Source organism: Coregonus lavaretus, assembly GCF_964263955.1.
Source record: "Coregonus lavaretus genome assembly, chromosome: 17".
Classification (NCBI taxonomy): domain Eukaryota; kingdom Metazoa; phylum Chordata; class Actinopteri; order Salmoniformes; family Salmonidae; genus Coregonus; species Coregonus lavaretus.
Window position 1 is genome coordinate 12,391,856 of NC_140004.1, and position 144,179 is coordinate 12,536,034.

Here is a 144,179-nt window from a genome sequence, read left to right on the forward strand (position 1 = left end):
ATGGAGGGCGAGGGAGAGCTTTGTATGCGTCTCTGTGTGTGGAGTAAAGGTGGTCTAGATTTTTTTTTCCTCTGGTTGCACATTTAACATGCTGGTAGAAATTAGGTAGAACATATTTGAGTTTCCCTGCATTAAAGTCCCCGGCCACTAGGAGCGCCGCCTCTGGATGAGCGTTTTCCTGTTTGCTTATGGCCTTATACAGCTCATTGAGTGCGGTCTTAGTGCCAGCATCGGTTTGTGGTGGTAAATAGACAGCTACGAAAAATATAGATGAAAACTCTATTGGTAAATAGTGTGGTCTACAACTTATCATGAGATACTCTACCTCAGGCGAGCAAAACCTCGAGACTTCCTTAATATTAGATTTCGTGCACCAGCTGTTGTTTACAAATATACACAGACCACCACCCCTTGTCTTACCGGAGGCAGCTGTTCTATCTTGCCGATGCAGCGTATATATCCCGCCAGCTGTATGTTATCCATGTCGTCGTTCAGCCACGACTCGGTGAAACATAAGATTTTACAGTTTTTAATGTCCCGTTGGTAGGATATCCGTGATCGAAGTTCGTCTATATTCTTATCCAATGATTTTACGTTGGCTAATATGATTGATGGTAGAGGCAGATTGCCCAATCGCCGTCGGATCCTTACAAGGCACCCCGACCTACATCCCCGATATCTCCGTCTCTTTCTCATGCGAATGACGGGGATTTGGTTCTTGTCGGGTCTCTGAAGAAAATCCTTCACGTCCGACTCGTTAAAGAAAACATCTTTGTCCAGTACGAGGTGAGTAATCTCTGTCCTGATATCCAGAAGCTCTCTTCGGTCATAAGAGACGGTGGCAGAAACATTATGTACAAAATAAGTTACAAATAACGCGAAAAAATACACACAATAGCATAATCGGTTAGGAGCCCTTAAAACGACAGCGATCTCCTCCGGCACCATTATATTGTTATTGTGAAGTGGAAACGTCTAGGAGTAACAACAGCTCAGCCATAAAGTGGTAGGCCATACAAACTCACAGAACGGGACTACTGAGTGCTGAAGCGCATAGCGTGTAAAAATCGTCTTTCCTCAGTTGCAACACTCACTACCGAGTTCCAAACTGCCACTGGAAGCAACATCAGCACAACAACTGTTTGTTGGAAGATTCATGAAATGGGTTTCCATGGCCGAGCAGCCGCACACAAGCATAAGATCACCATGCGCAATGCCAAGCTTTGGCTGGAGTGGTGTAAAGCTCACTGCCATTGGACTCTGGAGCAGTGGAAACACGTTCTCTGGAGTGATGAATCACACTTCACCATCTGGCAGTCCAACAGACGAATCTGGGTTTGGCGGATGCCAGGAGAACACTACCTGCCTGAATGCATAGTGCCAACTGTAAAGTTTGGTGGAGGAGGAATAATGGTCTGGGGCTGTTTTTTGATGGTTCAGTCTAGGCCCCTTAGTTCCAGTGAAGGGAAATCTTAATGCTACAGCATACAATTATATTCTAGACGATTCTGTGCTTCCAACTTTGTGGCAACAGTTTGGGCAAGGCCCTTTCCTGTTTCAGCATGACAATGCCCCTATGCACAAAGCGAGATCCGTACAGAAATTGTTTGTCGAGATCGGTGTGGAAGAACTTGACTGCCCTGCACAGAGCCCTGACCTCAAACCCATCGAACACCTTTGGGATGAATTGGACGCCAACTGCCAGCCAGGCCTAATCGCCCAACATCAGTGCCCAACCTCACTAATGCTCTTGTAGCTGAATGTCTGAAAGTCCCTGCAGCATTGTTCCAACATCTAGTGGAAAGCCTTCCCAGAAGAGTGGATGCTGTTATAGCAGCAAGGGGGGGGGGCAACAAAATATTAATACCCATGATTTTGGAATGAGATGTTCCACAAGCAGGTGTCCACATACTTTTGGTCTCATGTAGTGTAGCATAGAAAGCCACATGATAATATTTTGTTGTTCTAATTGAAATGTTGTATTGACACTTTCCCTTTTAGATAAAGCATTTTCCTCATCACCAGTCCGCATAAAATGTAAATAATTATGTAATCCAAAATTGAAGCTCTAATGGTGCTTTCAAGACAACTGGGAACACAGACAAAAACGAGGTCAAATCATGACGTCAGTGATCTTCAGGTCGGATAGTCGTAGCTCTAGAAAGATGGCCGAGTTTCCGAATTGGAATTCCGGGTTGACCGTTCAAAATGATTTTTCCCAGTCGGAGCTAGTTATTTTCCGAGTTCCCTGTTGTTTTGAAGGTAGGCTACTGAAGTCGGAGATTTCCGAGTTTCCAGTTGTTTTAAAGGCGGCATTAGTTCCCAGGGATGGGGTTCGATTAATCCCACCGGGCGCCGGTGTAGGCGTGTTTTTCTAATGGTTGAAAGGTGATTGCATACGATTTGTTATGGCTGCCTCCCGGGCGTGAGCCAGGTGCCCCCTTCAAAGACCACTGCAAAATCCGCTCAAAACTAAAGTGACGTAATTATGCACGTGGAGTAATTACTAGGATTCTGTGTTTCCCATGCAAAAGGATTGCTTTTGATAAATAACGCTTTATCTGCATTTCCAATGAAAACTAGTTTGAAAAATCAAACATTTATTTCATGGAAAATATATGTTGTATGTTTCTGGACGATCCACCACGCTGCCTTGTTGACAAAGTGACGGAGCGGCGCAGATTACTGTTCGATTTGAGAACGGCGCGCCTCCCTCCCCGCTTTCGTCTGATGACGTGACGGACAATGCCCGGTGCCTCGCGGCTCATTATAATCGAATCCGCCCAGTGGGGTTAGTTCTTTTCAACGCGGCAAACGCCGCCTTGAGTAATCTGATTGGTCTCTGTTAGACATTGTAGTTTCTAATTGGCTTTCTTATAAGCCAATGCAATCATCACCTCGCCACTGTGGTATCGATTTTTTCCATGGTCGGTTTCCTAGGCTTGAAGAGAAGACGTCGAGCGACACTGGGCTAGCTACAAGGGTTGAAATCTGTGACTATGTCAGTCAACATTATATAGCATATTTGTTTACGTAAATCTTGTGGAGGCAATTCAGTTATCATCCGGACCACATGTTGACAAGATTGAGTGGCAAGCAGTCGGAGCTTGGTTTGGGAGTCTTACAAGTGTCATGAAGATACATAGCTAGTTAACGTTACCCTATAACTACCTATCTAAGAGAGTGGACGAGGGGGAGCGAATGGATATTCGAGTCAACCTGCCTGGTTAACGTTAACTAGTTACCTGTACTTTTGTCTAGTTAGCTGTTTTTCCATCATCAGCTGGCTTGTTCAGACGTTAACTACAACCCGTGACATTACCAGTAACCAGGTATGTGTGCGTGTGATCCTCTTCGGGTTGCCAGTTTATCAAAGCTTAAACATTATTGCCGGTGTTTGTTAGTTAGTTAACTAATAACGTAAAATAGCTGCTAGTTACCGATGTTTTCTGTACCTTTGCGAGCACTGTGCGACTGTTCATTTAAGATGAGCCCTACGATTTGTTTTCGCTAATCGATACGATGCAATTCTGGCAAACACCTCCAGGGATTCAGAAATCAAAAGTGCCTCTGTTAGTTAACGTTATAGCTAACTAGCTAAATGTATCAGGTAACGTTAGGCTAGCTAACGTTGTAGCCAGGCCTTTTGGGTACTGTAACGTTAGTCTTTAAAACAAACCCTCATCGACGATGTGACGTTATTTGGGGTCCCCTAGAATCTCAATTGCTTTTATCTGAGAGGTCACAGCCAAGTGTTTATTTTCATGTTAGACAGTGCTCGACTTGGGCAATAGCCCAGACTGTAGAAAAGTGGTTTTAAAATCGTCATAACTACATGTATTTCAACATCTGAGCATGATTCCTGCCTCCCCCCAATACGAAAATAGACTATGGAAGGCTATGTGTGAATTACAGTTTCCCCCCCTTTTTTTTTATCATAAAATTAGTTTAATACATTATTTCCAGGTTATTTCTGACCTATAACCTGGATATTAAAACACACTCACCATAACATTTTAATTGTCACATGCTTTTTACATAACAGGTTTAGATTAACAGTGAAATCAATCAATCAATTTTATTTTATATAGCCCTTCTTACATCAGCTAATATCTCGAAGTGCTGTACAGAAACCCAGCCTAAAACCCCAAACAGCTAGTAATGCAGGTGTAGAAGCACGGTGGCTAGGAAAAACTCCCTAGAAAGGCCAAAACCTAGGAAGAAACCTAGAGAGGAACCAGGCTATGAGGGGTGGCCAGTCCTCTTCTGGCTGTGCCGGGTGGAGATTATAACAGAACCATGCCAAGATGTTCAAAAATGTTCATAAGTGACAAGCATGGTCAAATAATAATCAGGAATAAATCTCAGTTGACTTTTCATAGCCGATCATTAAGAGTTGAAAACAGCAGGTCTGGGACAGGTAGGGGTTCCATAACCGCAGGCAGAACAGTTGAAACTGGAATAGCAGCAAGGCCAGGCGGACTGGGGACAGCAAGGAGTCACCACGGCCGGCTTACTTAATGCCCCTTCTCAGCAATGCAAACATAAAAGTAAATAATAGAAAAATAAAAACACAAGGAATAAATACACAGTAACTATAACTTGGCAATATACACGGGGTACCAGTACAGAGTCTATGTGCAGGGGTACGAGGTAATTGAGGTAGATACAGTTGAAGTCGGAAGTTTACATATACTTAGGTTGAAGTCATTAAAACCAGTTTTTCAACCACTCCACAAATTTCTTGTTAACAAACTATCGTTTTGGCAAGTGGGGTAGGACATCTACTTTGTGCATGACACAAGTAATTTTTCCAACAATTGTTTAGACAGATTATTTCACTTATAATTCACTGTATCACAATTCCAGTGGGTCAGAAGTTTACATACACTAAGTTGACTGTGCCTTTAAACAGCTTGGAAAATTCCAGAAAATGATGTCATGGCTTTAGAAGCTTCTAATAGGCTAATTGACATCATTTGAGTCAATTGGAGGTGTACTTGTGGATGTATTTCAAGGCCTACCTTCAAACTCAGTGCCTCGTCTCCTAGAGATGAACGTACTTTGGTGCGAAAAGTACAAATCAATCCCAGAACAACAGCAAACGACCTTGTGAAGATGCTGGAGGAAACCGGTACAAAAGTATCTATATCCACAGTAACCTGAAAGGCCGCTCAGCAAGGAAGAAACCACTGCTTCAAAACTGCCATAAAAAAAGCCAGACTACGGTTTGCAACTGTACATGGGGACAAAGATCGTACCTTTTGGAGAGATGTCCTCTGGTCTGATGAAACAAAAATATAACTGTTTGGCTATAATGACCATCGTTATGTTTGGAGGAAAAAGGGGGTGGCTTGCAAGCCGAAGAACACCATCCCAACAGTGAAGCACGGGGGTGGCAGCATCATGCTGTGGGGGTGCTTTGCTGCAGGATGGACTGGTGCACTTCACTAAATAGATGGCATCATGAGGAAGGAAAATTATGTGGATATATTGAAGCAAGACGTCAGTCAGGAAGTTAAAGCTTGGTCGCAAATGAGTCTTCCAAATGGACAATGACCCCAAACATACTTCCAAAGTTGTGGCAAAATGGCTTAAGGACAACAAAGTCAAGGTATTGGAGTGGCCATCACAAAGCCCTGACATCAATCCTATAGAAAATGTGTGGGCAGAACTGAAGAACCGTGTGCGAGCAAGGAGGCCTACAAACCTGACTCAGTTACACCAGCTCTGTCAGCAGGAATGGGCCAAAATTCACCCAACTTATTGTGGGAAGCTTGTGGAAGGCTACCCAAAACGTTTGACCCAAGTTAAACAATTTAAAGGCAATGCTACCAAATACTAATTGAGTGTATGTAAACTTCTGACCCACTGGAAATGTGATGAAAGAAATAAAAGCTGAAATAAATCATTCTCTTGACTATTATTCAGACATTTCACATTCTTAAAATAAAGTGGTGATCCTAACTGACCTAAGACAGGGAATTTTTACTAGGATTAAATGTCAGGAATTGTGAAAGACTGAGTTTAAATGTATTTGGCTAAGGTGCATGTAAACTTCCGACTTCAACTGTACGTATAGGTAGAGATAAAGTGACTAGGCAACAGGATAGTGGGAGGGAATGGCTTACATTAAAATTAGCACTTGAGAACTGACTAAATGGACCAGTCAGGACCCAGGGATTGATGCTGGTCCGTGGACTGGAGATTGAGAAACATACATTTCCAAGTCTCAGTGAGAAGGAATACAAATGACACATCTATTTTCTTAAAGCATGTGTGGTTCACAGAAGACATTGGGGAAATTGCTATGGTGTTATCAGAGGGAAATGTTGATATGGCATCATTGAAACAACATGCAATGCAGACAGATAATCACAAAGATGCTGACCAACAGGCTCTTATCAAACCAACTAAAAGTTATTTCTGAACACTAGCCTGGGACCGAGGAGGCATCGGAAAAGTTACACTTTGTACTCAGCGTAGCAATAAACTTTGAGGCAGACAGAATAAATGCTCATCAGTACTATAGCTGTCGAATGATCCCGGAGCCAAGGAAAGCCATACACGCAGAAGGGAATCAATAGTGTATGTAAAACCAGCTTTGAGTTAAGGGCAGGCCTAGGGGAGTTCATGTGTATTTCCCACTTAACAAGATGTCTGACAGGGTGGGTAGAGAGCTTTGAGAATCCCTGCACACCAACCTAGTAGCCTAAACACTCGAGGTCGACTTGATTCCCAGGGTTCGCAGAACCAGAAATACATGTTTACCCTCAACGTGTTTAGATAGGGGGTTTCTGTCTATCAGATATAGAGAGTCTAAGCAGAGGTGAAATCTGGTGATACGCTTTAACATGTGTGGCTCATGGTCTGTTGTTGGTATGTTTGTGGAGTGACTCAGCTGTGAGTCACAGCTGTGTGTCAGTGTGTCTGAGCATATTTTCAAAATGGCCATCAATAACTGGGGTGTGCATATGAGAAATGACGTGTACAATTAACCTAACCACATGTATGCGCGCATACCTTAAACCCTCTTTCATTTGTCCTCAGTCTTTGGGAGATCATGCTAGTTTAGGCTACTTAATGCGCCACGTCAATGATACCTTTTAGTAATAGTGAATGATAAGCAGTAAAGGTAGTAAATGGTAATGTATCCTCTCACCCCACCCCCCCCCCCACCCCCCCCTTGCCCCAGCAGTGTTTGAGGATGAACCACCTGTCCCTGAGTGAGCTGTGCTGCCTATTCTGCTGCCCTCCATGCCCCAGCAAGATCGCCTCCAAGCTGGCCTTCCTGCCCCCGGAGCCCACCTACACCCTCATGTGTGACGAGAGCGGAAGCCGCTGGACCCTGCACCTCTCTGAGCGCGCAGACTGGCAGTACTCGGCACGTGAGAAGGACGCCATCGAGTGCTTCATGACGCGCACTTCACGTGGCAACCGCATCGCCTGCATGTTTGTACGTTGCTCACCCAGTGCCCGCTTCACACTCCTCTTCTCGCACGGCAACGCCGTGGACCTGGGCCAGATGAGCAGCTTCTATATCGGCCTGGGCTCACGCATCAACTGCAACGTCTTCTCCTACGACTACTCGGGCTACGGGGCCAGCTCGGGGAAACCCTCGGAAAAGAACCTGTACGCTGATGTGGACGCCGCCTGGCACTCCCTCAGGACACGGTAAGTAAGGGGACCAGGGGGGCGGATGTGGGAGGCGATGGTGGGTGAGTGAGATGGCAAAGAAGTAGCTGTCTGTGACGTTGACGTGTCCTACTAAGAGTTGTTGACTATCTTTCCACCTTCAGCTCGCTCCATGGCTTACACGCCCTTGGTTGGAAAGCGAGGTGGGGACAGCTTTTCTTTTTCGTTTTCATTGAATGATGTTTGAAAATGTGTAGGCTAGGGGCTGTTTCCTACACCCTCTACTTGTCCGCCCACTAGGCAATGGTTTTCTGTTCATGGGTTCCTCTAGCGGTCCCTTTGGCCCTCCGTCCATCCATTTATCCATCGCAATGAATTGATCCCCATGTAACCTCTACTCTCAACACTCCCATCTCTCTCCCTTCTCTATTCCTCCCTTTGTCCTCTATGACATCCCCTCCCCAGTGTGTTTTCTCTTGCTGACAGCTCTGCTCTGGGTCCCATACTGACACACACACACACACACACACACACACACAGCTTCCCTGTGTCTGCGCATGTGCACGATGTTTTGGCTGAATATTTAGTTTGTGGCTTTGTTTATGCACAGTTTTTGTGGGGTGAAATAAAAGTTAATCCAGATTTATTTCCTGCATCATGATGACAAAGCAACAAATGAGTCAGAGAAGGGAAGGAATGTCGAAAGACAGAATAGAGTGACTAACACAGAGTGCCACTTGGGCCCAAATTGCCCACCGTGATGACATTGACTAGAATAAGTGGTCCTTCATATAATAGGCCCCCTTTGGGGAAGTCTGAGAGTAAAGTTAAACAGGAAACTATTACCATACAGAGACTAGTCTACATACAGCAGGTAATACTGTAGCTAGGGCTGAGAAACCTGTCTGACTGCTACAACTTTTACATTTGAGTCATTTTAGCAGACTCTCTTATCCTGAGCGACTTACAGTTAGTGCCTTCATCTTAAGATAGCTCGGTGGGACAACCACATATCACAGGCATAGAAAGTAAAATTTTCCTCAATGTAGCTATCAGTAGAGTCAACGCTAGAAGGGATGGGTCAAGTGCAAGTTCTGGTTAAGTTTTTTTGTATTAGTATTTTTTAAAATATTTTTTGGGTGAGGAGGAGATACTCTTTGAAGAGGTAGGGTTTCAGATGTCTGTCTGGTTGTCCAGCAAAACTCGAATCCGTTTGACTGTAGCCATTCTCTTCTGTTGCTGATCTCCCTCCTACACATATTACTACACTGTGTGTGTTTGGAGGCTGCTCTGTTCTTGTCCTTTGTGTGCGACGTTTCCTATTGTCTGTCTTGTTCACACACACACACACTAATGAAACAACCACAGTCCTGTAGAAACACACACACACTGCCACCTGTGACCGGATCAGAAAATCAGTTTTTACATTTCATTATGGTCAACAGAATCAGGCTTGATCAAATGATCCTCCGATCGAGGAGGATGAATGCCCGGGGGTGGGGTTAGAGATAGATGGAAGAGAATGAGCATTGGATTGTAAATTACACAATCCTTATATTGCTGTGCTAGCCAACAGTTTGTTTCTTGGACACGCTGACCTGATTTGCTGCTGCTTTTGAAATCGGATTCATATACTGCACACTGATTTCTGTTTTGTAGCTGCTACTGTCTCTGTTATGATGCTATTTTTCAGGGTTTGAATTATACTGCGGCTTTTGGTAGAGCCTGACCGATATATTGTTTCACCGATATTATCAGATGATATTGACCTCTTACCAATAGATTGATATCGGGCAACAATTACACCAATAACCGATATTCATTACATAGGATGAAAAAAGGGAATTTCATGCTTATCTGAACTATTTGCGGCCATTCGCATAATGTCATTGTCACAATTTAAGAAAACATTTGAAGCATATTTCTTGGACAGTTACTCTTTTGGATGACAATATTTGAGAACTCAGTGTGGAGAAATGTCACTTTAATTTCCACGCTGTTAAACAGTATATCGGCAGAAATTGTTATCTGTAAGTTTTGGCCCCCCCCAAAAAAATGGAATCTGTATTGGACCCCAAAAATGTATCTATAGAAATGAATGGGGGCTTTTCTTACAGTTGCACAGACACACCTGCCCATCATATAGGCTAGCTACCTATTTATTAACTAGGCCTAACTTGGGAGGGACTTAGTGTTGGAGCCAAATTCCCATTGTCTTTATTTGTGCTATATTTGTTTGCCCCAATTTAGAATATATTATGAAATATTACCTATGATGATGTAATATTTACGCTACAGACGTTATTGTTGAGAAGACCAATTTTCGGGATGTCTCATGGTCTGACAAACACCGATGTAGCTCGGCCACCTTCCACCACAGATGCCGAAGGCCGACGTAGGTAGATGCGGTGGATTGAGACGCAGCCCATGCAAAATACCAGGTATCTCTAGTTTAAACGGACAGATTTTTATGGGGATTCTTTCGTTATGTTACTTAAATTGACGCACAGGTGCATCAATAGACTCTTAAGGATTAACTGGGGTTTTGGGTGGGCAGCCTGGATTCACATGGCTGTACCATGAGAAGCTATTAGAGGTGTTTGCTTGTTTTCTGTCCAAATTTACTGCTACGGTGTAGCTACATAGATAAAGTAGAACATTTTCAGGAGGCCAGTATTGAAGGACCATCAATCTGATTTATGGCTCCAGTAATGTGACACAGATAAGCAGAGCTTTCTCTCTGGCATAGTGTTAGGCTAAACTGCACATGAGTGAGGAGTAGGCCTCCTGTAGCTCAGTTGGTAGAGCATGGCACTTGCAACGCCAGGGTTGTGGGTTCGATTCTCACGGGGGGGCCAGTATGAAAATTTTTCGCACTCACTAAACTGTAAGTCGATCTGGATAAGAGCGTCTGCTAAATAACTTTTAAAAAAGAGAGAGAAAAAAAAGAGTATAGTCACTGCCTGTTTCCATGCCTTAAGGCTACAGTAGTTTGGACGCGTCTGTGGGACAGACGGTTCCTCTTTGCATTGCAAATTCCATAACAGATCTCATTAAGTATGAAGAAGGCAGCAGCATCAACAGTGAAAGCACTGGCATCCCATCTACCAACGTGGGCTTCCATTGGTCAGAAGCGGAGAGGAGAACCTCGAGACAGCACGACATGGGTGGTGGGGTTTGTAGTCCCTGTTGATTGACAATAGCCTAATTTCCACTATCAAGCCAGACGAGGCTGTGCTACTTTTAATTTGGCCCAAGGCTTAGTATAGCCTAGCTCTGTGCCCGATTTGAGTGCTTCAGTCCCTACACTTTTTCAAATGGCCAGTGATTGCTGTTTCCAACGTCACATTGTATTCCACCTCAAATCTATGCCAGGTTCTGCCGCACTATGCCACTCATCCACTGGTAATCCAAAGATCCATGTCAGTTTTGATCCATAATTGCCAAAATGACTGACACCCTCATGGTAGAAGATGCCCCTAATGGCAGATCCAAGATAAGCCCACCCCTCCCGGAAGTCTTATTTGAAACCACAAAGAGGGCAAAAAGACACAGACGTCAGATCAGTGCAATGGGGATCTTCCTCACCCTGCAGCCTCCATGTCACTGCCTGCCCCAAGTATCCACACGGCATGTGATGTTATTCTCCATTTTACAGGGAGCCCTGGCCTCCTTTTTAAGTCACATGGTTCATCTTGGTGTGTTTCACTGCCCCGTGTTTGACTTAACAGAGACATGTTCTGTCTCTTGTTGCCTGTCAATCATCTGATCACAATGATGCAAACAGTCACAACTAAACTCACTGGGTTCAGACAGAGTGGGGAAACCCGTACATTTCTTTGATGCAGATATGATAGACTTGACCATAGAATTAAGAGTTAGAGTACTCTAGTAATTTAATAGGATCTCTATGGACTTGAATCCCTACATGAGTGTGTTTGGCCTGTGGTTGACTGCAGGTCATATCTGAAATAAGGTGCTTGTGCGTCTTATGGTTGGGCAGTATACATTATATACCGTATCCTGGGGTATTACAAATATCCCTGGTATGATTTTCAATACCATTATTTGTTTTTTTTTGTTTTATTAATGTGAATATTTGTATTTTTTATAAATACCTGCAGTCAACTTGTGCGCTAGGTAATAGATAAAGCTGATCGTGTTCATCAGTTCACCTGTTAGATTATTTTTCATTATGAAGCTTACCAATACTAGTTTCCTAGTCACGTGTGTATTTACAAAAAAGCACAACAAGCAAAATGAGAGCTTTGTGAGGTGAGTCACTCCTGCAGCGCAACTAAAGGTGATCAAGTTACACTTTTATGAAATTCACTACTAATGTTTGCCAGCTATATATCTTCACTATTAAGTTAGCTATCTAAGATGTACCAAATACATTCTCTCCAGCTGGGTTTTGCTAACTTGTTAGCTAAGTGGCTAAAGTTAGCTTGCAAGATCAAGCTTCTTGGTAACAGCAGCAGAGACGATCCCCTCCTGGATTAAGATCTGATGTCTATTTGTTTTTTTGAGTGCTGCAAATTGCGTTAGATACTTGCATAACTTTATGAGCTGGGTTGTCTATCCTAGTAGTTAATGTTCGCATCCGCTCGTTAGCATTTACCTAGCATCCGCTATGGGAATTCCTAGCATTTTGTTACCATCTTGCTAACTAATGTTTTTTGGACATATAATTGCGCCCCTTGTGTGCACTGCTGGTAATACCGTATATCCTGGGATGCCACAGGCACGGTATGAACAAAGATTTTTATAGCTAACCCAGATGGACCAGAGCCTGTCGTTTCCAATGGGAGCAAATGAATCAAAGTCGGCAGAACAAGTAAGGAGGTGGGCAGAGGCAAGCACGAGCTAGGGAGATTCTATTGGCGCGTTCTATCATTTATTTGCATATTTCAGTTAGGGAACTCATATTCCGAAGTTTGCGTGTGCAATAACTCAATTTGCCTTTCTAAACTAAAATGAACTGAAACTTTGGCAGAGGGTAAAGTCTACAAAGCGCAGTCCACTCTGTTTGTTACAGATTCTAGTTTTGGAAACAGAAAACTGTGTCATGACAGTCAACGAGAATTCAAATAGGTCAGATCAGGTTTGCAATTAATAACTTCAATCAGACCCCCTCTCACCCGTAGAGGGGGGGTTAACGGCTCACACCCTGTCGTAAATCAAGGGAGAAGGCCCAGGCTCTCCCTCTCAAGATCCCCAAAGGAATGTCTTTGTTTAACAGACTTTTTCCCGCTGAAACTTTAACATGTTCAAAAGCGAATACTGGAACAATATTTTTAACATAGAATGTGGGGAATGGTTGGACACTAATGTCATATTGGTTGTTATTTTGTGATGTTATTAAAAATGCTATAAAGGAAATACTGTAACTTCGAAAGTATACCCACTATATGTACGAAGTGTCCATCCTATGCATTGTGCATGTAATATGAAAAAGGATGAAAGTATTTTTAAGATAGGGATGTGATTTGAGAAAGCTATACAGTGGGGAGAACAAGTATTTGATACACTGCCGATTTTGCAGGTTTTCCTACTTACAAAGCATGTAGAGGTCTGTAATTTTTATCATAGGTACACTTCAACTGTGAGAGACTGAATCTAAAACAAAAATCCAGAAAATCACATTGTATGATTTTTAAGTAATTAATTTTGCATTTTATTGCATGACATAAGTATTTGATACATCAGAAAAGCATACCTTAATATTTGGTACAGAAACCTTTGTTTGCAATTACAGAGATCATACTTTTCCTGTAGGTCTTGACCAGGTTTGCACACACTGCAGCAGGGATTTTGGCTCACTCCTCCATACAGACCTTCTCCAGATCCTTCAGGTTTCGGGGCTGTCGCTGGGAAATTCGGACTTTCAGCTCCCTCCAAAGATTTTCTATTGGGTTCAGGTCTGGAGACTGACTAGGCCACTCCAGGACCTTGATGCTTCTTACGGAGCCACTCCTTAGTTGCCCTGGCTGTGTGTTTCGGGTCGTTGTCACGCTGGAAGAACAGACACGACCCATCTTCAATGCTCTTACTGAGGGAAGGAGGTTGTTGGCCAAGATCTCGCGATACATGGCCCCATCCATCCTCCCCTCAATACGGTGCAGTCGTCCTGTCCCCTTTTGCAGAAAAGCATCCCCAAAGAATGATGTTTCCACCTCCATGCTTCACGGTTGGGATGGTGTTCTTGGGGTTGTACTCATCCTTCTTCTTCCTCCAAACACGGCGAGTGGAGTTTAGACCAAAAAGCTCTATATTTGTCTCATCAGACCACATGACCTACTCCCATTCCTCCTCTGGATCATCCAGATGGTCATTGGCAAACTTCAGACGGGCCTGGACATGCGCTGGCTTGAGCAGGGGGACCTTGCGTGCGCTGCAGGATTTTAATCCATGATGGCGTAGTGTGTTACTAATGGTTTTCTTTGAGACTGTGGTCCCAGCTCTCTTCGGGTCATTGACCAGGTCCTGCCGTGTAGTTCTGGGTTGATCCCTCACCTTCCTCATGATCATTGATGTCCCACATGGTGAGATCTTGCATGGAGCCCCAGACCGAGGGTGATTGACCGTCATCTTGAACTTCTTCCATTTTCTAATAATTGCGCCAACAGTTGTTGCCTTCTCACCAAGCTGCTTGCCTATTGTCCTGTAGCCCATCCCAGCCTTGTGCAGGTCTACAATTTTATCCCTGATGTCCTTACACAGCTCTCTGGTCTTGGCCATTGTAGAGGTTGGAGTCTGTTTGACTGAGTGTGTGGACAGGTGTCTTTTATACAGGTAACGAGTTCAAACAGGTGCAGTTAATACAGGTAATGAGTGGAGAACAGGAGGGCTTCTTAAAGAAAAACTAACAGGTCTGTGAGAGCTGGAATTCTTACTGGTTGGTAGGTGATCAAATACTTATGTCGTGCAATAAAATGCAAATGAATTACTTAAAAATCATACAATGTGATTTTCTGGATTTTTGTTTTAGATTCCGTCTCTCACAGTTGAAGTGTACCTATGATAAAAAATTACAAACCTCTACATGCTTTGTAAGTAGGAAAACCTGCAAAATCGGCAGTGTATCAAATACTTGTTCTCCCCACTGTAAGAGATAATTGTTTTCCATAAGCTTTGCACAGTAAGCAGTCATGCCCCCGAGTGAGGTCAGAGAGTGTGTGATCCTGACGGAACCGCCCCTTTCGAGCAGAGTGTATAAAAGGATGGGTTATGAATTAACATATCAGACCAGAAAACGTGAAAGCGGCAGCTACACGTTTGAACTTTGAATCTCAACATGAGGTGGAGAGAATAAACTCACCTCCCAGACAATCACTGGTACGGCTGATTAGCTGTCCTAAGTATGGTACCTTCAAAAGCGAATTTAAGTAGGACAATCTGCTACTCGGCTCAAACCATCTTATTACGCTACTCTCATCACCCCACTGGGGAACCATCGATACGGCTGGCTAGCCTATCTTCAAAGAAGCAACTTCCAGAGCGACGGGAAGGTAAATCAATTATGTAGTTCTGTTCAGAATACATGTCCAGTCTCCAATGACTTGTCAACTACGATGAAGGACATTCTGAACCATTTTGGACAAGAGCCTTACAAGCGTGCCGCGAAAAGGCCCAACCCCTTTCCAAGGCAGCCCGCTTCACCGAGAGATTCCCGGCGAACTAAGACATTTCATGTAAATACATTCATGATTTCTAACTCAATGTGGGCGGCGGTTCGTGTGCAAGGTATATGGGTACTGTAGTTGAGTGGTTTCTGAATGTATCAAGGTTAAGTGTCTCTGTCTCTCCCACCCTAACAAGCCATGCTGTCATTCCACTAGGGACCTGTTTTCTCCAGTCAATAACCGGTGCAGAGTGTGTATGTTTATCCTGTGTTCCCATTTAATTAACTAGTAAATAATTAAACCAATTTGTGTAGTACTGAATCATAAGTAAGGGTCGGGTTTTTGCAGATGCAAGGAGGTTACAACGTTCAGAATGATGATATGATACGAGGTTATGATTAATAAGTTGACTGTTTATAGATGTGATAGGTAAAGACCTTTTTTAGAGTTTAATTCGGGAGATGGTAACTCTTTAAAGAACTGGTCTCGGGGTGCCCCAAATCCTAATGAGTTAATTGTTACATGATTAATTTAAACGGGTAACAATTAAACAGTTAGTTAATTAGAGAACAGTCTTCAGATTAGGCTAATGTTAGTCACGTCACGACACTGTATGGAGATCAAATGTTTCATCTGAGAAAATTAGCAGTCGGACAAAATCCAAAACAATGGTGCAACACTAATAAAAATATATTATTAATTTATAACAAATGTGCTTTCTCCCGCGTTGGATAGTGGTCGCTGTCCACAGTTCTGAAACACATCAGTGCGCTGTTGAATTGGTGCCTTTTCCTAGACCATGTTGCTATGTGCATAATAACTAAGTTAACCAGCATATTGGTGTTGAACAATGCGGCGGAGGCAGCAACAGAATGAGTAGATGAGACAACCGCCCTTGCGTTATTATATAACAGAAATGAAGAGTGAAGAAACCCAAACTTAATTATAGTGCATTCGTAAAGTATTCAGACCCCTTTTACTTTTTCCACATTTTGTTACGTTACAGCCTTATTCTAAAATTGATTAATTTGTATTCCTCATCAATCTACACACAATACCAGACAGAAGCCACTCCTCAGTAAAAGGCACATGACAGCCTGCTTGGAGTTGGCCAAAAGGCACCTAAAGGACTCTCAGACCATGAGTAACATGATTCTCTGTTCTGATGAAATCAAGATTGAACTCTTTGGCCTGAATACCAAGCGTCACGTCTGGAGGAAACCAGGCACCATCCCTACGGTGAAGCATGGTGGTGGCAGCATGCTGTGGGGATGTTTTTCAGCGGGAAAGATGAACGGAGCAAAGTACAGCGAGATCCTTGATGAAAACCTGCTCCAGATGTGATTATGATATGCTATTGGTCAGGCCCTATTGTGCACTATTTGGACGGGATTAGTTTTACTGGGGGAGGTCGGGTAATGTAATGTAATTATTTGCAAGAGCACAAAACGCCACGTGTAATTTTAGTCCCGTCCGAATCTGCCATGTCAGTAATTTTTACATGGCAGAAGAGTGACAATTCCAGCCAGAATAACCTACTGTTTTTTTGGCCAACGCCAAGGTCCTTTGTTAATACTAGTCCGTTGCAAATCGACATCCCTGTGTTTTGAGAGAAATGTCTGAGTTTGAAAGGGGTTGCTCGCGGTTTGTGCGCATATACTTTAACTGATTCGATAAATTTAACTAAGTGCTGCGCATATACTTTGAATGGCCTACATGTAGCCTATCAACTTTCACAGTGAATGTTTTTGTTTTTATGTTTTGTGCGTATGAATTGAATATTGCCAAATGCATCAGTAAAATATCCTAAGCCTATTTAATGCAACCCTTGCTGTTAATAGATCGCAAAGCAGTATACAACTGACCTAAATGTTTGGAAATGATAAATTAACTTTCTCATCCATAGCCTTAAAACGCATCTCAAGTGCAATTGCACTGTTTAGCTCACATCTGAAGGCTGGGGGGCATTTAGGACGTAATGAGGCTCACCAAAATATCCTAATGATTATGATCACACTTCCTCAATTCAAATATTATGGCGACACTATACCAAAGATGATTTCAAAACCTGGGAACCAATCTCGAGTTATCAGTGTGGCCCTATCACCTGGACATGTTGGAATACTGTGTCTTCATTCCTAGAATAAAAACCTCCAGGCTTCCGTCATAACTGTCAATTTATTGAACAAAAATAAGAATTACAGGGGGCAGTTTGGGAAAAAAAAAAAAAAAAAATCCTTTCCGAATCGTCCTCTGGAATAACGGACATTCTGGATAAATAATTACATAACCAACGTTCTCTAGTAATACTAGTCCAGTGCTAAAAGGTGTTTTGTCACATGCGAAAAATACACATAAAAAAAATGTCAACCAACCGATTGGTCGAAAGAACAGATGACTCTTGGTCGACTAAGATTTTATTTAGTCGGGGACAGCCCTAGTGTGTGTGTGTACTGTATGTTCCTTTTTTGTTCTGGTGCAGGGTGAGGTCAAGTCTTTTACCTGAGTAGACGGGTGACTCAGTCATGAGTCAGGTGTGTCCCACACCGTCAGCAGACAGCTTTGCCGGTACACGCACACTTTATTGTTGCATATTGTCCCAGGGTATAGGGCATACAGCCAGTATCAGTGTTATGGCATTGAGGCCCAGCACCTGGGTGTGTCGGCAACACCATCTGCTCTCTTAGAGAGAGAGAACCAGTTAATCGAAATTGTGTGAATCTGTTGTGTACGAAAGTGGGATGGCACATTCAGTGTGTGTAGTATACACAGTTTGTTTGTTTTGAAATTGTTGACACCCGTTCGTGAGAGAGAGATTCTGGACCTGAACGGGTTGTTTTGTTTTCTCAGTGTGAGCCTGCTGTGGTTGTGCGGGATGTCAACTCCTATAGAATAGTGCTGTATAATTGTATTTTTACTTGGACTTGGAGGTGTTCCAGCAGTCAATCATCCTAAGTATAATATTGACTGGTAGCCTAGCAACAGATCTCCAGAATTTTATAGGATCTCTACTGAGACCCACTGCAACCACGGCAACAGCCTGTGCCCCAGGAAGTGAAAACGACAAACTTCCTGATCAATCATATTATTGATTGTAGACCAAATGAAGGTCTCTTCTCCAGCATTGACCACACACACACACACACACACACAGCCTAGATCCACACACACCATGGAGAGGCCAGGGCAGCCCACACAGTAAGTGGTTTTATTAACTCATGTGGTTCGTAACGTCATTTGGTATGGGACGACAATGCCCTGCACACAATGGCAGCAGTGTCCTCCGTCTGAGTGTAACCACTCGATCTTCAGTTCCGATTGACATGACTGGGAGCCAGTGGAGGCTGCTGACGTCCTCCCCTCAGCAGCCTCCACTGCTGGGAGCTGGACAGAGAGCAGCTATTACTAATGTACAGTCGGGTACGTAGCAGCAGGTCCTCTTCAGTGAAAAATAAGACTGAGTACAGAACACAAAGTACATGACCCAATTTGCTTATCGCCTAACCGCTTCCCTCTTCTTGATCTCTCCTGTCAGTTCTGTTCTTCCCTTCTTTCTTCCCTTCCATTTTCTCGCTCGCACAGCCTACTTGCTCTCTCCCGGTCTCTCTCTTTCTCTATTCCGCTTCCTCTTTCTCTCTCTCCATTTCGCTCTATTTCTCGCTCGCTGACTCGCTCTCTTAAAATTCTATTCAAAGCGGCTTTATTGGCATGGGAAACATGTTTGCGTTGTCAAAGCAAGTGAAATAAACAAAAGTGAGAAGACACAAAACAACATCAACAAAAAATAATAATAACTTAACAGTAAATATTGCACTAAAAAAGAAATACATTTCAAGTGTTCTATTATTCGCTATGTACAGTGTTTTAGCAATGTGCTAGTAGTTGTAGTACTAATAGTAGGGGAATATAAGTAAACAGATAATATTGGTGGTATTTACTATTTACAATGTTTGTTCTCCACTGGTTGCCCTTTTTCTCATGGCAACGGGCTACATCTTGCTGCTGTGATTGCACACTGTGGTATTTCAGCAAACAGATATGGGATTTTATGAATGTTAGACCAACAAAGAATTTGAAAACAAATTGATGTGATCTGTGGGAAATATGTGTCTCTAATGTGGTCATACATTTGGCAGGAGGTTAGGAAGTGCAGATCAGTTTCCCCCTCATTTTATGGGCAGCGGGCACAAAACCTGTCTTCTCTCGAGAGCCAAGTGCCTCACTCAATAGAAAGGTTATGCACACAGAGTCTGTACATATTCAAGAATTTTGGGTCAGTCACAGGGGTCAGGTATTCTGCCACTGTGTGCTCTCTGTTAAGGTCCAGGTAGCATTCCAATTAGCTCTTTTTTTGGTTGATTCTTTCTAGTGTGTCAAATCGTTATCTTTTTGCTTTCTCATAATTTGGTTTGGGTCTAATTGTGTTGTTGTCCTGGGGCTCTGTGGGGTCTATTTGTATTTGTGAACAGAGCCCCAGAACCAGCTGGCTGAGGAGACTCTTCTATAAATTAATCCATCTCTCTGTAGGTGAGGGCTTTGTGGTAGAATGTGTGTGCATCGCTTTCTTTTTAGGTGGTTGTAGAGTTTAACAGCTCTTTTCTGGATTTTGATAACTACCGGATATAGTCATAATTCTGCACTGCATGCATTGTTTGGTGTTTTGTGTATATTTTTGCAGAATTCTGCATGCAGTCTCAATTGGGTGTTTGTTAGGGCTGTGACTTTAATTGAATAACCATGTCATTGACTGTGATGGATGAAGACCGTTTAATATGCAACAAGTTTTGATTTATTTCATACCATTTACATGCTCTGTGTGAGCAATAAGCATGTCTGGTTTCTCTGTCCTCTTAATGTTGACGGAACGCACGCACCTGAGCATGCATAGAAGTACCTGGCCTACGTCTCGCAAATGTAGGAAAGTGCCCAGCTGGGCTTCTCAGTCATTATTTTAATATTTTTTTTAAACCTCCATTCAAATTATAATTGTTCCTCACAGTATTTGAAAAATCTTTCAAACACTCTCCTCCTCGATAATCAGCGTCGCTGATAAATAGGCTATGGACATGTTTTGTGTATTTGTTTCTATTTTAATCATTGTCAATTTCATCTTCATACTATAGCATAGCTGTCCCCTTCATACTTTCCTTGTCAATTCATTATCTTATAGGCTTTCTGAAAGTAGGCTAAGGTAGGCCTAGGTGTTTTTAATGTTTTAAGGAAAGAATAAACATTTGCTTGTCTGACATACGCTTGTGGTTTTGATGCGTGCTTTTACGTGGGTGCGTGTGAGTTCGCTGATTTTCTCTATATGTCCATCCAGAAAGTTTCCTAATGTAGCCTGTTTGGACTCATCTCTTTAATAAGAATCAAATGCTCCTGTCATGATTTAGCTCTTATAAAAGGCATATTTTCAGTAGCTTAGGCTACATTATTTATCTCAATAAGTGTACTTCTTGCGACTATTTCGGGAAAGATGGGACAAAACCCATCAGACTTCGTTTGAATGATTTTGTGCGTCGAAATAGGATCTGTTTTTAATTTTTGGTATGCAGAAAAGCCAACCGAGAAGGACAAGGTAGGCATATCTTTATTTTGACTCAGTTAATGTTGTCAATACAAAAATGCGACAGATCCTCTCCAACCTGACATTTCTTAATTTGTTGATTTAATATTTATAAGTAATAACCTTAATAATAATAATAATAATAATTAAATGCCATGATAATCACAGTGTAATGGCTTGTTTCAAATAGGTTTTATTAAGAACCATTTAACGTATACAAGTGTACAAACAGAATTGTAACCTCCCCCCCTGTGTACATTAGCCTGGCCAATTACCATAACCTCAAATTCCAAGACCACCACAGCCCTAGTGTTTGGCCCGAGACCTCACTACAATAGATGGCAATGGGTTCTATAACTGATTGAAGGATTTTTTGCCAGATCCTATTTGGGATGTTGAGTTTTATGTTCCTTTTGATGGCAAAGGTAGAAGGCCCTTCTAGCCTTGTCGCTTAGGTCATTCACAGCCTTGTGGAAGTTACCTGTGGTGTTACTGTTTAGGCCGAGGTAGGTATAGTTCTTTGTGGGATCTAGGGCAACGGTGTCTAGATAACATGTGTATTTGTTTTCTCTCGCTCTCCCCTCTCTCGCAGATTGCATTATTGGCATGAAATACAATTTGATGGCTTTCCCATAGAACTCTATTCAACATTTTGGGACAAGGTAGACCCTTCTTTACACAAATGACAACACACGTCACTCAATTCAGTAGTTCCATGCATAAAACAGTTATTTAAGTTATATTAAAACCAGGAGAATCTGGAGTCCCCTTCTGATTAGAGACCCGTAAGTTGAATAAATTGACAATAAAATGATAACAAAGGTTATAAGCAATAGAATGGCAAAAGTCATACCAGACTTGATACATATCAAACAGGGTTTATTAAAAAGAGACACTTGCAAATACAAGAACATATTTCGGTTTAATGCAATACGCAAAAAAACAAGAGATTTATCAATAATGGCTGTTGATGCCGAAAAGGCTTTTGACCCTCTTGAATGGCCTTTTCTATTCAAAACTTTGGAAGCGTTTATCTTTCCAGCTGAAATAATACATTAAATAAAAATATTATATAAATGTCCTAAAGCAAAAATATACACTAATACATTATCAGATGAAATCGCTTTAGAAAGGGGCACAAGACAGGGATGTCCCCTCTCCCCCCTCCTGTTTGCACTGGCAATTGAACTGCTTGCAGAAAGAATTAGACAGGACCCATATGTAACAGGTATTGGTAAACATGAATATAAACTAAACTTATTTGGAGATTATCTCCAGATTATACCTGACCAGTATTGAAAACTCAATGCCCCCTTTGCTAAAAAATATTTTCAGAATACTCAAATCACAGGATGTAAATGGAAACAAACAATAATGGCAATAGGAAAAATAATAACTCACGATCTACAGCAATCCTTTTAAGTGGACCACAAAAAATATTGAATACTTAGGATGCTTAATAAGTGACAACTTTATTCCATTACTCAACAATATATAAGCAGATCTAATGAAATAGAATAATCTTCCCATAAATCTTGAGGCATCACTACAGACCTGGGTTCGATCCCAGGCTGTGTCACAACCGGCCGTGACCGGGAGTCCGGTGCACAATTGGCCCAGCTTCGTCCGGGTTAGGGGAGGGTTTGGCCGGAGGGGCTTTACTTGGGTCATCGCTCTCTAGTGAGTCCTTGTTGCGGGCCGGGCTCCTGCAGGCTGACTTCGGTCGTCAGTTGAACAGTGTTTCCTCCGACACATTGGTGTGGCTGGCTTCCGGGTTAAGCGGGCAGGTGTTAAGAAGCGCGGTTTGACGGGTTATGTATCGGATAACGCATGACTCGACCTTCGCCTCTCCCGAGCCCGTTGGGGAGTTGCAGAGATGAGACAAGATCATAATTGAATATCATACAATTGGGAAGAAAAAGGGGATATATATACAGTGGGGAAAAAAGTATTTAGTCAGCCACCAATTGTGCAAGTTCTCCCACTTAAAAAGATGAGAGAGGCCTGTAATTTTCATCATAGGTACACGTCAACTATGACAGACAAAATGAGAAAAAAAAATCCAGAAAATCACATTGTAGGATTTTTAATGAATTTATTTGCAAATTATGGTGGAAAATAAGTATTTGGTCACCTACAAACAAGCAAGATTTCTGGCTCTCACAGACCTGTAACTTCTTCTTTAAGAGGCTCCTCTGTCCTCCACTCGTTACCTGTATTAATGGCACCTGTTTGAACTTGTTATCAGTATAAAAGACACCTGTCCACAACCTCAAACAGTCACACTCCAAACTCCACTATGGCCAAGACCAAAGAGCTGTCAAAGGACACCAGAAACAAAATTGTAGACCTGCACCAGGCTGGGAAGACTGAATCTGCAATAGGTAAGCAGCTTGGTTTGAAGAAATCAACTGTGGGAGCAATTATTAGGAAATGGAAGACATACAAGACCACTGATAATCTCCCTCGATCTGGGGCTCCACGCAAGATCTCACCCCGTGGGGTCAAAATGATCACAAGAACAGTGAGCAAAAATCCCAGAACCACACGGGGGGACCTAGTGAATGACCTGCAGAGAGCTGGGACCAAAGTAACAAAGCCTACCATCAGTAACACACTACGCCGCCAGGGACTCAAATCCTGCAGTGCCAGACGTGTCCCCCTGCTTAAGCCAGTACATGTCCAGGCCCGTCTGAAGTTTGCTAGAGTGCATTTGGATGATCCAGAAGAGGATTGGGAGAATGTCATATGGTCAGATGAAACCAAAATAGAACTTTTTGGTAAAAACTCAACTCGTCGTGTTTGGAGGACAAAGAATGCTGAGTTGCATCCATAGAACACCATACCTACTGTGAAGCATGGGGGTGGAAACATCATGCTTTGGGGCTGTTTTTCTGCAAAGGGACCAGGACGACTGATCCGTGTAAAGGAAAGAATGAATGGGGCCATGTATCGTGAGATTTTGAGTGAAAACCTCCTTCCATCAGCAAGGGCATTGAAGATGAAACGTGGCTGGGTCTTTCAGCATGACAATGATCCCAAACACACCGCCCGGGCAACGAAGGAGTGGCTTCGTAAGAAGCATTTCAAGGTCCTGGAGTGGCCTAGCCAGTCTCCAGATCTCAACCCCATAGAAAATCTTTGGAGGGAGTTAAAAGTCCGTGTTGCCCAGCGACAGCCCCAAAACATCACTGCTCTAGAGGAGATGTGCATGGAGGAATGGGCCAAAATACCAGCAACAGTGTGTGAAAACCTTGTGAAGACTTAGAGAAAACGTTTGACCTGTGTCATTGCCAACAAGGGTATATAACAAAGTATTGAGAAACTTTTGTTATTGACCAAATACTTATTTTCCACCATAATTTGCAAATTCATTAAAAATCCTACAATGTGATTTTCTGGATTTCAGACTGGCCAATAAAAAGAAAAGATTAAGATGGGCAAAATAACACAGACAATGGACAGAGGAAGATTGGAAAAAAGTGTTATGGACAGACAAATCGAAGTTTAAGGTGTTCGGATCACAAAGAAGAACATTTGCGAGACGCAGACCAAATTAAAAGATGCTGGAGAAGTGCTTGATGCCATCTGTCAAGCATGGTGGAGGCAATGTGATGGTCTGGGGGTGCTTTGGTGGTGGTAAAGTGGGAGATTTGTACAGGGTAAAAGGGATCTTGAAGAAGGAAGGCTATCACTCCATTTTGCAACGCCATGCCATACCCTGTGGACGGTGCTTGATTGGAGCCAATTTCTTCCTACAACAGGACAATGACCCAAAGCACAGCTCCAAACTATACAATAACTATTTATGGAAGAAGCAGTCAGCTGGTATTCTGTCTATAATGGAGTGGCCAGCACAGTCACTGGATCTCAACCCTATTGAGCTGTTGTGGGAGCAGCTTGACCGTATGGTACGTAAGAAGTGCCCATTAAGCCAATCCAACTTGTGGGATGTGCTTCAGGAAGCATGGGGTGAAATCTCTTCAGATTACCTCAATAAATCGAGAACTAGAATGCCAAAGGTCTGCAAGGCTGTAATTGCTGCAAATTGAGGATTCTTTGACGAAAGCTAAGTTTGAAGGACCCAATTATTATTTCAATTAAAAATCATTATTTCTAACCTTGTCTCTGACTACATTTCCTATTCATTTTGCTATATTTCCTATTCAAACTCATTTCATGTATGTTTTCATGGAAAACAAGGAAATGTCTAAGTGACCCCAAACGTTTGAACGGTAGTGTGTGTGTGTGTGTGTGTATGTATATGTGTATATATATATATATATATATATATATATATATATATATATATATATATATATATTTATATTTATTTATTTATTTTCTACTGCTTGACTAAAAAAATCTGTCGACTAATTGGGGTCAGCCCTAGTAGAAGTTGTGGAGTAGAGTTCCACCCTAGAGAATACGAGGTGGGGGTGACAGAGAGAAAGGATGGCAGAACACACACACACATTCATATCACCTGACCTACTAATATTACAGTCCCTGACTGTACTGTATAGCAGATGTTTTAGATTAACTTTTATAAACAAGTGTTTTGACAACCTTTTATGCTTTGGCCAGCCTGTTATAGCCTGGCAGTAAAACCAGTAACTAGATTAGATGGATCTGATATAGGCTGAAGATGAAATCCAGGCCTAATGTTTGAGGTACTGCTGCTCAGAACAGTTGCCTGTAAAGAAGAGGCTGAAGTTTAACCTCTACGGGATCGGTGTCCTGTATACTGGACGGTTGAGCTAACGTGTGCTAATGTGATCAGCATGACTGTTGTAAGTAACAGCAAACTTTCCAGGACATAGACATGTCTTATATGGGCAGAAAGCTGACATTCTTGTTAATCTAACTGCACTGTCCAATTTACAGTAACTATTACAGTGAAAAAATACCATGCTATTGTTTGAGGAGAGTGCACAACAACAACAAATGTATCACGGCAACTGGTTTGATACATTCACCTCTGAAGGTAAATAATGTACTTACATTCAGTAATCTTGCTCTGATTTGTCATCATAAGGGTACCAGAGATAAAATGTAGCATAGTTCTGTTTGATAAAATCAATTTTTGTATTCAAATGTAGGAACTGGGTTCTACAGTTTGAACCCCTGCTGTCTCTGGCTCCACACCCACCCCGCCCTGCCATCTAGATGTGTCAAAGTTAGTGTATAAACTAATGATCCATCATATATGACATTCCTGGGTGTGTGTAAACTTACATTTGATATTACCATATAATTTTTGTATGTTCTCTATAGTTATGTACTTGAAAATTTATCAATTGACCAATTCGGCACATTTGGGCAGACTTGATACAAAATAGTCCAGTATTGCAACGCTTCACTGGATCAATCTGAAACTTTGCACACACACTGCTGCCATCTAGTGGCCAAAATCTAAATTGGGCCTAAACTGCAATATTATATTTAAAATTTTAGTAATTTAGCAGATGCTCTTATCCAGAGCCACTTACAGTTAGTGAGTGCATCATTTTTTTTTTTTTCATACTGGTCCCCTGTGGGAAACGAACCCACAACCCTGCCGTTGCAAACGCGATGCTCTACCAACTGAGCTACACGGGACCATATTGTGGCCTTTCTTGCATTTCAAAGATGATGGGACAAAACAATTATAGAAAACGCATGTTTTTTTTTAGCAGATCTAATGTGTTATATTCTCCTACATTAATTTCACATTTCCACAAACTTCAAAGTGTTTCCTTTCAAATGGTATCAATAATATGCATATCCTTGCTTCAGGTCCTGAGCTACAGGCAGTTAGATTTGGGTATGTCATTTTAGGCAACAAAAAAAATAATGTTAAGGATCTGATCCTTAAGAGCTTAAATTCCACATCTGAGGATTCTGGTTCTTTTTATGTAGGTTAGTTCCTATGGGACCTTGTCAAATGGGGAAACGCCTACCTAGTCCATTGGAAGGCTTTGACCTCTTGGGACCTCCTGTGAGCCTCCACCCCATCACATGCCTGTGCTGTCACATTCCAACCAGTTGGATGACCTACTCTGTGGTCAGTGTACACAGCCTGGCCTGGCTGGATTTGACTGGCAGGTCGCTGGGGGCCGAGGATGTCTGAAGCTTCAATACAAAAGGTTTATGTGTTCATCATGCACCAAATGGAAGAAAACAGACTGAAATGGGAAGGGACTCCTTTTAATTTCTGTTGCATTTTAAAACATTTTCTGTTACATGCCCAAATGAACACAACCCATGCTTTGTTTTTGTAGAGCTTCTTTGACTCACTTTTCTTCAGGGAAATGTTTTGGAAACCTGCTAGTTGCATGTTATTGATGAATTTGATTAATCAGAAAATGAGGTTGTTCCAATGGCAACGATCCGCTCTTTCCATGACAACTTTTTTAAAAGTCATTTAGCAGATGCTCTTATCAGAGTGATTTACGATTTTAGTTCATTAATCTTAAACTGGCTAGGTGAGCCAATAACACAATCGTATCAAGTTAATTTTTCCTTCAACAAAGTAGACCTATTTTTCAGCAAATTCGGTGCTAGTAGGTAAAGATACTCTTCATATATTGATGAAATATAAAAAATAAAAAAAACATTTAAACAATTAGAGGTGTCGTGTGCTGTTGTACAGCACAGGCTGGGCTGGGCTAGGTAGAACTGATGTTTGTGCTCAGTCCTGCAGCGGTTTAGAGCCGGGATCGTCAGCTGACTGGCTGTGTTGGTCACATTCTCTATAATCAGCTATGGACTTCTCGCTCTCTCTATTATTATTATTATTATTATTATTATTATTATTATTATTATAATAATATATGCCATTTAGCAGACACTTTTATCCAAAGTGACGTATACATCTCTGTATCTCTTTATTTCTCTCTGTGTATTTATTTTTCTTTGGTCTTCTGCTTGTCCCACCACACCCCTTATTGACATGTCAATGGTCCCACACCTATCCTTGACTTCCCACTTCCTCCTGATCACTTGACTTCTAACCTGAGTAGTGACTGAATCATGTCAATAGAGACTGACTGAATAACTGTGACTATATTATCATCATAGTCATATTATCACATATTAGGTATTTACCACCTTGATGCGGAGTAGCTGATAATGTTTAACCCGAGGATGTTCTGTGTCTCCCCTCAGGTACGGTATTAGGCCAGAGAATGTGATCGTTTATGGTCAGAGTATCGGTACGGTCCCGTCCGTGGACCTGGCGGCACGCTACGAGAGCGCCGCGGTCGTCCTGCACTCCCCCCTCACCTCTGGCATGAGAGTGGCCTTCCCAGACACAAAGAAAACCTACTGCTTTGATGCCTTTCCCAAGTGAGAGAGACACACACACACACACACACACACACACACACACGCACACACACACACACACACAGCGCATAAAAGCAGTCATGTTTGAGTCACTCTGGACTCAAAAGGTCCATCTGGTGGTCCTTGGTTGCCACCAGGTTATGGAGAATTGCACTGTTGACAAGGCTAAAAGGGGAAACTGCCTGCTGTTGAAATGGCCACATTGGGTTATTTTAAATCCTATTCATGTCATCTGTTTCATCATTGGTTGGAAATTAAACTTGCTAACAGTTCCCTTCCTCTTTTGTGCGTGTGTTTGTGGTGCGTCCATGCATCTGTCCTCGCCTTGCCTCCCAAAGTATTGACAAGATCTCCAAGGTGACGTCGCCGGTGCTGGTGATCCACGGGACGGAAGACGAGGTGATCGACTTCTCCCACGGCCTGGCGCTGTACGAACGCTGCCAGAGGCCCGTGGAGCCCCTGTGGGTGGAGGGCGCCGGCCACAACGACGTCGAGCTCTACGGACAGTACCTGGAGCGCTTGAAACAGTTTGTGGCCCATGAGCTCGTCAACTTGTCAACTTGACTTCACCCCTCAGTCACCCACCTGCTGCAACTGTCAACCTTTTGAAATACCCATCCCTTTTTTGTTCATTTCTTTCTTTTTGTGTATTTAGTTGTTTTATCATTTGAAACAGCGTGGTGATTTGTGTGAGAGAGATGGAGGGATGATGGACAGATATAATAATAATAATAATAATAATAATAATATATGCCATTTAGCAGATGCTTTTATCCATAGCGACTTAGTCATGCATGCATATATTTTACATACGGGTGGTCCGGGAATCAAACCCACTATCCTAGCTGGAAAGTACCATGCACTACCAACTGAGCTACAGTGGACCACTTGAATGTACTCGAAGATTGTGTGTGTGTTTTGTGCACAGATGAGCAGTTGAATTCTGTGTGCATGTGTGCTTGTCACATTTCTGCTGCCTTTCAGAAGGATGCGGTTCTGATCCATTATAAGGACCTCTGACGCACACACTTCTGAGCATATCTGAGCGGTTTCTGTGGAGCAGCTATGCTGGATGGAAGACTGGACCGCCACTCAACTAAGTCTGTCTTGACTAAGGAGCCAAGTCTGCTACAATGTGGTCAACATGGATGTTTTGTTGGGTTTAATATATATATATATATTACGTTTGCATGTATCACATGTGACTTGGAACTGTACAAGATAAAACTCTTGACATTTTAAGATGTCAGTGTTGCCAACTATTCAGCATATTGAAGAAAAAAGCATGTCGTACGGACATCCTAGAAACCTCTCAAGTTGTATAAGCTATACAAAGTGTTTTGTTTTACTATGTTGTTTTTTATGTATTCTTTCAGTAAATCTAATACGACTCCATTTATATAGTAAAACGAATAATAAAGCTCTCCTACCATTTCAGAGGAATAGCATTTCTAGATATTGATTTTGTCTACAAACTGCCTGTACACTTGGTAGCTCTTTGTTACATAGTTTGATTACGACTCATGCCACTGATGCCATAAAACATCAAAAAACAGTGAAAGTCATTAATGCGTGACTGGGAAGTGTTTTGAAGACTGCTTGGTTTTACGGAGGACACAACTGGATTCTTGCACACTTTTTGCTTATCCCTTATATCTGACAGAATATATGTTTTTTTTAGAACCTTTTTTTCTGTGAGAGACACTATTAATGCAGAATAAGGTAAAACAGTTACCAATCACATACTTTATTGTATTAGTAAGGCACTGACTAAGTGGAAGCTGATTCTGTTATAAAGTGCTACTGCATGCCATGATAGGCTGGTGTTTTCTTACCCTTTAGCTGGATAAATGCTGGCTAGCGCAAGGCCATGGATGCTACCAAAAACCTCCAGTTCTAATTGGTACAGTCTGATGAACTGAAATGTTTGGATTGGTTGTTGATGTTATTAATCAAGAATTGTTAGGATTGGTTGTTGCTGTTAGATAATGTGTCTTTTAACTCTACTGGGGACTTGACTTTTCTGTACTTAAAGGTAATGCGTTCATCCATTTAATGTTTGTACTGGACAAGCCTCTATTTTAAATTGTAGTTGTAATTACTACTATAACTTTTTAATATGATGATTTAGACATCCATCTGTGGTGAGTCCATTTTAAATTATTCCGATGACCATTGAAAAATCTGGTCACCCAGACGATGTCATTTATCAGTTTGTTTTTCTAAGACATTTCATTACTGAAGGAAATTACGTAACATTAAAATGGATATACACAATAAAAAAGTATTTGAGGAATGATAAACATGCCTGATCTTTGTTGCTGAATGGGTTGTATTGTATGTTGTAGACACTGAAAGCACTAGCTGACTAGACACTCGCATGATGACAGTGCCTTCAGAAAGTATTACCCCTTGACTTATTCCACATTTTGTTACAGCCTGAATTCAAAATGTATTTTTCTCACCAATCTACACACAATACCCCATAATGACAAAGTAAAAACATGTTTTTAGAAATGTATGCAAATTGATTGAAAATTAAATACTAATAGCTCATTTACTTAAGTATTCACACCACTCAAGCACCTTTGGCAGCGATTACAGCGTTGAGTCGTCTTGGGTATGTCTGTATCAGATTTGCACATCTGGATTTTCTACCATTCTTCCCTGCAGATTTTCTCAAGCTCCGTTAAGTTTGATGGGGAGCGGCGGTGAACCGCAATCTTCAGATATTTCCACAGATTTTCAATGGGATTCAAGTCTGGGCTTTGGCTGGGCCACTCAAGAACATTCACATTTTTGTTCTGAAGCCATTCCAGTGTTGCTTTGGCTGTATGCTTGGGGTCATTGTACTGTTGGAACCACCATGCATCACAGTAGGGATGGTGTTAGACGGGTGATGAGCTGTGCCTGGTTTTCTCCAGATATAGTGCTTTGCATTCAGGCCAAAGAGTTTAATTTTTGTCTCATCAGCTCATGGAATCTTTTGCCTTATGATCAGTCTTTCACGTGCCTTTTTGCAAACTCCAGGGGCCTCATTAATAAACCGTGACGTAAGTACAAAATATACCCCAAAATGTGCATGCGCTATTTTTCACTCAAAAGTTAGCATTTATAAAAATTAACTTGACATGAGAATGTGCTCACCTCCCTGCAAACTTTAGACCATGCATATGTACATCTGCTAGTGGTTGAAATATTGTATTGCAAGCTGGCAAGTAAGTAATTTGTGCAAATTGGGGATATGATGAAAAGCTTATTCATAAAAATCAAACAGGAAATCATATTAACAAGAATGCAGCCATTTTCCATTACATATGCATTACTGAGAAGAGTGAAAATCTGTTTTATTTAAAAAATATACAGTACCATTCAAAAGTTTGGACACACCTACTCATTCAAGGGTTTGTTTTTATTTTTACTATTTATATTGTAGAATAATAGTGAAGACATCAAAACTATGAAATAACACATATGGAATCATGTAGTAACCCAAAAAGTGTTAAACAAATCAAAATAGATTTTAGATTCTTCAAAGTAAACACCCTTTGCCTTGATGACAGCTCTGCACACTCTTGGCATTCTCTCAACCAGCTTCACCTGGAATGCTTTTCTTGAAGGAGTTCCCACATATGCTGAGCACTTGTTGGCTGCTTTTCCTTCACTCTGCGGTCCAACTCATCACAAACCATCTCAATTGGGTTGAGGTCAGGTGATTATGGAGGCCAAGTCATCTGATTCAGCACTCCATCACTCTCCTTGGTCAAATAGCCCTTACACAGCCTGGAGGTGTGTTGGGTCATTGTCCTGTTGAAAAACAAATTATAGTCCCACTAAGCACAAACCAGATGGGATGGCGTATTGCTGCAGAAGGCTGTGGTAGCCATGCTGGTTAAGTGTGCCTTGAGTTCAAAATAAATCACTGACAGTGTCACCAGAAAAGCACCATCACACCTCCTCCACCGTGCTTCATGGTGGGAACCACACATGCAGAGATCATCCGTTCACCTGCTCTGTGTCTCATAAGACACGGCGGTTGGAACCAAAAATATCGAATTTGGACTCATCAGACCAAAGGACAGATTTCCACCAATCTAATGTCCGTTGCTTGTGTTTCTTGGCCCAAGCAAGTCTCTTCTTCTTATTGGTGTCCTTTAGTAGTGGTTTCTTTGCAGCAATTCGACCATGAAGGCCTGATTCATGCAGTCTCCTCTGAACAGTTGATGTTGAGATGTGTCTGTTACTTGAACTCGGTGAAGCATTTATTTGGGCTGCAATTTCTGAGGCTGGTAACTCTAATGAACGTATCCTCTGCAGCAGAGGTAACTCTGGGTCTTCCTTTCCTGTGGCGGTCCTCATGAGAGCAAGTTTCATCATAGCGCTTGATGGTTTTTGCGACTGCACTTGAAGAAACTTTCAAAGTTCTTGAAATGTTCCGTATTGACTGACCTTCATGTCTTATTAATGATGGACTGTCCTTTCTCTTCTCTTATTTCAGCTGTTCTTGCCATAATATGGACCAAATAGGGCTATCTTCTATATACCATCCCTACCTTGTCACAACACAACTGATTGGCTCAAACGCATTAAGAAGGAAAGATATTCCACAAATTAACTTTTAAGAAGGCACACCTGTTAATTGAAATGCATTCCAGGTGACTACCTCATGAAGCTGGTTGAGAGAATGCCAAGAGTGTGCAAAGCTGTCATCAGTGTTGTAAAGTACTTAAGTAAAAATACTTTAAAGTGCTACTTAAGTAGTTTTTGGGAATATCTGTACTTTACTTTACTATTTATATTTTTGGCAACTTTTACTTTTACTTCCCTACATTCTGAAATAAAATAATGTACATACATTTTCCTGTGACACCCAAAAGTACTCGTTACATTTTGACAGGAAAATTGTCCAATTCACACACTTATCAAGAGAACAGCCCTGGTCATCCCTACAGCATCTGATCTTGCAGGACTCACTAAACACAAATGCTTCACCTGTAAATTATGTCTGAGTGTTGGAGTGTGCCCCTGGCAATTCGTCAATTTAAAAAAACATGAAAATGGTGCCGTCTGGTTTGCTTAATATAAGGAATTTGAAATGATTTATACTTTTACTTTTGAAACTTAAGTACATTTTAGCAATTCCATTTACTTTTGATACTTAAGTATATTTAAAACCAAATACTTTTAGACTTTTACTCAAGCAGTATTTTACTGGGTGACATTCACTTTTACTTGAGTCATTTTCTATTAGTATGACAATTGAGTACTTTTTCCACCACTGGCGATTGGGCCTGGCTCGCAGTCGGCGTTCCAATTCATCCCAAAGGTGTTCAATGGGGTTGAGGTTAGGGCTCTGTGCAGGCTAGACAAGTTCTTCCACACTGATCTTGACAAACCATTTCTTTATGGACCTCGCTTTGTGCACGGGGGCTTTATCATGCTGAAAAAGGAAAGGGTATTTTCAAAACTGTTGCCAGAAAGTGTGAAGCACAGAATCGTCTAGAATGTAATTGTATGCTGTAGAGTTAAGATTTCCTTTCACTGGAACCAAGGGGCCAAGCCCGAACCATGAAAAACAGACCCAGACCATTATTCCTCCTCCACCAAACTTTACAGTTGGCACTATGCATTCAGTAGTGTTCGTCAGTCGGACTGCCAGATGATGAAGCGTGATTCATCACTCCAGAGAACGCATTCCCACTGTTCCAGAGTCCAATTGCGGCTTGTGTGTGGCTGCTCAGCCATGGAAAGCCATTTCATGAAGCTCAGGATGAAAAGTTATTGTGCTGACATTGCTTCCAGAGGCAGTTTGGAACTTGGTAGTGAGTGTTGAAACAGAGGACAGACGCGCTACGCGCTTCAGCACTCAGCTGTCCCGTTCTGTGAGCTTATGTGGCCTACCACTTCACGGCTGAGCCGTTGTTGCTCCTAGACGTATCAACTACTACACAATACCAGCACTTACAGTTGACCGGGACAGCTCTAGCAGGGCAGACATTTCAGGAACTGACTTGTTGGAAAGGTGGCATCCTATGACGGTGCCACGTTGAAAGTCACTGAGCTCTACAGTAAGGCCATTCTACTGCCAATATTCGTCTATGGAGATTTCACATTTCAGCAACGGGTGTGGCTGAAATAGCCGAATCCACTAATCTGAAGGGGGTCCACATACTTTTGGTGATGTATTGTATCTACCTCTGCCAAATGTGTTGCTTTTATCACAAAATTAACAATTGTTATAGTGCCTACCCTTAGTCCAGGCTGAAGGTGAAGAAGGTTTATCAATATTTTTAAAGGGCAAACCAGAAATTAAAAACTGCTTTCCCAATCTTTTAGCTGTCATAAGAACATTATTCAACAGGGTCATGTTAATTAGACACTAAATGCAAGAACAAGATGTAAGTCCTGAGTTTTGTGGTTAAACATGCATTCAATGCTTTTACTAGATATATTGTTGCCTAAGATATCAAACGTCATTGACTTGTCATAAACAGGCATATACAAGCAGAGCCAGTAAGAATGAATGTCTCGAAGACAAGGATTTTGGAGTACCCTTCATAAATACACATCTGGTCAATCTACTGCACAGTCTGAATGGAGTTGTTCCACATGTATTAGTTAAAGACAAAGAGTTTGGTCTTCTGACTTCACCTTTGTGCTGCTTGAAGGTCAAATAAAACCTGTGTGTTCAAGATCGACTATATTGCTGGACCAAGCAGAATCACTGATCTACAAATCACCTTGCATCCCAAATAACTACCGAAGATATGGGAAACTGGGTGAATGCAAAGAAAACAAAGGGGGGACAATAGATCATCCAGCTGTAGTGCTGTAGTGGGAGTGAAGCAGAAAGCAGTTTACAAGAAAAGAGAAGAAGAGAAGTTAACAACAAAAAGGACGATGTTCAGGCCTTCAGGTTAGAAGGCAGTGTAAAAATACAGTTCAAAATTATTACAGTCCTAAATTATACACTTCTAAATTACTTGATCTAAGTATGTACTAAGATCTATTATGACGTCTTATTACAAGGCTTACTGATGTGTTATGTCTCTCTATGTTGCACAATTTCAACTGACTCAAATTGGCTATTATTTTCTCTTACAAGATGATAATACCCTGCTAGCACAGAACGTTCCCAGAACGTTCCCTGAAGGTTCTTCTTTGGTTATTAGAAAAAGTACTTTCCCACAACGCTCAGATCTGTTGACATAACGGCTTGGTTAAGGTGTTGGGTTAACAGTCGATGGACCAGGGTTTGAGTCCCGTTCGGGGATACCCCAGTTATTCACTACGTTCGTGTCAGAAGCGAGATAGCGTGTGTGAGGCCATTGCAAAGGCGTGTACACATGAAGTACTTGGTGTAGAGATGCATGGGGACAAGCTCTTCTGAAGGAAGGGGGTAGTGTAGCGACCTTAACGCAACACCTAGCTACCTTGTCAAGGGGTTTGGATCTCTTGGCATGTCGGCCAAGGTATTGTTGACAGTAGCTTGACCAGGGTTCAAATCCCAGCCGGGGTTACCCCCTGAATTCGCTACATACGATGATAATAGTAGACAACTAGGCTGCATTAGCCTAGGTTGTTATTCTCACATTTGGCTGGGCCTTGGGTTCAGATAACCTACTATGGGTTGGAGTCTAGAGAAGATCGGCTGGGGGGCTAGGGTATGAAGCCTATGTTTAGTTACGGGTTGAACTGATAAGGCTGCGGTTGGGGTGTATTCCTCCAGGCCTCCACTGGACCGTGATTATTTACGTTATCACTGAAGGACTCCCTGGCCCCCCACTGACGAAAAAATGCACCAGCTGCAAGAAAAAACGGTAAACTTGTGCCCTGTATATACAACAGAAATATACATATTATGCCCTCCGTAAATATTGGGACAGTGAAGCATTTTTTCTTCTTTTGGCTCTATACTCCAAAAGTTTGAAATCAAACAATGACTATGAGGTCAAAGTGCAGACTGTCAGCTTTAATTTGAGGGTATTTCCAGCCATATCGGGTGAACCGTTTAGGAATTACAGCACTTCTGTACATAGATCCCCCTTTTTTAGGGGAGCAAAAGTATTGGGACAAATTCACTTATATGTGTATTCAAGTAGTCAAATGTTTAGTATTTGTTCCCATGTTCATAGCATGCAATGACTACATCAAGCTTGTGACTCTTCAAATTTGTTGGATGCATTTGCACTTTGTTTTGGTTGTGTTTCAGGTTATTTTGTGCCCAATAGAAATGAATGGTAAATAATGTAGTGTGTCATTTTGGAGTCACTTGTATTGTAAAGAATAGAATATGTTTCTAAACACTTCCACATTAATGTGGATGCTACCATGATTACGGATAATCCTGAATGGATGGTGAATAATGATGAGTGAGAAAGTTACAGACGCACAAATATCCTATCCCCCAAGACATGCTAACCTCTCACAATTACAATAACAGGGGAGGTTAGCATTTTGGGGGGGTTATGATATTTGTGTGTCTGTAACTTCCTCACGTCACAAATCACCCAGAAAAACAGATACATTCCTCCACAAATAAGTCCCCAATCAATACTTTAAATTGCCTGAACGGCACCAGAACATTAGCTCCATTCTTTCTCCCCTTCCGGTATCCCCTCTAGGTCTCTCCTCTCGGTGTACACCCTAACCCCAGCCTTAGTGATGTGGACGCCAAGGAACTTAAAGCTCTCGACCCGCTCCACAATAGCCCCGTCGATGTGGAAGGGGGCATGCTCACCCCTCTTTCTCCTATAGTCCACAATCAGCTTCTTGGTCTTACTGACGTTGAGGGAGAGGTTGTTAGCCTGGCACCACACTGCTGTCTCTGACCTCCTCCCTGTAAGCTGACTCATCGCTGTCGGTGATCAAGCCTACCACCGTCGTGTCATCAGCAAACTTGATGATGGTGTTGGAGTCGTGCGCGGCCACGCAGTTGTGGGTGAACAGGGAGTATACAGGACTAAGCACCCCTGAGGGGACCTCGTGTTGAGGGTCAGCATGGTATAGGTGTTGTTGCCTACCCTCACCACCTGGGGCCGACCTGTCAGGAAGTCCAGGATCGATCCAGTTGCAGAGGGAGGGGTTCAGTCCCAGGGTCCCTAGCTTGGTGATGAGCTTGGAGGGCACTATGATGTTGAACACTGAGCTGTATGTCTATGAACAGCATTCTCACATGCTGTAGTTATTTCCCCTCTTGGTCAGGTGGGAGAGGGCAGTATGAAGTGCAATTGAGATTGCGTCATCCCTGGATCTGTTGGGGCGGTATGTTAATTGGAGTGGGTATATGGTGTCCGGAATTATGGTGTTGCACTGGAGGTTGGTGGCACCTTAATTGGGCAGAGCGGGCTAGTGGTAATGACTGGAGCGGAATTAGTGGAATGGTATCAAATACATCAAAGACATGGTCTCCAGGTGTTTGATGCCATTCCATTTGCTCCGTTCCAGCCATTTTTATGAGCCGTTCTCCCCTCAGCAGCCTTCTGTGTGGTGTTGTGTGTCATGACCAGCCGTTCAAAGCGCTTCATAGTTACAGATGAGTGCTACACAGTGACAGTCATTTAGGCAGGTTACCTTGGAGCTCTTGGGAACAGGGACAATGGTGGTCAGCTTGAAACATGTTGGGATTACAGACTGGGACAAGGAGAGATTGAAAATGTCTGTGAAGACACCTGCCAGCTGGTCTGCGCATGCTTTGAGAACGCACCCTGGTATTCCGTCTGGCCCGGTGGCCTTGTGATTCTTAACCTATTTAAACATTTTGCTCACATCAGCCATGGAGAGCGAGATCATACAGTCATCCGGAAAAACAGAGGCTTTCACGCAAGGCACAGTGTTATATTCCTCAGAGAGAGCATAAAGGACATTTAGCTTGTTTGGGAGTTCTGCGTAGCTGGGCAGCTCATGGCTGGGTTACCCTTTGCAGAAGAGTTACAGAAGGTGTTGAAAGAACGAGTCCCATCCTCCCAGGCTGGTGGCCAGGAGTATGAATGGTTAGGGAAAAGTAGTGGGATAAGGAGGGGGTTTTGGTTTAATAGGTGCAGGGTTAGTGGATGGTGCAATTATACATTTTTTAATTCCCATTTCTTTCTTTTTTGTAGTTTTTTTGTTGTGGAAATCCCATTCTAAACTGAAAAAGGTAGCAATCAATGACACATATAAATCCTGGATTGCTGATGCTATGTATTGGCCATTGAGAGGCTTTAGAGATACTGGTCGGTCATATTGGCACTCCCCAGTAGGAGCAGTCATCCATAGGAATGAATGAAATTATGCAGCATTTCAATTAAATGTTTCAAGGACAAAATTACATGTATTTTTTGTTGTTGTAGTTGGGACAGGAACATTAGTACTCTCTAAACAAATACTTTAAGGAATGTTTTCAAATATATTTTTTCATTTTTGTTTAGCTCACATAATATAATTTAAAAGTATGCATTAAGAATAATAATTTAATAGAATAAAGTTCTCAAAAACTAATATTAGTTATGCATTTATATAGCTTCCAAAATATTTATTTAAATGGAGGAGTGCCAAGATGGCTGTGCAGTGGCTTCAATACAGCGCCCCCTGTCAGTCATCCAGGGTTTATAATACGCAAAAAAAGAGTCTTGCCGGAAATTCACACGAAGAAGAAGAAGAACGACTCCCTGGCCTGTGCCCTGTCCTCCGCTCGTGCGACAGCAGGTGGCGGCAGTGCGAGTCAACTCAAGCTCCTCCCACGAGGCCGTGCGCTCCTTCCTTCTCACTTCCTCTCTCCAAGCCGCGCATAGGAAGGGGGCTGGCGGTCTACAGCCCCGAAGCAAAACACCATGTAAAAGTATAAAAAGGACACAGAACGCAAACTATTGACTTTTCCAATTATTAGTTCCGTCAGTCCACGCGTCGGGACAACGCTTGCTGTTGGGAAGAGAGCGAATGGCCAGTGAAATCACAGATTAATCCCGTGAAAGGTAGGAGACCTCACATTGTTCCGATGGTACCGCAATCAGCCCCGGGTGATGATGATAGAATTTTCCCACTGTAGCCAGTGGTGTAAAGTACTTAAGTAAAAATACTTTCAAGTACTACTTAAATCGTTATATTTTTTACTACTTTTACTTTTACTTCACTACATTCCTAAAGACAATAATGTACTTTTTACTCCATACATTTTCCATGACAACCAAAAGTACTGGTTACATTTAGGATTCTTAGCAGGACAGGAAAACAGTCCAATTCACGCATTTATCAAGATAAAATCCCTGGTTATCCCTACTGCCTCTGATCTGGCGGACTCACTAAACACAAATTCTATTTTTGTTTTGTTATTATTATTATTATTATTATTATTATTATTATTCTATATATATATTTTTTTTTTGGGTGGCGGGGTGCTTTGTTTGTAAGTTATGTCTGAGTGTTGAGTATCCGTAAATAAATAAAAAATAACAAGAAAATTGTGCCTTCTGTTTTGGTTAATATAAGGAATTTGAAATGATTTCTACTTTTACTTTTGATACTTAAGTATTTTACTGGGTGACTTTCACTTTTACTTGAGTCATTTTGTATTAAGGTCACTTTTACTCAAGTATGACAACTGGGTACTTTTTCCACCACTGTCTGTAGCCTATGCAGACCAAGCGACTGAATATTTAACAGAAGAATGTTATGATTATTGCATATTAAAAAGTGGGTGCTTGGTACTATATTGCCTTTTTTTTTTTTTTTACCAAACTGCGCACTCCATGTTGTTCAAAAGTTACTTCATGTATGGATGCAACGTGTTTCTGTCAGTGGAGACAGAGGTGTGTATCCACCTGTAAAGCACTGTTTAAAATAGATATGTGACCAAAATCCACCACTACATCCTTCATGCTACTCTACTATTTCACTCTATTTCACTCTACTCTGTTGCAGAGGTGTATGATTAACCCAGTCCGTTACTTAATCCTTTCATAACTTGAATTTCTGATAAAAGGAATGTATTGAATGTGTATGAAGCACATATGTATGGTTAATATGTTTATCTCATTGAAAGAACACAGTTTGATGCTCATGTATGATGGGACTGTTGCTGACATAGGCTTAGGCCTAACTATTAAATTATTGGCTAGTCAGACCCGTTTTCCTCTAGTACTCAAATTGGTGCCGTCTGTGTTCTCTTTTAACGTGGCTTCAGAATATAGAAATACATTGAACATCTCCTTCATTACTCTGGACAAGGGCAGCCACGGTCATTCCCTCTAAACAAACAATTCCAGGGGATTGTCCTGGATGGTCGGATTAATTATACATTTCAACTAAACTCCCCACCTGAGGAAAACAGTAAAGGCTTGCTGGCTCATTGCCTGTTTCCCTGAGTTTAAGATCTCATGATTTTTCCACTTTCACTCTTCCCTCTCTCTCCCTGCCCCCCTCTTATATCTCTCTCTCTTTCTCTCTCTGTCTGTGTCTCTCTGTCTCTCTCTCTGTCTCTCTGTGTGTGTGTGTCTGTAGGTAGGTAGCAGACAGATACCATGCAGATAAGCGATGGCCCCAGTTACTCCCCTGTCTTTGTGGCCCCGTCCAACGGTATCCACCGGTCGGCAGGATTCGTCCCCGGCAGGGTCGTACCCGTCCGCTCCCCGCCTCCGACCAAGGCCCCACCCCATCCCCCCCTGAAGCCCATTGGCACGCCTCCTGAGCGCCGGGCGACCTTTAGCCTATCAGAGGAAGGCCAGCGCCTAGAGCGTGCTCAGAGTCTGAGGAAGAATACCTTAATCTGCTTCGGTGTCTCCCTGGGGGCCTTCTTCCTCTCGCTCATCCTCATCCTCAGCCTCACCAGTGGAGACGTGTTGGACGGTGAGTGTGTGTTTGTCTGTGAGTATGAGAGTGTCATGAGCTGTTAATACTGACCTGGCTAAGGTACTTAGGCCCATTGCTCCACAGGAATCATAGACTGAACTATAGTCAATGACCTATCATACCCTGTTTTGCTCTATCTATGTGCTATGTCAGTGATGTTGTCTTTGATTGGTCCTGTCTGTGTGTACAGAGAACTGTCCAGACCACAGCTCCTCCCTGAGCAGCTGGAACCCAGGTCACAACCCAGAGAAGGCCATGGTCGTTCGGAGGGGAGATCTGTTTCGATTGGACTCTTCTGCCACCTTATACTCCCTAACCATCCAATCAGGAGGTAGGTTAGGTCCTCTCTCTGGTCTGATTGCTGTTTCCGGCTAGGTCAGAAGTACAATGCATTCGGAAAGTATTCAGACCCCTTCACTTTTTCCACATTTTGTTACGTTACAGCTTTATTCTAAAATGGATTCAGTAGTTTTTTTCCCCTCATCAATCTACACACAATACCCCATAATGACAAAGCAAAAACAGGTTTGTAGAATTTTTTGCAAATTTATAACAAATAAAACACTGAAATATCACATTTACATAAGTATTCAGACCCTTTAATCAGTACTTTGTTGAAGCACCTTTAGCAGCGATTACAGCCTTGAGTCTTCTTGGTTAGGATGCTACAAGCTTGACACACCTGTATTTGGGGAGTTTCTCCCATTCTTCTTTGCAGATCCTCTCAAGCTCTGTCAGGTTGGATGGGGAGTGTCGCTGCACAGCTATTTTCAAGTCTCTCCAGAGATGTTCGATCGGGTTCTGGCTGGGCCACTCAAGGACATTCAGAGACTTGTCCCGAAGCCACTCCTGCGTTGTCTTGGCTGTGTGCTTAGGGTCGTTGTCCTGTTGGAAGGTGAACCTTCGCCCCAGTCTGAGGTCCTGAGCGCTCTGGAGCAGGTTTTCATCAAGGATCTCTCTGTACTTTGCTCCATTCATCTTATCCTCGATCCTGACTAGTCTCCCAGTCCCTGCCGCTGAAAAACACATCCCCACAGGATAATGCTGCCACCACCATGCTTCACTGTAGGGATGGTGCCAGGTTTCCTCCAGATGTGACACTTGGCATTCAGGCCAAAGAGTTCAATCTTGGTTTCATCAGACCAGAGAATGTTGTTTCTCATGGTATGATAGTCCTTTAAGTGCCTCTTGGCAAACTCGAAGTGGGCTGTCATGTACCTTTTATTGAGGAGTGGCTTCCGTCTGGCCACTCTACCATAAAGGCCTCTTTGGTGGAGTGCTGCAGAGATGGTTGTCCTTCTGGAAGTTTCTCCCATCTCCACAGAGGAACTCTGGAGCTCTGTCAGTGTGACCATCGGATTCTTGGTCACCTCCCTGACCAAGGCCCTTCTCCCCAGATTTCTCAGTTTGGCCGGGCGGCCAGCTCTAGGAAGAGTCTTGGTGGTTCCAAACTTCTTCCATTTAAGAATGATGGAGGCCACTGTGTTCTTGGGGACCTTCAATGCTGCAGAAATGTTTTGGTGCCCTTCCCCAGAGCTGATCCTCGACACAATCCTGTCTCGGAGCTCTATGGACAATTCCTTCAACCTCATGGCATAGGTTTTGCTCTGACATGCACTGTCAACTGTGGGACCTTATATAGACAGGTGTGTGCCTTTCCAAATCATGTCCAATCAATTGAATTTACCACAGGTGGACTACAATCAAGTTGTAGAAACATCTCAAGGATGATCAATGGAAACAGGATGCACCTGAGCTCAATTTCGGGTCTCATAGCAAAGGGTCTAAGTACTTATGTAAATAAGGTATTTCTGTTTTTTGTTTTTAATACATTTGCAAAAATGTGTCAACCTGTTTTCGCTTTGTCATTATGGGGTGTTGTGTGTAGATTGACTAGGAAGAAAAATAATTTAATCAATTTTAGAATAAGGCTGTAACGTAACAAAATAGTCAGAGCATGCAATATTTGGCACTGGGTTCCGAGATGAAGTTGAGGATAATGTCTTTCTCAATAAAGTAACATTAAGAACATAGGCTCTGCAGAACGGATTGTTTTTATGTTTTATAATTTATATTTGTCTCCACACAGGCCGAGTGGTCTTTGCAGACAATACTGAGGGCTCCAAAAACATCACTCTCAGGACGCGCCATGTGCTGATTGAAGATGGGGGTTCGCTGCACATCGGTGCCCCCAAATGCCGCTACCGCTCCCAGGCCACAATCGCCCTGCTGGGCCGTTCGGACGAGAAGTCTGTAGCTGAAGTACCGGAATTGGGACGGAAGTTCATCGGGGTGCGTGGAGGTGCAACCCTGGAGATTCACGGGATGGAGAGGCTGTCGTGGACCCTCCTGACCCGCAGCGTTCCCTCCTCTGGCCTAGCCACGGGGGGCTATGTTTTCCAGCGCAACTTTAGCCGTGGCATCAACCTGCGTGTGGTGGACCAGGACACGGCCAGTGTGCTGTTCAGCGAGCGCTACGACACGCACGAGTCACGCAACGACAGCCGCCGGCTCACGCAGCTGCTCCAGTCGCTGCCTGCGAGGCGCATCGTCACGCTGGCCGTGGGAGACTCGGCTGTCAAGAGCCTGCTGGACGAGACCAAGAGAACCATCCAGAACCTGCTTGGTAGTACGTACGTCCATGATCTCAAATACAGGTAACAATACAGTTGAACACAAAATCAATATAACTTAATGAATTTGGTAAAGAATAGGTAGACGATGACTTGAGATGGAGTCGTAGGTGGTGCAAGAGAATCATTTAATTTGGGAGCATCACAGCGTGTAGCGCATCATCAAAGGAAAATCGTCACTGTCTGGAGGGGTGTGTAACTGTTTATACTTCCCATCTCATGGGGGTGATAGAGGGTTTGTTTTACTCTGTCCTTCAAGATCAAGCCTAATCATTCATGTCTTATTGAGGCGCACCCTTTCCTTCAATACCGTTGCCAGCAGAATCTAATTTTATCTGCCAGCAGCATCTGTCCAAATTCCGTCAGGAAGTGCACGGCTGGAGAGTTAAGTAGGCATGCTTCCCAGATTTGTGCAAAATGAGCTGACTCAGTCGTTTTCGCCTTCACACAGAGTTCCCGAACAGGTCAAAAACACATTGTCTCCCCTGAACATAGAGAAACATACATCATGTTCACTTAAATACAGACCTTTAGCAATGCAAGTGACTTGAATAGAGGACAAATTATGTTTTTTTGTGCTCTGCTGTAAAACCATTCAAATAGTCTAGTTTTGGGTATCTCACTGTTTTAGGTGTAGAGCTCAGGGCCCGGTTGCATAAAACATCTTAAGTTAATTTTCCCCATATATTTTTATTTAAAGTTTACTTAACTTTAAGTCAGTTGCACAAAACATTTTAAGGCGATTTTCCCCCTTAAATTAAGTGAAAAAGTTAAGGATGCCTATGAGGTCCCTTAAGTGCTTAATACATTATGGATATCAATGTAAACAGCATTTGCCCTGGTTCCAGCTAGCTAGGTGTAAAGCTAGCTACTTAGCTAAACAATGGAATGTGCACAATCCATGGCTACAAAGCTAGCTAGTTACCTACTATGTAAGTTAGCTTGACGTGCTAGAAAGTAATAGAAACAAGTGGAGAAAATAGTAACTAAAAGAAACGTGTTTTATCTTCTGAATCAATTTGTTTCTCCTGTCTTGAATGTAGAAGTTGAATTTGCGATCTCCCAAAATAAATACGACCTCTTTGAGGAGAAGTTCAGTGAATCAGGTCGTCTCCACAGTGTTGCCAACTATTATCAAGGAAAGTAGCTGTTGGATGCTCCATTTGTCGCTAGAAGTCGCTACATGACGTCACAACGTAGTAGTGACATCATGTTAATTTGCGCATTCGCTTTAAAAAAAATTTTTACATTATTTTTTACGCTTATGCTGTCCCTCAGTCTCTCATGCCATGATCAATTCTCCAAAGCAAACAAAATCGTGAAGGAGAACAAAAATGAACTGATTAATAAAAAATAATAAAATACAAATAATTAAACCGCACAGAAAAAACACAGTAAAGTAGATAACATTTTTAGAATGTTTGTTATTATTATTTATGCCTTGGCGTGCTGTGGTGTCATTTAATAACAAGGAACCAATTTAATAAATTAACCTCACTCGCTGCTGCAGCAGCGGGGAGAGGACCGAGAGGCGGGGGAAGGGGCGCAAGTGACAGGTGCACACCAGTGGAGGCTCCTCAGAGGAGGAAGGGAATTTTATAAAACTAGTGAAACTATACTAAATATATTCATGTCACCAAATAATTGATTAAAATACACTGTTTTGCAATGAAGATCTACAGTAGCCTCAACACCAATTTGTAGGGTAGCACCATGGTGAAGCTGGAGGACAGCTAGTTTCCGTCCTCCTCTGGGCACATTGACTTCAATACAGAACCTAGGAGGCTTGTGGTTCTCACCCCCTTCCACAGACTTACACAGTAATTATGACAACTTCCGGACGACGTCCTCCAACCTATCAGAGTTCTTGCAGCATGAACATGTTGTTATCCACCCAATCAAAGAGAATGAATCTAGTACTGAAAGCATAAGCTACAGCTAGCTAGCACTGCAGTGCATAACATGTGGTGAGTAATTGACTCAAAGAGAGAAAGACAATAGTTGAACAGTTTAACAAATTCATATCTTGAAAAATGAAGGAGACGCGAGAGAGGGAGAGGTATATTTCGTTGTATTTTTTTCACTTTCACAGCTAGCAGATGCAGCTAGCTAGTTTAGCCTACTCAAACACCCAGCTCAAACAGAGAGGGATACTATGTTGGCTAGCTGGCTATCCAACACTGGAACTCTTCCAAGGTAAGCTTTTGGTTTGATTAATTTATTGCCACCGGGGCCCGCCGGTGTAACTGCTAAACTGCTTGCTGCTGACTGTACACTCTACTGAATGTTTATAGCAGGTTTACTAACGCATTAGGTCTAGTAGCTATTTTGAATATGATTTTAATATGGTGACAAGGATGTAGGCTGTGTGTAGCGGTTATGATATGAAGGTATGGCTTGGAAAGGATTTGCGCCTGGTCACAGAAAGCTGATGTGTTGTGCGCTGAAGTACACAAGCGAAGGGAAAAGGTGAGAGGAAGAGAGCACATAGATGCGAGAAGGAATACTACGATCAAAGGGATCATGCTGTTTGTATGTGGCTGCTATGAAAGTGAACTGTGTTTGCGTGTGATCAGGGGTGTATTCAAAAAAACCTTTCTTAAACGGAAGCAAACTGAATGAAACGGGAATAAACATAACTGAATGTAACCAATAGAAACTCTCGTTTGCAACTGTTGGACTAATGATTACACCCTAGATCAGCTAGATGCAGGCGGTGCAAGGCGGTATTGAATGTTTCAATGTCTGTCATCTTGATTTCTAAAATTTCTCTCGACCTGTGCACCTACGTTGTAAACTTTAATTCATAGGCTAGGTTGTAGCAACCTTGTGATGGGTATAGGGAAAATGTATGGGAAGTATCATGTAGTAGCTTAAACCTATCAATGTTACATTGAGCTGGGTGAATGGAATACGAATGACAGTCATCCAATATGCTAGCTAGCAGGGTTCAGGGTATTTGTCAGTGTTTGTACCCTTTGCCAAAGTTTGAAAAAATGGCGTTGTTTAGAAGAAGTGCAAGGGCGAATCGAGTTATTGCACACGCGCACTTTATAGAGTATGCACACACGCAAGCTTGCACACACACACCATGGTTTCCGTTAGCTGGTAATTGCTGGCTTTTGGCCAAAATAATCATAAATGAAAAGCCGGTAAATACAATTGTTACCTGCCAAATTGACCGTGAAAAAAAACAACGGTAGGCTATCAGCGTCTCACCCATCACTTTGCAATGTGAACTGGAGACATTATGCATTTTGAAAACATACATAATTGTTTGAAACCTGAATGTTTTACTTCATATTTTGAGGCATGCCTTACCTTGCTTGTAAATCTGACCATAGAAACGTGGAGGCAATTATTTTATAAAAACATTATAGGCGGGTCATGAGTTTCAAGTTTGGGGAAACAAACAATTTATCCTACCATTTCTACCGATCTGCGTGCCAGTTATGATTTTCATATTCACATTTTCGTGGAACAGTTTCATTTCAATAATAATGTTTTCATTTATCAAAATCATGTCACTTGGTAATTCAAATGATACAAATATAAAATTAAACTAATGCAAGAGCACCAGCCTCTGCCATATGGACACGTTGATACACCGTGATCATTGGCGGCTAAATAGCCTAAATGAGCGCATGGAACTCAGAGATATAACTTCCATTGTCAACTAAATAAAAATAAAGCAGAGAAATAAAAACAGTAGAAAATGCAGTTGAAGTTGGAAGTTTACATACACTTAGGTTGGAGTCCATTAAAACTCGTTTTTCAACCACTCCACACATTTCTTGTTAACAAACTATAGTTTTAGCAAGTCGGTTAGGACATCTACTTTGTGAATGACACAAGTAATTTTTCCAACAATTGTTTACAGACAGATTATTTCACTTATAATTCACTGTATCACAATTCCAGTGGGTCAGAAGTTTACATACACTAAGTTGACTGTGCCTTTAAACAGCTTGGAAAATTCCAGAAAATGATGTCATGGCTTTAGAAGCTTCTGATAGGCTAATTGACATTTGAGTCAATTGGAGGTGTACCTGTGGATGTATTTCAAGGCCGACCTTCAAACTCAGTGCCTCTTTGCTTGACATCATGGGAAAATCAAAAGAAATCAGCCAAAACCTCAGAAAAAAATGTGTAGACCTCCACAAGTCTGGTTCATCCTTGGGAGCAATTTCCAAACGCCTGAAGGTACCACATTCATCTGTACAAACAATAGTACGCAAGTATAAACACCATGGGACCACACAGCCGTCATACCGCTCAGGAAGGAGACGCGTTCTGTCTCCTAGAGATGAACGTACTTTGGTGCGAAACGTGCAAATCAATCCCAGAACAACAGCAAAGGACCTTGTGAAGATGCTGGAGGAAACAGGTACAAAAGTATCTATATCCACAGTAAAACGAGTCCTATATCGACATAACCTGAAAGGCCGCTCAGCAAGGAAGAAGCCACTGCTCCAAAACTGCCATAAAAAAGCCAGACTACGGTTTGCAACTGCACATGGGGACAAAGTTCGTACTTTTTGAAGAAATGTCCTCTGGTCTGATGAAACAAAAATAGAACTGTTTGGCCATAATGACCATTGTTGTGTTTGGAGGAAAAAGAGGGGTGGTTTGCAAGCCGAAGAACACCATCCCAACCGTGAAGCATGGGGGTGGCAGCATCATGCTGTGGGGGTGCTTTGCTGCAGGAGGGACTGGTGCAGTTCACAAAATAGATGGCATCATGAGGAAGGAAAATTATGTGGATATATTGAAGCAACATCTCAAGACATCAGTCAGGAAGTTAAAGCTTGGTCGCAAATGGGTCTTCCAAATGGACAATGACCCCAAGCATACTTCCAAAGTTGTGGCAAAATGTCTTAAGGACAACAAAGTCAAGGTATTGGATTGGCCATCACAAAGCCCTGACCTCAATCCTAAAGAAAATGTGTGGGCAGAACTGAAAAGGTATTTGCGAGCAAGGAGGCCTACAAACCTGACTCAGTTACACCAGCTCTGTCAGGAGGAATGGGCCATAATCTACCCAACTTATTGTGGGAAGCTTGTGGAAGGCTACCTGGAACGTTTGACCGAAGTTAAACAATTTAAAGGCAATGCTACCGAATACTAATTGAGTGTATGTAAACTTCTGACCCACTGGGAATGTGATGAAAGAAATAAAAGCTTAAATAAATCATTCTCTATACTATTATTCTGACATTTCACATTCTTAAAATAAAGTGGTAATCCTAACTTACCTAAAACAGGGCATTTTTACTAGGATTAAATGTCAGGAATTGTGAATAACTGAGTTTAAATGTATTTGGCTAAGGTGTACGTAAACTTCCGACTTCAACTGTATGCACGACTTCAACTGTGTGAAAAATGTAAGTCGCTCTGGATAAGAGCGTCTGCTAAATGACTAAAATGTAAATGTATACTGATAAATTCTGGTTCTTTCAATCACATTCATCTCTCTATTCAGCCTGTCTGCCTCCCTTTCTATATGTCTTGACTTGAGCGATCATTAGTGAAGTGCAACATTGTATCAAATCATTCAACTGGATCTAGCTGGAAGCTGTCTCTAGTGAACTTGTAACATTGTACGTTATCAACTAGCCTATTCCAGGCCCTTGGAGCTTCCAGCACCAGTGAGCTCAGGACAGACAGTTGTTGTTGCGCAAAGGAAAGGTATTTTATTACGTTACCACTGGATATATGGGATCATCAGATGTTGATGATGATGATGATACACTCAACAAAAATATAAACGCAACATGTAAAGTGTTGGTCCCATGTTTCATGAGCTGAAATAAAAGATCCCCGAAATGTTCCATACGCACAAAAAGCTTACTGCTCTAAAATGTTGTGCACACATTTGTTTACATCCCTATTAGTGAGCATTTCTTCTTTGCCAAGATAATCTATCCACCTGAAAGGTGTGGCATATCAAGAAGCTGATTAAACAGCATGATCATTACACAGGTGCACCTTGTGCTGGGGACAATAAAAGGCCACTCTAAAATGTGCAGTTTTGTCACAGAACACAATGCCACAGATGTCTCAAGTTTTGAGGGAGCATGCAATTGGCATGCTGACTGCAGGAATGTCCACCAGAGCTGTTGCCAGATAATGGAATGTTAATTTCTCTACCATAAGCCGTCTCCGTCATTTTAGAGAATTTGGCAGTACGTCCGAATGGCCTCACAGCCGCAGACCACGTGCAACCACGCCAGCCCGGGACCTCCACATCCGGCTTTTTCACCTACGGGATCATCTGAGACTGAGATCTGAGATTGGTGGAGTGCTGCAGAGATAATAATAATGATAATAATATGCCATTTAGCAGACGCTTTTATCCAAAGCGACTTAGTCATGCGTGCATACATTTTTGTGTATGGGTGGTCCCGGGGATCGAACCCACTACCTTGGCGTTACAAGCGCCGTGCTCTACCAGCTGAGCTACAGAGGACCACAGATGGACTCCAAGTAGTAGAAACATCTCAAGGATGATCAATGGAAACAGGATGCACCTGAGTTCAATTTCGGGTCTCATAGCAAAGGGTCTGAATACTTATATGAATGAGGTATTTCTGTTTTTTTATCTGTAATGATACATTTGCACAAATTTCTAAAAACCTGTTCGCTTTGTCATGGGGTATTATGTGTAGATGGATTAAGATTTTTTTTGACCCATTTTAAAATAAGGCTGTAACATAAACAATGTGAAAAAAGTCAAGGGGTCTGAATACTTTCCGAATGCACTGTATACACGCGCGCGTGCACACACACACAAAAGTATGTGGACATCCCCTTCAAATTAGTGGATTCGGCTATTTCAAGCACACCCGTTGCTGACAGGTGTATAAAATGGAGCGCACTACCATGAAATCTCCATAGACGAACATTGACAGTAGAATGGCCTTACTGAAGAGCTCAGTGACTTTCAAGGTGACACCGTCATAGGATGCCACCTTTCGAACAAGTCAGTTCGTCAAATATCTGCCCTTCCCGGTCAACTGTAAGTGCTGCAAATCTGTCATCAAGGCAAAGGGTGGCTATTTGAAGAAACTGAAATATAAAATATATTTTGATTTGTTTAACACTTTTTTTTGGTTACTACATGATTCCATATGTGTTATTTCATAGTTGTGATGTCTTCACTACTATTCTACAATGTAGAAAATAGTAAAAATAAAGAAAAACCCTTGAATGAGTTTTGACTGGTACTGTATGTGTCTGTGTATATATAGATAGAACAAAAATATAAATGCAATATGTAAAGTGCTGGTTTCATGAGCTGAAATAAAAGATCCCCGAAATGTTCAATAAGCACAAAAAGTATTTTGCTCTACAATGATGTGCACACATTTGTTTACATCCCTGTTAGTGAGCATTTCTCCTTTGCCAAGATAATCCATCCACCTGACAGGTGTGGCATATCAAGAAGCTGATTAAACAGCATGATCATTACACAGTTGCAGCTTGTGCTGGTGATCAATAAAAGGCCACTATAAAATGTGTAGTTTTGTCACACAACACAATGCCACAGATGTCTCAAGTTTTGAAGGAGTGTGAAATTGGCATGCATTCCACCAGAGTTGTTGCCATATATATATATATTTTACACTGTTTGGTTGGACTTATGCGAACCGAAAAAACACCCGCCCAAGGATTACAATTGCAAAAAAATCCCTGTGCTTGACTAGCCCTCACACATCTCCAGATAATGCTCAACGCTTTCTTCAGTGGTCTGCTATAAGCAGTCACAACAGGACTAAAATATGTTGCAGGTGGTGGTAGTAGTAGTGACATAAATTTTGAAAGAAAAAAAAAACATGATTTTAAATTGAGATTTTATCACTGGCCTACACACAATACCCCATAATGTCAAAGTGCTATTTAGTTTTTTGAAATTTTGACAAATTAATAAAAAATATCTTGAGTCAATTAGTATTAGTATTCAACCCCTTTGTTATGGCAAGCATAAATAAGTTCAGTAGTAAAAATTAAGTTTCATAATAAGTTGCGTGGACTCACTCTGTGTGCAATAATTCCCAGATCTTAAACTGCGCAAAACTCATGCAGAATCTGAAAATGTTACTACTCTTCTTAGTTGCACGTCTTCTATCCATTGCAATCCAATAATTATCACGACCAATTCTGTTGCATATACAGATAAATAATTTGTTAATCTCTTGCATACAGTGCAGAAAGTATTCATACACCTTGACTACTTCCACATTTTGTTGTTACAGCCTGAATTTAAAATTGATTAAATTGTTGTTGTTTTTACTGGCCTACACACAATACCCCATTATGTCAATGGGGAATTATGTTTTTAGACATTGTTACAAATTAATTAAAAATGAAAATCTGAAATGTATTGAGTCAATAAGTAATCAACCCCTTTGTCATGGCAAGCCTAAATAAATCCAGGAGTATAACATTTTGCTTAACAAGTCACATAATAAGTTGCATGGACTCACTGTGTGCAGTAATGGTGTTAAACATGATTTTTGAATGACTACCTCATCTTTGTACCCCACACATACAATTATCTGTAAGGTCCCTCAGTCGAACAGTGGATTTCAAACACAGATTAAACCACAAAGACCAGAGAGTAGAGAGTATTGGTAGATGGGTAAAAATAAAAAAGCAGACATTGAATATCCTTTTGAGCATGGTGAAGTTATTAGTTACACTGTGGATGGTGTATCAATACACCCAGTCACTACAAAGATACAGGCGTCATTCCTAACTCAGTTGCCAGAGAGGAAGCAAACCGCTCAGGGATTTCTCCATGAGGCCAATTGTGATTTTAAAACAGTTACAGAGTTTAATGGCTGTGAGAAAACTGAGGATGGATCAACAACATTGTAGTTACTCTACAATACTAACCTAATTGACAGAGTGAATAGAAGGAAGCCTGTACAAAATACAAATATTCCAAAACATGCATCCTGTTTGCAATAAGGCACTAAAGTAAAACTGCAAAGAAATTAACTTAATGTCCTGAATACAAAGCGTTATGTTTGGGGCAAATCCAACACAACACATCACTGAGAAACCACACTTCATATTTTCAAGCATGGTGGTGGCTGCATCATGTTATGGATATGCTTGTCATTGGCAAGGACTAAGAGAGAAATGGAATAGAGCTAAGCACAGGCAAAATCCTAGATTCCTGGTTCAGTCTGCTTTCCAACAGACACTGGGAGACAAATTCACCTTTCAGCAGGACAATAACCTAAATCACTAGGCCAAATATAAATTGGAGTTACTTACCAAGACAACATTGAATGTTCCTGAGTGGCCTAGTTACAGTTTTGACTTAAATCAGCTTGGAAATATATGGCAAGACTTGAAAATGGCTGTCTAGCAACAATCAACAAACAACTTGACAGAGCTTGAATAATTTTTTAAAGAAAAATGTGCAAATATTGTACAATCCAGTTGTGCAAAGCTCTTAGAGACTTACCCAGAAAGACTCTCAGCTGTAATCGCTGCCAAAGGTGATTCTAACATTTATTGACTCAGGGGTGTGAATACTTATGTAAATGATATTTCTTTATTTAATTTTCAAGACATTTGCAAAAATGTAAAAAAAAACTAAAAAAACATTTTCACTTTGTCATTATGGAGTATTGTCTGTAGATGGGTGATATATATATATTAATCAATTTTGAATTCAGGCTGAAACACAACAATGTGGAATAAGTCAAGGGGTGTGAATACTTTGAAGGCATTGTAGCTCCAGTATAATAAGCTATGCCTACAGTGACATAATTTGTACCATCAGTATTAGTTAGTTATAAATGTAGTGTTATTAGAAATGGCCCTGGCAACATTATGGGCAGTAGCAGCAGTAGTAACTTCTGAACTAGGCTGTAAAAGTCTGAAATTGGCTTGTTTTGTGTGTGGAAACCAAGAAGGCCAGGGAAGGGTTGGTTCCACTCACTCACTGCCAAACAGCAAGTACAGTGAATAGTGCAAAGCCTCCTGGGGAAAGACCGGGCCAATGGTTGGTTACTGATGAGCGAGGGATGAGCCATCGATGGCGAGCGACCGATGAAACCGCAGTGTGTGAACTGACATTGTGCCTGGGTGTGAAGATGGCATTTTATTGCATTCAATGCATCTTTACTTATACATTTTAAATGTGTGATTTTGGTGCTTGTGTGTTAATTGGGCCCAAAACTGTTTTATTTTTCAAACCATTCCATATATGTATACATTTACCCTCAACTTCATCCTCACCAGTCAGTAGTTTGTCTTGTCAATTTGAGTGTGTTCAGGTGTGTTGGCCACGCCTAGTAATTGGCCACACTTGATCTTAATTGGTTTTTGTGTCTTGAAAGGTGGTCTGTTTCAACAGTGGGGAAAAAATGCTTGGAAGAGGTAAAGCCATTAAAAAATAAATGTTTAATGGTCATTCAGGTGTCTGCATTGGCCTTACAGCATTTACTGCGATGCGGCCTCTGCAGAAGTCAGGGCATTCATACTTCTTGTGCTTCGCAGAGCTGTTGTCAAGGAAGTGAGTTTGTGTTCATTCAGGACGTACCGCCCCTACCTACTGTCCAGGCGGAGCTATACGGAGCCCTCCGCATTGTAAAAAAATGACAGAGCTTGATTTGGATTCCGGAGGCTTCGCAATTGCATTACACCCTCTGTACGGAGCCTCCGGATCGCATTGCCTGATCAAGTATAAATCGGCTTGTAGTCATGCTATATGCTCTGCAGAAAATATTTTTGTTGCTTTAATAACCTTTTAGCATGGTCTGTATTTTAACCTCTTTTAAACCCATCTGTTTGATAGCTTAATAAATATTTATTGAATTTTGACCATTTGTATCAGTCCAGTTATTATTTTAACCTCTTGATGTGCATAGGGTAAGGCCAGCTCCGTCCCACTGGGCTTGGACACACTTTAAATGCTTTCTTCCCTTTTTGGTTGTGTCAAAAGCTAAAGATGGGGTATTCGTAAAGCGGCTTCCCCCTTAGCTAAATGGGTCTCTAACACTTTACTTGAAGCATGCTGGAATAATGCATTATGATGCAGTTATGCATTGTAAGATTTGTCATGAGTATGTATGACCCACTTATAATGTCTTGTAGTCAGTCATCTCATAATGACACAGGTGACAATTTTATGCATAGAGACACAAAACATAACAACAAGCCTTGTTATAAGACAATACAAAGGCTCAAGTGATAGTGTTATACCTGCCTGGATGCTTTAGGTAAAGTGTTACCTCAATTTCTTATCAACTTAAAAAGCTCTCTCTCGCTGTGTGTCTCTCTGTCCATAGGCAGGCCTGGGCCCTTGTATCTGTGATTGGTGGAGGGAACGGCTCGTGTTCCGAAGACGTGCGGGAACACGAGAACCATGACACGGGAGGGAAGGCGCTGGCCCGGCAGAACTTCACCACTGTGGACGGGGTCGGCTTCTCTGTCACAGCCTACAGCGAATGGAAGAACGGTGCGTCATTATAACTAGTTCGGATCACACTTTTTAAAGCCTGCAGATATAATGGTTTATAATAGTTTATAACTTCTTACAAGCATGTATGAGTGGACACCTACTCGTCGAACATCTCATTCCAAAATCATGGGCATTAATATGGAGTTGGTCCCCCTTTTGCTGCTTTAACAGCCTCCAATCTTATGGGAAGGCTTTCCACTAGATGTTGGAACATTGCTGCGGGGACTTGTTTCCATTCAGCGACAAGTGCATTAGTGAGGTCGGGCACTGATGTTGGGTGATTAGGCCTGGCTCGCGGTCAGCGTTCCAATTCATCCCAAAGGTGTTCGATGGGGTTGAGGTCAGGGCTCTGTGCAGGCCAGTCAAGTTCTTCCACACAGATCTCGACAAACAATTTCTGTATGGACCTCGCTTTTTGCACGGGGGCATTGTCATGCTGAAACAAGAAAGGGCCTTCCCCAAACTGTTGCCACAAAGTTGGAAGTACAGAATCGTCTAGAATGCCATTGTATGCTGTAGCGTTAAGATTTCCCTTCACTGGAACTAAGGGGCCTAGCCCGAACCATGAAAAACAGCCCCAGATCATTATTCCTCCTCCACCAACCTTTACAGTTCTCCTGGCATCCGCCAAACCCAGATTCGTCCGTCGGACTGCCAGATGGTGAAGTGTGATTAATCACTCCAGAGAACGCATTTCCACTGCTCCAGAGTCCAATGGCAGCGAGCTTTACACCACTCCAGCCGACACTTGGCATTGGGCATGGTGATCTTAGGCTTGTGTGCGGCGGCTTGGCCATGAGGCAGTTTGAAACTCGGTAGTGAGTGTTGCAACTGTGGACAGACGATCTTTACACGCTACTCGCTTCAGCACTCGGCGGTCCCGTTCTGTGAGCTTGTGTGGCGTTCTACTTTGCGGCTGAGCCGTTGTTGCTCCTAGATGTTTCCTCTTCACAATAACAGCACTTTCAGTTGACTGGGGCAGCTCTAGCAGGGCAGAAATTTGACAAACTGACTTTTGGGAAAGGTGGCATCCTATAACGGTGCCACGTTGAATGTCACTGATATCTTCAGTAAGGCCATTCTAATGCCAATGTTTGTCTATGGAGATTGCATGGTGGTGTGCTCGATTTTTATACACCTGTCAATAACGAGTGTGGCTGCAATAGCCAAATCCACTAATTTGAAGGGTTGTCCACATACTTTTGTATATATAGTGTATGTGTGACGTGTGGGGTTCAAGTGGTTAGTATTTACAGGCTAGATCAATCAGCTTGTCTTGAAAGACATTCCTGTGTGTGTGTGTGGGCAGGGTCCTCCTGTTACCAGGACAAAAAGCAGCTCCCCAGGAGGGGGTTTTGGTGTTGCACCCTGTATGTTCTGTAAGCTGGGATGTTTGTCCTCATACAGCCATACTCACACTTTACCGGGCTACAGTGTCAGTTCAAAATGCACTATGAAAGTTTGTTGCTTTCGCCCAACTTTTGGCTTGATTGTTGGCTGTATGGTATGGTTCCGAAGATTTCTTATCTCATGAATCCTTAGTGTTAGGCCAACAATATACGTTTTTGCTGGGTGGACATTTAGTTGACCCCTTTTCGTTCCACATCACATCTTCACTGTGGAGAAGACAGTTAACACTACAACAAAAAAATACAGGGATATCTGATATATTTGATAAGGCATGGATCAATTTAATGTAAAAAGATGCCAAATAAAATACAGTACCTAAATTGATTTAAATGTGACTTTTTGTGACTAGATCCTGTTCCCGCATTAGTTCTTTGGTATGCAGTAGAAAACCGCTTATGCAACAGATCTTATCCCACCTATTCTTTGCTCCTCCAGGTTTTCCCATATCTGGGTTCCAGGTGGATGCTGTGGACCAGGTAGTCCTAAACCTGCAAGATGATGTACGCACTTGGCAACCTGGGAACCAGGTTGTGGTTGCCAGTACTGACTACTCCATGCATCAGGCAGAGGAGTTCACCCTCCTCCCCTGCCCGCACTGCACCAGCAGACAGGTCAAAGTTCAAGGTGAGCGAAAATGAAAGATGTGTTTGTACATTTATGGGGTCTTTCTTGAGTATCACTGCTGTGATTTTTTTTATATGTAGGATCTTAATTTGAGCCAGTTTGCTACAGCAGGAAAATAATCCTGCAGCAACAGGAAATGTGAATTATTATGTGGATGTTTTTCTAGGGGATTTTTTTCAAAATGGAAAGTCAAGTCTGGAAATTACAAACTTCAGAAGCTTTTTTAAACCTCAAGTACACTACAAGATTAAAATGTCCTGCATTGCAGGAAAGTTATCCTGCAACACTGTGTAATCAAATTAAGAGCCAATATCTGTATGATAAAAAAATAAGAATCATGATTTATTTATATATCCTGAGCAATTATTTTTCATTTTACATCTTCTATATATGACCCTTGGGAAAAGACAGGTGGATAGCCAGGATTTTTTCCTACATGGGATGGTGCTGGTCAATGATATATTTCCGTCCCTCCCCCTGTTTTCTGCTGTGTGTGAGGATGCCAGTACTGGTTATAAACTGTCCATGGGATCACAAGCCCAGCGAGCAGAACTGGTTGCAATGATGTCATGGTCAGATTGTATATCCGTCGAAAGGAAGTTTTGTTAATGTGTTTTTAGCAATAGCAACTAGAAACAAATGTCCTCTTCTGGTTGTAATCTGGTTATGTTACTTTGTCAACCAGAGAACCAGTTTACAACATGTGTTCTCTCTCGCGCACTTTCTCTCTCTGTGTCTGTGTGTGTGTGTGTGTGTGTGTGTGTGTGTGTGTGTGTGTGTGTGTGTGTGTGTGTGTGTGTGTGTGGCACTGGCAGCAGTTGGTTTGTCATATTGGGAGACAATAATGGCAAACTGACCGTCTCAACTCGTTCTCTCTGAGTTTGTTTTCATGGCTAGAAGGAGAGGTGCTGACGCTGTTCTGTTTGGGATTAAGGTCACTCTCCTGGCCAAATCAAATTAAATATGTAGACCTACTGTATCATGACAACCATATTTGGCTTACTGTTGTTAATATGAACACTCTTAAATATAATAATATGTATGTCTAAATGTTTACATACAGCAAATGATTGTTGCTTTTATTGATATATGACAATGGTATATGCTATAAAGTACAGTGGGGAGAACAAGTATTTGATACACTGCCGATTTTGCAGGTTTTCCTACTTACAAAGCATGTAGAGGTCTGTCATTTTTATCATAGGTACACTTCAACTGTGAGAGACGGAATCTAAAACAAAAATCCAGAAAATCACATTATATGATTTTTAAGTAATTAATTTGCATTTTATTGCATTACATAAGTATTTGATCACCTACCAAATGACAGACCTCTACATGCTTTGTAAGTAGGAAAACCTGCAAAATCGGCAGTGTATCAAATACTTGTTCTCCCCACTGTATGTGTTTTACTTGTTCTCCCCACCCCCCCACCCCCAGGGAGGCCCCAGTTTGGCCACGTGGGGGAGATTGTGGACGGGGTGGACATGCGGGCGGAGGTAGCAATGCTCAGCAGGAACATACTCATCTATGGGGAGATGGAAAACGCCTGCTATGGAAACAACTGGTGCCAGTTCTTTGGCCACGACACATACGGCGGACACATAAAGGTGTGTGTGCGTCTGAGTGCTTATGTACCTGTGTGTAACTGAGTATAGGGTCTGTGATGAACCTTCAGCCTGCCTGCCCTGTGCGTTTCAGCCAGAGTTTATATGCTTATTTAATGCCATTCAGTCTTGTGTAATCATGTTGAAACTTCCAATATTGCTGTGGCGGAGGGTCATTAGAGCATACAGCAGGCACTGATGAGTGAGGGCATTCAGCATTCACACCTGATCTTTTATTTTTTTATTTTACCTTTATTTAACTAGGCAAGTCAGTTAAGAACAAATTCTTATTTACAATGACGGCCTACACCGGCCAAACCCGGACGACGCTGGGCCAATTGTGCGCCGCCCTATGGGACTCCCAATCACGGCTGGTTGTGATACAGCCTTGAATCGAACCAGGGGGTCTGTAGTGACGCCTCAAGCACTGAAATGCAGTGCCTTAGACCGCTGCGCCACTCGGGAGCCCATGCCACACCAGGGATATGTTGATTAGGCACCAAATGGAATAAAATGGACTGAAACAGGGAGGGACTACCTGGCCTTGTCCAGTAAGAAATGTTCATTTTCGGTTGCATTTCTTTTTTTTTATGGTTTCCGGTGCATGCCCTAATGAACACAACCCAGGCACCACTCAGAAAGAGAGAGAGAGAAGAGGCATGGAGAACAACTCTCCCTACTCTAAATGTTTTGTGTTTAGTATTGTAATCTTTATTTATTTTTCCCCCTGGCATTTTTCACACCCCCACTGAACACTTACACAACTCAGACCAAAGATGCACCCTTCCCGATTCATACACCCCTCCCTCCCTCCCTCACACACATATATTATCTTAGTCCGTGATGCGTAAGTAAAATATTTGCCCTGTATAATGTGTTACTCTTTCATTCTTCTGATAAATACATAATAACATTCCTCTTGCCTTATGTAAGCAGCCTCACAGTGAGCCAAGAGTGTGCAAAGCTGTCAAGGCAAAGGGTGGCTATTTGAAGAATCTCAAATATAAAATATATTTGTTTAACACTTTTTTAGTTACTACATGATTCCATATGTGTTATTTAATAGTTTTGATGTTTTCACTATCTACAATGTAAAAATAAAGAAAAACCCTTGAATGAGTAGGTGTGTCCAAACTTTTGACTGGTAGTATATATATATATATATTACACACACACACACAGTGCCTTCGGAAAGTATTCAGACCCCTTGACTTTTTCCACATTTTGTTACGTTACAGCCTTATTCTAAAATTGATTAAATACTATTTTCCTTCTCAATCTACACACAATACCCCATAATGACAAAGCAAAAACCTGTTTTTAGACATTTTTGGTACTGAAATATCACATTTACATTCAGACCCTTTACTCACCTTTGGCAGCGATTACAGCCTCAAGTCTTTTTGGGTATGACGCTACAAGCTTGGCACACCTGTATTTGGGGAGTTTCTCCCATTCTTCACTGCAGATCCTCTCAAGCTCTGTCAGGTTGGATGGGGAGCGTTGCTGCACAGCTATTTTCAGGTCTCTCCAGATGTTCAATCGGGTTCAAGTCCAGGCTCTGGCTGAGCCACTCAAGGACATTCAGAGACTTGTCCCAAAGCCACCCCTGCGTTGTCTTGGCTGTGTGCTTAGGGTCGTTGTCCTGTTGGAAGGTGTACCTTCGCCCAAGTCTAAGTTCCTGAGCGCTCTGGAGCAGGTTTTCAACAAGGATCTCTCTGTACTTTCTTCCGTTCATCTTTGCCTCTGTTAGTTTTTCACTCTTGTTTGTCAGAACCTAACGGACAACTAGTCAAAAGTTCAAACCAAGTTTATTCAACCAATGGGTCAAACAGCTGCATAAGACAAGACATGTTTCCACCAGCACAAGTATTTATACCCTCCTTTAGGCGGAGTCTCCTGCTTGCACCTCTAAACACTATCCCTTTGTTGCTAGGCAGGAAATTAAGTAATGTGTGTAATAAAACTGTTCCCTCTCCCTTCATCTGATCTGACCTCGGCCCACATTCCTCACTAATCCACAGCTATCCAACCTTACCGCAACCAAGTGATTTGCCTTTTCCCTCACTTAGTAACTTTCCAGACCCCTACTTCTTATCCAACCTCCATTGACCCCACCATATACATTCCTCATACATGTGCCCATTAACTTCTAGTATAGCAAGTATTTCAAATGCTGCCGCCACCATGCTTCACCGTAGGGATGGTGCCAGGTTTCCTCCAGATATGACACTTGGCATTCAGGCCAAAGAGTTCAATCTTGGTTTCACCAGACCAGAGAATCTTGTTTCTCATGTTCTGAGAGTCTTTAGGTGCCTTTTGGCAAACTCCAAGTGGGCTGTCGTGCTTGTTTTGGTACCCTTCCCCAGATCTGTGCTTCAACACAATCCTGTCTCGGAGCTCTACGGACAATTCCTTAGACCTCATGGCTTGGTTTTTGCTCTGACTTGCACTGTCAACTGTGGGACCTTTATATAGACAGGTGTGCCTTTCCAAATCATGACCAATCAATTGAATTTACCACAGGTGGACTCCAATCAAGTTGTAGAAACATCTCAAGGATGCTCAATGGAAACGGGATGCACCTGAGCTCAATTTCGAGACTCTTAGCAAAGGGTCTGAATATACTGATGCAAATACGGTATTTCTGTTTTTTGTTTTTAATAAATGTGCAACAATTTCTAAAAACCTGTTTTCGCTTTGTCATTATGGGGTATTGTGTGTAGATTGATGAGAAAAAATAATAATTTAATCAATTTTAGAAAAGACTGTAACCTAACAAAACATCTAAAAAGTCAAGGGGTCTGAATACTTTCCGAAGGCGGTGTGTGTGTGTGTGTGTGTGTGTATATACAGTGAAGAGGTGACTCTGGGATGCTGACCTTCTAGGCAGAGTTGCAAAGAAAAAGCCATATCTCAGACTGGCCAATAAAAATAAAAGATTAAGATGGGCAGTCTGAGATATGGCTTTTTCTTTGCAACTCTGTCTAGAAGGTCAGCATTCCGGAGTCGCCTCTTCACTGTTGACATTGAGACTGGTGTTTTGCGGGTACTATTTAATGAAGCTGCCAGTTGAGGACCTGTGAGGCGCCTGTTTCTCAAACTAGACACACTAATGTATTTGTCCTCTTGCTCAGTAATGCACCGGGGCCTCCCACTCCTCTTTCTATTCTGGTTAGAGCCAGTTTGCACTGTTCTGTGAAGGGAGTAGTACACAGCGTTGTACGAGATCTTCAGTTTCTTGACAATTTCTCACATGGAATAGCCTTCATTTCTCAGAACAAGAATAGACTGATGAGTTTCAGATTTTTTTGTTTTTGTTTCTGGCCATTTTGAGCCTGTAATCGAACCCACAATTGCTGATGCTCCAGATACTCAACTAGTCTCAAGAAGGCCAGTTTTATTGCTTCTTTAATCAGCACAACAGTTTTCAGCTGTGCTAACATAATTGCAAAAGGGTTTTCTAATGATCATTTAGCCTTTTAAAATGATAAACTTGGATTAGCAAACACAACGTGCCATTGGAACACAGGAATGATGGTTGCTGATAATGGGCCTCTATACGCCTATGTAGATATTCCATTAAAAATCAGTCGTTTCCAGCTACAATAGCCATTTACAACATGAACAATGTCAACACTGTATTTCTGATCAATTTGATGTTATTTTAATGGACAACAAAACAAGGACATTTCTAAGTGAACCCAAACTTTTGAACGTTAGTATATACAGTGGGGAGAACAAGTATTTGATACACTGCCGATTTTGCAGGTTTTCCTACTTACAAAGCATGTAGAGGTCTGTAATTTTTATCATAGGTACACTTCAACTGTGAGAGACGGTTGAAAAAAAATCCAGAAAATCACATTGTATGATTTTTAAGTAATTCAATTGCATTTTATTGCATGACATAAGTATTTGATCACCTACCAACCAGTAAGAATTCCGGCTCTCACAGACCTGTTAGTTTTTCTTTAAGAAGCCCTCCTGTTCTCCACTCATTACCTGTATTAACTGCACCTGTTTGAACTCGTTACCTATATAAAAGACACCTGTCCACACACTCAATCAAACAGACTCCAACCTCTCCACAATGGCCAAGACCAGAGAGCTGTGTAAGGACATCAGGGATAAAATTGTAGACCTGCACAAGGCTGGGATGGGCTACAGGACAATAGGCAAGCAGCTTGGTGAGAAGGCAACAACTATTGGCGCAATTATTAGAAAATGGAAGAAGTTCAATATGACGGTCAATCACCCTCGGTCTGGGGCTCCATGCAAGATCTCACCTCGTGGGGCATCAATGATCATGAGGAAGGTGAGGGATCAGCCCAGAACTACACGGCAGGACCTGGTCAATGACCTGAAGAGAGCTGGGACCACATTCTCAAAGAAAACCATTAGTAACACACTACGCCGTCATGGATTAAAATCCTGCAGCACACGCAAGGTCCCCCTGCTCAAGCCAGCGCATGTCCAGGCCCATCTGAAGTTTGCCAATGACCATCTGGATGATCCAGAGGAGGAATGGGAGAAGGTCATGTGGTCTGATGAGACAAAAATAGAGCTTTTTGGTCTAAACTCCACTCGCCGTGTTTGGAGGAAGAAGAAGGATGAGTACAACCCCAAGAACACCATCCCAACCGTGAAGCATGGTGGTGGAAACATCATTCTTTGGGGATGCTTTTCTGCAAAGGGGACAGGATGACTGCACCGTATTGAGGGGAGGATGGATGGGGCCATGTATCGCGAGATCTTGGGTCGTGGCTGGGTCTTCCAGCATGACAACGACCCGAAACACACAGCTAGGGCAACTAAGGAGTGGCTCCGTAAGAAGCATCTCAAGGTCCTGGAGTGGCCTAGCCAGTCTGCAGACCTGAACCCAATAGAACCTGAACCTCCATACAATCTTTGGAGGGAGCTGAAAGTCCGTATTGCCCAGCGACAATACGGATCTGGAGAAGGTCTGTATGGAGGAGTGGGCCAAAATCCCTGCTGCAGTGTGTGCAAACCTGGTCAAGACCTACAGGAAACGTATGATCTCTGTAATTGCAAATAAAGGTTTCTGTACCAAATATTAAGTTCTGCTTTTCTGATGTATCAAATACTTATGTCATGCAATAAAATGCAAATTAATTACTTAAAAATCATACAATGTGATTTTCTAAGATTTTTGTTTTAGATTCCGTCTCTCACAGTTGAAGTGTACCTATGATAAAAATTACAGACCTACATGCTTTGTAAGTAGGAAAATCTGCAAAATCGGCAGTGTATCAAATACTTGTTCTCCCCACTGTATATGATACACAGCAAAACGTACTCTTCGCTCTCTCTCCTCTATCCCATTTCTCCTCAGATATTTGGGAACTTTACCTCGGTGCACCTGTCCCACGTGGAGCTGAGGAACATGGGGCAGCAGGTGCAGGGCCGCTACCCGGTCCACTTCCACCGCTGTGGGGACGTGGACCGACGAGGGGGCTACCGGGAACCAGCCTACGTGGACGGCCTCTCCATCCACCACTCCTTCTCCCGCTGCATTACCATCCATGCCACCAACGGCCTGCTGGTCAGTGTGTGTGTGTGTGTGTGTGTGTGTGTGTGTGTGTGTGTGTGTGCACGTATGTGTGCAATAATAATAATACATAGGATTTTTATAGTACTTTTCTATAATCCAAATATTGTGTTTGTGTGTGTGTGTGTGTTAGGGATGGGCACGGTTATTCGAATATCCGAATGGACGTTCATATTCAATTACTTGGGAGAGTATTCATTTATTTGGAAAAAAGACGCACCGGTAGCCTACACACATTTCACATGTGTAACTTGTTGTTATTGTCGGTCAATCAAAGTGGCGCTACCGTCAGAGGCTCCATGTGTAAGAAGTAAAGTGGGAGATTTCTAATCAATGCAAAAAGGAATTAAAATTACAGAATTAAATTGGCTAAATGAGGAGTAGGCTACAATGATCAACCAACAGGTAGGCTGTTGTTTCATATGAATGGAGTTGTTGTAGACAAAGCCTGGAAGCGCAGCAAAATAGCCTCAATTAGCGTTTCTACTTTAGCCAGCAAACTGGCTAACTTAGCTGGCTACTGTAGCTGGCTAGCTTCTTTACAACGATTTGATGCAGTCAAGACAGGCACTACCATGATAGATAACCTATGGCAGCAACACGTTTGTGTAACTAGCGCGAATCGGTTTGGCTACTTTCTCTCTCTCTGTCTCTCTCTCTGTCTCTGTCTCTGTATGTGTGTGCCACACACATATACTGTTTTCACATAGGATTTACAGAATCTTGCCTGTAAGAAATAGTGGGTAATGTTTTTATATGACCCCCTTACGAGCAGGCCCATTTTTACCACATTCTTGCTTGCATACGTCTTTTATACCTCCCGTGCACATGCCGGTGATAAGTGGTAGTCGTTGGGCTTCTATTTTAATAAATCAATTGAATTTACACCTTCAAAAAGAAGGTAGTTTTAATTTAGTTTAGGCAGGTCCTAAGAAACAGAAGACTAATCAAATGTATTTTCAAAAGAATAGAATAGCTTATTTTGAGTTTAATTATGCCTATGTTACGGGTCTGTGCAGCCTGCAGCATACAAATTAAATCAATAGTTTGTTATTTTGTTCATTAAACAGACAAGACCAATGTTCCCTTAAATGTATTGGGGCACTGAGAAAATGTGGAGTATTGTGAGCGGAAACTTTAACATTGTGAGAATTTTGTACAACTTCCGGTGCGCGTTTACAGTGAACGCTGAGGCTGTACACTTGCAGTTTTAGACAGTAGCCAATAGGCTATTGTGGCTATTTGAGCATAATGGAGGTGTACCAACAAAACCCATGGAGCAAATCCCATAACATTTTCACGTGGAAATAGCTTTTGATTTCTATGATATCGCCTATATGTGGTGTTCAATGTAGGCCAACATTGCTTGAAGGGTTTGATATTAATTAATAATTTTTTACTTGGTCTGTAACCAAGTAAAATGACAAAGAAATGATCAGCCTATAATTTTAATGGTAGGTTTATTTGAACAGTGAGAGACAGAATAACAACAACAAAATCCAGAAAAACGCATGTCAAAAATGTTATAAATTGATTTGCATTTTAATGAGGGAAATAAGTATTTGACCCCCTCTCAATCAGAAAGATTTCTGGCTCCCAGGTGTCTTTTATACAGGTAAGGAGCTGAGATTAGGAGCACACTCTTAAAGGGAGTGCTCCTAATCTCAGCTTGTTACCTGTATAAAAGACACCTGTCCACAGAAGCAATCAATCAATCAGATTCCAAACTCTCCACCATGGTCAAGACCAAAGAGCTCTCCAAGGATGTCAGGGACAAGATTGTAAACCTACACAAGGCTGGAATGGGCTACAAGACCATCGCCAAGCAGCTTGGTGAGAAGGTGACAAGAGTTGGTGCGATTATTCGCAAATGGAAGAAACACAAAATAACTGTCAATCTCCCTCGGCCTGGGGCTCCATGCAAGGAATCAGCCCAGAACTACACGGGAGGATCTTGTCAATGATCTCAAGGCAGCTGGGACCATAGTCTCCAAGAAAACAATTGGTTACACACTACGCTGTGAAGGACTGAAGTCCTGCAGCGCCCGCAAGGTCCCCCTGCTCAAGAAAGCACATATACAGGGCCGTCTGAAGTTTGCCAATGAACATCTGAATGATTCAGAGGAGAACTGGGTGAAAAGTATTGTGGTCAGGTGAGACCAAAATCGAGCTCTTTGGCATCAACTCAACTCGGCCTGTTTGGAGGAGGAGGAATGCTGCCTATGACCCCAAGAACACCATCCCCACCGTCAAACATGGAGGTGGAAACATTATGCTTAGGGGGTGTTTTTCTGCTAAGGAGACAGGACAACTTCACAGCATCAAAGGGACGATGGACGGGGCCATGTACCGTCAAATCTTGGGTGAGAATCTCCTTCCCTCAGCCAGGGCATTGAAAATGGGTTGTGGATGGGTATTCCATTATGACAATGACCCAAAACACACGGCCAAGGCAACAAAGGAGTGGCTCAAGAAGAAGCACATTAAAGATCCTGGAGTGGCCTAGCCAGTCTCCAGACCTTAATCCCATAGACAATTTGTGGTTGGATCTGAAGGTTTGTGTTGCCAAACGTCAGCCTCGAAACCTTAATGACTTGGAGAAGATCTGCAAAGAGGAGTGGGACAAAATCCCTCCTGAGATGTGTGCAAACCTGATGGTCAACTACAAGAAACGTCTGACCTCTGTGATTGCCAACAAGGGTTTTGCCACCAAGTTCTAAGTCATGTTTTGCAGAGGGGTCAAATACTTATTTCCCTCATTAAAATGCAAATCAATCAGGGACGGCCTGTTCAATAGGGCGATATGGGCGACGCACTGCCAAACGGGAAAAGGAAGGGATTTTTTTTCTAATCAATTATATCACGGCAACAGTAGTTATCAGTGTTGACGTCTGATCTGCCAGCCACTAAATGTCAAATCAGGCTAAAGTCGTGCTTCAAATGGCCCCGCCCGTTTTTGGGGCGATTTCAGTCAAGTTGAAAATCGCCCAGAAGTCTCTCATAGCCTGTCATGTAAAATCTATTTTTTTCAAATTTCAAAGCTTTCAATACATTCTCTATGGGTGTCTGTGGGCTTGCACTTACGCGCTTTCGTCATACGTGACGTAACCATGAACGTAACTAAGACAATAGCGGCTAGCAGCGTCTCTGTTGGGACCTGCAGTGTGGCGTTATTTTATGTTTTTAATTTGTAGACTTAGTTTACAAACATTCTGCCAACCATGGATTTCCAGTGGTTGGTTTTGGACTGATCTTGTTGATCGTGTACATACCCTCTACGAACGGACTAAATATTGAAAACGCTGCTGGCAGCGGAATCCCAATACAGCTGGGAGACTTGGCTGGATGACAGAGTCCCGGACAGAGAAGTGGAGCCGGCCGGCTTCACCCTGGTCAGAGCGGACCGCGATCCTGGTAAGAGAGCGACTCTGTACCCCGACATTGAACTGCTTTCTGTGTCATTGCGACCTTACTATCTGCCCCGTGAGTTCCCCCAATTGTTTGTTACCGTTGTGTACTGTTGATAATCACAAGTTTACTGGAGAACTGAGACCAAGTAGAGACTTTGGACAGGGTGGATATGGTATAATAAAGGTAGTTTATTCAGAGGTAAAGATATCTGGAATCGCGTGCACGGACTCGTTCGTCAAACTCTTAGGGAGAAGAGAGCCCCGAAAACATTGTGTGCAGACATTTTATACAATAAATGATGTAGGTTAAATCTAGTAGTTCTGATCTTCTGATTGGTCCTGATGAGTTGGGCGAGGTCCCCTCCACTGTTGCATTGGCTCTGAGTCGGGTTCTCTGTCTTCAAATGTTCAGCCTAAAGAGAGGGGATTTTTGTGTGTGTGTGTGTGTGTGTTTAACAGTGATGATGTGTGTGTGTGTGTGTGTGTTATCAGTGATGATGTGTGTGTGTGTGTGTGTGTGTGTGTGTCCTCAGAGCAAAAACTCGTGAGTTGGAAGAACTGAGAGACCTATGGCGTGGGTGTTGTCCTTGGCCACCTGCTGACAAGGCTGACAAGATAGGACTCTTTTGTCCATTGTTATAGGATAGGAACAGCATTGATTGAAAACAAACGCCCAACACAAAATGGGTCATGCACAAGATTTTAGTCAGACCAAGCTATAACATTATATATTTACTACGACAGTACATTCAACCAAAAGCTAATATAACAAAGGCATCAGAGATTATTTATAATCTGTCACAGAAACTGGAATCCATCTCCCCAGATCAGTCAATAAATGCTTCTGGTATTGACTTATATGCTGCCCCTGTCTTCATGTTGTTGCTGGACATATATTTTTTAAAATGTGTGTAGGTCACCTAAATCATCAGAAAAATTGCCCCTCCTGAGAATTTTTTCAGGAGCCGCCACTGAAATCAATGTATAACATTTTTGACATGCATTTTTCTGGATTTTGTTGTTGTTATTCTGTCTCTCACTGTTCAAATAAACCTACCATTAAAATAATAGACTGATCATGTCTTTGTCAGTGGGCAAACGTACAAAATCAGCAGGGGATCAAATACTTTTTTCCCTCACTGTATCTATAACTGGGCAAATAACTCACTAACTAGCAAAGAATATCAACAAATGTGCACACGCATAGCTCTGAACTGATCTGAAAAGCGCATTCACGTGAGGGTGACTGAAAGACCGCTCATGGGCGACCCCCATGCAGCTTAGAGGGAACATTGGACAAGACACATACCCGATCACAGTCAACACGCATACACTATATATATAAACAAAAGTATGTGGACACCCCTTCAAATTAGTGGATTTGGCGATTTGATTTGACAGGTGTATAAAATCACCTTTCCAACAAGTCAGTTCATCAAATTTCTGCCCTACTAGAGCTGCCCCGGTCAACTGTAAGTGCTGTTATTGTGAAGTGGAAACGTCTAGGAGCAACAACGGCTCAGCCGCGAAGTAGTAGGCCACACAAGCTCACAGAATAGGACCGCTGAAGCGCGTAGAGTGTAGAAATCGTCTGTCCTCGATTGCAACACTCACTACCGAGTTCCAAACTGCCTCTGGAAGCAACGTCAGCACAAGAACTGTTAGACGGGAGCTTCATGAAATGGGTTTCCATGGCTGAGCAGCCGCACACAAGCCTAAGATCATGCGCAATGCCAAGCGTTGGCTGGAGTGGTGTAAAGCTCACCGTCATTGGACTCTGGAGCAGTGGAAACGGGTTCCTTGGAGTGATGAATCACGCTTCACCATCTGGCAGTCCGATGGACAAATCTGGGTTTGGCGGATGCCAGAAGAACGCTACTTGCCCCAATGCATACTTCCAACTGTAAAGTTTGGTGAAGGAGGGGTAATGGTCTGGGGCTGTTGTTCATGGTTCGGGCTAGGCCCCTTAGTTCCAGTGAAGGGAAATCTTAATGCTACAGCATACAATGACATTCTAGAAGATTTTGTGCTACCAGCTTTGTGGCAACAGTTTGGGGAAGGCCCTTTCCTGTTTCAGCATGGCAATGCCCCCGTGCACAAAGCGAGATCCATACAGAAATGGTTTGTCGAGATTGGTGTGGAAGAACTTGCCTGCACAGAGCCCTGACCTTAACCCCATCGAACACCTTTGGGATGAATTGGAACGCAGACTGCGAGCCAGGCCTAATCGCCCAACATCAGTGCCCGACCTCACTAATGCTCTTGTGGCTGAATGGAAGCAAGTCCCCGCAGCAATGTTCCAACATCTAGTGGAAAGGCTACCCAGAAGAGTGGCGACTTATATAGCAGCAAAGGGGGGACCAACTCCATATTAATGCCCATGATTTTGGAATGAGATGTTCGATGAGCAGGTGTCCTCATACTTTTGGTCATGTATTTTATAGTAAGAATGTAATATAATATAACAGAATATAATGCAAATAATATTTTTCCACACTACTTGTGTCACGGGAACGTGTGGAACCGCTGTCATATAAAAGTGATATTTTTTTATCCACGTTTCATCTCTTTCCTACCCTCACTCCACTTTGTTAGGGTATTCTCGTCATCATGATACCAGTAGAAAATAATAGCAATCCTATTTTCATATTTCACAACCTTTACGGGCTTTTGGAGTTGCCTATATGTGACCGAGCTAAATAATAAGCCTACACTTGCTTTAGGCTACATTATTGCATGCTAAATGTTTCTGAGCAGTGATAGATGAGCAAACTAATAGATGAGCTATACCTAGGGCTGTTACTGTGACTGTATAACAGCCTCACCGGCGGTCACGAGACATGACGGCAGTCAAATTCCAAGTGACCGTTTAGTCAAGGTAATTGGGCTTCTCCAAGCTATGATGCTGCTGATGGTCATTAGTAGCCTACCAAACTTGCTAACTGCCTGGTACCCTGCACTCTATTGTCCCTCTAATCACTCTGACATCAATGCAAACGAAAATCTAATCAAACACTTCTTGAGATCCCATGAGCTGATGTTACGCAACATTTCTAAAGGCTATGCAATTTTGTGAGAAAACAGAGTGATGGCCTCTATTAAAAAGAGGAGGATCCCATCAGCTTTCTATAGGCTAGGCCTACTATTTTTCTCTCAACTTTCCTAATATTAAGCACATTGCTTCTATTTACAACAGGAGTATAGCCTACCTGGCTGGCATGAAAATAAACCATGGAAAACCGTCTTCCATTCGCTATTTAAGTCCATAGATTACATGTATTTTTCCCCGCTGCCCCTGTTTCAAGACAGGTGCATGATAATGGTCCATTCTAAATCAAAACAAATTTCACACATATTATTTAGTATATGTAAAGACAAGATTAAATACATATTATCACTTGTGAATGATGCCCAGCTTAAGGCAAACAGTGTATGCTTTTTTTGTTGTTGTGCATTTTTTATATATTTTTTTTATTTCACCTTTATTTAACCAGGTAAGCCAGTTGAGAACAAGTTCTCATTTACAACTGCGACCTGGCCAAGATGAAGCAAAGCAGTGCGATAAAAACAACACAGAGTTACATATGTGGTAAAAAACATAAAGTCAAAAATACAACAGAAAATATATATACAGTGTGTGCAAATGTAGCAAGTTATGGAGGTAAGGCAATAAATAGGCTATAGTGCAAAATAATTACAATAGTATTAACACTGGAATGCTAGATGTGCAAGAGATTATGTGCAAATAGAGATACTGGGGTGCAAAAGAGCAAAATAAATAACAATATAGGGATGAGGTAGTTGGGTGGGCTAATTTCAGATGGGCTGTGTACAGGTGCAGTGATCGGTAAGGTGCTCTGACAACTGATGCTTAAAGTTAGTGAGGGAGATAAGAGTCTCCAGCTTCAGAGATTTTTGCAATTCGTTCCAGTCATTGGCAGCAGAGAATTGGCTTTGGGAATTGGCATTGGCTTTGGGAATGACCAGTGAGATATACCTGCTGGAGCGCAGACTACGGGTGGGTGCTGCTATGGTGACCAATGAGCTAAGATAAGGCTGGGATTTGCCTAGCAGTGATTTATAGATGGCCTGGAGCCAGTGGGTTTGACGACGAACATGTAGTGAGGACCAGCCAACAAGAGCGTACAGGTCACAGTGGTGAGTAGCGTATGGGGCTTTGGAGACAAAACGGATGGCACTGTGATAGACTACATCCAATTTGCTGAGTAGAGTGTTGGAGGCTATTTTGTAAATGACATCGCCAAAGTCAAGGATCGGTAGGATAGTCAGTTTTACGAGGGCATGTTTGGCAGCATGAGTGAAGGAGGCTTTGTTGCGAAATAGGAAGCCGATTCTAGATTTAACTTTGGATTGGAGATTCTTTATGTGAGTCTGGAAGGAGAGTTTACAGTCTAACCAGACACCTAGCTATTTGTAGTTGTCCACATATTCTAGGTCAGACCCGTCAAGAGTGGTGATTCTAGTCGGGTGGGCGGGTGCCAGCAGCGTTCGATTGAAAAGCATGCATTTAGTTTTACTAGTATTTAAGAGCAGTTGGAGGCTACTGAAGGAGTGTTGTATGGCATTGAAGCTCGTTTGGAGGTTTGTTAACACAGTGTCCAATGAAGGGCCTGATGTATACAAAATGGTGTCGTCTGCATAGAGGTGGATCTGAGAGTCACCAGCAGCAAGAGCGACATCATTGATATACACGGAGAAAAGTGTCGGCCCAAGAATTGAACCCTGTGGCACCCCCATAGAGACTGCCATAGGTCCAGACAACAGGCCCTCCGATTTGACACACTGAACTCTATCTGAGAAGTAGTTGGTGAACCAGGCGAGGCAGTCATTTGAGAAACCAAGGCTATTTAGTCTGCCAATAAGAATGCGGTGGTTGACAGAGTCGAAAGCCTTGGCCAGGTAAAGCATAGTAGCACACCTCATGTAGCCTAGCCCATAGGCCTATATGTTTTGATAAGGTTTATCAGAACTAAAGTGGCCAAATAACTTCTTAAAATGAAGCACATTAATCCGCTTTACAATGGGTGTAGAGCCTACCTGGCATACATATGCAGCGCATGAGTTTCAAGTTTAGGGAAGATCATTTTCAACATAAAAATACACCTTTATAATAAAAGCATTACATGCATAATCGCATTTGTGGTCACGTTTGAGAATGGTGTTTTCCTGCTAATGGAACATACGCACTTATAGCATACTGCCGTGTGTGCATTGCTGCGCATATAGTGTGACGAAATAGCCTAATAATGTATCAACATTTTAAGCTAAACGTTCTCATCTGTTGCGTCAGGCTCATTGTTTAAACGTTTTTTTTTGTCATGATTGCAGTAAAGTTTTGCCTACAGCTTAGTATGAAATTTAGCCGTAATGCTGAGGCTGCATGTGCTACACGCTTAAGCTCTTGATGGTTGCTAGACCTCATTCCGTCAGTAGAGGATGCCTGGTTGTTCTTTAAAAGTGCTTTCCTCTCCATCTTAAATAAGCATGCCCCATTCAACAAATTCAGAACTAAGAACAGAAATAGCCCCTGGTTCACCCCAGACTTGACCAGCACAAAAACATCCTGTGGCGTATTGCATTAGCATCGAACAGCCCCCGTGATATGCAACTTTTCAGGGAAGTCAGGAACCAATATACACAATCAGTTAGGAAAGCAAAGGCTAGCTTTTTCAAACAGAAATTTGCATCCTGTAGCACTATCTCCAAAACGTCTGGTTGCCTACCTTAGTTGTGGGATCTTGTTTATGTTCCTGTTAGGCTTGTTGTGTGTATAGCCCATAGGACTTCACGTTTTCGTTGTTTTGTTATTTTGTCAAGTGTTTATTCGTATTAATAAACATGTACGCATATCACGCTGCACCTTGGTCTGACCCGTCTCTCAACAATCGTGACACCCTGCTGATTTTGTACGTTTGCCCACTGACAAAGAAATGATCAGTCTATAATTTTAATGGTAGGTTTATTTGAACAGTGAGAGACAAAAAAATACAGAAAAACGCATGTCAAAAATGTTATAAATTGATTTGCATTTTAATGAGGGAAATAAGTATTTGACCCCTCTGCAAAAGATGACTTAGTACTTGGTGGCAAAACCCTTGTTGGCAATCACAGAGGTCAGACGTTTCTTGTAGTTGGCCATCAGGTTTGCACACATCTCAGGAGGGATTTTGTCCCACTCCTCTTTGCAGATCTTCTCCAAGTCATTAAGGTTTCGAGGCTGACGTTTGGCAACTCGAACCTTCAGCTCCCTCCACAGATTTTCTATGGGATTAAGGTATGGAGACTGGCTAGGCCACTCCAGGACCTTAATGTGCTTCTTCTTGAGCCACTCCTTTGTTGCCTTGGCCGTGTGTTTTGGGTCATCGTCATGCCCATTCCAGCCCATTCCAGCCTTGTGTAGGTCTACAATCTTGTACATCCTTGGAGAGCTCTTTGGTCTTGGCCATGGTGGAGAGTTTGGAATCTGATTGATTGATTGCTTCTGTGGACAGGTGTCTTTTATACAGGTAACAAGCTGAGATTAGGAGCACTCCCTTTAAGAGTGTGCTCCTAATCTCATCTCGTTACCTGTGTAAAAGACACCTGGGAGCCAGAAATATTTCTGATTGAGAGGGGGTCAAATACCTATTTCCCTCATTAAAATGCAAATCAATTTATAACATTTTTGACATTAGTTTTTCTGGATTTTTTTGTTGTTATTCTGTCTCTCACTGTTCAAATAAACATACCATTAAAATTATAGACTGATCATTTCTTTGTCAGTGGGCAAACGTACAAAATCAGCAGGGGATCAAATACTTTTTTCCCTCACTGTATCTCCCTCACTAACTTTAAGCATCAGTTGTCAGAGCACCTTACCGATCACTGCACCTGTACATAGCCCATCTGAAATTAGCCCACCCAACTACCTCATCCCCATTTTCTTATTTATTTTGCTCACTTGCACCCCAGTATCTCTATTTGTACATCATCTTCTGCACGTCTATCACTCCAGTGTTAATACTAAATTGTAATTATTTTGCACTATGGCCTATTTATTGCCTTACCTCCAGAACTTACTACATTTGCACACACTGTATATATATTTTCTATTGTGTTATTGACTGTATGTTTTGTTTGTCCCATGTGTAACTCTGTGTTTTTGTTTTTACCGCACTGCTTTGCTTTATCTTGGCCAGGTCGCAGTTTTAAATGAGAACTTGTTCTCGACTGGCCTACCTGGTTAAATAAAAGGTGAAATATATATAGTTTTTTAAAGCAGCGGCCTTTACTACTATAGTCCTGGCGCGGCACTCTGTGAGGCATGTCACTTCACCAATCTCTTCGCATAGCCCACCACATGCACTGTTTTCTTAACCACAACTGGATGGATCCATAAAGAATTACTGTGGGAATAAATATCAATGAATGATGAATGAGTCATCAAATTGTTGTTTACTAAAGTGCCCAGTCAGTTGAGGTGAGTGCTGGTCAAGATCATCTTGTCTAGTTGGCTCATTTATTAGCGTTGACCAAACATTTTCCCAGCATGTTATGTAGCTTAACAAGTGGATTATTTTGCACTTCAGTTGCTTAGTAGCCTAGGCTACTCCCGACCAACAACCTGTCAATGTGATTTAGTTTCACTGAATCTCCAACTGTATATTTGGTTAATTCTCTGGCTGGGCAAGTAAGTGGAGGTGGTATAGCTCATCTATTCATTTGCTCATCTATCACTGATCAGAAACATTTAGCATGCAATAATGTAGCCTAAATCAAGTGTAGGCTTATTTATTTTTCTCGATCGCGTAAAGGCAACTCCAAAAGCCTGCGGAGACGGTTGTGAAATATGAACACGAGAGACTCGCATGCTTTTGAAAATATAGATAGCTATTATTTTCTATTGGTATCATGATGAAGATACTCTCAATGTATGACCATATGCCTACTCCCTAACAAAGTGGAGTGAAGGTAGGAAAGAGATGAAACGTGGTTCAAAATAGCACGGGCTTGCCTTAGGCTCTGTTTCAAAATATCATTAAAAAATATATATACACTGCTCAAAAAAAATAAAGGGAACACTAAAATAACACATCCTAGATCTGAATGAATGAAATAATCTTATTAAATACGTTTTTCTTTACATAGTTGAATGTGCTGACAACAAAATCACACAAAAAGTATCAATGGAAATCAAATGTATCATCCCATGAAGGTCTGGATTTGGAGTCACCCTCAAAATTAAAGTGGAAAACCACACTACAGGCTGATCCAACTTTGATGTAATGTCCTTAAAACAAGTCAAAATGAGGCTCAGTAGTGTGTGTGGCCTCCACGTGCCTGTATGACCTCCCTACAACGCCTGGGCATGCTCCTGATGAGGTGGCGGATGGTCTCCTGAGGGATCTCCTCCCAGACCTGGACTAAAGCATCTGCCAACTCCTGGACAGTCTGTGGTGCAACGTGGTGTTGGTGGATGGAGCGAGACATGATGTCCCAGATGTGCTCAATTGGATTCAGGTCTGGGGAACGGGCGGGCCAGTCCATAGCATCAATGCCTTCCTCTTGCAGGAACTGCTGACAGACTCCAGCCACATGAGGTCTAGCATTGTCTTGCATTAGGAGGAACCCAGGGCCAACCGCACCAGCATATGGTCTCACAAGGGGTCTGAGGATCTCATCTCGGTACCTCGGTACCCGGGCGGTGTGTTTGGGATCATTGTCATGCTGAAAGACCCTTGCTGATGGAAGGAGGTTTTCACTCAAAATCTCACGATACATGGCCCCATTCATTCTTTCCTTTACACGGATCAGTCGTCCTGGTCCCTTTGCAGAAAAACAGCCCCAAAGCATGATGTTTCCACCCCCATGCTTCACAGTAGGTATGGTGTTCTTTGGATGCAACACATTCTTTGTCCTCCAAACATGACGAGTTGAGTTTTTACCAAAAAGTTATATTTTGGTTTCATCTGACCATATGACATTCTCCCAATCCTCTTCTGGATCATCCAAATGCACTCTAGCAAACTTCAGACGGGCCTGGACAGGTACTGGCTTAAGCAGGGGGACACGTCTGGCACTGCAGGATTTGAGTCCCTGGCGGCGTAGTGTGTTACTGATGGTAGGCTTTGTTACTTTGGTCCCAGCTCTCTGCAGGTCATTCACTAGGTCCCCTGGTGTGGTTCTGGGATTTTTGCTCACCGTTCTTGTGATCATTTTGACCCCACGGGGTGAGATCTTGCGTGGAGCCCCAGATCGAGGGAGATTATCAGTGGTCTTGTATGTCTTCCATTTCCTAATAATTGCTCCCACAGTTGATTTCTTCAAACCAAGCTGCTTACCTATTACAGATTCAGTCTTCCCAGCCTGGTGCAGGTCTACAATTTTGTTTCTGGTGTCCTTTGACAGCTCTTTGGTCTTGGCCATAGTGGAGTTTGGAGTGTGACTGTTTGAGGTTGTGGACAGGTGTCTTTTATACTGATAACAAGTTCAAACAGGTGCCATCAATACAGGTAACGAGTGGAGGACAGAGGAGCCTCTTAAAAAAGAAGTTACAGGTCTGTGAGAGCCAGAAATCATGCTTGTTTGTAGGTGACCAAATACTTATTTTCCACCATAATTTGCAAATAAATTCATAAAAAATCCTACAATGTGATTTTCTGGATTTTTTTTCTTCTCAATTTGTCTGTCATAGTTGACGTGTACCTATGATGAAAATTACAGGCCTCTCTCATCTTTTTAAGTGGGAGAACTTGCACAATTGGTGGCTGACTAAATACTTTTTTTCCCCACTGTGTATATATATTGTGTGGGAAAAATATTATTTGTATTTTATTTTGTTACATTTCATTATATTCTTAGCTTACTATAAAATATATGTGTGTTAACTGTGATCAGGTTAGCCTAAGTGTGTCTGGTATGTTTAATTAACAAAATAACTAGACCTATTGATTTCATGTGCATGGCGCAGCCAGTAACATAATTAAAGTCATAGTATGCCATTCTATTCTTTTGAAAAAACATTTTATTAATCTTGTTTCTTAGGACCTGCCTATAACAAATTAATAATGGATTTCTTTGTGATGGTATATATTCAATGGATTCATTAAAATAGATGTCCACCCACGTCGGCCCACGTTTACTCTCATTTCTAAACTTGCCGGCATGTGCACGGGAGATATAAAAGGCTCATCTCGGCAAGAACGTGGTGAAAATGGGGCTGTTTGAATTGGGTTCTAAAAAACATTAGCAGATTTATTTTCCAGGCATCATACCATAAAGTAAAGGGTATATGAAAGGAATAATAGACTGTCACACACCGGTCCCTGCTCCTCTCTCGCCCCTCACCCACCCTTCTACTGAAACAAGCAGAGCGCAGCGCACCGGCTCTCTCTCTCGTGCACAAGTCTCCATTAGTAAAAAAACAAAAAACGTAAATATGTATTTCAACTGTCCGGATATCTGATTTTTTTTTTAATGATATTATTCCAACAGTGAAAACATTTCAAATGGCCATCCCTAGTGCGTCTCTGTGTGTGTGTCACGTGTGAGAACTTGGGGAAATGAGGACCATGTGATGGTGGTCGTTAAACAAATTAATCTAAAATGCGTTGAAGTGAATCGACCAACATTCAGACAACATGATGCAGCAGCTCCAAGCTGCTTTCATGCTCTGCTCGAGTAAACGTTTCCCCTTTACTCCTGTCTCTGTGTAACCTTTCCCAAATGTATCCCCTTCCCAGGTGAAAGACACCGTGGGCTATGACACCCTGGGTCACTGTTTCTTCCTGGAGGATGGGATAGAGCAGAGGAACACGTTCTTCCACAACCTGGGTTTGGTGACCCGACCGGGAACGCTCTTGCCCACCGATCGCAACGAGACCATGTGCACCAGCATCCGAGACAAAGTGTACAAGAACTACACGCCTTCGCCGAGCATGGAGTGCAAGTAAGACACTTGTAGACAAGAAGAGACTTGTCTGGCCGTGGATAGAAAGAGTGAACAAGTGACAGAGGGGAAAAATAGAGGAACAGAAAGTGACTGAAGAGAGGCAGAAATGAGAAAAGATAATGGCTCCAATTGAAAGAGTAATAAAGTGGAGTTATACACCGAGTAGACTGACCAGGTGAATCCAGGTGAAAGCTATGATCCCTTATTGATGTCACCTGTTAAATCCACTTCAACCAGTGTAGATGAAGGGGAGGAGACTGGTTAAAGAAGGATTTTTAAGCCTTGAGACAATTGAGACATGTATTGTGTATGTGTGCCATACAGAGGGTGAATGGGCAAGACAAAATATTTAAGTGCCTTTGAATGGGGTATGGTAGTAGGTGACAGGCGCACCGGTTTGACTGTGTCAAGAACTGCAACACTGCTGGGTTTTTCACGCTCAACAGTTTCCTGTGTGTATCAAGAATTGTCCACCACCTAAAGGACATCCAGCCAACTTGACACAACTGTGGGAGGCATTGGAGTCAACATGGGCCAGCATCCCTGTGGAGTGCTTTCGACACCTTGTAGAGTCCATGCCCTGACGAATTGAGGCTGTTCTGAGGGCAAAGGGGGGTGCAACTCAATATTAGGAAGGTGTTCCTAATGTTTTGTACACTCTGTATGTGTGTGTGTGTGTGCATAATGAGTTAGATGAAGTGTGTGTGTGTGTGTATGTGCGGCTTTATTGTACAGGCCTACCTTGAGAGAAGACAGAGGGTTCATGTCCTCTGTGTGAGAGTGATAGGGCAGTAGTAGTCCTGTCCCTGCAATAACAACCACCCCGCTGCATGGGATGTGTTTGTGTTCTGGGGGAGGTTGAAAAGGAGGTCTGTTTGGGGAGCAGCGGTCGCTGTATTTGGAGGAGTGTGTATGTTGGCAGACCTGTCCCTGTACAGGATTTATGTGGGAGAGGTGGATTATTCCATGGATAACAGGAGTCAGGGTTCTGTTTCTGCTTCTTATTAAATTCATATATCCTGATACTAACAATCACTCACGCCTGGAGACATCTTCTCAAATGCCCCTCCTCCCTGTGTGTGTGTGTGTGTCTGTCTCTTCGGTGTGTGTGTGTGTGTGTGTGTGTGTGTGTGTGTGTGTGTGTGTGTGTGTGTGTGTGTTTGTTCTAGGGCAGTGTCTACGTTCTGGATCGCCAACCCCAATAATAACCTCATAAGCAACGCTGCTGCTGGCTCCCAGGTAAGATTATAATAATCTACGCAAACCACCAAAGCAACCACTGTTTGATAAATGAATGAATCACAATTCGCAGGGGACTGATACTGTATATCTGGTGAGGTTGTATTGCTCCACTCATCCCAGACATCAGTCATTATCATTTTGATCTAATGAATGGTCAGTCCTTGTATCCATAGCTCCGACTTTGAGTGGTTACAAATCTCCAGCCCATTGCTCAGCTGTTTATGGCATTTTGTTGCTGTTTTAATTACGAACTGCAGCTTTATGGTTTAGCAACTCATTAGGATCTAAGTCTGTGGCTTACCGGTTCATCTCATGTGATGATGTGATTGATCTGGGGAGATATTGTCTTCACATTTACATTTACATTTACGTCATTTAGCAGACGCTCTTATCCAGAGCGACTTACAAATCGGTGCATTCACCCTATAGCCAGTGGGATAACCACTTTAGAACCACTTTTTTTTGGGGAAGGGGGGGGGGGGGGGGGGGGGTAGAAGGATTACTTTATCCTATCCCAGGTATTCCTTAAAGAGGTGGGGTTTCAAATGTCTCCGGAAGGTGGTGAGTGACTCCGCTGTCCTGGCGTCGTGAGGGAGCTTGTTCCACCATTGGGGTGCCAGAGCAGCGAACAGTTTTGACTGGGCTGAGCGGGAACTATGCTTCCGCAGAGGAAGGGGAGCCAGCAGGCCAGAGGTGGATGAACGCAATGCCCTCGTTTGGGTGTAGGGACTGATCAGAGCCCGAAGGTACGGAGGTGCCGTTCCCCTCACTGCTCCATAGGCAAGCACCATGGTCTTGTAACGGATGCGAGCTTCAACTGGAAGCCAGTGGAGTGTGCGGAGGAGGGGGGTGACGTGAGAGAACTTGGGAAGGTTGAACACCAGACGGGCTGCGGCATTCTGGATGAGTTGTAGGGGTTTAATGGCACAGGCAGGGAGCCCAGCCAACAGCGAGTTGCAGTTATCCAGACGGGAGATGACAAGTGCCTGGATTAGGACCTGTGCCGCTTCCTGTGTAAGGCAGGGTCGTACTCTCCGAATGTTGTAGAGCATGAACCTGCAGGATCGGGTCACCGCCTTGATGTTAGCGGAGAACGACAGGGTGTTGTCCAGGGTCACGCCAAGGCTCTTCGCACTCTGGGAGGAGGACACAACGGAGTTGTCAACCGTGATGGCGAGATCATGGAACGGGCAGTCCTTCCCCGGGAGAAAGAGCAGCTCCGTCTTGCCAGGGTTCAGCTTGAGGTGGTGATCCGTCATCCATACTGATATGTCTGCCAGACATGCAGAGATGCGATTCGCCACCTGGTTATCAGAACGGGGAAAGGAGAAGATTAGTTGTGTATCGTCAGCGTAGCAATGATAGGAGAGGCCATGTGAGGATATGACAGAGCCAAGTGACTTGGTGTATAGGGAGAAAAGGAGAGGGCCTAGAACTGAGCCCTGGGGAACACCAGTGGTGAGAGCACGTGGTGCGGAGACAGCTTCTCGCCACGCCACTTGGTAGGAGCGACCGGTCAGGTAGGACGCAATCCAGGAGTGAGCCGCGCCGGAGATGCCCAGCTCGGAGAGGGTGGAGAGGAGGATCTGATGGTTCACAGTATCAAAGGCAGCAGACAGGTCTAGAAGGACAAGAGCAGAGGAGAGAGAGTTAGCTTTAGCAGTGCGGAGAGCCTCCGTGACACAGAGAAGAGCAGTCTCAGTTGAATGACCAGTCCTGAAACCTGACTGGTTTGGATCAAGAATGTCATTCTGAGAGAGATAGCAAGAGAGTTGGCTAAAGACGGCACACTCAATAGTTTTGGAAAGAAAAGAAAGAAGGGATACTGGTCTGTAGTTGTTGACATCAGTGGGATCGAGTGTTGGTTTTTTGAGAAGGGGTGCAACTCTCGCTCTCTTGAAGACGGAAGGGACATAGCCAGCGGTCAAGGATGAGTTGATCAGCGAGGTGAGGTAGGGGAGAAGGTCACCGGAGATGGTCTGGAGAAGAGAGGAGGGGATGGGGTCAAGCGGGCAGGTTGTTGGGCGGCCTGCAGTCACTAGTCGCAAGATTTTATCTGGAGAGAGAGGGGAGAAAGAAGTCAAAGCATAGGGTAGGGCAGTGTGAGCAGGACCAGCAGTGTCATTAGACTTAACAAACGAGGATCGGATGTCGTCAACCCTCTTTTCAAAGTGGTTGACGAAGTCATCCACAGAGAGGGAGGAGGTGGGGGGGTGGGGGGAGGATTCAGCAGTGAGGAGAATGTGGCAAAGAGCTTCCTAGGGTTAGAGGCAGATGCTTGGAATTTAGAGTGGTAGAAAGTGGCCTTAGCAGCAGAAACAGATGAAGAAAATGTAGAGAGGAGGGAGTGAAAAGATGCCAGGTCGGCAGGGAGTTTAGTTTTCTTCCATTTCCGCTCAGCTGCCCGGAGCTCTGTTCTGTGAGCTCGCAATGAGTCATCAAGCCACGGAGCTGGAGGGGAGGACCGAGCCGGCCGGGAGGATAGGGGACACAGGGAGTCAAAGGATGCAGAAAGGGAGGAGAGGAGGGTTGAGGAGGCAGAATCAGGAGATTGGAGGGAGAAGGATTGAGCAGAGGGAAGAGATGATAGGATGGAAGAGGAGAGAGTAGTGGGAGAGAGAGAGCGAAGGTTGCGGCGGCGCGTTACCATCTGTGTAGGGGCAGAGTGAGTAGTGTTGGAGGAGAGCGAGAGAGAAAAGGATACAAAGTAGTGGTCGGAGACATGGAGGGGAGTTGCAGTGAGATTAGTAGAAGAGCAACATCTAGTAAAGATGAAGTCAAGCGTATGAGTAGGGGGGGACGGTGAGAGGGTGAGGTCAAAAGAGGAGAGGAGTGGAAAGAAGGAGGCAGAGAGAAATGAGTCAAATGTAGACGTAGGGAGGTTGAAATCCCCCAAAACTGTGAAGGGTGAGCCATCCTCAGGAAAGGAACTTATCAAGGCGTCAAGCTCATTGATGAACTCTCCAAGGGAACCTGGAGGGCGATAGATGACAAGGATATTAAGCTTAAATGGGCTAGTGACTGTGACAGCATGGAATTCAAATGAGGAGATAGACAGATGGGTTAGGGGAAAAATTGAGAATGACCACTTGGGAGAGATGAGGATTCCTGTGCCACCACCCCTCTGACCAGATGCTCTCGGGGTATGCGAGAACACATGGTCAGACGAGGAGAGAGCAGTAGGAGTAGCAGTGTTTTCAGTGGTAATCCATGTTTCCGTCAGCGCCAGGAAGTCGAGGGACTGGAGGGTAGCATAGGCTGGGATGAAGTCAGCCTTGTTGGCAGCAGAACGGCAGTTCCAGAGGCTGCCTGAGACCTGGAACTCCAGGTGTGTGGTGCGTGCAGGGACCACCAGGTTAGAGAGGCAGCAGCCACGCGGTGTGAGGCGTTTGTGTAGCCTGTGCGGAGAGGAGAGAACAGGGATAGGCAGAGGCATAGTTGACAGGCTGTAGCAGATGGCTACAATAATGCAGAGGAGATCGGATTGAAATGAACTAAACATCTGGGAAAGGAGAGAGCAGGGCCTCCCTCACCAAAAAAATATAACTCTCCCAACTTCCACCTCAGAAACTATAATTGTTTCACTGAACCACCCGAATAAAACTCTCTCAACTTCCACTTTAGAAATTAGAATTGTTGTAAACTACAGCGGTTCAATGTTTCAAGGAATAGACTCAACTTACTTTATTCAGCTAGCTAACTATGACGCCATAGCTAACTAGCATGCTAGCATCCAATAACACACAGTTTAGCACCAATACTTGGTTACAACAAACTACCAATAGTGTGTTAACACACTAAACAGATAATTCGTGTCCGTGTCTAGTTCTTTCATAACGCAGCAATAATTAAATGTTGGCTAGCTAGCACAAAGATATTGTATTTAGCTACTACAGTACAACTAGCTGGTAGTGTTGGCTAGCTAGCAATGGCTGCTGTGTTGACTTTGTTTGAAAAACGGCGTCGCTGCGAACGAATGTAGCTGGCTAAAAGGATATTGTATTTAGTTGCTACCGTTGCTAATAGCTACTCGCCAGCTAATCCAGGAGGTGAGTTAGCTAGCTAGCTTCGTGCTACACCCGGCACCGCCGAATACAAAAGTAACCTACAATAACTACATACAACAACTACCCACAACAGCCCACGATGCCTACCTATAATACCTAATAATATACAGCCCACGATGCCTACCTATAATACCTAACTACAATCTAAATACATAGTTTAAGCCTTACTCGACAAAGCCCAAGCTATGTATAAAGCCAAACTTACCCGACGCCAGCTGTCTGGGTGGCAGACTGCAATCAGTAGCTGTAATTAAGTACAGCAGCTACCAACCACCTAACGTTAATGCCTCGGATAATGAGGTTAGAAAAACAGCTGAATGGTAGGCAGCTAGCTGGCTCAATCACAGGTACTCTTAAGCGTGAAATAACATTGGAAACAACTAACCACAGTTGCTAAAAGTTACCAGTAGCTACCCGCTAGCTAGCTAGCTAGCTTTGTTGGTCCAAGTAGTGGGTAAGCTAGCCTCGTGCTTTGCCGGGGTCCGCCGAATAAAATACTTACCTACACTCCCCAGTGGGTGGGCCTATCATTACCCTACTGCTCAAGTTCAAGTACAATTGTGTCAATGTGTAAGCGCAGTATTCAATGAGGGGGGGGGGGGCTGCATCATTCATGGGGGACGACATGTTTACTGTTGCCTTGTTTTATTCTTCTCCTCCTTTTCCTCTCTTCTCCCTTCTCTGCCACCCCTCCCCCATGTCATCCTAAAGGATGCAGGGATATGGTATGTGTTCCACAGCTCATCCACAGGGGACTCTCATGGGCTGGTTCCAGAGACCCGGGCAGAGCTGACCCCTCTGGGGATCTTCTACAACAACCGTGTGCACTCCAACTTTAAGGTACCACTCACTGGCAGCACTGTATGAAAGACAAACACACTGTGGTTCTGTGTGGCTCAGCTGGTAAAAGCATGACTCTAGCAGCGCCAAGGTCTTGGTGTTCAATTCCTGCAGGGATCACATATTCATACTAGTAAGAGCGCTTCCAATTGTCTGATTTCATACAGTATGCCAGCTCTTACTCAAAACCACAAAACGTACACACGCACACACCTACCTCACTTGCCACAGATGCACGCATACACAGACACGCACACACTAGCCTTTACAATAGGCCTATTTTTCTCTGGCTCAATAAATTAGGTCAGGTGAACTGGGAGCCCTTTGTCCACTCTGACCTCAAGTGCCTCTCTCATAAGGAGTGTGCATACAGTCTCAAGACTATGCTCCAATTATATACACGTGGTATATACGGTCTCATTGCATTGCATTCACACTTGAACTGCACAAACACGCTCAAACCTCATACATCTGACAATATATCTGTTTCAAAGAGCTGCTACTGTGAGTGTCACTATACTCAGATGCACATTTTAAAGTAAAACTGTCTAACTCCTTTATGGGGGGATGCTGTTTGGCTGAAAAACAAATGAAGAATTGTGCTTTTAAGTCCGTACTTGTGACAGTAGTTCCCATACCGGTTTGTGTTACCCAGGCTGGGCTCTTCATTGATAAAGGTGTGAAGACCACCAACGCTAGTGCTGCAGACCCCCGGGAGTACCTGTGTCTGGACAACAACGCCAGGTAAGCACAGGTCAAACTACATTACATTTAGAACACACAGCTGAGCAAATGTTACAAAAGGGACGAGCTGGTCAGTTATTCTCTGTGCTGGCTACAAAGACTCAAATTTTGACATGAAGGGATAAATCATTTGGCATGGGGTAGAGATGCTGTGAAATTCTGCTGGAGCAGAGAGAAAATGCATGCGGAATTACACTTATTTGACATAGCGTTTATAAAAGACCTGTTTATTTGTTCAAATGTGAAACTTTGCCTGGCTATTACAAGAGAGCGGCCCTCCAGGGCTCTAAAGTGCGACCAGTTTGGTTGCATATGCGACAAAATATACTGAACAAAAATATAAATGCAACATGTAGATCGTTGGTCCCATTTTTCCTGAGCTCAAATAAAATGTCCCAGAAAAGTTCTATATGCACATAAAGCTTATTTCTCTCAAGTTTTGTGCACAAATTTGTTTACATCCCAGTTAGTGAGCATTTCTCCTTTGCCAAGATAATCCACCCACTTAATAGGTGTGGCATATGAAGAAGCTGATTAAACAGCATGATCATTACACAGGTGCACCTTGTGCTGGGGATAATAAAAGGCCACTCTAAAATGTGCAGTTTTGTCACACAACACAATGCCACAGATGTCTCAATTTTGAGGGCGCGCGCAATTGGCATGCAGACTGCAGGAATGTCTGCCAGAGCTGTTGCCAGAGAATGTAATACGTTTTTTTAGAGGATTTGGCAGTACGTCCAACCGGTCTCACAACCGCAGACCACGTGTAACCACGCCAGCCCAGAACCTCCACACCAGGCTTCTTCACCTGCGGGATCATCTGAGACCAGCCACCTGGACAGCTGATGAAACTGAGGAGTATTTCTGTCTGTAAAAAAGCCCTTTTGTGGGGGAAAAACTCATTCTGATTGGCTGGGCCTGGCTCCCCAGTGGGTGGGCCTATGCACTCCCAGGCCCACCATGGCTGTGAAATCCATAGATTAGGGCCTAAGGAATTTATTTCAATTGCCTGATTTCCTTATATGAACTGTAACTCAATAAAATTGTTGAATGTTGCTTTCATTTTTGTTAACTATAGTTTGCTGTGCAACTTTTTATTTTGGGTGCACCAGTGCGACTAAAATAAAATCCAATAACAAATTAAATGCGTAACAATGTTTTGTCGCAACAATCTTCTGTACACTCCTCAAACAAGACAGGCTGCCTCCTGCGGCTGCTTGCTTCCAGTTACCGGGCCACACACACCAAGCCCCACCCCCTGTCACTCAAGCAGGCAGCACACAGTTCCTCCACGCTGTTTAATCTCTTAGCATGCTGTCAATTCATGCACTCAACATATTCTTCCAAAACAAGAATGATGCTGCTTGTCACATTGCTTCTAGGAGAGGGCCTAGAACTGAGCCCTGGGGGACACCAGTGGTGAGAGCACGTGGTGCGGAGACAGCTTCTCGCCACGCCACTTGGTAGGAGCGACCGGTCAGGTAGGACGCAATCCAAGAGTGAGCCGCGCCGGAGATGCCCAGCTCGGAGAGGGTGGAGAGGAGGATCTGATGGTTCACAGTATCAAAGGCAGCAGACAGGTCTAGAAGGACAAGAGCAGAGGAGAGAGAGTTAGCTTTAGCAGTGCGGAGAGCCTCTGTGACACAGAGAAGAGCAGTCTCAGAGGTGGAACAAGCTCCCTCACGACGCCAGGACAGCGGAGTCACTCACCACCTTCCGGAGACATTTGAAACCCCACCTCTTTAAGGAATACTTGGGATAGGATAAAGTAATCCCCCCCCCCCAAAAAAAAAAAAAAAAAGTGGTTATCCCACTGGCTATAATGTGACTGCACCTATTTGTAAGTCGCTCTGGATAAGAGCGTCTGCTAAATGACGTAAATGTTCTAAAAATGAATCCACATGTTTTCTCTATTATACTATTAGTTTGTGTATCTTGCCCTCTGCAAAACGTGAGTTAGTTAGTCTAAGGAAGCTGGCATGTGCCTAAAATAATGCTAATCACTAATGCTAATCACTAACTAGCTAACTAACTAGCTAGCTGGCTAGCTAAATGCCATTTAGCTAAATACACTAGCTAGGGCAAAGCCAACGTTAGCACATGGAATTGATTTCAATGTAATTTAAATATAGGCCTATGTAGCCTAGTGTATTTATATTTTAATGCAGTCATCTTGATGATTCTATGTTAAGCAAGATCTTCTGTGTATAAAATTCTAATGACGACGTTAGCTGTTCTACGAATGGTCTGAGGCAGTCGGTAGATGACTAGCGTGTTTTTAGTAAAGATGGTTTTGGGAAACAGTTCAGAGATTTAACGATGCTCCTACGAAGGTTCTTACGATGATCTTAGCCTTAAGATGCTTTTGGGAAACCGGGCCTGTACTGTACTTGGATAGTCAGTACTGGTCTGTACGGTACTTGTACTGTAGTCTGGAGGGTCTGGCAGGTTTTTGTTTACAGAGAAAACAAGGCTCCACAGATAGTTTCCACTCTGCAGCAGTCTGTCCAAATGCAAGCCTCTGCTTCAACAGATGGAAAATAGCTTAGGCCCTCCTCCAAGACCACTGCCCACGCTGTGTGTGTGTGTGTGTTCAGTGGTTGTGTGTCTAGGTCAGTTTGTGTGTGTAGTGTTTGTCTGTGGCTATTTGAAAGAGTGCTGTGTGTCAGAGACAGAAAGTGTTTGAAAGTGTTTTGTGTGTGTGCGCGCGTGTTTCTATACTCATATTACATATGGGTCCGTTTCAGGTTCCGTCCACATGAGAATGCAGACCCAAACCGGCCGCGGGTGGCTGCTCTCATCGACACACTCATCGCCTTCAAGAACAATGACCTCGGAGCCTGGATACGTGGCGGTGACATCACCATTCAGAACTCTGGGTGAGTGCTGTGATGTCAATACATTGAGCCCATGATGAATGTGGTTACTGTATCATTGTTCATCAATGTCCTGTGCAGTAGTCATATCATGGGTTCTCTCTTAGGTTTGCTGTATGATTGGCACAGAGCTGAGTGTCTCAAAGGTTACCCAGGAGTTACCGTTGCAACTTGCATTACAATCAGGAGTTAGCATGCTATGCTAACATGTAAACAAGCGGCCATCTCTATGTGTAACCTATCAAAGGGCTATGTGTAGTCTATTAGCATGTTGCTAAAAGTTAATTTGGCTAGGAGTTCTTCTTTCTCAGTCCACAAGGCCATAGATGACAGTAAACCAGTGACTCCACTGCTGGGTTTTTCCCATAATTACTGATGCATTTATTCTCTCTGGTTATAGATTTGCAGACAATGGGGTGGGACTCTCCTTTGCGAGGTATGTACCAAGGCTCCTGTGTATGTTTTTCTACATATGTGGGTCTGTACACCCCCCCCCCCCCCACACCACCACCACCACCACCACCACACACACACACACACACTTTTGCTCAAAACACATGCCCTGCCTGTTGTCTTCCGTCAGTGATGGTAGCTACCCTAAGGATGAGGGCTCCAGTCAGGAGGTGACGCAGTCTCTGTTTGTGGGAGAGAGCTGGAACCGTGGCTCCAACGGAGGTCAGAACAAGTACTGGGGCCAGGGAGGAGCAGATGGCAAGATGAGGACACTACCCAGGAACAGGTGTGTGTGTGTGTGTGTGTGTGTGTAATAAAGAAAGTTGTGTTTGAAAGGGGGTGATCAAGTCTGTTGCTCTTGGAAGGGAAGTGCTGCTTCCTGTAATAGGATGAATGGTTTTGCTGTGTCACTTCCTGTGTTTCCTGTAAACCAATTTACTCCATCCGTGTAGTAAGCCTTATATGACAAACCGAGACCGAAAGGGAAAAAAACCTGTCTTTGAAATCAATCACCAATAAAAGTCTGAGAAAATGTCAAACAGTCACGGATGACGGTTGTATTCATATCCCTTGACTTATTCCACATTTTGTTGTGTTACAGCCTGAAATTAAAATGGATTTTAAAAAATGTCTCCCTCATCTACACACGATACCCCATAATGACAACATGAAAACATGTTTTTAGAAATGTTTTCAAATTTATTGAAAATGAATTGCAGAAATAACTAATTTACATATGTATTCACACCCCTGAGTCAATACTTTGTAGAAGCACCTTTGGCAGCGATTACAGCTGTGAGTCTTTCTGGGTAAGTCTCTAAGAGCTTTCCACGCCCTGGATTTTGCAACATTTGCCCATTATTCTTTTTCAAAATTCTTCCAAGCTCTGTAAAATTGGTTGTTGATCATAGCTAGAAAACCATTTGCAGGTCTTGCCATAGATTTTCAAGCAGATTTGTCAAAACTGTAACTCGGCCACTCAGGAACATTCACTGTCTTCTTGGTAAGCAACTCCAGTGTAGATTTGGCCTTGTGTTTTAGGTTATTGTCCTGCTGAAAGGTGAATTAATCTTCCAGTGTCTGGTGGAAAGCAGACTGAACCAGGTTTTCCTCTAAAATTCTGCCTGTACTTAGCTCCATTCAGTCCTTAACCATTACAAGCATACCCATAACATGATGCAGCCACCACTATGCTTGGAAATATGGTTAAATCCCTGAGTGGTTTGCTTCCTCTCTGGCACCTGCGTTAGGAAGTACGCCTATGTCTTTGTTGTGACTGGGTTTATTGATACACCAGCCAAAGTGTAATCATTAACCTCACCATGCTCAAAGGGATATTCAATGTCTGTTTTTTTTAAGGTTTTTACCCAGCTACCAATAGGTGCCCTTCTTTGCGAGGCATTGGAAAGCCTCCCTGGTCTTTGTGGTTGAATCTATATTTGAAATTCACTGATTGACTGAGGGACCTTACAGATAATTGTATGTGTGGGGTACAGAGATGAGGTAGTCATTCAAAAATCAGGTTAAACAATATTATTGCACTAGCCATGCAACTTAATTTGTGACTTGTTAAGCACATTTTTACACCTGAACTTATTTAGGCTAGCCATAACAAAGGGGTTGAATATTTATTAACTCAAGACATTTCAGCTTTTCATTTTTAGTTAATTTGTAAAAAAAAAAATACATACAAAAAATAACATAATTCCACTGACATTGCAGGATTTTGTGTGTAGGCCAGTGACAAAAAATCTCAATTTAATCATTTTTAAAATCAGGCTGTAACACAACAAAATGTGGAAAATTCAAGGAGTGTGAATACTTTCTGAAGGCACCCATTGATTCTTGAAGAATATAGCTTATAAATGCCTCATGAGCTTAGTTCATCTGTTTTATCCCATCAGAAGCTTGTTTTACTCCAATGTTTGTAAACAAAGTAAATATAAAAAAACACTATATAGGCTCAAAACATGATTTAAAACTATAATTTTGATATAATGGATGGTCAGTCCTTGCATCCGTAGCTCTATGAATTTGAAAGTTTCTCAATCCCCATCCCTCAGCTTTTTACCGAAACAGGGTCGGGTGGTTTCTTTATGGTTTCAACTGCTGATTGCCACTTTAAGGCATGCAACGGGAAAACATTTTCAAACATTTTATCGGACAAGACCAGGTAGTAGGAGAGAGGCGCTTCAGAGGGAGAGGCAGTTTTACCGGCCGAGGGAGAGCCCGCTAATCCAAAAGCGATATAGTGAGGTTAATCCAAAGTAGATCGTTTCCAGAGGCAATAATCCAGAGGCGGCATTGGGCACAGGAGACGAGGGGAAGAGTCAACAATAAGACGGCGATCGGAGGAATGCTCCAGTCAGATGGAAACGATCACAACAGCACAGTCAGTCAGCTACTGTAGTGCTAAGCTAAGGTTGAAAAACTCTTCGCGGAAAACAGGACAAAAAGTTAACCGAACTAATTGGAAGACGAAAAACAAACTAAGAACAGACGAGGAACTAAACAATTAGAGCAGGCAGGAATGATTTTCCACTTTCCTTTTGAGTCTGAGGCAAGCCTGCCGGTGCAGGAGAAGTCAGAGCTGCCTGGACTGAAGCAGCCGAGCAGGATCATGCGGTCTCCACGTGTGGGAATCTGATTGGTTGTTTACATCACACCTCCTCGTGATTGGTGGATTGTAGCTCACCACTGCCAACACTTGGTCTGCATGGCTAGTGGCTAACGTTAGCCAGTTTGAGCTAGCTAACACAGAGTATATTCTCCATATGACGTTGAGAAATAGTGCATTGTCAGTAGTTAAGAAGATATCTGGAAATAAGTTAGTAAATAACTATGTTTGTAGTTATAGGTAACCAGATTGTGACTACAACAAATTTACTAAGTCTTTGACCACGCTGTGTTGTTACTTTGGTGAGTAAAAACTCATGCTTCTTGCCCTTTAAACAAACTACAATTTATAAAGGAATTATAGAGCATTTATAAAGTCTCCATAAGCACTACGTAAATGCTTTTCTAATTATTTATACTACATGAAGGATGATATAAAAGGTCATAACATCTGGTGCCAAACCTGGCATTTCCCCTGTGCTACCCTTTATATAGCAGGACATTTCAAGGGTTTATTAAGGCTTAGAAGTTGTTGTTCATTTAAAGTGGGACCAGGGGGGTTCTATGGTCACTCTGGTCATGCCTGCCAGTGGCCACTGCCTCTCTGGAGGTCATAAAACGTGGGAACAGCTAATTGCAGCATGCTCTAATTTCTCAGGAGACGCCCTCATTTTTGATGGCTCTGTTACCCCTCTCTGGGATTAATGGGCCTTTTTAGACACTTGCTGACCACCCTGTAACTGCTAGATGTTTGTGTCGTTGTCGCCAGGATTTTCCCAGAGCGAGACACAACAATGTTCCCCATTGAGATATCCTTCTGTCATCTAGTTAGACCCCGAGGACAGGCTTTTCCCGCTGATAAGACAACAAGCTGATAACCCTAGCAATAGGCCTAATGTTTCTCTCCAGTGTTATAAATAGCTATACATGACTTGTAGGTTGTTAGCTGATCCATTCTGGAAGGCAATTTGAAGTTCCATTTCTTTAGTTTTTTGCTCAGTATGACTATAGTTCATGTATGTTGTGTGACTCTCACGCTTATTTTTCCAAGGACATTCCCGATCCGTGGTTTCCAGATCTACGACGGTCCTGTTCGGCTCACCCAGAGCACGTTCCGAAATTACGTCCCGACGTCGGAGCGCTTCACCAGCGCGGTGGGCTTCAACCTGAAGAACACCTGGCAGCTCACGCCTCGCAACAACCTGTCCAAGCTCAGCTTCCAGCCCACTGTGAGTAGCTAGCACATCACTCCTTTCATCCTAGAATTGTGCACTCATTCACTGCCCCTCATGCATAAAAAAGCATTGGATTGGCACAAGCAAGGTGGATGGTGTTTCTGCCATATTCCTTACACCAGTGAGTCCTTTCCTTTTAAATACGAGGGAGAGTGTACGGGTGCACACTTTGGTAGAAGGGCCATTGCTTCTTCTCCCTTGTTCTCCACCTTCTTTCAAATACTGACGTAATAATGACGTTACGAAATACACTACCAGTCAAAAGTTTGGACACACCTACTCATTCAAGGGTTTTTCTTTATTTTTACTATTTTTTACATTGTAGAATAATAGTGAAGACATCAAAACTATGAAATAACACATATAGAATCATGTATTAAATAAAAAAGTGTTCAACAAATCCAAATATATTTTATATTTGAGATTCTCCAAATAGCCACCCTTTGCCTTGATTTCAGCTTTGCACACTCTTGGCATTCTCTCAACCAGCTTTACCTGGAATGCTTTTCCAACAGTCTTGAAGGAGTTCCCACATATGCTGAGCACTTGTTGACTGCTTTTCCTTCACTCTGCGGTCTGACTCATCCCAAACCATCTCAATTGGGTTGAGGTCAAGGGATTGTGAAGGCCAGGTCATCTGATGCAGCACTCCATCACTCTCCTTCTTGGTAAAATAGCCCTTACACAGCCTGGAGGTGTGTTGGGTCATTGTCCAGTTGAAAAACAAATGATAGTCCCACTAAGCCCAAACCAGATGGGATGGCGTATCACTGCAGAATGCTGTGGTACCCATTCTGGTTAAGTGTGCCTTGAATTCTAAATAAATCACTGACTGTCACAGGCAAAGCACCATCACACCTCCTCCTCCATGCTCCACGGTGGGAACCACACATGCAGAGATAATCCGTTCACCTACTCTGCATCTCACAAAGACACGGCGGTTTGAACCAAAAATCTCAAATTTGGACTCCAGACCAAAGGACAAATTTCCACCGGTCTAATGTCCATTGCTCGTGTTTCTTGGCCCAAGCAGGTATTTTCTTCTTATTGGTGTCCTTTAGTAGTGGTTTCTTTGCAGCAATTCAACCATGAAGGGCTGATTCACACAGTCCCCTCTGAACAGTTGATGTTGAGATGTGTCTGTTACTTGAACTCTGTGAAGCATTTATTCTAATCTAATGAACTTATCCTCTGCTGCAGAGGTAACTCTGGGTCTTCCATTCCTGTGGCGGTCCTCATGAGAGCCAGTTTCATCATAGCGCTTGATGGTTTTTGCGACTGCACTTGAAGAAACATTCAAAGTTCTTGAAATGTTCCGTATTGACTGACCTTAATGTCTTAAAGTTGTCATGATGTGACTTGCATTAATGTGATGACTGTTATTTAATCGAATCAACTAACTATGTTTAATTGTCACTCGATTAAATTATGTAACAATTAACTCATTAGGAATTTGGGGCAGCACAGAATAAGTTGTTTAACGAGTTACCATCTCCCGAATTAAAATCTTAGAAGATATATACAGTGGGGAGAACAAGTATTTGATACACTGCCGATTTTGCAGGTTTTCCTACTTACAAAGCATGTAGAGGTTTGTAATTTTTATCATAGGTACACTTCAACTGTGAGAGACGGAATCTAAAACAAAAATCCAGAAAATCACATTGTATGATTTTTAAGAAATTAATTTGCTTTTTATTGCATGACATAAGTATTTGATCACCTACCAACCAGTAAGAATTCCGGCTCTCACAGACCTGTTTTTCTTTAAGAAGCCCTCCTGTTCTCCACTACCTGTATTAACTGCACCTGTTTGAACTCGTTACCTGTATAAAAGACACCTGTCCACACACTCAATCAAACAGACTCCAACCTCTCCACAATGGCCAAGACCAGAAAGCTGTGTAAGGACATCAGGGATAAAATTGTAGACCTGCACAAGGCTGGGATGGGCTACAGGACAATAGGCAAGCAGCTTGGTGAGAAGGCAACAACTGTTGGCGCAATTATTAGAAAATGGAAGAAGTTCAAGATGACGGTCAATCACCCTCGGTCTGGGGCTCCATGCAAGATCTCACCTCGTGGGGCATCAATGATCATGAGGAAGGTGAGGGATCAGCCCAGAACTACACGGCAGGACCTGGTCAATGACCTGAAGAGAGCTGGGACCACAGTCTCAAAGAAAACCATTAGTAACACACTACGCCGTCATGGATTAAAATCCTGCAGCGCACGCAAGGTCCCCCTGCTCAAGCCAGCGCATGTCCAGGCCCGTCTGAAGTTTGCCAATGACCATCTGGATGATCCAGAGGAGGAATGGGAGAAGGTCATGTGGTCTGATGAGACAAAAATAGAGCTTTTTGGTCTAAACGCCACTCGCTGTGTTTGGAGGAAGAAGAAGGATGAGTACAACCCCAAGAACACCATCCCAACCGTGAAGCATGGAGGTGGAAACATCATTCTTTGGGGATGCTTTTCAGCAAAGGGGACAGGACGACTGCACCGTATTGAGGGGAGGATGGATGGGGCCATGTATCGCGAGATCTTGGCCAACAACCTCCTTCCCTCAGTAAGAGCATTGAAGATGGGTCGTGGCTGGGTCTTCCAGCATGACAATGACCCGAAACACACAGCCAGGGCAACTAAGGAGTGGCTCCGTAAGAAGCATCTCAAGGTCCTGGAGTGGCCTAGCCAGTCTCCAGACCTGAACCCAATAGAAAATCTTTGGAGGGAGCTGAAAATCCATATTGCCCAGCAACAGCCCCGAAACCTGAAGGATCTGGAGAAGGTCTGTATGGAGGAGTGGGCCAAAATCCCTGCTGCAGTGTGTGCAAACCTAGTCAAGACCTACAGGAAACGTATGATCTCTGTAATTGCAAACAAATGTTTCTGTACCAAATATTAAGTTCTGCTTTTCTGATGTATCAAATACTTATGTCATGCAATTAAATGCAAATTAATTACTTAAAAATCATACAATGTGATTTTCTGGATTTTTGTTTTAGATTCTGTCTCTCACAGTTGAAGTGTACCTATGATAAAAACCTCTACATGCTTTGTAAGTAGGAAAACATGCAAAATCGGCAGTGTATCAAATACTTGTTTCTCAATACTTTGTTATATACCCTTTGTTGGCAATGACACAGGTTAAACTTTTTCTGTAAGTCTTCACAAGGTTTTCACACACTGTTGCTGGTATTTTGGCCCATTCCTCCATGCAGATCTCCTCTAGAGCAGTGATGTTTTGGGGCTGTCGCTGGGCAACACAGACTTTCAACTCCCTCCAAAGATTTTCTATGGGTTTCCACCCCCATGCTTCACAGTAGGTATGGTGTTCTTTGGATGCAACTCAGCATTCTTTGTCCTCCAAACACGACGAGTTGAGTTTTTACCAAAAAGTTCTATTTTGGTTTCATCTGACGATATGACATTCTCCCAATCCTCTTCTGGATCATCCAAATGCACTCTAGCAAACTTCAGACGGGCCTGGACATGTACTGGCTTAAGCAGGGGGACACGTCTGGCACTGCAGGATTTGAGTCCCTGGCGGCGTAGTGTGTTACTGATGGTAGGCTTTGTTACTTTGGTCCCAGCTTTCTGCAGGTCATTCACTAGGCCCCCCCCGTGTGGTTCTGGGATTTTTGCTCACCGTTCTTGTGATCATTTTGACCCCACGGGGTGAGATCTTGCGTGGAGCCCCAGATCGAGGGAGATTATCAGTGGTCTTGTATGTCTTCCATTTCCTAATAATTGCTCCCACAGTTGATTTCTTCAAACCAAGCTGCTTACCTATTGCAGATTCAGTCTTCCCAGCCTGGTGCAGGTCTACAATTTTGTTTCTGGTGTCCTTTGACAGCTCTTTGGTCTTGGCCATAGTGGAGTTTGGAGTGTGACTGTTTGAGGTTGTGGACAGGTGTCTTTTTATACTGATAACAAGTTCAAACAGGTGCCATTAATACAGGTAACGAGTGGAGGACAGAGGAGCCTCTTAAAGAAGAAGTTACAGGTCTGTGAGAGCCAGAAATCTTGCTTGTTTGTAGGTGACCAAATACTTATTTTCCACTATAATTTGCAAATAAATTCATAAAAAATCCTACAATGTGATTTTCTGGATTTTTCTTTCTCAATTTGTCTGTCATAGTTCACGTGTACCTATGATGAAAATTACAGGCCTCTCTCATCTTTTTAAGTGGGAGAACTTGCACAATTGATGGCTGACTAAATAATTTTTTTCCCCACTGTATATCGATAACAGTCACTCATTAAATCATTACCTCATCAGTCTCATTCTGAATGTCGCATAATCCTTGAACCTGCAAGAACCCTAACCTCATTGACTAAATAATAACACAGGATGCAAACACACACACGGTATAGGTTACTGATTACCCCCCCCCCCCCCCCCCCGTTGGTTCGGTCCCATCTGTTGGTAGAATTCCATTTGCCCTGGAACACAGCAGAGGGCTCAGAGTTACTGAGTTGGCACTTACACACACACACACACAGAGGAGAGAGAGAGAGAGAGACTCCATTTTCAAAATGTATTTCAAGGACTTCTGTTGAACGCTTTTCTCTGACACCTGGGTCGTATTCACTAGGAACGTTTTACTACGGTGTGCGTTAATTAATATGACCCTAGCATACATTCAGTTCAACTCTCAAATACTGTAGACCTACAATATCAGAGTTAGGAAACCTTCACACAAAGTTGCATGTCAATCACGTTCTAGGCCATACATATCATCATTGTAAGACGCTGGTTGTGTTGTTGTGTGTGTCTTTCTTAACCTAATGTCTGTGACAGGTGGGTCTGAGGGCGTTCTTTGGGCGCCCGGGCCAGTGGTTCGAGGAGAATGATCTGGACGGGGATAAGAACTCCATCTTCCATGACGTGGACGGCTCTGTGACGGGCTACAGGGACGTGTATGTGGGCAGAGCAGACAACTACCTGATCCGTCACCCTGACTGTGCCAGCATCACCCAGTGGAGCGGGTTGGTCTGCAGTGGCACCTACTCTCAGGTACGGGGGGAAGACATTTGCCAAAATGCCTATCACCAGTGACTTTATTCACTACTTAGGTAACAGTTTCCTGTGTCAGAAGGGCGGCTGGAACTCACTAAAGTCCTGTAGATCACTTCATTACTCTCTTCTTGTTTATAAAGCTCTGCTCCACAAGCTTCTTTGTTGAAATATAAAAATATGAGATTCCAAACCCGTTCGTAGGGTTGGTTAACTCTTGAGGTAGGATTGGGAGGTATCCAGATTTTTATATCGTCATACCGTCCTTCTCTCATACCGGGATATACAATATTACCGGCTTAGTACACAAGGGGGTGCCAAAAAAACACACAAAAACCTTTTAGCGTCTATTACCAGAACGCTAACAAAATGAGCACAAGTAATAGCGAATTTCAATAAACGTTTTGCAAAGACAGGCAACCCAGCTCATAAAGTTATACATATAGTGCAGTCGGAAAGTATTCAGACCCCTTTTTCCACATTTTGTTACGTTAAAGCCTTATTCTAAAATGGATAAAATAAAAAACAGAAATGCCTTATTAAGTATTCAAACCCTATGCTATGAGACTCGACATTGAGCTCAGGTGCATCCTGTTTCCATTGATCATCCTTGAGATGTTTCTACAACTTGATTGGAGTCCACCTGTGGTAAATGCATTTGATTGGACATGATTTGGAAAGACCCACACCTTTCTATATAAGGTCCCACAGTTGACAGTACATGTCAGAGCAAAAACCAAGCCATGAGGTTGACGGAATTGTCCGTAGAGCTCCGAGACAAGATTGTGTCGATGCACAGATCTGGGGAAGGGTACCAAAACATTTCTGCAGCATTGAAAGTCCCCAAGAACACAGTGGCCTCCATCATTCTTAAATGGAAAAAGTTTGGAACCCACAGGACTCTTCCTAGAGCTGGCCGCCCGGCCAAACTGAGCAATCGGGGGAGAAGAGCCTTGGTCTCCTCCCTGACCAAGAACCTGATGGTCACTCTGACATAGCTCCAGATTTCCTCTGTGGAGATGGGAGAACCTTCCAGAAGGACAACTATCTCTGCAGCCCTCCACCGATCAGGCCTTTATGGTAGATTGGCCAGACGGAAGCCACTCCTCAGTAAAAGGCATTAGACAGCCCGCTTGGAGATTGCCAAAAGACACCTAAAGACTCTCAGACCATGAGAAACAAGATTCTCTTTTATGACGAAACCAAGATTGAACTCTTTGGCCTGAATGCCAAGTGCCACGTCTGGAGGAAACCTGGCACCATCCCTACGGGGAAGCATGGTGTTGGCAAGAAAGTACAGAGAGATCCTTGAGGAAAACCTGCTCTAGAGCACTTAGGACCTCAGACTGGGGCGATGGTTCACCTTCCAACAGGACAACGACCCTGAGCACACAGCCAAGACAAGGCAGGAGTGGCTTCGGGACAAGTCTCTGAATGTCCTTGAGTGGCCCAGCGAGAGCCCGGAATTGAACCCGATCGAACATCTCTGGAGAGACCTGAAAGTAGCTGTGCAGCGATGCTCCGTATCTAACCTGACAGAGCTTGAGATGATCTGCAGAGAAGAATGGGAGAAGCTCCCCACATACAGGTGTGCCAAGTTTGTAGCGTCATACCCAAGAAGACTCGAGGCTGTAATCGCTGCCAAAGGTGCTTAATTAAAGTCTGAATATTACAGTTGAAGTCGGAAGTTTACATACACCTTAGCCAAATACATTTAAACTCAGATTTTCACAATTCCTGACATTTAATCCTAGTAAAAATTCCCTGTCTTAGGTCAGTTAGGATCACCACTTTATTTTAAGAATGTGAAATGTCAGAATAATAGTAGAGAGAATGATTTATTTCAGCTTTTTATTTCTTTCATCACATTCCCAGTGGGCAGACGTTTACATACACTCAATTAGTATTTGGTAGCAATGCCTTTAAATTGTTTATCTTGGGTCAAACGTTTTGGGTAGCCTTCCACAAGCTTCCCACAATATGTTGGGTGAATTTTGGCCCATTCCTCCTGACAGAGCTGACGTAACTGTGTCAGGTATGTAGGCCTCCTTGCTCGCACACGCTTTTTCAGTTCTGCCCACAAATGTTCTATAGGATTGAGGTCAGGGCTTTGTGATGGCCACTCCAATACCTTGACTTTGTTGTCCTTAAGCCATTTTGCCACAACTTTGGAAGTATGCTTGGGGTCATTGTCCATTTGGAAGACCCATTTGCAACCAAGCTTTAACTTCATGACTGATGTCTTGAGATGTTGCTTCAATATATCCACATAATCTTCCTTCCTCATGATGCCATCTATTTTGTGAAGTGCACCAGTCCCTCCTGCAGCAAAGCACCCCCACAGCATGATGCTGCCACCCCCGTGCTTCACGGTTGGGATGGTGTTCTTCGGCTTGCAAACTACCCCCTTTTTTCTCCAAACATAACGATGGTCATTATGGCCAAACAGTTTTATTTTTGTTTCATCAGACCAGAGGACATTTCTCCAAAAAGTACGATCTTTGTCCCCATGTGCAGTTGCAAACCGTAGTCTGGCTTTTTTATGGCGGTTTTGGAGCAGTGGCTTCTCCCTTGCTGAGTGGCCTTTCAGGTTATGTCGATATAGGACTCGTTTTACTGTGGATATAGATACTTTTGTACCTGTTTCCTCCAGCATCTTCACAAGGTTCTTTGCTGTTGTTCTGGGATTGATTTGCACTTTTTGCACCAAAGTACGTTCATCTCTAGGAAACAGAACGCGTCTCCTTCCTGAGCGGTATGACGGCTGCGTGGTCCCATGGTGTTTATACTTGCGTACTATTGTTTGTACAGATAAACGTGGTACAAACAATAGTATTGCTCCCAAGGATGAACCAGACTTGTGGAGGTCTACAATTTATTTTCTGTGATCTTGGCTGATTTCTTTTGATTTTTCCCATGATGTCAAGCAAAGAGGCACTGAGTTTGAAGGTAGGCCTTCAGATACATCCACAGGTACACCTCTGATTGACTCAAATTATGTAAATTAGCATATCAGAAGCTTCTAAAGCCATGACATCATTTTCTGGAATTTTACAAGCTGTTTAAAGGCACAGTCAACTTACTGTATGTAAACTTGGAATTGTGATACAGTGAATTATAAGTGAAATAATCTGTCTGTAAACAATTGTTGGAAAAATTACTTGTGTCATGCACAAAGTAGATGTCCTAACCGACTTGCCAAAACTATAGTTTGTTAACAAGAAATTTGTGGAGTGGTTGAACAACGAGTTTTAATGACTTCAACCTAAGTGTATGTAAACTTCCAACTTCAACTGTATGTAAATGTGATGTTTTCCATTTTGCAAAAAAATATCTAAAAAAACGTTTTTGTTTTGTCATTATGGGGTATTTTGTGTAGATTGATGAGGGATGCTACTGAATGTCATTTTTGGTGAGTTTGGACATTTACAAGCGAATGTGAACGAGAGAGATTGTGCAAATGAACAAAGTTTTGACGCATGCTTGTCTGAAGGAAAGTCAGTACTGGCCCTGGAGCAGCATGTGTAGGCTACATTCTGTGTATGTGTGGAGTCTGGAGCCGCTAGGGCAACAGGCCTGCCTGCTCTGCTCGGAGAAGAGGGAAGAGGAGAAGACTGCCGAAAACGTAAAGGCGAAAAAACTAATTCAGCCACTGGCAAGTTACATTTAGTGGTCTCCTTAATGCAGAAGTCTGCATTTCTCACGCAGGAAAAAAAGATAAAACGCATAAGAAATATCTTGCTGCCTTTTGGAAACGCAGATGTAAAATGCTTCATATAGTAATTTCTGCTCGGCATCAGACTAATTTCGTGCTTCAGTTGCACTTCTCCACAATTCACGAATGGGCATTCTAGCTTCTTTTCTCCTGCACTTTTCTCTGTGTAGCCAGCCTACTTTTCTCTGGTAAAATGCAAAACATTAGGAAATGTAGCTGGCATTCTTTCTATGATAAACATTAGTAATATGTTGGCCATGCATTGTTTTTGCAAAATAAACATGCTTTTTCATTGTAAGCTTATAGCGGTGCACTTCTGTTGTCGTCTGATGAAAATGAAGCTATTTTCTGCCAAATGTGTTGCTTTAATGTATTTTCTGTGAAGGAAAACCATAGTTGCACGTCCCTGATCACTCTATTGAAGAAAAAAACCACTGTTGACTTTCAATGTAAAATGCGACCCCTGTCAATACACAGCTGGACTCACTTGCTCCCGCTTTCTCCCTTTGTGCTATTTACAAAGAAACACGTGACTGGCTCAACCGTTCTGGGGAATTAAGGTAAGCTTCATAATGTAAAATAATGTGACAGGTGAAATGAAGAACGTGCTCTGCTTTATCTCCTCAGGTATTGCACATGTTGACTGCAGGTATTTACCTAAAAAGTAGCTACAAATATTAAAATGTATTGAAAAACTTCAAAGAAATAGTTTCAATTGTATGGAAGGTATTGAAAAACCATCTCGTGGCTATTTCCAAATACCCCGGTATACCGCCCAAGCCTATCTTGATGTCCCGCTTGTCTCCACAAAGTTAGGTAAATCCACCTTTTAGATTTAATGCACCACAGTTATGGAATACCTTACAAAACAAATGCCACCTGGATTCTCTGGTGCCGATAGGGCAGTTTAAAACTCTGTTGTTAAATTAATTAACTGAAGTGTGCAATTGTTTCAATTGATTATTATAACTTATTGTAATAATGTAATGTATTTATAGCTGTCTTGTATTTTTTTGTATTTTTGCTGTTGCTGTATTGATTTAGTTTTTGTCCTCAGGGCACCATTGGTCTCAATTGGGTTCGCCTGAATAAATAAAAATGAATACAAGTAGTTACCGAACTCTATTGGTCAACAATGTCTACTGTGTGTCCTCCAGGTGTATATCCAGACACAGAGAGCTCCCAGCCTCAGTCTGTCCATCAGTAGAGATGAGTACCCTGAGGCTCCTCTGGTGCTGAGAGGTATCAACAGCCAGGGGGCACTGTCACAGCAGTATCAGCCTATCCTCATGATGAGCAAGAGCTACACCCTGCACTGGGATGGCCCGGCTCCCAGAGAGATTGTCCTCTCCCTCATCAACTTCAACCAGTGAGTGACACATTGGGACTTGTGTGTGAGTGTGTTTTTTAAAGCTGGTTGGTCTGGGTCTTGCGCTGGGTCCTGTTTGTCCATAATGAAACCGGTCTTGGTCTCTTCTCATTTTTCTATACAGGGTCGAGGTCTGTGTCTGAAGGGCTTTGGTTTTGACTCTATCTCTGCTGTGTGTGTGTGATGAAAGGCTATGTTTGTGTTTGTCAGTGGGGTCAGTTCAAAAGCCAGATCTCGAACCTTCATTGTCACATGTTGTCTCCTCCTCTCTCTCCAGAGATGACTGGGTGCTGGTGGGCCTCTGCTACCCACCTGATACTACCTTCCAGGTCATGGCTGACATCAGCGACCGCCAGAGCAACACCTTCGATGACATCACCGACTACGGGCCCTTGTACTCCCTCGCCGAACTGGAGAAGAAGCCACTGGAGAGGAAGTACTTCTTTGACCGCATTGTGGGGTGAGAGAGTCACTTTACGCTGCTGTCTGTAAATCTGCTGTACCTGGCCCTCTCTCTCTGGGTCGAATCCTAACTTCCAATTAAGTCAAATTTTCACTTACTCATACATTGAAGTCATTGAGAGACTAAGTGAACATTTTACGCTCTGTCTGTCTCTGTCTCTGTCTCTGTCTGTCTGTCTGTCTGTCTGTCTGTCTGTCTGTCTGTCTGTCTCTCTGTCTCTCTTTCTGTCTATCCCTCACCTCTCACTCTCTCTCTCTCGATTGACACCAGCCTCTCTGCTCTGTTCTAGATTGCTGTGGCTGTATTTGCGGGCGAGGCAGGGACGCGACGGCCACAGCTACTGCTCGGTTAAGGGCTGCGAGAGGGTGAAAGTGATGGCCACCACGTCGTCCTCCAAACTGATCTGTAACTGCACGGCCAAGGCCTATCCCAAATACACCAAGACCCCCTCGGCAGTGGTCCCCATGCCCACCCTCAGCACCCAACCTTGCAGGGACTGTGGAGCTTCCCAGGTCAGTCTACTAGCCCCCCACACTGTCATTGTTACATTAGTATGCCATTATATTGGAAAAGGCATGAGCACATAAAAGCCCTGCTTTGAATCTGTGTGTTTTCTGGTAGCTGGTGTTTTCCAGTGACCCGTGGAATGCCTACCTCCAAACTCAGATCAAATCTCTCAGCAGCAAGGAACAGCATAGTGGAGACACACAGTCCTTTATTACTGTGAGTGCCACAGATTTGAAATATAACATATTATTACATTATATATTTTTGTTGAGTACATTGTCCCTGTAGGGAGTGTTGTTGGTGTGTAGATTTTTTCTGTTCTCAACGCAGATGTTTCTGTAAAACATTCATAATAATGTCCATCAAAAAGCCATTATAAATGTTTATTGATAGTATCAACACTATTTGTAAATACAAAAGCCACCCATGTTTTAAATATGTATGTGGTGTAGCATTCCAGCGTACTTCTTACCCCTTTTTTCTACAATGTCTTCTTATCTCAGGTGAACAGTGAGACATTCTCCTTCACACAACAAGGCTTCTTCCTGGTCTCTGTGGACGCCTGCTCTGGAAAAGTCACAAAGAAGTCGTCTTTCTCCAAAATGGACTCTAAAATGGAGCAGTATCTTAAAACTGGAATACCAAAAAGGTGAGGGGAAAGGATTAGGCCTTTGCTGGTTGGAGTTAGAACTCAATTGGTGGTCTGTTGTAGACTTTGGTTGAAATACTATTTAAAGTATTTCAAATACTTTGAGGGTTTGCTCTAGCCAGCCTGAAGTGCCAGATGGGTGGGGTTTGCACTTTTGGGACTTATCTGTTGATTTAATTGGAGAATTGTAAGAAGTATTTTTTTCTTCTTTGTCTGGTAGAACTTTTAGACATTTGGAATCCTAATTGGTTATATTCTCTCATGACTAGGTCAATAGTGCTTCTGGGAACGCGAGGGCAGCCTGATGGCTTAGCTGGTGTTGCACCGTATCTGGTCCCCCTGGGCATGGCCAAGGCAGCAGATCTGCAGAGTAAAGGTTGGTGTCACTTTCAGATGGTTCCCTCTCGCTGGTGCAATTACTGTAGGCCAGGTCTGGTTTTTCGATCCTATTGTCACTGTTTCCCTCTTTCATTCCTCCTCTCTTCCTGCTGTCTCTCCAACTGTCTCTTCTCTGCAATGTATACTTTTTCTTCTTTCTCTGCTCACTTCATTACAGTAATTTCCATATGAAACTTTGTGTTTCTCTCACAGAGAGCCTGGTGTTTTGGGGGTTCCAGGGTGGCTCTGCCCCCCCTCCGTGGGCCTCTATCCTGGCTGGGCAGGGTGAGGAGGGGCTGGGGCTGCAGGAGCGCTACCTCCCCCTGGGCCTGGAGGCCTATGGCTGCACACAGACCAGCACACGCAGAGACATGGAGCTACTTAGGACTGCCACAGGACCACAGTGACCAATGTGAACACAACTTACCCAAAACAGTACCAACCAGCGAATGAATGTGAACTGCTATTATTTATTATTTTATTGGCAAAGATGTTTACTATTTTGGGGGGTAATTTAGTGCGTGTGTGTGTGTGTGTGTGTGTGTGTGTGTGTGTGGACGTGCCTGCCTGGATGTGGTGTGTGTATGGGGCTTGGGGAGGGTCTGTAGAGGCATGGAAATATGCACTTTCCTAGACACAAATGATTTTGATCAGCCAGTCATCTCACTTATGGATTCATATTCATATTCAGCCTACAATGAAAACAACCAAAAAGACCCTGCACATCAGCCATATTTGAACAAATTAGACTGGGAACAGGAAATCAGTGGGGATGGAAAGCAGATGAAGCAAATGAACAAAGTAACCACATCAAACTCATGTGGTCTGTTACTCCTATCCAGTTCCCCCTGATGGGTTTTTGTTTCAGGCCAGCGTTTGACCTGTCTGCTGCTCACCACATCCATAGATGAAACGCATCATTAAGAAGAGGACTGAAAAAGCAAACCAAAGGAAAAACACTCATTATTACACTCATTTTTTTGTCTGTTTCCTCGCTACTTTTTTCTGCCGTTTTTGCACGTCCCTGGGGGTGTTTTGTTCAGCTACTAGATCTGTTAAAATTGGATTGTACTAAACAAATCATCAAAGTGCAGCTAGCTGTATTCGAATGAACAAATTTGGTATGGGATTACATTGAGACTGTTGCATTTTCAACAAACCTTTTTTTTTCTTCTCCAAGGATGTGTCTCTTTTTGTAACATATATTTATCTGATCTCTACACAGTGACACTTTCCCCAGGGCTGGCTATGTGTGCAGCCGAGATGGATTGTTTCTCTTCTTCTTCTTCTCATTATCTCACCATTTGAAACTGCGTTTCCAACTCATTTACCTTTTAGTATGGTTATGTGCACTCCCCTACGTATTTATTTGTACAATGAAGCTAAAACGTTTAATTTGGCTCTATTCTCCATTTTGGATTTGAGATCAAATGTTTTATGAAGCGACAGTCAGAATGTCACCCTTTATTTAAGGGTATTTTCATACATCTGTTATGAGGTTTAGAAATGAATGCTCTTTATGTACAGTATCTAGTCGCCCCCATTTGAAGTTGTCATAAGTATTTTGACAAATTCACTTATAGTGTATTCAATTTAGTCAAAAGTTGAGTATTTGGTTACATATTCATAGCACGCAATGACTACATCAAGCTTGTGACTACACACTTGTTGGATGCATTTGCAATTTGTCTTGGTTGTGTTTCGGATTATGTTGTGCCCAATAGAAATGAATGGTAAAATAATGTATTGTGTCATTTTGGAGTCACTTGTATTGTAAATAAGAATAGAAGGAGGTTAGCAATTTTGTGGGGTATGATATGGATGCCTTTAACTTTCTCACTCATCATTATTCATGATTCATTCATTATTATCCGTAATCATGGTAGCATCCAAGTGTTGAGATCATGTTCTATTCTTAATTACAATAAACGTGACTCCAAAATGACACAATACATTATTTACCATTCATTTCTATTGGGCACAACATAATCCGAAACACAACCAAAACAAATTGCAAATGCATCCATCAAGTTTGTAGAGTCACAAGCTTGACATAAACATTGCATGCTAGGAATATGGGACCAAATACCAAACGTTTGATTACAGGCCTCCTGTAGCTCAGTTGGTAGAGTATGGCGCTTGCAACGCCAGGGTTGTGGGTTCGTTTCCCACGGGGGGCCAGTATGAAAAATGTATGCACTCACTAACTGTAAGTCGCTCTGGATAAGAGCGTCTGCTAAATGACTAAAAATTTGGTTTTTCTAATGTTAAATGTAATGCACTATAAGTGAATTGTCCAAATACTTATAACACCTTTAAATGGGGGGACTAGATACATAAAGTGCATTCATTTCTAAACAGTAAAATATATATGTATGAAAATACCCTCAAATAAATGGTGGCATTCTGTACTGTGGCGTCATATAAAACATTTGATCTAAAATCCAAAATGTTGGAGTATAAAGATGAATTAAACGTTTTAGATTCACTATCCAAATAAATATCTAGGGGTATGTGTTGTTAATGTATCACTGCCAAAAGTATGTGTTTTATGAGAGTCGGAGGGAGGGGGACATTTTACAAGGTAAACATTGCCTTATAACGAACACAGACTAGTAGTCCATACCAAAACCAAGGCTTACTGTACCTCTCAGGCCTCCATATGTGATTTGAGCAGGGCTCCCCCACTGTGCCAGTGATTAGTGATTTTCTGGATGTGATTGGGTGTATTCTTTTTAGCTGGGGAGCTAGATTCCACATTAGGACCAAAGAAATGGTAGGAAATGTGCAAACTCTGCCTACCTGGTGCCCCCGGGAAAACTAAAACGAATGCAACCATTGTGTGCGATCCTCTGTGAAGGAGAAGGACCTGTTTTTTAACCACTGTACTGTTGTAAATAAATGTTTTTTGTTGTGCTATTTTTTTCAAGATACACAAACCAAGATTGAGCTCTTTTAATAGAAAATATTTAGACGCAGTCAAGGGTGAGTGTGTACACAGTGTGAGTGCCTTTCAATTTGGTGTTAGTTGTATTTGACATGTTGATTCACTACTCATGAGCGTTTCTTTCTTCAATCAAATTTCACATCATTGCTCTTCTGAAATTGGGGAGTTGATAACCATTTATACTTTGTGATAAAAAAAAGTGTCCTGTCATCATTGTTCTAGTCCTTATTTTAGCTGATGTATTCAACAAAATCAAGGATGCCTCTTCAATGAGGGGGTGGTGGTGTTGTTGTTAAGGGCCCGCTGGAGGTTGACCCACCTCCTACCCTCCCAGATATCATGAACACGTCAGTTGTGGGCCCCCTGGAGGTGGGGGTCCCCCAAATAGCATATGAACACGTCATAAGCCATCGCAAGATGTGTAGAATTACAGGAAATTAGCTTTAAAACTGCAAAATGTTCTCAGACTCATGGCAAAAAATACAGATTATCAGAAAAATTGGTAGCACTTTATAATAACTCCAAGTAATAAAGCATTTATAATGGATTAGTAAATAGTGTTTTCATTTATTAATCCTTACTTCATTCATATAGGTCATTACGTTTTTTTGCGTGGCCTTATCTAAAGTGTGGCCTATTTATACTTTATAAATGGGGCGGTTTCGTGGACACAGATTAAGCCTAATCCTAGACTAAATTGCACTTTTAAACTGGACTAACTGAAATTGCATTTCTCAGACATAGTTTCAAATGGCCTCAGACTTCCCCTAGTCTACAGTCGTGGTCAAAAGTTTTGAGAATGACACAAATATAAATTTTCACAAAGTCTGCTGCCTCAGTTTTTATGATGGCAATTTGCATATACTCCAGAATGTTATGAAGAGTGATCAGATGAATTGCAAAGTCCCTCTTTGCCATGAAAATTAACTTAATGTCACTGCATTTCAGCCTTGCCACAAAAGGACTAGCTGACATCATGTCAGTGATTCTCTCATTAACACAGGTGAGAGTGTTGACGAGGACAAAGCTGGAGATCACTCTGTCATGCTGATTGAGTTAGAATAACAGACTGGAAGCTTTAAAAGGAGGGTGGTGCTTGAAATCATTGTTCTTCCTCTGTTAACCATGGTTACCTGCAAGGAAACACGTGCTGTCATCATTGCTTTGCACAAAAAGGGCTTCACAGGCAAGGATATTGCTGCTAGTAAGATTGCACCTAAATCAACCATTTATCGGATCATCAAGAACTTCAAGGAGAGAGGTTAAATTGTTGTGAAGAAGGCTTCAGGGCACCCAAGAAAGTCCAGCAAGCGCCAGGACCGTCTCCTAAAGTTGATTCAGCTGCAGGATCGGGGCACCACCAGTGCAGAGCTTGCTCAGGAATGGCAGCAGGCAGGTGTGAGTGCATCTGCACGCACAGTGAGGCGAAGACTTTTGGAGGATGGCCTTGTGTCAAGAAGGGCAGCGAGGAAGCCACTTCTTTCCAGGAAAAACATCAGGGACAGACTGATATTCTGCAAAAGGGACAGGGATTGGACTGCTGAGGACTGGGGTAAAGTAATTTTCTCTGATGAATCCCCTTTCCGATTGTTTGGGGCATCCGGAAAAAAGCTTGTCCGGAGAAGACAAGGTGAGCGCTACCATCAGTCCTGTGTCATGCCAACAGTAAAGCATCCTGAGACCATTCATGTGTGGGGTTGCTTCTCAGCCAAGGGAGTGGGCTCACTCACAATTCTTCCTAAGAACACAGCCGTGAATAAAGAATAGTACCAACACATCCTCCGAGAGCAACTTCTCCCAACCATCCAAGAACAGTTTGGTGACGAACAATGCCTTTTCCAGCATGATGGAGCACCTTGCCATAAGGCAAAAGTGATAACTAAGTGGCTCGGGGAACAAAACATCTACATTTTGAGTCCATGGCCAGGAAACTCCCCAGACCTTAATCCCATTGAGAACTTGTGGTCAATCCTCAAGAGGCGGGTGGACAAACAAAAACTCACAAATTCTGACAAACTCCAAGCATTGATTATGCAAGAATGGGCTGCCATCAGTCAGGATTTGGCCCAGAAGTTAATTGACAACATGCCAGGGCGGATTGCAGAGGTCTTAAAAAAGAAGGGTCAACACGGCAAAAATTTACTCTTTAAATAAACTAAATGTAATTCTCAATAAAAGCCTTTGACACTTATGGAATGCTTGTAATTATACTTCAGTATACCATAGTAACATCTGATAAAAATATCTAAAAACACTGAAGCAGCAAACTTTGTGAAGACCAATACTTGTGTCATTCTCAAAACTTTTGACCACGACTGTAGATTGTAAAAGTCTGATTTCCAGAAAGACGATTAGGGTTAATCTAGATCTAAGTGAAGGCTTAAATCAAACCTGGCAAGAGGCATGTTTTACTTCAGAATAATGCAGGTTGACCTTGGCAATGGAGGAAAATGAATTACCTGGACTATTTCAATGATGATGATCAAAGAGCACCACGAAGGCCAGACAGAAGGACGGTTCTAGACAGGAGCAACCCACTGAATGATTTTGATAAAATCTATTTCCGTGACCGTTTCATGTTTCCGTATGAAATGCAGTTGATATTTGTTTACTTGAGCAAGGCTTTCATCTGAGTCTTTGGGGAAGGCCCTTCCCTACAAGTATTCACCACCTTGAGGTTTTTGGCATCTGGAACCTTCCATCGTGAAACAGGAGATATGTGTTGTGTAAGTGAACTGACTGTATGCAGAATAGTCCACAAAGTCTGCAAAGCGACAGTATATGTGACAATTACATCAAGTTCCCTGATACTGCTGCCCAAGCTAAGTACAAGGTGAGTTCTATGAATATGGGAACTTCCCTGGAGTCATTGGCTGTATAGATGGATGTCATATTCCCATCCAGTGGCGGCTCCTGAAAAAATTCTCAGGGGGGGAAATTTTTCTGATGATTTAGGTGACCTACACACATTTTAAAAAAGATATGTCCAGCAACAACATGAAGACAGGGGCAGCATATAAGTCAATACCAGAAGCATTTATTGACTGATCTCAAAAGTGTTGGCTTACCAGGGTTGGTGGAGCCCTCAGTTTCATCTTTGCCTCGCAAAGCTAACTCAAACACTCCGCAAAACTTCACACACTGGATTAGCCGGCTGAGGATGTGGCTGTTCTTGCTAATGTCGTAGTAAATATATTTGTTATAGTGAATATGGAATATGATATGTTGAGTAAAATGTTGTGCTAAGATCTATTTAGGTCAGGAGCTGGTTATAAGTTCTGTTCCTATCCAATAACAATGGACAAAAGGGTCCTATCTTGTCAGCCTTGTCAGCAGGTGGCCAAGGACAACACCCACGCCATAGGCCTCTCAGTTCTTCCAACTCACGAGTTCTTGCTCTGAGGACACACACACACACACACACAAACACACACACACACACACATCATCACTGTTAAACACACACACACACACACACACACATCATCACTGTTAAACACACACACACACACACACACACAAAAATCCCCTCTCTTAGGCTGAACATTTGAAGACAGAGAACCCGACTCAGAGCCAATGCAACAGTGACAGTAGCCTGGAGGGGACCTCGCCCAACTCATCAGGACCAATCAGAAGATCAGAACTACTAGATTCAACCTACTTCATGTATTGCATAAAATGTCTGCACACAATGTTTCGGGGCTCTCTTCAGATAATAATAATAATATGCCATTTAGCAGACGCTTTTATCCAAAGCGACTTACAGTCATGCGTGCATACATTTTTGTGTATGGGTGGTCCCGGGGATCGAACCCACTACCTTGGCGTTACAAGCGCCATGCTCTACCAGCTGAGCTACAGAAAGTGGATACTCATGGATGCGCATCGCAATTGTAAAATGTCAACACAATTGGAGACACCACGTCATTTTTGGAGACATGTTATTGACAGTAAACTATTGTAGATGCGACTGCTAACTAAATAAAACATTTTAGCTGGCTAGCTAATCATCTTAGCTAAATGTGGGGCAAACAATTCAGTTATTTACCGTTAATTTGAGGGATTGGGGTGAAAGAAATCGAGTTACATAGTGATACTTTACGATATACTGTATTGACAATATCGCAATATTTTAGCGCTAGTTGGCTGTACCTGCACCAAAACACCATTATTGTTCCTTCATAGCTTGTTCTCAATCTTTTCACATTGGGAGCCAATTTGTTTTCAGCACTTTTATTTCCATGACTGATCAAAACTCGTTCTCATGGCTTTCTGATCCCTCTGCAACAGACATATGGTGCGCAATAAAATCACAGTATCGAATCGCAATACGTATAGAATCATGAGACTCGCAATGCTGATGCATATATCTTATCGTGAGGTTCCTGGCAATTCCCAGCCCAAGTTCATTTGCCACAACAAATCTCTTCGCTAGCAAACGCGATGTCTTCTCCAAAACGGCAATGTGTCTCCAGCAATGTTTACTTTTTTGACGTTCTATGGCATCTCCACTTTCCAAGCATATATGACCACATGTAATATTTTGGTAAGTGATGCAAATAGTGAACTATGTAGGGCCAGGATGTAAAATATATGTAGCTGCAGCAATTTCTCTTATCTGATATGGTAAGTAATGGGGCTTAATTTATAGCTCCCTAAGAGTTTGACGAACGGGTCCGTGCACGCGATTCCAGATATCTTTACCTCTGAATAAACTGCCTTTATTATACCATATCCACCCTGTCCAAAGTCTCTACTTGGTCTCAGTTCTCCAGTAAACTTGTGATTATCAACACTAACCTCATCGTTGTGGCGGCGGACAGCTAGCCTGTATCCCTCATCAAGTTGAGTGGCAATGTTATTTTTCCGTTCGTACCAATTTTTGGAAAATCCTCGGGTGTAGGACTTTCCGCCTTTAGTAGAAACCTGTTGAATTATTAAATTTGGTCTGGGAGGTCCTAATTGTTTCGTTGCCAATTTATCTTCATTTGTTCGCCGACAAAAAGGAACTTCTTTCAAAGACACAATCCGCTCTTTTCTCAGTTACGTTCATGGTTACGTTACGTTACGTATGACGAAAGCGCGTAAGTGCAAGCCCTCAGACACCCATAGAGATTGTATTGAAGGCTCTGAAATTTGAAAAAAATAGATTTTACATGGGAGTCTATGACAGACTTCTGGGCGATTTTCAACCTGACTGAAATCGCCCCAAAAGGGGGGGGAGCCATTTGAAGCACGACTTTAGCCTGATTCGACATTTAGTGGCAGTGTGGCACTGTGGCAGATCAGACGTATAGATTACAACACTGATAACTACTGTTGCCGTGATATAATTGATTAGAAAAAAAATCCCTTCCTTTTCCCGTTTGGCAGTGCGTCGCCCATATCGCCCTATTGAACAGGCCGCCCCTGTTCCCATCAAGTGTCCCTTTACAGCAAATGCTGAGGAGTACAGAAATCTTAAACTGGTTTTCAATAAATGTACAAAGTGTGTGCACTCCCAATTTGCAGTGCTCCAACATTGTTGCACATTGGAAAGGTGCAACTCATGACTCAAGGATTTTCCAAAACTATGCTCAGCTTGAAGGAGGACAACATAGTGGAACCCCCCCCCCCCCCCCCCCTATCTTCATGCAATAGGACCTGAGCAACAACAGTACAACCAAGCTCATATCCATACCAGAGGTGTAGTGGAGCGCATGTTTGCTGTACGAAAGAGTTGTTTCCAGTGTCTCAGAAACACATTGCGCTTTCAACCTAGAAGATGCTGCATTGTCATAATTGCAACAGCAGTGCTTCACAATTACCTCAAACAGCATGGCTATCCAGATCATTGCATTGAAGATGAGGATGACCCAGATGTTCCCATTGTTGAGGCAGACAATGACAGAAATGGACAAGCCTGCAGAGATGCATTCACTATTCAGCACTTCTCACAACAAAGACAGTTCAAGTATATTGAAGCAAGCAATAGCCATGGATTGATAACAAAAAGGTTTTTAATTCACAAATGGAAATATCGGGATCCCGGTGGTGCTGGTTCAAGAAGAACATTGGTACTGCTGCTGCTTCCTGTTTCTCCCCTCCTCCTTCATCACCAACTCAACATGAAGGATCTGCATCTTCATATCATGCTCTTCTTTTAAATACATTGGTTCGAGCTCATGAAATTCCGTGGCCAGTTTCATGCATGCTCAGCCTCTTTGTCTTTGCCCTCCGGCCCGGGTTAGTGACACAATCTTCCGTCCTGGCTGCTGCAGATGTACAGTCCCTTGCAAAAGTATTCATCCCCCTTGGCGTTTTTCCTATTTTGTTGCAGTACAACCTGTAATTTAAATTAATTTTTATTTGGATTTCATGTAATGGACATACACAAAATACTCCAAATTGGTGAAGTGAAATGAAAAAATTAACTTGTTTCAAAATATTATAAAAAATAAATAACGGAAAAGTGGTGTGTGCATATGTATTCACCCCCTTTCCTATGAAGCCCCTAAATAAGATCTGGTGCAACCAATTACCTTTAGAAGTCACATAATTAGTTAAATAAAGTCCACCTGTGTGCAATCTCAGTGTCACATGATCTGTCACATGATCTCAGTATATATACACCTGTTCTGAAAGGCCCCAGAGTCTGCAACACCACTAAGCAAGGGGCACCACCAAACAAGCGGCACCATGAAGACCAAGGAGCTCTCCAAACAGGTCAGGGACAAAGTTGTGGAGAAGTTCAGATCAGGGTTGGGTTATAAAAAAATATCTGAAACTTTTAACATCCCACGGAGCACCATTAAATCCATTATAAAAATTTTTAAAGAATATGGCACCACAACAAACCTGCCAAGAGAGGGCCGCCCACCAAAACTCACAGAACAGGCAAGGAGGGCATTAATCAGAGAGGCAACAAAGAAACCAAAAGATAACCCTGAAGGAGCTGCAAAGCTCCACAGTGGAGATTGAAGTATCTGTCCATTGGATCACTTTAAGCCGTACACTCCACAGAGCTGGGTTTTATGGAAGAGTGGCCAGAAAAAAGACATTGCTTAAAGAAAAAAATAAGCAAACACGTTTGGTGTTCGCCAAAAGGGATGTGGGAGACTCCCCAAACATATGGAAGAAGGTACTCTGGTCAGAGGAGCTTTTTGGCCATCAAGGAAAGCGCTATGTCTGGCGCAAATCCAACACCGCTCATCACCCCGAGAACACCATCTCCACAGTGAAGCATGGTGGTGGCAGCATCATGCTGTGGGGATGTTTTTCATCGGCAGGTACTGGGAAACTGGTCAGAATTGAAGGAATGATGGATGGCGCTAAATACAGGGAAAAACTTGAGGGAAACCTGTTTCAGACTTCCAGAGATTTGAGACTGAGACGGAGGGTCACCTTCCAGCAGGACAACGACCCTAAGCATACTGCTAAAGCAACACTCGAGTGGTTTAAGGGGAAACATTTAAATGTCTTGGAATGGCCTAGTCAAAGCCCAGACCTCAATCCAATTGAGAATCTGTGGTATGACTTAAAGATTGTTGTACACCAGCGGAACCCATCCAACTTGAAGGAGCTGGAGCAGTTTTGTCTTGAAGAATGGGCAGAAATCCCAGTGGCTAGATGTGCCAAGCTTATAGAGACATACCCCAAGAGACTTGCAGCTGTAATTGCTGCAAAAGGTGGCTCTACAAACTTTGGGGGGGTGAATAGTTATGCACGCTCAAGTTTTCTGTTTTTTTGTCTTATTTCTTGTTTGTTTAACAATAAAAAATATTTTGCATCTTCAAAGTGGTAGGCATGTTGTGTAAATCAAATGATACCAACCCCCCAAAAATCAGGTTGTAAGGCAACAAAATAGGAAAAATGCCAAGGGGGGTGAATACTTTCGCAAGCCACTGTAGTTGGCTGACCTTCATCCTGTTGAGACTGTCCCATCCAACCTATGGTGATCATATGCTTCTAGAAAATTATTACATTGCTGCATTGGAGAACATTATTTCTTCAAGACTTAAGTACATTACATCATTTTTATTATGGGAGTGCAAGAGATGACTGACAATTTTACGTATTCCCTGCAGTCCGGGGATGGCACATGTTGAATGAATGTGTCCTACCAAAAAGGATTGGAACGGTACCCCAGCTGAACTGTCCAAATGGTCATCATCAGGCTTCCAGGGGCTACTGGCTACCAATGATCCTGGTCAACAAGTCCCCCAGCTCAACTGTCTCTGGTCTTACCAGTCTTGAAACGCTCCCTACGAGCAACAGCATTTGTCTTCTTTAAGTGGATTTTTATGTTTTTCCGCAGGACCTTAGAAAGACAAGACAATATAGAAATGATATTAGTAATTAAAAAAAAATATGTATTCACTCACTAACTGTAAGTTGCTCTGGATAAGAGCGTCTGCTAAATGACTAAAATGTAAAAAAAAATTACATACAGTGCCATCGGAAAGTATTCAGACCCCTTGACTTTTTCCACATTTTGTTACGTTACAGCCTTATTCTAAAATGGATTTTTTTTAAATAATCTACACACAATACCCCAGAATGACAAAGTGAAAACACGTTTTTAGAAATGTTTGCAAATGTATTAAAAATAAAACGCAAATACCTTATTTACAGAAGTATTCAGACCCTTTGCTATGAGACTTGAAATTGAGCTCAGGTGCATTCTGTTTCCACTGATCATTCTTGAGATGTTTCTACAACTTGGTTGGAGTCCACCTGTGGTAAATTAAATTGATCGGACATGATTTGGCCCCGTGTAGCTCAGTTGGTAGAGCATGGCGTTTGCAACGCCAGGGTTGTGGGTTCGATTCCCACGGGGGGCCAGTATGAAAAAGTGTATGCACTCACTAACTGTAAGTCGCTCTGGATAAGAGCATCTGCTAAATGACTAAAATGTAAATGTAAAATTTGGAAAGGCACACACCTGTCTATAAAAGGTCCCACAGTTGACAGTGCAGGATTGTGTCGAGGCACAGATCTGGGGAAGGGTACCAAAACATTTCTGCAGCATTGAAGGTCCCCAAGAACACAGTGGCCTCCATCATTCTTAAATGGAAGAAGTTTACAACCACCAAGACTCGTCCTAGAGCTGGCCGCCGACATCAAACAGACATCAACTGGGAAATGATCACTGCCTAATGTGGATTCTAAATTCACATATACCAGCAATGGCGGAAGACACTAATGTAAGATTTAAACCTGACGATGTACCTCTCCTCACATTGACCCTAGTCCCCCGACCATCATTGATACAAACTAGTCTCCTCCCCTCCATACAATCTTCAACCACTAAACCATTGGCATCCCTGGCAGTGCTACCCCACTGGGTACACCACGTCATTTCAATGTGGATAGTTGGGTAACATTTGGTTGAGACATTATTCAATGAGTTAACAACCTATATTCACCCACTCAAAAAAGACAGTCAAAAGTTATTTGAATTTCCAATGTGTTATCACTATGCTTTCAACTATCTAAAAGCACAACCAAATTCCAATGGAAAAACAATGTCGGATTTTTGGGTTAGTTTTGGTTTAACCTTAACGTCGATTATCTAAAAATACATATGCTTTTTTCATATTCGCATATGTTGTAGTTTAGACCCTATTTTACATCATTCAGTTTTTGTGTTGTGCCCGCCATCAGTTGAGACACAACATGCTCTTGAATAAAGGGTGGGTGTCATGTTTTGGCTGATAAATGTACGAAAATGGGAATACAATTGACATTTTCAAATGGTACCACAAAGATGGTTGGAGGGCCACACATCAGAGAATGTTGACTTGAATGGGAATATACTGTTGTTTTAAATTATACTGTCAATCTTCCATAGGAAACCTATAGAAATCATAGAAATATACATAATAGAATAGACATGACCATTTAAGTTGACATTCGACGGTGGGTGGACCGGCGGCCATCTTTGTGGTAGATTTACATTTACATTTACGTCATTTAGCAGACGCTCTTATCCAGAGCGACTTAGAAATTGGTGCATTCACCTTATAGCCAGTGGGATAACCACTTTACAATATTTGTTTAATTTATTTTTTTTAATTTGGGGGGTGGGGTAAGGGGGGGTAGAAGGATTACTTTATCCTATCCCAGTTATTCCTTAAAGAGGTGGGGTTTCAAGTGTCTCCGGAAGGTGGTGAGTGACTCCGCCGTCCTGGCGTCGTGAGGGAGCTTGTTCCACCATTGGTGTTTCCTTCCCGGCCCAGTGCATGAAGGGAAATAAAATGCTCAATGTTTTTTATGTTTTCTTTTACAGTGCTCAACTGCTCATACTGTAGAGGCCACCTCACCACTGTGTAGACATATATCATGTTTTAATTGGTGAATGTTTCTCTACCTAAGATGTTTTCGAGATGCAATCTGCTCTAGAGGCATATTAAAATAACCATATCTGTAGAATCATAACAAGTCTGCCAGTCCACTGAGATTCTTTGAGTAAATTTGAGATAATATGACTACTCTGTCTTGACTACATAGACACTTTTGGCCTTTTTTGCTACTATTTTAATTTATTTGTCGTGAACTGAAATATTTTTTGGCCATAATTATTAACGATAATTATGTGGGTGTTGGGTGTTGGATTATCATGGGGTGATTGTCAGCGGCGAAGCGTGGCGCTGTTGCCTTTATTTTGAAACATTCTACTCGGCTGACTAGTGCAAGCATTAGCAGGACACATCAATCACAAATGCAGGTTATACAACACAACTGAAATGCAGGATTGGCAGCCAGAGAGAGAGAGAGGGAGTATGATCTCTGGCTGAACTGGTAGTAACACCAGTTCAGCCAGAGATCATACTCCCTCTCTCTCTCTCTCTCTCTCTCTCTCTCTCTCTCTCTCTCTGTTTAACGCCTATGCAGGTCAAAGGACCTTGACATATGACGCAATATAGTACACAGGTATACAACATTGATTTCAATGGTCTGGTGCAGGGATGGACAACTTGAAGACAATTTTTTTTTTTTTGGGGGGGGGGGGGGGGGGGGGGGGGGCATTACTATTGCGAGTTAGAATAGTAGAATACACAAGGTGCAATTTCGAAATTTGGTTGTGCATCAGCAGTTTTTCTCTTGTTATGTCAGTCACTGATAGTCACTCAATTAGCCGATGACATCTAAAAAATTTTAAATTGGTAAGTTAGTCTAGCCGGCCAGATATCTAAACAGTAATCATGGTGGAGTTACTGGCCGCGAGGCCCGAGATCAACTGCGGCCCCTGATGATGAGTTCAGATGTATTGTGGCCCCCACCCCCATCAAAGTTGCCCATCTCTGGTCTAGTGGTAGCGCTGGGTGCAGACTCTGTACCACACACTCCCTGGTGACAGGGCCGGACTACTACATCTGGAGCTTAGGGGCACTTACATCCTGTTTTTGGGAAATGTTTTTTTATATATAGGAAAACAGGTAATTGCCATGAGGCTGAGAGAAAAATGTGCTAATTTAAAGCTATTTCCTGCAATTCTACACATTTTGCCATGGGGCAGACATAAAAATGTGCAGTTTTAAAGCAATTTTTTTGGTATAATAACTCAACGTAATAAAGCATTGAGAATGGATTAGTAAATAGTTCATTCATAATTATATTACCTTTAACATCCTGTGTTGTGTGCTTACTCTTTTACCATTGATATGTTCTAGGCTATTTTGAGACCTTGAGGAGCATTGCTGGAATGTCTACCAATGGCATGTTCATCTTTTTGTGAGAAATTACACTGGTCACTCAAAACATTTATGAAGTATTTATAGGGGTGGTATCGCGGACAGAGTTTAAGTCAGGACTAGGCTAATTCTACTTAATATTTCTGACTAAGGTAAGTAAGGACTAACCGGTTAATCTTTGTGAAGCCTGATAAGCTTAACGATGTAGACTTGGTGCTGACCTGAGGATGCTTCAAAAACCAGGGATAGGCCACTAATACATAAGCATTGTGTGGAATTGGAGCAAGTCACCTGAACCAAACAATGGATATAGGTAAAATAAAACGTTCAAAGAATTTCAGTGACTTAAAAGAAACAACTCTTGAAGCAAATTGTGTCAAACCACCCAATTATCGAGAACAAACAGCATGATTCATCAACAGAAAACAAGAAAGGGAAACAAGACTACCATTTGCAATGAATTCAACTCAAATTAAAAAGTAAACAAAACAACTTCAGGTAAGATACTGTATTTATTGTTGGCTCAATTTTATAAATCAGAGTCACTTTGAAATGTTAGTTTTCGTGTGTAACAACACAGTGGGGCCTAAATGTATTTTTGTGACAGAAATGTAACACAAACAATATCATACATATAATGCATTCAGAAAGTATTCAGACCCCTTGACTTTTTACACATTTTGTTACGTTACAGCCTTATTCTAAAATTGATTTTAAAAAAGAAATCCCCCTCATCAAACTACACACAATACCCCATAATGACGAAGCAAAAACTGGTTTTTAGACATTTCTACGAATTTATAAAAATAAAATAAACTGAAATATCACATTTACAGAAGTATTCAGACCCTTTACTCAGTACTTTGTTGAAGCACCTTTGGCAGTAATTACAGCCTCAAGTCTTCTTGGGTACTATTATACAAGCTTGGCGCACCTGTATTTGGGGAGTTTCTCCTATTCTTCTCTGCAGATCCTCTCAAGCTCTGTCAGGTTGGATGAGGAGAGTCGCTGCACAGCTATTTTCTCCTTCCAGAGATGTTCGATCAAGTTCAAGTCCGGATTCTGGTTGGGCCACTCAAGGACATTCAGAGACTTGTCCCGATGCCACTCCTGTGTTGTCTTGGCTGTGTGCTTAGGGGCGTTGTCCTGTTGGAAGGTGAACCTTCGCCCCAGTCTGAGGTCCTGAGCGCTCTGGAGCAGGTTTTCATCAAGGATCTCTCTATACTTTGCTCCGTTCATCTTTCCCTCTATCCTGACTAGTCTCCCAGTCCCTGCCGCTGAAAAACATCCCCACAGCATGATGCTGCCAACACCATGCTTCACCGTAGGGATGGTGCCAGGTTTCCTGCAGACATGACGCTTGGCATTCAGGCCAAAGAGTTCAATCTTGGTTTCATCAGACCAGAGAATCTTGTTGCTCATGGTCTGAGAGTCCTTTAGGTGCCTTTTGGCAAAATCCAAGCGGGCTGTCATTTGCCTTTTACCTTTTACTGAGGAGTGGCTTCTGTCTGGCCACTCTACCATAAAGTCCTGATTGGTGGAGTGCTGCAGACATGGTTGTCCTTCTGGAAGGTGCTCCCATCTCCACAGAGGAACTGGAGCTCTGTCAGAGTGACCATCGGGTTCTTGGTCACCTCCCTGACCAAGGCCCTTCTCCCCCGATTGCTCACTTTAGCCGGGCAGCCAGCTCTAGGAAGAGTCTTGGCGGTTCCAAACTTCTTCCATTTAAAAATGATGGGGGACCTTCAATGCTGCAGAAATGTTTTGGTACCTTTCCCCAGATCTGTGCCTTGACACAATCCTGTCTCGGAGCTCTACGGACAATTCCTTCGACCTCATGGCTTGGTTTTTGTGTAGGTGGACCCCAATCAAGTTGTAGAAACATCTCAAGGATGATCAATGGAAACATGATGCACCTGAGCTAAATTTCGAGTCTCATAACAAAGGCTCTGAATACTTATGTAAATAAGGTATTTCAGTTTTTTATTTTTAATAAATGTGCTAAAATGTCTAAAATTAATTAATTTAATCCATTTTAGAACAAGGTTGTAAAATGTGGAAAAAGGGAAGGGGTCTGAATACTTTCCGAATGCACTGTATGTCATGGAACGAGCAAGTGTCCTTAATGTGTTGTATACTCAGTTGTATACGAGCAATGTCAGAGTCTGGAATATATATATATATAAATAAATACATATATAGTAGCATATTTTGATATTGAAAAAGCATATGACACTATGTGGCTGGAAGGTAAACTGATTAAATTAAATAGACTGGGTATTGTTGGGAGAATGTATAACTGGATTATGGATTTCTTATTTGATCAAACATTCCAGGTCAGGGTGAGATCGGAGCTATCAAAGTATATGAGGTGGAAAATGGAACTCCACAGGGTAGCACCATTAGTCTTATTTTATTCACATTGATAATATATTTTGGAATGTTGGACAGGGTATAGGGTCGGTCTGACATGCAGATGATAAAGGGATAGAAAAATGCAAGGTGCCATTTGAGCAGTAGGGGAATGGTCATTATCAAGGAGTTTCAAGCTATCTGTATCTAAATCATGCCACATGTTGTTCTCTAACAAAAATATAAAAGAAGATGTCAGTGTTTGATTGAATGGACAACAATTGGTTAGGGTATCAGAATTTAAGTATTTGGGGCTATGGTTTGATGAAAAACGTACATGGAGGCGACATAATTACAGGTATAGAGACTAAATGTAAGAAACTATTACATCTTATGAGGACAATAGTTGGACATGACTTGTGGGCAGATAGGCAATCTTTACTGAATATATATATTGTACTTTGATCAGATCGTTCATTGACTATGGGTGCTTTGTATATTGCTCGGCAGCAATCACATTGCTTTTGGGCCTTTAATAGGATACAAGCGAGGGCACTCAGGATATGCGATGGTACACCGGCTTTACAAGTAGATACTGGGGAAATGCCACTATCCCTTAGACGGGTTAAGCTATCCCTGGCATACTGGGGCGAGACTAAAGGGTAGTACTGCAGATCATCCTACACTGGCAGTATTGGAAGACTGCTGGGTATATGAACAATATCAAAAGAGGGGTTTTGGCCCAGAGATTGGGAAAAGGGTAGATGAACATGGACTCAGGGACCTTGATATAGGGCCATCTCCGACAATACGAAATACACCATGGTTTTATACAAGGTCATATGTTGATCTTAGCCTGATCGAAGAAAATAAACAGTGGTGTGAAGAAGATAATATAGGAACAATAGTGGATCAATATATTAGTAACCAGTTTTATTATTGGTTGGCAGTGTACACAGATGGTTTGAAGGATCCCATGAACGGGAAAAAAAGAGCATGTGTATTTTTTCCTGAGTTCCGAAAGTATTCATACCTCTTGACTTATTCCACATTATGTTGTGTTACAGCGGGAATTCAAAATTGATTAAAATGTTATCCAATACCCCAAAATGACTAAGTTAAAACATGTTCTTTTAGATTTTTGCAAATTTATTGAAAATGAAATACAGAAATATCTCATTTACATAAGTATTCACACCCCTGAGTCAACAATACATGTTAAAATCACGTTTGGCAGCGATTAAAGCTGTGAGTCTTTCTGGGTAAAATCTCTAAGAGCTTTGCACACCTGGATTGTACAATATCTGCCCATTATTCTTTTCAAAAGCTCTGTAAAATTGGTTGTTGATCATTGCTAGACAACCATAGATTTTGCCTGTGATTTGCTCCATTACATTTATTTTTTATCCTTTAGAACTCCCCAGTCCTTAACGACTACAAAGATACCCATAACATGATTCAGCCACCACTATGCTTGAAAATATGGAGAGTGGTACTCAGTAATGTGTTGTATTGGATTTGCCCCAAACATAGCACTTTGTATTCAGGACCAAAAGTGAATTGCTTTAGCAATTTTTTTGCAGTATTACTTTAGTGCCTTATTGCAAACAGGATGGATGTTTTGGAATATTTTTTATTCTGTACATGCTTCCTTCTTTTCACTCTGTCATTTAGGTTTGTATTGTGGAGTAACTACAATGTTGTTGATCCATCCTCAGTTTTCTCCTATCACAGCCATTATACTCTGTAACTCTTTTCAAGTCACCATTCGCCTCATGGTGAAATCCCCTCGCGGTTTGCTTCCTCTCCAGCAACGGATTTAGGAAGGACGCCTGTATCATTGTAGTGACTGGGTGTATTGACACACCATCCAAAGTGTAATTAATAACTTCACCATGCTCAAAGGGATATTCAATGTCTTAATCCCATATAAAATCTGTGGAGGGAGCTGAAGGTTCGAGTTGCCAAACGTCATGCTCGAAACCTTAATGACTTGGAGAAGATCTGCAAAGAGGAGTGGGACAAAATCCCTCCTGAGATGTGTGCAAACCTGGTGGCCAACTACATGAAACGTCTGACCTCTGTGATTGCCAACAAGGGTTTTGCCACCAAGTACTAAGTCATGTTTTGCAGAGGGGTCAAATACTTATTTCCCTCATTAAAATGCAAATCAATGTATAACATTTTTGACATGCGTTTTTCTGGATTTTTTTGTTGTTATTCTGTCTCTCACTGTTCAAATTAACCTACCATTAAAATTATAGACGGATCATTTCTTTGTCAGTGGGCAAACGTACAAAATCAGCAGGGGATCAAATACTTTTTCCCCTCACTGTACATAAGACTGGTTTGGATTGCTGGCAGAGGCAATGAGATGCAAGTAAAAAGGGGATGCATTTTTATAGTACAAAGAAATCTGTACAAGAGATAGTGTCTTGTAGTGGGAACAGAAGAGAGGAAGTTATGTTATCTAGGATGAGATTAGGGCACATGGGATTTAATTATTATTTAAATTGATAGGGAAGCATGGTACTGGAATGGGTGATGGGTGTATGGTAAAATAAATGGTTGAACATGTAGTATTATATTGTGAATTGTATGATGTTGAAAGGGAGAGTTTGTTTTCTAGGGTCAGAGAGGTTGGACGGGCATGGGATTTGGGTGGTATTTTGGGTGGGGGGATGGTAGTAGTGAGGTGTGTATGGCTTTATTTTATTTGATTAGAAATGCAGGCCTCACACACCAGTACAGTAGGTGGCGGTGTATGCACCTGTCAGTTGGCTGCAATCTGCCAATACAATTTCAAGATGAAGAAAAAGATTGTATAGTATGTAGGGTTGCAAAGAAAGGGTATATTACTGGAAATTTAGGAAATGTACCAGTAAAATACCAGAATTTTGATATCTTTCAAGGATTTTATGTAATCTATCACAAGACCCTTTTGGGTACTCCAGATTATCACAGGTGTCTGTAATTATCTCTTACCACATGTAAAATATATTAAATAATTAAATACGATGATAAAAGAAAAGAACGACATAGCTGTAAAACATCCTAAATATAAACCATAAACTTAGTGAATACCACTGGTGTTTAATATGATGGTTTCAGAATGAAATACCCTTTCAAATTTTTTTTACACACTTTTATTTTACTATGTCAATATGTATTGGTTGTCAATGTTTTGGCATCAAACTGGCGGCAGTTGTGAAGAAAAAACTATAGTTGAAAGCATGCCATTGTTGATTAGATGCTTTTTTCATTAATTAGGCTATTTTCTCTTTAACCAAATCGTCTATCTATTAGAAACTCTTGGAAAATATGGACAAAAAATAATTTTGGTTTTCCTGGAAAGCTGTTTGTTATTAAATGATACAATATCAATACTTGTTGCATTTACAACTTGTCTAAGTCCTATCATCAACTGATTTTTTCCAGTGTAGGGTTGTGGATTGACTGCATTGTTGTTATGGAATGTTGGCATTTTGGCAGTTTAATCTTTCTACTAAAACTGTCTGGATAGCTAGCTAACAAACATACAGTGCAGATAATCTTCAAATTCATTGTTTTACACAATATCCTATCACAGACTGGCTGACCATGGTTGACCAACTCTATTTCCAAAATGGCTGACCTTTTACAGTGCATTCTGAAAGTATTCAGAGGTCCCCAAGAACACAGTGGCCTCCATTATTCTTATTGGAAGAAGTTTGGAACCACCAAGACTCTTCCTAGAGCTGGCCGCCCGGCCAAGCTGAGCATTCAGGGGAGAAGGGCCTTGATCAGGGAGGTGACCAAGAACCTGATGGTCACTCTGACAGAGCTCCAGAGTTCCTCTGTGGAGATGGGAGAACCTTCCAGAAGGACAACCATCTTTGCAGAACTCTGCCAATCAGGCCTTTATGGTAGAGTGGCCAGACGGAAGCCACTCTTCAGTAAAAGGCACATGACAGCCCGCTTGGAGTTTGCCAAAAGGCACCTAAAGGACTCAGACCATGAGAAACAAGATTCTCTGGTCTGATGAAACCAAGATTGAACTCTATGGCCTGACTGCCAAGCGTCACGTCTGGAGGAAACCTGGCACCATCCCTATGGTGAAGCATGGTGGTGGCAGCATCATGCTATGGGGATGTTTTTCAGCGGCAGGGACTGGGAGGCTAGTCAGGATCGAGGGAAATATGAACGAAGCGAAATACAGAGAGATCCTTGATGAAAACCTGTTCCAGAGTGCTCAGGACCTCAGACTGGGGCGAAGGTTCACCTTCCAACAGGACAACGACCCTAAGCACACAGCCAAGACAACACAGGAGTGGCTTCGGGACAAGTCTCTGAATGTTCTTGAGTGGCCCAGCTAAGAACCCGGACTTGAACCCGATTGAACATCTCTTGAGAGACCTGAAAATAGCTATGCAGCGACACTCCCCATCCAACCTGACATTGCTTGAGAGGATCTACAGAGAAGAATGGGAGAAACTCCCCAAATACAGGTGTGCCAAGCTTGTAGCGTCATACCCAAGTAGACTTAAGGCTGTAATCGTTGTAAGGTGCGTCAACAAAGTACTGAGTAAAGGGTCTGAATACTTATGTATATGTACATTTTTCCGTTTGTTATTTTTAATACATTTGCAAACATTTCTAAAAACCTGTTTTTGCTTTATCATTACACGGTGTTGTGTGTAGATTGATGAGGGGAAAAAACAATTTTATCCATGCACTGTATACTGTTATAAGAAGGTTCTGTCACGGATCCCCCCCCGGTACTGCTGCTCATTCCGTTCACCAGCTCCGGAGGTCTACGTCACCGGCCTTCTAGGCATCACTGACCTGGATCATTACCACCAACCCCGGACTGTCTTGTCTCATTACGCACACCTGGTTCCCATTCCACCTGATTAGTATGTGTATACAGTTGAAGTCGGAAGTTTACATACACTTAGGTTGGAGTCATTAAAACTCGTTTTTCAACCACTCCACAAATTTCTTTTTAACAAACTATAGTTTTGGCAAGTCGGTTAGGACATCTACTTTGTGCATGACACAAGTAATTTTTCCAACAATTGTTTACAGACAATTATTTCACTTATAATTCACTGTATCACAATTCCAGTGGGTCAGAAGTTTACATACACTAAGTTGACTGTGCCTTTAAACAGCATGGAAAATTCCAGAAAATGATGTCATGGCTTTAGAAGCTTCTGATAGGCTAATTGACATAATTTGAGTCAATTGGAGGTGTATCTGTGGATGTATTTCAAGGCCTACCTTCAAACTCAGTGCCTCTTTGCTTGACATCATGGGAAAATCAAAAGAAATCAGCCAAGACCTCCGAAAAATAATTGTAGACCTCCACAAGTCTGGTTCATCCTTGGGAGCAATTTCCAACCTCCTGAAGGTACCACGTTCATCTGTACAAACAATAGTACGCAAGTATAAACACCATGGGACCATGCAGCCGTCATACCACTCAGGAAGGAGACGCGTTCTGTCTCCTAGAGATGAACGTACTTTGGTGCGAAAAGTGAAAATCAATACCAGAACAAAAGCGAAGGACCTTGTGAAGATGTTGGAGGAAACAGGTGCAAAAGTATCTATATCCACAGTAAAACGAGTTCTATATCGACATAACCTGAAAGGCTGCTCAGCAAGGAAGAAGCCACTGCTCCAAAACCGCCTTAAAAAAGCCAGACTACGGTTTGCAACTGCACATGGGGACAAAGATCATACTTTTTGGAGAAATGTCCTCTGGTCTGATGAAACAAAAATATAACTGTTTGGCCATAATGACCATTGTTATGTTTGGAGGAAAAAGGGGGTTGCTTGCAAGCCGAAGAACACCATCCCAAACGTGAAGCATGGGGGTGGCAGCATCATGCTATGGGGGTGCTTTGCTGCAGGAGGGACTGGTGCACTTCACAAACTAGATGGCATCATGAGGAAGGAAAATTATGTGGATGCAGTGGGGAAAAAAGTATTTAGTCAGCCACCAATTGTGCAAGTTCTCCCACTTAAAAAGATGAGAGGCCTGTAATTTTCATCATAGGTACACGTCAACTATGACAGACAAATTGAGGGAAAAAAATCCAGAAAATCACATTGTAGGATTTTTAATGAATTTATTTGCAAATTATGGTAGAAAATAAGTATATGGTCAATAACAAAAGTTTCTCAATACTTTGTTATATACCCTTTGTTGACAATGACACAGGTCAAACGTTTTCTGTAAGTCTTCACAAGGTTTTCACACACTGTTGCTGGTATTTTGGCCCCTTCCTCCATGCAGATCTCCTCTAGAGCAGTGATGTTTTGGGGCTGTCGCTGGGCAACACGGACTTTCAACTCCCTCCAAAGATTTTCTATGGGGTTGAGATCTGGAGACTGGCTAGGCCACTCCAGGACCTTGAAATGCTTCTTACGAAGCCACTCCTTCGTTGCCCGGGCAGTGTGTTTGGGATCATTGTCATGCTGAAAGACCCAGCCACGTTTCATCTTCAATGCCCTTGCTGATGGAAGGAGGTTTTCACTCAAAATCTCACGATACATGGCCCCATTCATTCTTTCCTTTACACGGATCAGTCGTCCTGGTCCCTTTGCAGAAAAACAGCCCCAAAGCATGATGTTTCCACCCCCATGCTTCACAGTAGGTATGGTGTTCTTTGGATGCAACTCAGCATTCTTTGTCCTCCAAACACGACGAGTTGAGTTTTTACCAATAAGTTATATTTTGGTTTCATCTGACCATATGACATTCTCCCAATCCTCTTCTGGATCATCCAAATGCACTCTAGCAAACTTCAGACGGGCCTGGACATGTACTGGCTTAAGCAGGGGGACACGTCTGGCACTGCAGGATTTGAGTCCCTGGCGGCGTAGTGTGTTACTGATGGTAGGCTTTGTTACTTTGGTCCCAGCTCTCTGCAGGTCATTCACTAGGTGTGGTTCTGGGATTTTTGCTCACCGTTCTTGTGATCATTTTGACCCCACGGGGTGAGATCTTGCGTGGAGCCCCAGATCGAGGGAGATTATTAGTGGTCTTGTATGTCTTCCATTTCCTAATAATTGCTCCCACAGTTGATTTCTTCAAACCAAGCTGCTTACCTATTGCAGATTCAGTCTTCCCAGCCTGGTGCAGGTCTACAATTTTGTTTCTGGTGTCCTTTGACAGCTCTTTGGTCTTGGCCATAGTGGAGTTTGGAGTGTGACTGTTTGAGGTTGTGGACAGGTGTCTTTTATACTGATAACAAGTTCAAACAGGTGCCATTAATACAGGTAACGAGTGGAGGACAGAGGAGCCTCTTAAAGAAGAAGTTACAGGTCTGTGAGCCAGAAATCTTGCTTGTTTGTAGGTAACCAAATACTTATTTTCCACCATAATTTGCAAATAAATTCATTAAAAATCATACAATGTGATTTTCTGGATTTTTATTTCTCATTTTGTCTGTCATAGTTGACGTGTACCTATGATGAAAATTACAGGCCTCTCTCATCTTTTTAAGTGGGAGAACTTGCACAATTGGTGGCTGACTAAATACTTTTTTTCCCCACTGTATGTATATATTCTTAAATTCCATTCCTTACTTTTTTGTGTGTATTGGGTATATGTTGTGTAATTGTTAGATATTACTGCACTGTCGGAGCTAGAAGCACAAGCATTTCGCTACACCCACTATAACATCTGCTAAACACGTGTATCTGACAAATAACATTTTATTTTATTTTATTTGTGTTCTTGTTATTACGGGTCTCATCCCATGTATGTATTTAGAGGTTTACACCTCGCTCTTTTGTTTGGGTTACAGCCCTGTGTTATATATATATATATATACGTGTTTGTTTTGGGCTTCGTCCCCATCGTTTTTATGACTTATCTTGTGTTGGGTGGAGAAATAAAACCCCTAATACGTATTCCTACGCTTGTCTTCCTATCATTATACAACGTGACAGGTTCATGTCCATTTTAGTATTCAAATTCCTAATTCTATGCCTTCATTTGTAGCCTAATTGTCCTCCTAATCATGAATGTTCTGTTGCCAAGGTTCCAATTAGGCTTTTGAATTATCTGCGAAATGAGAAATGGGTTAAAAATACAACATGATAATCATGTCACGTGCAGCTTAAGTGTGGGCTGCAGCCCCACCCCACAAGTGAACAGTTGCACGAACATGCCATGTAGAATACTGAACAAAACACACACCCACACACACGCAGGTTAGCGTTTTCCATCATTCATCTTGTTCTGGGGATAGCTCTGCAGAGTGGTCACTAGCTGGCATAGCCACAAAGTCATAAAATCTGACTTGAAACCTAACCCTAACCTTAACCACACTGCTAAACCTAACTGTACATTAAGACTAAAAAACACATTTTAGTTTTCATGGCTCATCCCAATAAACGTCATCCTTTACCTACATTTACCTAGGACTTTACCTACCTTTACCTAGGACTTTACCTACCTTGTGATAAGCGTGGTGTTATCATCTGTCTTTGCATATAAAAAAGGCAACCACAGGTTTTTTATATTATACACTGAATACAGTATTTTAGTAATATAAAAACTAGGGGCCTATCCACTGATTTCTACACAGAATTTCCTGATATCTCGCCACTCATATGTGGGGGTATTCACAGTTAAGCTATTTCTGTACTGTAGACTATTATAGCTTAGTGTCTGTATTTGTTTTTAGGTTGTTGTTATGTATGCATATTTGTGAGTGTATCAGGCAGTGGTTTCAGCGTTTCCTAGCTGATGTGTGAGGTGCTGAATAATTAAACGGTTTTGACATCAACACAGGGGTGCGTTACCATGGTACCCCCTCACCATGGACATGCCACACTGAGGGGTAATGTAAATCTCTTCCCTGCTTAATGTCAGAGGAGGGTTGTTCTCTGGAGCAGGGCACAGAATGGCATTATGGCAGTCTGTAGCTCAATTGGTAGAGCATGGCGCTTGTAACGCCAGGGTAGTGGGTTCGATCCCCGGGACCACCCATACGTAAAAATGTATGCACACATGACTAAATGGCATATTATTATTATTGTAGCCAACCCACGCACAGCTTTAAGTGTACAATGAGTGGAGTAAGACATGTCATATAGTCAAAGCATAAATCCTTTCATACCCACTACACAAATTAGGCTAGATAAAGAACTAGGCCTGACAGTGATTACATAAATCTCAAGATTGATTCTTCAGGAAGTATATCTGGGTAGTTGCCAAATGCCCAAAACAAAAGTGAAGAAAATAATTTATTCTAAAATTATAGTAAAAAACATATAGTTGCAAACAATTGTCTAAACAACACTAAATGTTATGTGGCCACCTTCGATTAAAAATGTATATCCAATTGAATGAACCATTTCATGCATTACAGTTTTGAATTTGTCCTCTGCTGTGACATCATTATTAATGTTAATATAAAGGTTTACTGATTCCCAAGTAGACAAGAAGAATATTTGTATTCATTTTTAGTTACTTCTGTCTTTAAATCAGTCATCATATTCTGGAATTTCAATTGAAAAACACACAATGTTGATAACCAAGTGTCTTCCCATTACATTTTCAGTAAGATTTACCGTTATTTACCAAATCTAGATAAAAAGGAATAATTGACTTGTGTGTTATGATGATGTTACCTGCCATATGCTTAAAGGGGCAGTGCAGTTAAAAACGTGATGTTCCTGTGTTTTCAATGATATTTCCACACTATGAGGTCGAAATGACACTTTGAAATTGTGAAAATGATGATATTGCCATTTTGTGTAAGAGCTGTTTGAAAAAAAGGGATTTCAGCCTGTTCAGGTAGAATGGAGTTTTTGACCCAAATCATGACATCACAATCTGATCTGATTATTCTGACCAATCTTTTATTTGCATATGTATCCTCCTACTATAAAGGGGTAAGCGGGGTAGGGTCTAAGGTTAAAATATTCAAATTTGTATCAACATGCCCACATGATCAGACTGAGCATTTCAATGGCAAAATAATGCTCAGGGAAATAAATGATACAAAATATATTTTGATTTATTTTCATGAAATAAACACACACAGTGATTTATTAGACATACAGTGATGATTTAAAAATTTAAAAGACGGCATGTCCTTTCATTTATCAGAGTCACCCCATAGGACAAAACACAACTGGCAGTCAAATGTTACAGTTAAAACATATTAATGACGCTTCCAGAAGTTTCAGACCATTGTAAAATGTAACTTCTAAACATTAGTAATGGATCCTTGTTAAAGAATTTAAAGTGTACTCATTCCAATTAACGACCCTTGAGAGAGTCCTGTTTTTACATTTTTGGTGTACCTCCCCGAGTTGGCAGTGGGTAATTTGCATGCCTGCTGCCTTAATCCTTGGGTATGGTAACCATTTCTCAGGCTCACTCTCTGGAATCGAACCCTTATTCCCTGTTACCCATGGTCACCGTAGTAGGCACAGAAGTACCATCGAAAGTTGATAGGGCAGACAATAAAATGAGACGTCAATGCCTTGAAGGGCACGCGATCAGTTCAAGACTATCTAGAGTGACAAAAAGTGTCCGGGCGCCCGAGAGGCCCCTACATGGGTTTTGGATTTGATAAATGCATGTATCCTCGAAGGTCAACATTCCTTGGCATGTATTAGCTCTAGAATTGCAACAGTTATTCAAGTAACGTTGGAGTGATCAAAGGATCCATAACTGATGAGCCATTAGCAGTTTCACTGTACTGGCCATGTGTACTTAGACTTACATGGCTTAATCTTTAAGACAAGCATACAGTGCCTTTGGAAAGTATTCAGACCCCTTGACTTTTTCCACATTTTGTTACGTTACAGCCTTATTCTACAATGGATAAAAAATATATTAAAAAATCAGCCATCTACACACAATACCCCATTTTTATTAAAAATTAAAAACAGAAATACCTTATTTACATGAGTATTCAGACCCTTTGCTATGAGACTCAAAATTGAGCTCACTTGCATCCTGTTTCCATTGATCATCCTTGAGATGTTTCTACAACTTGATTGGAGTCTACCTTTTCCATGATTTGGAAAGGCACACACCTGTCTATATAAGGTCCCACAGTTGACAGTGCATGTCAGAGCAAAAAACTATCCATGAGGTCAAAGGAATTGTCCGTAGAGCTCCGAGACAGGATTGTATCGAGGCACAGATCTGGGGAAGTGTATCAAAAAATGTCTGCAGCATTGAAGGTCCCCAAGAACACAGTGGCCTCCATCATTCTTAAATGGAAGAAGTTTGGAACCACCAAGACTCTTCCTAGAGCTGGCCGCCTGGCCAAACTGAGCAATTGGGGGAGAAGCCTTGGTCAGGGAGGTGACCAAGAACCCAATGGTCACTCAGGACCTCAGACTGGGACGAAGGTTCACCTTCCAACAGGACAACGACCCTAAGCACACAGCCAAGACAACGCTGGAGTGGCTTCGGGACAAGTCTCTGAATGTCCTCGTGTGGCCCAGCCAGAGCCTGGACTTGAACCCGATTGAACATCTTTGGAGAGACCTGAAAATAGCTGTGCAGCAACGCTCCCAATCCAACAAGGATGGAGAGGATCTGCAGAGAAGAATTGGAGAAAGTCCCCAAATACAGGTGTGCCAAGCTTGTAGCGTCATACCCAAGAAGAATCGATGCTGTAATGCTTCGTCATTATGGGGTATTGTGTGTAGATTGATGTGGGGAAAAAACAATTTATTCCATTTTAGAATAAGGCTGTAACGTAACAAAATGTGTAAAAGGTCAAGGGGTCTGAATACTTTCCGAATGCACTGTATAGCAACACCAGGTGTAAAATAGTAAATAGCGGCTACTTCTTAGAGATGTTTTTATTGTCAAGATGAGTTAAACAAGGGTGTCTGCTGTCATCGTATCTATTGGTTATGGCTATCGAAATGCTAGCTATTAAAATCAGATCAAATAACAACATTAGAGGATTAGAAATCCAAGGCTTAAAAACAAAGGTGTCCATGTATGCCGATGACTCAAGTTTTATATTAAGTCTGCAAGCTAGATCCCTGCAATGTCTCATGAAGATAACTTTTCTGGACTCTCTGGACTAAAACCTAATTATGATGTGCGCAATATTATGTATTGGATCTTTAAAAAATACAACTTTTACATTAGCCTGCGGTTTACCTATAAAATGGGCTGATGGTGAAGTAGACATACTTGGTATTCATTTCACAAAATTAATTTAAACAGAAAACTTGTAAAAGTAGACTAGATCCAGCAACCATGGAGAGGTAAATACCTGTCTATTTATGGAAAAATTGCCCTGATTAACTCCTTAGTCATATCTCAGTTTACTCACTTACTTATGGCGCTGCCTACTCCTGATGATTCATTTTCAAATCATATGAGCAAACATTTTTTCGCTTTATCTGGAATGCTAAACCAGACAAGATAAAGCGTGCCTATCTATATAATGAATATGAACTGGGTGGGTTGAGATGACTAAATATAAAAGCAGTAAGCCTCTCTCTAAAAGCTTCACTTATCCAAAAGTTGTACTTGAACCCTAAATGGTTCTCAAGTAGATTACTAAGAAAAGCTCATCCATTGTTAAAAAAGTGCCTTTTTGCCTTTGTGCAGATTGCCATGTCTCATTTTCGTATCTCTCTTTTTCAAACAAGCATTGCAGAGCTGGCTACAATTTCAATTTCATCCCCCTGAAAAGATAGAACAAATATTACAACAAATATTAAGGCTGAACTCAAATGTGCTGGCTGATAAAATACCTGTATTTATGGAAAATATGTTTGAAAAGGGTATTTTGTTTTTAAATGATATTGTAAATTGGAATGGTAGAGTTATGTCTTTCATGGAGTTATCAGAATTGTATGGGAAGGTCTGCTCAATCCGATTACAACCAATTGATTACAGCATTACCCCAAAAATGGAGGAGGCAGGTGGCAGTGAGAGGAGGTAGGGAACTGGTCTGTCTGCCCAATATAAAGGATCAAAACTGGCAGAGGAATAAAAATAGCATAAATAGGAAAGTATACCAGTTTCATTTGAGGACCAGGATGTTGACAGCTGTGCCATACAGATTGCAAATAGTTGGGGAGAGATTTTTGATGTTCCGATTCCATGGTACAGGGTGTATGAGTTGATATATAAAAGACTTCGTGCTTTTCAGCTAAAATGATTGTACAGAATTCTTGCCACCAACAAAATGTTGAATATTTGGGGCATACAATCATCGCAGCTCTGCAGATTTTGTTGTGAGGATACAGAATCAATAGACCATTTGTTTTGGTATTGCCCTCAGGTAGCCTGTTTCTGGTCTCAAGTTCAGGAATGGCTGAAAATGCATAACATTGATCTAAAATTGACCCTTGAAATAGTATTGTTGGGAGATCTGGAGAGACCTGGTCAGTCAATTACTAATATACTAATACTTTGAGTAAAAGTATTTATCTTCAACTCGCAATCTCTGGATTCTATTTGATTAGATAGATTCAAATTGTATGGTAAACATCACAGCATAGTTGATAGATATATGGTGCGTAGAAATCCGAAGAGGGGGGCCAGCAGAGATAGGTGGGATGGGCTGAGGGAAGCTGAGGGTTGGGATGTGGAATTGGAGACAAGTGGGAGTGGAGTTGCTGGGCAGGGGATATAATGACAGTCAAAGATAAAAGTAAAAATAAATAAAGTGAAAATAAAACAAAACAAAAGTAAGTTTGAATGACACTGAGGGGCATTCAACTATTGAGGTGCTGTTACAGCTATTGCCTGTTTGCCTGAGGCTGATGCCACGCAGGTGTTTGTACACATGCATATACACACACTCTCATTCAAATGCATACAGGTGCACATACACGGACACACAGACACACACACATGTAAATAGTGCCATACATGCACTCAAACATATTCAGTTGAAATGGAATGGAATTATTAAATTTTTCTCGGGGGGGGATCTTGTAGGGCTGCTGGCCTGGCGGTTGTGAGCTTGGGCCGGTGGCTGATGGGTTGTTGGTTCTGGTCCCCGTTTTCGACGTGCCCTTATGCAGGGCGTTGATCCTGGCTGCTTCTGTGGGTCGCTCTGGATGGGAGTCTGTTAGATGACTGAATGTGATGTAGATGTTGAGCAAGTAGATTGTATGTTTCAATAAAAAATAAAAAATAAAAAATATATAAAAAATTAACAGCACAGCAGCACGGAGACAACGCAGATGTGTTATCACATCTGGTTCAATTATCATGTTTGGTTCAAAATGGTAAGAAAACATATATTATTCAGTGCATGAATTAACTTGTGATCCATGTTAAAAACAGAGCTTTAAGTAATATATATTACAATTAACCTATTTAAATTAAGTTATATTTGTGTTTGCCATTATGAACAAATAGAAGGGCCGTAACGTCAAAAACAAATATCCAATCAAAGTTTATTGGTTGCATACACAGTTTAGCAGATATTATAGCGGGTGCAGGGAAATGCTTATGTTACTGGCTCCTAACAATGCAGTAAAATGTCAATCAGGTACACAAATAATAATAAAGAAAGAAAGAAACATCGGAACAAATATAATTAACAACTCAAATAGCACTGACATCAGCAAACCGCTCGCCCACAAGACGCTACACACACTGTCTGCCATCTGCCCAGTATAGTTGAAACCGGGATTCATCCGTGAAGAGCACACTTCTCCAGTGTGCCTGTGGCCATCGAAGGTGAGCATTTGCCCACTGAAGTCGGTTACGACACCGAACTGCAGTCAGATCAAGACCCTGGTGAAGACGACGAGCACGCAGATGAGCTTCCCTGAGACGGTTTCTGACCAATTAGGCACTGAGAAAATTTCAGGTCTGCTGAGCGCAAACTTTGTGAAAATTCTGTACAACTTCCAGTGTAGAGGAGGAGACGTAAATGCCCGTGCCTGCGCACACAATGTAAACTAGATGGATGGGGAAGAAATGTGGGGTGTAATGAACTAAAATAACCAGACACAACAACCAGAACTCAATGTTAGCCCTCGGGGACATTTAGTAAAGTAATTAAACAGAATTATACAACACCCTTAAAGAAACAGTAAATAAAACAAAAACCAATCAAACAAACCAGGGAAGAGAAGGGAATGTTTGGGATCGGGGTCCAAGTAATGAAAATAAACAAAAGGTCCCTTCTCTTCTACACACCTAATCCTTCCTATCACACTCTAATCCTTAACCATCTTTCCTACCTGTTACCACAAATACAGGAGTGACACCCGCCCGGCTAACCTAGTGTGTAAAACAGTGGGTTATCTACGTGTGAATGTACACCCATGGGCAGAACTAGAGTGGGGAAAAAAAGTATTTAGTCAGCCACCAATTGTGCAAGTTCTCCCACTTAAAAAGATGAGAGAGGCCTGTAATTTTCATCATAGGTACACGTCAACTATGACAGACAAATTAAGAAAATATTTTCCAGAAAATCACATTGTAGGATTTTTTATGACTTTATTTGCAAATTATGGTGGAAAATAAGTATTCGGTCACCTACAAACAAGCAAGATTTCTGGCTCTCACAGACCTGTAACTTCTTCTTTAAGAGGCTCCTCTGTCCTCCACTCGTTACCTGTATTAATGGCACCTATTTGAACTTGTTATCAGTATAAAAGACACCTGTCCACTACCTCAAACAGTCACACTCCAAACTCCACTATGGCCAAGACCAAAGAGCTGTCAAAGGACACCAGAAACAAAATTGTAGACCTGCACCAGGCTGGGAAGACTGAATCTGCAATAGGTAAGCAGCTTGGTTTGAAGAAATCAACTGTGGGAGCAATTATTAGGAAATGGAAGACATACAAGACCACTGATAATCTCCCTCGATCTGGGGCTCCACGCAAGATCTCACCCTATGGGGTCAAAATGATCACAAGAACGGTGAGCAAAAATCCCAGAACCACACGGGGGGACCTAGTGAATGACCTGCAGAGAGCTGGGACCAAAGTAACAAAGCCTACCATCAGTAACACACTACGCCGCCAGGGACTCAAATCCTGCAGTGCCAGACGTGTCCCCCTGCTTAAGCCAGTACATGTCCAGGCCCGTCTGAAGTTTGCTAGAGTGCATTTGGATGATCCAGAAGAGGATTGGGAGAATGTCATATGGTCAGATGAAACCAAAATAGAACTTTTTGGTAAAAACTCAACTCGTCGTGTTTGGAGGACAAAGAATGCTGAGTTGCATCCAAAGAACACCATACCTACTGTGAAGCATGGGGGTGGAAACATCATGCTTTGGGGCTGTTTTTCTGCAAAGGGACCAGGTAGACTGATCCGTGTAAAGGAAAGAATGAATGGGGCCATGTATCGTGAGATTTTGAGTGAAAACCTCCTTCCATCAGCAAGGGCATTGAAGATGAAACGTGGCTGGGTCTTTCAGCATGACAATGATACCAAACACACCGCCCGGGCAACGAAGGAGTGGCTTCGTAAGAAGCATTTCAAGGTCCTGGAGTGGCCTAGCCAGTCTCCAGATCTCAACCCCATAGAAAATCTTTGGAGGGAGTTGAAAGTCTGTGTTGCCCAGCGACAGCCCCAAAACATCACTGCTCTAGAGGAGATCTGCATGGAGGAATGGGCCAAAATACCAGCAACAGTGTGTGAAAACCTTGTGAAGACTTACAGAAAACGTTTGACCTGTGTCATTGCCAACAAAGGGTATATAACAAAGTATTGAGAAACTTTTGTTACTGACCAAATACTTATTTTCCACCATAATTTGCAAATAAATTCATTAAAAATCCTACAATGTGATTTTCTGGAGAAAAAAAATCTCATTTTGTCTGTCATAGTTGACGTGTACCTATGATGAAAATTACAGGCCTCTCTCATCTTTTTAAGTGGGAGAACTTGCACAATTGGTGGCTGACTAAATACTTTTTTTCCCCACTGTACCTTTCCCTTCTCCAGGACCCAGGTAGGGTGGAATAAAGCAGGAGGACAGGCTGGAACACAAACAAAGATACATTAAACCAACCAATAACCAAATCCTCAGCCAAACAAAAAGTACCTCCTCTTTTTCTCGAGCTCACACGGCAAACAGTTTATACTCTAGTCAATCAGCCACAGCTGCCAGGACTCCGGACCGAAGCCACGGCCACCATCGTCAGCCGCAACTCAGCACACCTGTAATGACCAGAACCCACAAACAGAACAACCACTCTGAACCACACACACACACCACAAAGGAAGATTGGGAGAAAGAAAAACATGTCACACGTAACACTATCCAAGGATATGAACAAAATGTGCACACATGCCTACATGCAGCTCTCGCTTTGATCTCAAAACAAGTGCATCTACTCACGACCGCTCATGCTGTAAACACAGTCCAGTTCGAAGTAAATGGCACAGATCCATATATGGCAATGGTCTATTTGCATATAGGCCTACTGCAGCTCTGATTGGTTATTCCACACCGGTCTGTGTAGAGTACGGGCTGAGCATGTCAATGCAATAGAATCCTACTCCGATGCATTCTGCCCAAACAAAAATTCTTGCATAGTTTGTTTTGTTTCGATATATTGCATTGAAAGTGGCAAATATTGTGTTGATTCGATCACAATTGCCACTTGAGGTAGGCTATATGATCACACCAGTAATAGATCCGTTGTTGCATTACTTGTGAGGCACAGCTGAGTAAGCATACATTCAAATAATTTGCTTTTTATTTCTATTTTACTGGGCTGATGGTGCCTGCATCTCTGGTCAGTCTCAGCAGAGGGAGAGAACAGCAGACTGAGGGTCCGCCTCAACATCCCTCCAGTCTTCCTTTCCTCCACTGACACTGACCAAAAAGGAACACCATCTTCCAGCTGATGGCAAAACTCGAGTCGCACCACATAATTTTTGCTTCATGCACAAATTCATGTTGTTACTCCTATGAACAGAGAAAGTGAAATATTCCTTGATATTAAAAAAGACCCAAGCCACTAATAATAACAATGCAAGCCTATCGATACACTTTCCTACTCATTCATTACTGCAGTGCTTGTTGTAGCGCTGAGTGGAAATAGGAAGAACGCTCATTTTATGGCTTATAAAAGCGTTGAATACAAAGTGTTGACAGTGCTAAGTAAGAACTTAAATATGAACTCACTCATTAAAACAGCAGCTCTTTGCTGTATTCGTTGACAGTCTCTCTCTAGTCATGGTTGTAAACATTTTGAAATCTCACAGTATCAACTTTGCTGTAGCTTTCTTTTATGCCTGTTACATTACTGCAGACACGGTAATCTGAGCCATCCGATTGGCCAGCAGTAGGCCTATAGTGCACTTGAATTGCACTGCGGGCCCACCAGGAAGACAGAGTTTATACCTTCAGATAATTGAAATTGTTCAAAATGGCAACAGTTCGCCTACCCGGCTCGCAGGGCAGCTGAATCGGGTGCACCTTCCGCCAACAGCCTGAGACCAATAAAAAGGAATAGGACACAAGGCTTTATCGTTGGGTTTTTTACAAAAATGTTTGGAAATCGACTAGGAATGCCTTGGAGATCGACCAGTCGATGACTGCTCTAGAAAGTTGAGTGAAGTTCAATCTTATGCTTCTCTCCATGGGCTGATATTTATTCTGCGCAATAGTCCTGGGGGAGCTGTGCAGCAGTCTCTGGGCTACTGCGCACACGTGCACGCGCGCAGCTTAGAGGGATCATTGTTTCTGACAGTTTGTTCAGAAATTATTTTGTTGTGCAAACCCACAATGTAGAGGTCCTGGGCTGGCATGCCAAATTCTCTAAAACGACGTTGGAGGTGGCTTATGGTAGAGAAATTAACATTAATTTCTCTGGCAACAGCTCTGGTGGACATTGCTGCAGTCAGCTTGCCAATTGCACGCTCCCTCAAAACTGTGGCATTGTGTTGTGTGACAGAACTGACATTTTAGAATGGCCTTTTATTGTCCCTAGTGCAAACCCACAACGCACCTGTGTAATGATCATGCTGTTTAATCAGCTTCTTGATATGCCACACCTGTCAGGTAGATGGATTGTCTTGGCAAAGGAGAAATGCTCACTAACAGGGATGTAAACAAATTTGTGCACAACATTTGAGAGAAATAAGCTTTTAGTTCGTATGGAACATTTCTGGAATCTTTTATTTCGCTCATGAAACATGGGACCAACATGTTGCATTTATATTTTTGTTCAGTATAAAATGCAATGTACAGTAGTAGAAGTATTAGAATGAGCTATCGAGAATACATGATTTGTGTGTGTTCGTGCGTGTGTTGTGTGTATGAGGTGTGTGTTTTGTGTGGGTGAGTATGCATCACCTGGTAGATGGCTAGTGATGGCTGTTCAACAGTCTGATGGCCTGGTAACAAAAGCAGTTTTTTAGTCTCTCAGTCTTGGCTCTGATGCACCTGTACTGTCTCTGTCTGCTAGACGGTAGCGGAGTGAACAGTCTGTGGCTCGGGTGACTGAGGTCCTTAAAATACCTTCTTGGCCTTCCTTTGACACCGAGTGCTGTAAATGTCTTGGAGGGCAGGCAACGTGCCCCCGGTGATTGCGTTGGGCTGACCGCAACACTCTCTGGAGAACCATGCGGTTGAGGGCGGTGCAGTTGTCGTACCAGCCCGACAGAATGCTCTCAATGGTGCATCTGTAAAAGTTTGTCAGGGTCTTAGGGGCCATGCCGAATATCTTCAGCCGCCTGAGGTTGTATAGGCGCTGTTGTGCCTTCACCATGGTGTCAGTGTTGCAAGACCATTTCAGGTCCTCAGTGATGTGCACGCTGAGGAACGAAGCTTTTGACCCTTACTACATGATTCCATATGTGTTATTTCATAGTTTTGATGTCTTCACTATTATTCTACAATGTAGAAAATAGTAAAAATAAAGAAAAACCATTGAATGAGTAGGTGTGTCCAAACTTTTAACTGGTACTGTCTCTGGAGCGTGCAATCCTCGTAAGCAGAGGGGCCCACGTCGGCAGCTCTGTGTTGCTTTCTTCGAAGCGGGCGAAAAAGGTGTTTAGCTTGTCTGGGAGTGAGGTGTCTGTGACGTGGCTGGTTTTCCCTTTATAATCTGGGATTGTCTGATGTCCATGCCACATGCGTCTCGTGTCTGAACAATTGAATTGCGACTCCACTTTCTCCCTATACTGTCTTTTTGCCTCTTTGTCATATGTGGCCTGCTTGTACTCATCCATGTTTCCAGTCACCTTACCATGGTTAAATGCGATTGTTCACGCCTGTAGTTTTCCTCGAATGCTGCCATCTATTCATGAAGAATGTTTCAAACTTTCAAAGGAGACTTGTTCAATTCATATCTTGTTCTACTGTACATACACACATTTTCACTTCATAGCGCACGTGCACACACACCGCACCTCTCTGATTCAGAGGGGTTGGGTTAAAGGCAGAAGAGACATTTCGGTTGAATGCATTCAGTTGTGCAACTGATTAAGTATCCCCTTTCCCACTTCCCAGAAGAGAGAGAGAGAGAGAGAGAGAGAGAGAGAGAGAGAGAGAGAGAGAGAGAGAGAGAGAGAGAGAGAGAGAGAGAGAGAGAGAGAGAGAGAGAGAGAGAGAGAGAGAGAGAGAGAGAGAGAGAGAGAGAGAGAGAGAGAGAGAGAGAGAGAGAGAGAGAGAGAGAGAGAGAGAGAGAGAGAGAGAGAGAGAGAGAGAGAGAGAGAGAGAGAGAGAGAGAGAGAGAGAGAGAGAGAGCTACTCTATTACCTTTTAACATCAAATGCCTCATCAGTTCCCCGATCCCCATTAGCCAGTGCCTTATCTACACTCTTAGAAAAAAGGTGATATCTAGATCCTTAAATGTTTATTTGGCTATCCCCATAGGAGAAACCTTTGAATAACCCTTTTTGGTTGCAGATAGAACCCTTTTGGGTTCCATTTAGAAGCCTTTCAACAGAGGGGTTCTACCTGGAACCAAAAAGAGTTATCTTATGGGGACAGCCGAAGAAACCTTCTGGAACCTTTTTTTCTAAGAGTGTACCTGCTGGGACACTAATAGCACAGCCAGTGTAACTGAAAGGGCTCAGGCTGTTAAATACTTTACCCTGTCCTTAAAAAAGATGAGACCAGTTTCACTTAATAAAAGTTTGTCACCACTCTGTCGACAGTGCTGAAAGCAGGGTTGTTGTGATTCTTTCTAAAAATACATCTACAGTATGTCACTTTGTAGTGTATGATGAATTATGACTTTGCTAATGTTTTCAAGTGGAACCTGAGAGGATGTTTATTCAGTGTTAGAGGGAGTAGTTTTGTGGTGACACACCATAGAACAGAGGAAGTCTGTTAGGTGTCCTCCTGGGATTGGTCTGTAGGGGAACACCCATATCAGATTACATAGCATATATACCACAGTTGGGAGAAAGGAAGACAGAATAATCATATTAGAGATGGGGCGATTATTCTCTGGGTATCTGCAGGTATCTGTAAATCGACGCTGTAACCCTTTGTTATGAATAAACCTTATGATGGAAATACAACGTCAGCGGGTCCTCCTTGTCGCACAGCATAATTAGCAACGTTAACTCGACACTACAACTTCTACCAACTCGGACATCATAACTGTAAATTCAACCCGTAACCTACTTGAAACAGCAAACCATCCAATCCATGTCACAAACTAACTGTCAGCCAAATCACTTTCCCATCCCTCTGAAAGAGACCACCATTAGCTGCAGTATGTTTATCCTAAACGTATTTGAAAAAGCCGTCATATCCTGATCGACTGGCTTGTGATACCATGCTAGTAACTGACTCAGGGTCCCCCGTTGCTATGACAATCCGGCGATGGTGATGTAGTGCAGTTTCGGTGTGTGGTCGCCTCATACATTTGGCCTGGTTAATCATCAGACCCTCTCTGATTAGATATTGCTTTTCTGTGGCATTAGGTGTATGACCGAGAAAGAGAAAAAAGCCTACACTTTGTGTTGATTAGGTTCCAGAGCCAGTCAGATCAGTGACCAGGCTTTCCTGTAGTGTTGGGGTCTCCATCAGGCCCTCCGTCACATGGCCCCAATCAGTTCCCAGAGCAAAGGCAATTGAGTCATTGCATCATCTCATTATCCCTAACGTTATCACGTCATTTGTTATTGCTGACAGGCATCTGGCTGTTCTCACACACAGAGCCACAATGGGCCAGGTTCTCTGGAATAGGCCATTTATACAAACCTAGGAAGAATAGTTAGGTCCATGATTGAAGAAAGAAAGTGTAGAATCAATAGCTCATATAGCAGGAATTCCAATGGCTGTCTGTTGTGCTGAATCCACTAGTAAGCTATTTGCCTGTTTGTTTGTTTACCTTTCACGTTACAAAGTCACTATCATCAGCGATGGTAAGCTATAGCTATATACACTACATTACCAAAAGTATGTGGACACCTGCTTGT

At 42.4% G+C, this 144,179-nt stretch overlaps 2 protein-coding genes across 3 annotated transcripts; both read left to right on the forward strand.

Moving 5' to 3' along the window:
• The first annotated feature begins 2,866 nt into the window (after window positions 1-2,866).
• Window positions 2,867-30,452, forward strand: LOC311145179 (alpha/beta hydrolase domain-containing protein 17B). 2 transcript variants are annotated; one of them, XM_084181389.1, is made up of 4 exons: window positions 2,867-3,332; window positions 7,196-7,674; window positions 27,976-28,155; window positions 28,494-30,452. In XM_084181389.1, exons 2-4 carry the CDS (start codon window positions 7,208-7,210, stop codon window positions 28,717-28,719), a joined length of 873 nt encoding a protein of 290 aa, XP_084037515.1. In that variant the 5' UTR covers window positions 2,867-3,332; window positions 7,196-7,207; the 3' UTR covers window positions 28,720-30,452. The 2 variants fall into 2 exon arrangements, with proteins under 2 accessions (XP_084037515.1, XP_084037514.1); XM_084181388.1 differs by having other exon boundaries at window positions 7,199-7,674.
• An 8,453-nt stretch (window positions 30,453-38,905) lies between these two features.
• Window positions 38,906-108,003, forward strand: cemip2 (cell migration inducing hyaluronidase 2). Its single transcript, XM_084181387.1, has 24 exons — window positions 38,906-39,107; window positions 40,633-40,977; window positions 41,171-41,311; window positions 43,070-43,637; window positions 54,923-55,092; window positions 56,941-57,129; window positions 58,570-58,739; window positions 64,093-64,302; window positions 78,461-78,666; window positions 79,839-79,908; window positions 84,690-84,818; window positions 85,474-85,562; window positions 88,313-88,444; window positions 88,842-88,877; window positions 89,025-89,180; window positions 92,562-92,739; window positions 97,550-97,765; window positions 102,638-102,849; window positions 103,127-103,309; window positions 103,602-103,824; window positions 103,934-104,035; window positions 104,323-104,468; window positions 104,738-104,844; window positions 105,060-108,003. Exons 2-24 carry the CDS (start codon window positions 40,653-40,655, stop codon window positions 105,251-105,253), a joined length of 4,152 nt encoding a protein of 1,383 aa, XP_084037513.1. The 5' UTR covers window positions 38,906-39,107; window positions 40,633-40,652; the 3' UTR covers window positions 105,254-108,003.
• Window positions 108,004-144,179: the final 36,176 nt, after the last annotated feature.

Excerpts from the sequence above, each read along its gene's own strand:
- cemip2 (XM_084181387.1), top strand. The coding sequence starts at position 40,653 with ATGCAGATAAGCGATGGCCCCAGTTACTCCCCTGTCTTTGTGGCCCCG. Across the intron at positions 58,740-64,092 it reads CATACGGCGGACACATAAAG|ATATTTGGGAACTTTACCTC; the intron begins GTGTGTGTGCGT and ends ATTTCTCCTCAG. Across the intron at positions 104,036-104,322 it reads ACACACAGTCCTTTATTACT|GTGAACAGTGAGACATTCTC; the intron begins GTGAGTGCCACA and ends TTCTTATCTCAG.
- LOC311145179 (XM_084181389.1), top strand. The coding sequence starts at position 7,208 with ATGAACCACCTGTCCCTGAGTGAGCTGTGCTGCCTATTCTGCTGCCCT. Across the intron at positions 7,675-27,975 it reads TGGCACTCCCTCAGGACACG|GTACGGTATTAGGCCAGAGA; the intron begins GTAAGTAAGGGG and ends GTCTCCCCTCAG. Across the intron at positions 28,156-28,493 it reads TGCTTTGATGCCTTTCCCAA|TATTGACAAGATCTCCAAGG; the intron begins GTGAGAGAGACA and ends TGCCTCCCAAAG.